The sequence below is a fragment of the Miniopterus natalensis genome, chromosome X, assembly GCF_054644295.1.
Source record: "Miniopterus natalensis isolate mMinNat1 chromosome X, mMinNat1.hap1, whole genome shotgun sequence".
Classification (NCBI taxonomy): domain Eukaryota; kingdom Metazoa; phylum Chordata; class Mammalia; order Chiroptera; family Miniopteridae; genus Miniopterus; species Miniopterus natalensis.
In genome coordinates, this window is record NC_142103.1 from 20789055 (window position 1) to 20930278 (window position 141224).

General features: G+C 40.2%; 1 protein-coding gene across 2 annotated transcripts; it reads left to right on the plus strand.

The window, feature by feature from the left end:
* The first annotated feature begins 52576 nt into the window (after positions 1 to 52576).
* Positions 52577 to 115097, plus strand: AMOT (angiomotin). Of its 2 annotated transcripts, XM_016198026.2 has the most exons (14): positions 52579 to 52972; positions 61182 to 61258; positions 67607 to 67755; positions 69674 to 70607; positions 77082 to 77565; positions 81025 to 81169; positions 82014 to 82106; positions 85063 to 85208; positions 98718 to 98867; positions 99601 to 99791; positions 107883 to 108005; positions 108993 to 109225; positions 110336 to 110986; positions 111338 to 115097. In XM_016198026.2, exons 4-14 carry the CDS (start codon positions 69736 to 69738, stop codon positions 111433 to 111435), a joined length of 3186 nt encoding a protein of 1061 aa, XP_016053512.2. In that variant the 5' UTR covers positions 52579 to 52972; positions 61182 to 61258; positions 67607 to 67755; positions 69674 to 69735; the 3' UTR covers positions 111436 to 115097. The 2 variants fall into 2 exon arrangements, with proteins under 2 accessions (XP_016053517.2, XP_016053512.2); XM_016198031.2 differs by lacking the exon at positions 67607 to 67755 and having other exon boundaries at positions 52577 to 52972.
* Positions 115098 to 141224: the final 26127 nt, after the last annotated feature.

Sequence of the window (141224 nt, forward strand, 5' to 3'; positions counted from 1 at the left end):
AAATAAACAAAACCAAAAAAACAATGATTAAATAATTTGAACCCCTTCACTAAAGATTCATAATCAAGAAAGTTTAGCCACTTTGATTTCCCAAGCTTGAAAAACAAGTCCTAAAGCACTTATGACTGGATGCTTGTTTAACAAAGAACAGCTAGGCTTTCTCTCAAGATGCAATCATTATGAGAACTTTATGGATGCTACAGCCTCTAAGGATGGAATCGGGAATTCCTGGACAATATGACAGTTTAAATATGTAGATGGGGATACTCTCTAGTTTCTTCAGAAAGATTCATCAAAGACCAAAGCATGTAATTTGTTAATTAAGATTAACATTATATAGAGATAAGCTGAATTGGAAATAGCTGAAGGGTTATAACTTCTTATCTTTTCAGAATAGTCAGGTTTTTTTTTGCAAATACATGGTATTTAGATGTATTATTACCAAAGTAAATTATTTAGTATCATTCATGTAGTACAACAAATATATTAATGTATTTTAAAAATAAAATATATTTTCAGATTTATTTTACTATTCTTGATGAAATGACTAAAAGGAATTTTTTTTTATCCTTAAACTTAGCAGAGATTCATGATTACCATATTTACTTAAAAATGTCCCCCTTTATGGAGGTATTTTACCCATGACAGAGGAGACTACGAAGGTGAAATCTAAAAACACTGCTACTCCTAGAAGTATAATTTCTTCCATGGATAAGTTTTTAAAAGCTTGATCAAAGCAACTAAAGAGACCTAAAAGATTATCATTATCTTCCTTTCACATTAAGCAGAGTTGTATATACCTTCTCAACTGCCTTCATGTGGTTGCCACTAGTAAACATGGTGCCCATCTAGAAGGGAAATCAGACAACGTAAAATAATGCATGAATCAGACAAAAATATATAATAATATATTTCTCATCATCACTGGGGAAGAGAAATTATGAAGAGAATTTTATGAGAAAAGAAAATAAACATCAAAATCGCCTTTGCCTTCAATAAAAAATTCATGATTTCATTCATTAAGTGTATGAAACCTTCCTTAAAAGATGTTGATGTTTATGCTAGAAAGTTTTATTAAATACAGCAGTTCTTAAAATTTTTTCATTCCCCAAGAAATAACAAGCAAAACAAAGTTGTACTATCCCTATCCATTCTCATGTACTTCTCTCCATCCCCTTCAATCCATCTATATATCCATTCATGCAGCCAGCATCATTTATTGAGCAGCTTACTGTTTACCTGCCATTTTAAACTGGAATTTTTAGATGGTTTAAAAATAAATCAGTGACTAGAAAGCTTCAGGTTCTCTAAGATATTCAAAACTATCATGACATCCAGAAAGTTCTTAGAGGTATTTCTTTCTCAGGAATTCCCTAATGCCTGATATTTTAGTTCATGTTTCACTTACTCGTAAGACATCCAAAGTAAATGTTAATTTGAAAACAAAGCATTAGACTTACAATTCTTGTTGGCTTTGCTGTAAAAATATAATCCTGAGAGGAATATGTTCAGTATGCCACGTGTTGAAGAAACGAAACATTCATCAAGCTCATTTCCTGCAGGACAAACCATCCCACATCATTCAGTTCAGCCACAACATCTGGATAATTGGCCGCAGGCTGGTAGGAGCTCCCCACACATACAGGATTTCTGGATAATTCCTAATTAGGCATGTAAACTCTCCTTGCGGCTCACCTTGAATGTCTTTTCTCCCTTCTATCTTGTCTACTGTTTGTAGTTTCAGCTGCTCACCAACTATCAAAGCATCTGAAGAAATTCAAGATAATGTTGTTTGAAATAAGCTCTTTTTAATTTAAGAAAAATACAAAACTACAGAAGTGATATGAAAGTTTCTTTTCCTTGAGAGGAATTGCTGGATCACATGGTAGTTCTATTCTTAATCTTTTGAGAAACCTCCATACAGTTTTTGATGCAGATGATACTCTCTCTTTCCTACCCATTACTCTTAGGGATTTAGTTAACTCAACTCTTTCTGCATAGCTCTTTGGGGCTCAAGGATGGAGGAAAAATCCTAAATCCTTTTATTGATCTTATAAAAAGAAAAACCCAATGCTTATCATTTTTTATTTTTAAATTTTATTTATTTTCTGCACTGGAATTTTTGAGGCAACATAGGTTAATAACATTATGTAAGTTTTAGGTGTACAACATTATAATTCAGTTTCTGAATACACTATCTCGTTCTCACCATTAAAAGTCTAATTTACATTCGCCAACTATACATTTGACTACCTTTACCCACCTTGCCCCCCTTCCCTTCTAGTGACCCACCAATCTGTTGTCTGTATCTATGAGTTTGTTTCTATTTTGTTTTGTTTGTTTCTTTTTTATTTTACATTCTATATAGGAGTAAAATAATATGATTTTTGTCCTTTTCTGTCTGACATATTTCATTCAATATAATACCCTCAAGGTATATACATACATATATATTCTTTATTTATCCATCAACAGAAACTTGGGTTGTTTCCATATCTTGGCTATTGTAAATAATGCTGCAATAAAAATAGGGGTACATATATCTTTTCAAGTTAGTGTTTTCATATTCTTCAGGTAAATACCCAGAAGAGGAATTGCTGGATCACATGGTAGTTCTATTCTTAATCTTTTGAGAAACCTCCTTACAGTTTTTCATAGTGACTGCACCAATTTACAATCCCAACAATAGTGTTTAAATCATTAGGATCAGAGTTTCCCAAGAGCCCAGAGTATTTATCTTTCTAGTTTTAAGAGGAAGTTCAAGGTAGTTTCCAACACATATAATTCTAGGACTTATAAATTCCTTTAGCTCATAGGTCTTATTATAACCAGTACTTTACACAGTGTGTGGCAAATAGTAGGTTTGCAGTAAATATTTATTAAGTGAATGATTGAATGAAAGACTGACTCTATGTTTGTAAAATTCTTTAGGATTCATTTGGTAGAAATGTTAACAGCCAAGGCTAATATTTAGCTGATATGCACAGTTATAGTCTTAAAAGTTTTCAGGACTTACATAATCGCCTTTGACTGTTGGTTCTCATTGTGTTCTGGTTGTTAAATATTTTGAATAATCTCTTAACAGCAGACTGTCATAGCACAAGAGAATTATTATTATTATTATTTTTGCTTTAAACATGTTTTCATAGAGTGTTTAGGATCCAGGCCCTTCCTTCTGAGTAAAAGTGACTGGGTTTGTCTGTGTTTGGAAGGATAAGGGATCAAGTACAGAAATGAAACCATCAAGAAAAAAAGGGCAAGTGATGGTAGTGGTGGAGGGTGAAATTACTGTATCATGCCTGGGTTTTAGAAATGGAGACTAGGGTGTAGAGTTATAGTTTTCCAGAGGTGAAAGTGTCAGGGACAGAGGAAGTCAGAGTTTGACTGCTCTTTATAGACCAAGAACAAGAGAGGTCAGACATCTCTTTGAAATTCTGATTTAATTTCCTTTGGCATATACCCAGATGTGGAACTGCTGGATCATATGGTAGATTTTTAATTTTTAAAAATTTATTTATTTGAGAGAGAGAGAGGAAGGGAAAGAGAGAGACAGAGACAGAGAGAAAGAGAGGGAAACAATTTGTTGTTCCACTTAGTTGTGCAATCATTGTTTGCCTCCTGTATGTGCCCTGACTGGAGATCGAACCTGCAACCCTGGTTGGGATGATGCTCCAAAAACTGAGCTACTGGGCCAGGGCCTTATTTTTAATTTTTTTCAGGATCCTCCATATTGTTTTCCCTAGTTGTTGGATCAATTTCAATTCCCACTACAGTGTATAAGTGTTGCCTTTTCATCACATGCTTGCCAGCACCTGATGTCTGTTGTCTTCTTGCCTTCTCACATGTTGAGGTGATTCTTATTGTGGTTTTGATTTGCATTTTCTTTATGATTAGTGATGTTGAGCATCTTTTCATGTGCCTGTTGGCCCTTCTGATGTTCTTTTTGAAAAAAAAAATCTATTTAGTTCTGCCATTTTTTAATCAAATTGTTGTATGCCCATCATTGGATAAGTGGATGAAAAAGATGCGGTAAATATACACAATGGAATATTATTTAGCCATGAAAAATGAGAATACCCTGCCATTTGCAACAATGTGGATGGACTTTGAGCACATTATGCTAAAGAGATAAGTCAGGCAGGGAAAGATAAGTACTATATAATATCACTTACATATGGAATCTAAAAAGTCAAACATGTAAAAACAGAGAGTAAAATAGTGGTTACTAGGGGATGGGGGACAGAGGGGTACGAATATTGTTGTTTAAGGGTACACATTTGCAATGAGTAGTTAATAGCCATAGAGAACTAAAGCACAGTGTGATGAATATAGGCAACAATACTGTACTACAATTATGTAATGTGATAAATATTATTATAACAGCAATCATATTGCAATATATAAATGTATCAAAGCAACACATTGTATGCCTTCAATTTACACAACGTAATATGTCAAATTTATTCAATAAAAAACACAACAAGTGTGGTCACAAGCACAGGCTAAAAGAGTATAGATCATTAGAGTCTCACCTTATCCCCAGGAGAAAGGTCAGCTATGCTGGCACACAGCACCCACTCTCAACCAGACTAGGTCAGGCTAACCATTTGTTGCCCCATTTGCCTACTCCCAACTTGGGCCTAAGTACCATCTCAAATCTAGACTGACAGCTAAATAGAAAATTTTAATTTGTGACTTTCAGAGGATATTATATTTTCCTCTTCCAGGAAGCAAGGCAATGTTTTGTATAATGTGTGTGTGCTGGGAAGACAGGATGGCATTCTGGTGCTAGGTTAGTGTTGTTTCATTGGATGCTCAGTGAAGTCAAGTGTGCCAAGATATTCCATTTTAACTTGAAATAGACATCTAAATGCTAGAAAGACTCTTGCATTATTCTTGACCGTTTGTAGGCCCCAAACATATGCCAATTTAATATCTCTCATGTTACTAACTTCACTCGAGGTCAATATATTGTGCAAAATTTTTAAAGTACTGAAGAAGCACATTCCCACCCTTAGTTCAAAAATGTAAATGTAGGGAAGGGGTGGGGGAAGAGATTAACCAATGAATTTATATGCATATATGCATAGCCCAGGACACAGACAATAGTGCTGTGAAGGCCTGGGGAGGGGGAGAGGAGGAGGGGGTTAATAGTGGGGGGGAAGGGGACATCTATAATACTTTCAACAATAAATTTTAAAAATGTAAATACAAAAATCTTAATCAACAGCTCTCAGTGCTTACAACCTTGAAGATTCAATATTGTTTGGTGATTTTTTAATATTCTGCAGAATCAGCTTGTATATGGAGGACATGGTGAAACTCTTGACTGGATTCAATTTAGCATTTTTAATGGCCCAGAAAAAAGTTCTAGACGGTGAAACAGCATTGCTAAATGTGTCCTAAATCAAAAGGTCATTTAACAATATTAATCCTGCTCAAAATATGCAGACAGAGAGTTCCGACCAACTGAGTCAACACAACACAGGTGGTGCTTGCCCCCCAAAATCTACAGGTCATTTCAGATATAGCAGCCTCAGTTCTGGCTCTGGAGAATTATATTAACACTGTGCTTGCTGACTCAAGTTTATAGACTACAGATTCTCAAAGAGAAAAGGCCATTCTTGGAGTTTGCCATTCAAAATTTATTTTTAAAATATCCTTATGGTATCACATAATCTCACATCACCTTACTTCACGTAAGCATTTACACTTCAAGGTAAGAAAAGACAGAAGTCCTAGAATATTCATAGAGTAGACAGCAAGACATCTTGGGATACTGTAATACTTGCAGCAGTACTAAGCAGCGGCCATAAGTGTAAGATGACATGTCCCAACTTGTTTAGACACTTTCCACAACTCTGTTTCAAATGATCACTCTCCAATGTTACTGACCCTTCAGAAGTAAAATAATAACAGAGTCAATGTGGCTGGGAGCTTCCTCAGGTACATGTAGTGTGGCTCCTCCACAGAGGTGCTTGCACTTACAACAGTAACGAGGTGGCATAGAAACCTTGTAGGAAAATAACTAGGAAAACATTAATATTCTTAGAAGTCCTGCAGAAAATGGAGAGGTTACAGGAAGTCTGTGCTATAGACACCATTTATATGTATTTACTTATCACCCACCTCCTTCTGCCAAGGACTTGAAGTCATAAGCATACTTAAAAGAAGAGTTTAAAGAAACAGGGCAAGTGGAAAATAATAATAACCAAGGGGAAGATCAGCCACCAGAAATGTAGGCCTTTGGTCACAAGAAATTACTGAAAGTGGGCTGCAAATTTAATTTTAAGGTATCTACTAGCTGAAATGAAGAAGGAAACTTAATCAGCTATAACACTTACTGTGGGCAGGAAATAACTCTCTGAATTGAGCTTTTGCATCTTTGTGCTTTAAAGTTCACATTGTATCTTTACATGAATAAAATATGCTAGCATCTGAGCCTCAGGAACTCATACCCAAAGGGTTATAATAGTAGTGTCCATCCTAAATGCACTGAACACAAAGGACAAAGATGTTAAAAAGTAATGTAAAATCCATGAAAATAAACTTGATAGGTGATGAGTGAATTCTCAAAAATCAGAACATCTTGCCTTACAAAAACAAAAGAAAAACCCTCAGAAATCAAAATTCAGGTTTTAAACCATACAACGAAGTTTTTAAGTATTTCTTTTGCTGCCAAAGAGCAAAAATGTAAGGGAAAAATCATGAACAACTGCAAGGGGGAAAAATCAGCTTTTGTTATAAACCTGCCAATACAAAAGCTACAGGCTATCCCAGAACTGAACGAACCCTCGGCATTAAACTTGATCTAAACTTAAAATGGCAGAACTCACAAAAATTGCTCCACGGAAGCAATAGGAAAGAGATCCTGAGGATGAAATCTAGATGTTAAAATCCATTTACCTCTCTACTATACTTGCTGAAAATCCTCCAATGCTACAAAGAAAAGAAAGTGCTACTACAGCTGCTGAAGTAGAACCACCTAGAAATTCGAAGCAATCTCTTCTAACAGAAACATCCTTACACTAGGATTCACCCCCACACACATACATACACTCTGGCTGATTACAAACTAGTGTTGTCAGGATGGAATGTTGTATATTTTAGAAACCTAGTGTAATTTGTTTGTATGCTAGAAGAGATGGGGGCTACATGATTGTGCAGTTCTTAGCTGTAGTAGAGTCTATTGCCGAAACCAGCTCAGCTTCTTCCTACTACAAGAATCCCAGAAGTCTATGGAAAATGGATCAAATAAAGTTGAAACTTTTGGCTCATGTTCATACAGTTGCTTGCATGCAGACATATAGATAACCCTCTTCTGGAGGAAAAAAAATGATGAGGCATAAAATTTAAAACACACACACACTACCAAAAACCTTTTTAACAAAGGCTGATTAAATTCAAACCCTGGAATCCACAGGGCTACAAATGTGATAGTGACATGTGCAAGGTGTGTACCTATAAAACAGTAATTTACACATTTGAATTATTGTCATGAAAACACTAAACCATCTCTTCTCCTGGATTTAAAATGTTATTGCCTTAGTGTTGAAAGAGTAAATTAAATAAAATTAATTACGTTCTGCCAAAGTGACAAATGATAATAATGAACATTCTTAGAGCTTGACATGATTTTACACCATTTTTTTTCAAGGTTCTGCTTGGTTCTTAAAAGACTTACTTAGATTTCCTCCAGCTTTAGCATTAATAACTTAAACTATTATGACTATGCAAAATAGTCTTAGGAAATAATTTCAGAACCCAAGAAATATATGAAACCCTTAGCCAAAGACTAAGGTCAATTGGCCTACTCCTCCATCCCATAGATCAGAGATAGAGCATTCTGTACAGTAGCTGTCAATTTTTTCTGTTTAAATTTCTAGTACCACCCATCATTTCCAACACCAAGGATGCTTAGACCACTTGAAGTGAGAGTTCTGATGTTTCCTTCCTTTCTACCTCCAAACTGCACCTTTGGGTGACACTCTCCTTTTCTAAATGACAATATTTTTATATGTTGTTATTGATTTTTAGAAAGAGAGGAAGGGAGAGGGATAGAGAAATAGAAACATCAACTAGAAACAGCAATTGGCTGCCCTCTGCACGCCCCCTACTGGGGATCAAGCTCGAAACCTGGGCAAGTGCCCTGACCCGGAATAGAACCCTTGATCTCTTAGTTCCCAGGTTGATGCTCAACCACTGAGCCACACCGGCCAGGCTAAATGACAATATTTTTATATTGCTACCTATCTTCTCTTCCTCCCTCTCAGAGGATGAGGTGCTCCAATTACATTCTCTTCCTGACATCCTATTTCTCCATCCATCCTCTGGCATCATTCATTTCTTGTCTTGAGGCATCTTTAATCTCTCCTTCTCTGTAGCTCTCTTCTCTCTACATAAAAATATGCCCAGTTTCCCCATTACCTCCACATTTTTTAAAAGGCCTTTTATTTATCCTGTGACTTCTTTCAGTTACCATTCTAATCCACCCATTTTCTCAAACAGTGTCTCCCATCTTCTCATCATCCAATTTATTCTACCTTTTGCAATCTGCTTCCTGCCATGAAAACTCCACGGAAATGTCTCTTTCTAATGTCCTTTTATTCATTCATTTAACAAATATACATTGACCACTTACCATGAACAAGGCACTATGCTAGGAAAATGAATGTAGATATTGATAAAACTCACTATCAAGAAGCAATATAACGAAAATGAAGACTTCTCAGCCTAATCATCCTTGATTTCTCTGCAGAAGTATTTGAAACTCTTGACTAACCCTTCTAAAAAATATCTTCTCCCTTGCATTTTGTGGCGGTAACCCACTTCCCCTTGTTGGCTTTGCCAGCTCTTTCTCTGACTCCATAAATGTGGGTTTTCTCCAAGGTTCAGGCCTGCAGTCCTTTCCTCTTTCTACACTCTCTCCCAAGGTATTCTCTTTCCTCTTTTAGCCTCAGCTCTCATCTCTGTGCAGCTTTCTCCTTAGTCTTTTTCTCTACAATTAAATTACTATCCTAAGACATTATTGTACTTTTAAAACAAATTGCTGGAGAGCACTACAAAATATTTACCAGCACATTAGACTCAATCTGCCAAAAACAATCCCACCACATTTCCTAACAAACTAGCAGCTCTTCTTCTAGACTTCCATCTATCTGCTAATAAAAATCTATAATTTAAAAATTGTAACAATGAAAAAATAATAACAGAAAACATTCATTGAGCATTTTTTATGTGACAAGAGCTATTGTAAAATTATCTGCATTTAACAGCATATGTACCTCATAATAACCTTACAAAATATACATTATCATAATTTTGCAGAAAAAAACTGAGATGCTGAAGATTAAATAAGTTGCACAAAGTTAACAGCAAGTGAGTGAGGAAGGCAGACTTCAAACTCAAATATACTAAATTAAACTATTAAGGACCAGTAGTCCAAGCAGCAGGAATTTGGATTTTTAAAAAAGTAATGTTCTGTAATGATTTATTTTCAAATAGTCCATTTTGCTGAATGCCAAGGACATCATGACCCAGCAGTTAGGGTTATAAGCTGACTAAAGAAAGGAAGGTTATAATACTGCTTTCTTTCTTTAATGGGTACCAATGAGACATTTAAACATCTCCTTTACTGTACAATATAATTACTTCTGAGTTCATTCATGCATTCCTTTACTACAGATTTGTTAAGTAGCTCCTATGAGCATAAATTGAACTAGAATTTCTGCAATTTGCCATGAAAACATAGAGAAACAGACAATTGAGGGGGTGGGAGACTCTTTTATGAACAGGATCCTTTTGAATTTTCATGACCAATAAATACTTGGCAGGGTAACTCAGTGACTCTGCTTGTACCCTTTGATCATAAGGGCATTAAATACTCCCTTTTAATGTCAATACAAGTAGTGATATATGAGCCTAACAAGAAATGTCTTCACATTAGTCCTTTTCATATGGGGAATAAAAGAAATACATTGAGATTTATCCAATCTATGCATATCCCACACCCATTCTGTACTCACAAAAGCCCCAAGGGAATGGATCAGGAAGAAAAAACATATTTTGACTCAAGGTACACAATGATGATAATAATTCATGTTTACATTGACACCCCAAACTTCAAAGTATGTTCACAAAGAGACATCGTGTTATTTTATATGAAAGGAAACACAAAGTTTGCCTTCAGCAAAATACTATAGTAAGTCTATCTTTTAGGCATCTGTCCAGGCCCCACAAGTTATACCCTTAAACTCTTCCCCCACATCCTTCTGACATGTTCTTCTCATTCTACATATCTTCTGGATTTTTTTCTCCTGTCGCTATGGCCTGTCACCCAACTCAGAAAAATAGGTCTTTAAGGGGAAACACACTTCAATAATTCATTAACTCGACAAACATTTATAAAATTCCTACTATGTGCTAGGCACTATGCTAGATGTTGGGAATGAAACTTTTTGCAGAATCATATAGTGCCTTGCTTAATTGGGGCTTGCCCCATGACCAACAGAGAACACTACAAATTGGCTAGGAGATAAGTGTCCCAGATCCATATTAATAGTTCCTTTAAAAAAAATATTTATTGTTGAAAGTATTACAAATGTACTCCCCTTTTCCCCCCATTGGCTCCCTCCACCCCACTCCTGGCCCCTTCCCCAGGCCTTCCCCATACTATTGTCTGTCCATGGGCTCTGCATGTAAGTTCATTGGTTAATCTTTCCCCACCTTCCCTCTGCAATATGTCAGCCTGTTGCATGCTTCAATATCTATTTTGTTTGTCAGTTTATTTTGTTCATTAGGTTCCCCATATAAGTGAGATCATGTGATATTTGTCTTTCTCTGACTGGCTTATTTCTCTTAGCATAGTACTCTCCAGTTCCCTCCATGCTGATTGAAAGGGTAAGAGATCCTACTTTTTTTTACAGCTGCATAGTAATCCATGGTGTAAATGTCCCACAGCTTTTTTACCCATTCATCTACTGATGGGAACTTGGGCTGTTTCCAGATCTTGGTAATTGTAAATAATGCTGCTGTAAACATAGGGTACATATATTCTTTCTGATTGGTGTTTCTGGCTTCTTGGGATATATTCCTAGAAGTGGAATCACTGGGTCAAATGGCAGTTCCATTTTTAATTTTTTGAGGAAACTCCAAACTGTTTTCCATAGCAGCTGCACCAGTCTACATTCCCACCAGCAGCGTACCAAGGTTCCTTTTATTTCCACATCCTCACCAGCACTTGTTTGTTGATTTGTAGATGGTAGCCATTCTGGCAGGTGTGAGGTGGTACCTCATTGTTTTTGTAATTTGCATCTCTCTGATAATTAGTAATGTTGAGCATTGTTTTCAAATATCCCTTGGCCATTTGTATGTCCTCTGGAGAATTGTCTATACAGGTCCTCTGTCCATTTTTTATCAGATTTGTCTCTCTCAACTCTGATTTTTGCTTGCTCTTGCTCGAATTTGGAGACACAGTTTTTTGACTTGGGTATCAGAGTTTGGTTCATCATCAACTACTTTTACATGACATCCCATCTTTGCCACCCTGTATCCTGTCTATAATAGTCACAGAATCTGCCAATCTGGCTTTGCTATTTCTACCTCAGCAGTAGGAGCCCAGCTGGTCTGCAAGCCCATTATGGAAACTAAGATAAGATCCCTGCCTCTTTTCATCTAGTTCCTGCTCTTCCACCTCTCTTTTGTTCTATTATACTCTAATCTATATTGATCGTATTTCCCCCTTCCATCCCTCTTGCTTCACCCTCTTTGTCCTCTGGCCTATACCCTTTCAAGTCCTAGTAATTTATGCTGGTACTCTCCCAAGCTACTCTATGATAAGGTTTGAAAACCCAGAACACATTTTTTAATGGACTGTGCCTATTTCCCAGACTTCCTGGATTCCAAGGCTGACGTAGCTATCATGGAATCCAGCTTGCCCAACCAAAGAAACCTACTTCAGTGAAATCATCAGAGTCTCTCAAAGCCAACTGATCTACTTTGGAATGTGGGAATCTTCTTCAGTAGTCAGCCATCTTAAAAATATCATCACCTGAGCCATTTGATCTTCATGGTCCATTATTATTTGGCAAATGTTTAAGCTTCTTTCTTAGGTAAAGGTAAGGCTTTGGGTTCTGGTCCTCCCCAAGAGGTTTTGGAAAACTCCCAAATTTCAAGGCATAAGAAGATCCCCATATTGCTTCTGTAGAAGGCTGGACTCTGTCCTCAAACATCTTCCTGGAAAAAAATACAATGTTGTAGAACAAACACTGGATTGGATATCAGAAAATCTGGGTCCTCCTCTTTGCCATGCCATTGATTTACTTGGAGACGTTGAAAAGTCCTTTGCAGGGGCTTTTCACATACGGAACGTAGAAGTCATTCTAGGTCATACAGTGGTTGTTTCCAGATCATGATATCCACAAATCTATTTCTGTAGATTTAGATAACCATTAAGAATGATTTCTGTAGCCATTTTTATTCTATTGGAAAAGACACATAATGTTTATAGTTTCCTAGGCCATTATCTAGAACTATATAAAAACAAACTAACAACAACAAAAAAGTCAGGATAAAACCCTGGCTGCAGGTAGTTCTGTTTTACATTCAGACACAACCAAATTCCAGAATAGCAGAGTCTGCAGTGGTCAGTGTCATGGAAACTGCCACCTGGGAGTGTTACAAGAATCACTAGTAAACGGAAAGTACTGCTGCTGGTTGAGGAGACAGAAGTGGAGAGATCTCTGCACAGGGGAGTTTCTCCTTTTAATTGAACCACTCCAGTAGCAAGAACCAAAGTGCAATTCTCTTAGACATTTAAATGATGTTCATATTTTAGCACTTGAACATCAGCTCTGTGAATACCTAAAATGGAGCTAAGTGAAAATTGGATAATATTTGCCTGACATTGTCACTGCCCTTTCTCTGATGTCAAAGATGGATTTGCATAATTATGCTGAAAGCTAGAAAACTGCAAGCAGCAGGAGGTTTCCTGGATGGTGTTAGGTTTTAGTCATGCTCCAACTGTGACTCTCGAGATGAAGAAAATCTTTCAGAAATGAACACAGTTAGAGTGCACACTTTCTAAGACAGTATAGTAACAGCTTAATGACAATTTAACTTGCATACTGATTTCCAAGGTATCATTAAGATAGGCCTGATAAGCAACTGATTGACTGAATGACCTTTTGCTTGGTATCCAAAGGGCTTCAGACAAGAGACACCAAGTGATGTTACCTCCTAAACCTTTTTTTTTTTTTTTTAAATTTTTAAATTTTATTTTTGTTTAAACTATTACAGATGTCCCTTTTTCTCCCCAATGACCTGTTCCACCCCCTCCCACCCCCTCCCCAGTCCTTCTCCCCACCATTGTCCATGTCCTTGGGTTGTGCATATATGTATATAAATTCTTTGGTTACTCTCTCCCCCTCCACCCACCCGCCCTCCTCCATCCCTCTGACATTTGTCAGTCTGATCTATGCTTCCATGTCATTGAATCTATTCTGTTCATCAGTTTATCAAGTTCTTTAGATTCCACATGTAAGCGAGATCATGTGATGTTTGTCTTTCTCTGCCTGGCTTATTTCACTTAGCATAATTTTCTCCAGGTCCATCCATACTGTCCCAAAGGGTACGAGATTCTTCTTTACAGCTGCATAGTATTTCATGGTGTATATGTCCCATAGCTTTTTTATCCACTCATCTATTGATGGGCACTTAGGCTGTTTCCAGATCTTAGCTATTGTAAAGTGCGCTGCTATGAACATCGGGGTACATATATTCTTTCTGATTAGTGTTTCAGGATTCTTAGGGTACATTCCTAGGAGTGGAATCACTGGGTCAAAAGGCAGCTCCATTTTTAATTTTTTGAGGAACCTCCATACTGTTTTCCATAGTGGTTGCACCAGTCTGCATTCCCACCAGCAGTGTACTAGCGTTCCCCTTTCTCCACATCCTCCCCAGCACAAGTTGTTTGTTGATTTGTTGATGGTAGCCATTCTGACAGGTGTGAAGTGATACCTCATTGTCTAAAACTCTTCTTGATTAAAATTCTCTTAAGCTGGCCAAATGCTTGATAGAAGCGAACTTCTAAAAGCTGCCACTGTAATAGGTGTGTGTGATTGTGCAATTCTATCTTCCAAGGTCACTGCAAACATAAAATGTCTCTTTTGAATATTACAAGAGAAAAATGCTAAAGCAGGTGGGACCCCTTTAGACTCCAACTTTAACTTTCATCTTTTCCATAGGGCGCTTGATAACCTCAGGCTCTCTTTCCCCAGGTGATTTTTCAGGATCCATCCCTGCTCTCACAGAAGGGTCTGAAGCCCCTTAACCTAAAGGATCACACTTCTTTTAGTCTGTCAAGAAATCATCCTGTGTTCGTTTTTAACTTTCAGTTATAAATAACAGGTTTGTTTTCTATCATTTTAAATAAAACAAAAGTATTTGCAAACTGTTTGTAAGAAAAATTATAAGAAAAGTAAAAAATTTAACATCCTAGAATGAAGCTCCAACTCAACTGCAGTCAATGAGTGGACAGATACATTTCCGAGGGAAGCAGGTTTGAGTGGCACCTGGGAGGTTATAGCATTTGAATCAGCTGTAAGTCCAGCTTTGCAAAGGAATCTTCTCATGGACCTGACAATATGTTGCACATGGAGATTTCGTGGGTTACAAAACCTTATATGCTTTTTATATAAAATAGCATATTATATGTTTTAATTCCCCTATTCATTAAAAGGATTTTTATACAATGTCTGGGTTTCACTATGTAATCTAGAAACATTTAGGATTATTTCATGGGGAAAAGCCAAAATGAAAAATGATCCTTTTTATTCACTTATTAGGCTCAAAATGTGGTTTCTTTGTTTGGTTTTCCTGCTTACATGGCACAGTTATACAGAATCCCCATGTGTGGTTCTGTTTTGACCAGGTTCTCCTGTCCTGTACAGAAAGAACTTGTCCCAGACTTCAAACGCTGCAGAGCATACCTTCGAGCTTATTTCTGATTGTATTGGAGGTTGCAGACTGTGCTATCTGCTAGAAGGCAATTCGCCTTGGAACAACCTCATAAACACAGAGTAGGAAGATCAATTGATTCAGAATGTCTGATTTTTTTTTGAAGGGCAGGAGGGCAAATGTCTAACTTCTCTAAGGCAAAAAGGCAGCAGCAAAACAAAAGCCACACCCATTTTTAACAGATTACTACTACTATTATTATTATTATTAAAACATTGCACTTATACAGCACTCGACGATTTACAAAGCCTTTTACACTCCATTAGCTCACTTGATACTCACACCAGCCCTGTGGGACAGATGTTCATTGCTATAGGCATTTGACAGATGAAAAAATTCAGGCACAAAAAAGTTAAGTGACTTACCCAAGGTTGCACTGTGAGTTGGAATGTATAAGAATCACATGTCTTTTGTGCTAGATAAACGAGGAATGGAGGTATCTGTAGAACTCACAATTCTGTCCCTTACAAATCCTGATTGAGAGGAAAGTGTCACAGCAGTGTGAGGCATGCTCATCTTTATTTCAATTAGTGTTTTCAGTATGTTTAAACGTTATGCAGAAGCAGCACATATGCAGGCTGCTCAGTGAAACTGGCATGATGCAGATGTGACAGCTAATGTTTGACTTTATGTGCCAAATAATCAATGTGCAGTGTGACCTAAGCACCATAAAATACTCTGATGAAGGTGTGAATTTGTTTGGATTTCATTATTGTTTATTTCCTGATAAACCTGGAAAATTAAAATCTACTCCTCAAGTAAGTGAGGGAGTAATTTTCTTATGGCTTGATATTTATTAACCATCAGCCAGCCCACCTGACAAATGTCGAACATTAGCCTGTTGAATATGCACTGTGAGAGTAATACCTCAAAACTGAGATATTCTGTGAGATCTATTGGGATTAATTTCCAAGACCTTAAGTAGCCATGTTCCCCAATCTCTCTGGCTTCTAACAACAAATATCAAATAACAAGAACACAGGGATACTTTCTGCTCTCCTTCCTGATCTTTTTTTTCCAGAAAGAAAAACAATGAAATGGAGGTTCTAGCATATTTTATAAAGGCAGGTTTTCAAAAATAAGAAATGGGAAGTTTGCAGTATTTGTAGCAAACTTTGCTTTCCTTAGAGATGTTTTCGAGGTAACTTGATATTTTGTATTTTAAAGGCCATTCCTACAAGGGAAAATGAGGTTTGTTCACCAGATTTTATTGTTGAAAGTATTTACTAATCCTCCTAGCTGAAATATGTTTATGTGAAAAGCTGCACTTAGAAGAAACTAATTACTACTTTTATGCTTCCATTGCCACTGTTCAGTTCTGATTTTCATGGTTTAAAAAGAAAAAACAGGTTTAAATAATGCAGTGCTTATTAGCGGATGAATATGGACCTAATTGTCCCTTTCTGAGTCTCCGAAGTAATTGTCAATGTCTTCCATGTAAGTGGGTTAAGGAATGTGCCATGCATACAATTATAACTAAAATCTTTCATTTGGAAAATTGCAACCTTATCTTCATTGTCTTTTAAGTAGCACAATAACTGTTTGTCATTCTGCACTTTGCTTGGAAGGTCTGTTATAAGAACATATGTAGAGCAGTAAAAAAAAAAAGTATATCCAGTGTACTGAATTATAGCAGAGTCAGTGTCCAGGAGCACTCTGTAATACCACACATACTCAGATTGCATCAAACAAAGCTAAAAATGTAGTTGAAAAATAAAAGCAAAATGCTTATTTGACATGAAGTATACCTTCAGATAATTCCTAGGGTTTTTTGTGGGTTTTTTTGGTTTGGTTTTGTTTTGTTTGTTTTTTGTTTTGGATTCAGTTTCTTTTTCAACTGGACAAGCCTATTCAGGAAGTGGCGTAGCCTGAATGTTCTAGAAGTTTTTCAGAAATCTTTTCAGTGACCTTTTTTAAGACTCAATGACAAATGTTTCCACCTAACACTGCAAGTTTGTTTTTCCTAAAAGCTTAAAAAAAAATGCCTGCCACATTTAAAAGCATGTGCTAGAGATTCATGAGGTTTTACTTAAATTTGCTTGATGATTATAAACACTTGTTTTAAAAACACTAGGTTTGTTTCTATATATGATTGCTCAACCTGTGAAAGTGAAAAATTCTTTCAAATAACCAGATTTCCTTTTGGTTGTGTATTGCCAAATATCAGTTTGGCTAATAGTGTTTGCTTGGTTGGTTGGATTTTTATCCAGAATGACTAATCAAATTGCCATTTCATAGACCCCCATGTATACAAATTTCAAAATATCCTTGCTACACACTTTATATTCCATGAAGCCAGTTTTCAGTATATTTGTTTTATGTTATACTGACATCTATGGACTCCATAAGAGAAATTCAGCTTTTTAGGAAAATTCTGTTGGCTGCTTATAAGCAGCTTAAAATGTAGACTAAGGGTTTCAGATCTATATTGAGTGAGCCACTAGTTGATCTTTGAATGTTATCACTTACATAAAAATCATTACAAAGCTCTTCTACCTAGCTACAATCAATACTTGAGAGAGAGGCACTGAGTCTGCATTAGTGAAGTATTACCATCTCTTTCATGAGGAGTTATTCTTGTTAGTGAGACAATAAGGGGGATCCTGTCAGTGCATATACATTCATTTATTGAATTCTTACAATAATACCCATTATTCTAATTATTGTACCGAACACTGAACTAAACACTAGAGATACAATGATGAATAAATTGATACTGGCTCTTCCCTCCAGGATTTCACAGTCTAATGGAGGAGACAAAAAAATAAAAGAGGCAATTTACAACAGAGTACAGTCAGTACTATGATAAGATGTTATTTGTCATGATAGGCTAAATGCTGTAAAAAAATAAACAAACAAAAAAACACCTCAAGATATCAGTGGCTTAACTCAATAAAGGTGTTTTTACTTATTCAAGTCAAAGTCCAGTGTGGTCAGAAAGAGGAAGAGGGGCCTCTACTCCAGTCAGTTATTCAGGGACCCAGACCCCTTCAATGTTATAATACCACCATCTTCAATATATGGCCTTTAAGAACATCATGGAGGCCTGGCCAGGTGTGGCCCAGCAGTTGAGAGTCAACCTAGGATACAGGCAATCAGAGTCTGATTCCCGGTCAGGGCACATGCCCGGGTTGCCTGCTCGAGCCCTAGTTGGGGGCATGCAGGAGGCAGCCGATAAATGACTCCCTCATCATTGATGTTTCTATCTCTCTCTCTCCTTCTCCTTTCCTCTCTCTGAAATCAATAAAGATATATATATATATAAAGATCATCATGGAGGGTAAAAAAAGAGAATGTGGAGAAAACACATCCACTCTTACCTACCTCTGCCCAGAGGAGGCACATTACTTCTGCTCACATTACATAGGCAAGAACAAGTCAGATGGCCCCACATAGACAAAGGGGAACTGGGAAACGTAGTTCAGCTGTGTCCCTAAGAAAAGGAAACAAGCTTTGTGAACAACTACTGATAAGTTGATGTAACTAGGGGTAACTAGGTAACTTGTTAGCTAGAGGTTAACTAGAGATTAATAGAGGAAGTCAAGAAACTAAAAAAATTCCTCTAAAATCTAACTTCTTATTTCTTGTTAGAATAAGTGAGAACTATAGCAAATTAGAAAATCAGAGGTGAAAGTTAACTATAACTAGCTAAGTAATAAATAGATAGATAACTAGAATAACCAGAGTAAGCCAAGAGGATCAGAATGATACTTTCAACTCTAAATTCTCATTTCTTTCTTGAATAACTATTGATAACTACTTCTAACTAGTGTTGATTATGCAATTAGTTAACTAGAGATAACTAGTATAACTAAAGAAAGAATACAAAAATTAATTCCTTTCAAATCTAACTTATTTCTTGTTAGAATGGTGAGTGAGAACTATAGAAAACTAGAGAGAGAGAAATTATATAATTACTTAATTAATAACAAGTTAACTAATAGCTACATATTACAGAAAAATAACTGGAGTAAGCCAAGAGGATCAGAAACACATATTTCATTTAATTCTAGTGTCCTATTTCTTATTTGAATAACTAGGGGTTATTAGATATAACTAGTGGTAACCAGGTAAATGGAGATAAGGAAAATAACCTGAGGCACCAAAAAAGTAAAAATCACATTCTTCTCATCTTTAACTTCTTATTCTCATGTTCTCAGTGTTACTTCTGGACTTCTTTATTATTGCAACATGTCACCTCTTAGGATGCCCCACTGTTTCACTGTAAACTCTCTATCTGCTCCTACTTCTACGACCTAATGCTGATGACCAATTTCTTGACTAAATGCCTACTTTTTAAAAGTCTGCTCCGTTTTTAGTTGGCATCTAATATTGCTGGATTGGTGCTCTATGGTAGCGGGTTACAGAGAGCCAGGTGTGGAGTGGGATTCTGTTTACAGAAAAGGAGAAGGAGTTGCTAGAACATGGAAGATATATATGAGGTATGGACAGAGCCAAACAACCAAAGAGACAATGACAGGTATTGGAAAGTACATTTGCAAACTACATAATCCCAAATCACAGTCACTTGAAGAATAAGAGGAAATTATTTTTCCATATAACTGAGAAATCTGATTTAGATCTGAAATATCTGGACCAGACACTCAAATAATGTTATCAGGAATATCTTTGTCTATCTTTTGCCTTTGTTTTCCTTTGTTTGTTGGCCTCATTCTTTTCTCATAAGGTAGGTTTTTTCCTTATGGCAAGAATAAGGATTGTTTTTTGTTCCCTTTCTTCTTCTAGACTTATGATCTAAAAAACAAAGTCTTTTTTTCCCCTCTAGCTCAAAATTGAAAACCTCAAGGGAAAACACGAATTGGCTAAGCCTCGTCACATGCTCAACCAAGAACAGTGTGGATAGAGGAATAGATTTTTATGTTTGGAGGGGCCTGGGTCAGAAGCCCACCTCTGTGGCCAGTGAGATAGGGCATTATGATTAGCAGTTGCCTAACCAGAATCAAATGATTGGATAGGAAGAGGAGCAGTTCCCCAAAGGAAGTAGGGGTACTAGACAGAAAAACCAGGATATAACCACTACAGAATACAAGCACTTGTAATCTAATTTTCTGAGCAGAAGAGTCCAGATGTGGACCATCATTTAAATGATCTCCAGGGGGTTGGCACAGATTGGAACTAAGTTTTTTTCTAGGATGTTGCTGTGCTGAAGAATATTTGTGTTAGAATCTTTGTCAGGTAGTCATGTCTAATGAAGACGACCGTGGACATGGTTGGAATTGGAATATACAGTGGTGAAAGCTACGTGTGATGTAGAATAGAGTATTCTTGATAAATATGTAACCTGCAAAATACGTAATCTTATGAGAAGCCCAGTGAGGGTAGTTAGGCAATCTGCATATTTTGCTATACATGTATAGAAATGGAGTCACTGCTCAAAGATCTGGGGATGGTGTACAGAAGAGAAGTGTGATGCAATGAGTAAGGTGTCAAAGATGAACCCACCAGGTCCAGGAGGTGAATTTGAGCCACAACTGGACATTTAATAGTCAAGGAAAGATAGGGAGCAGGACATTTGCCTAAGGATGCATAGATTTGTGCATATTTTTGAGAGAATCCAATTTCAAAACAATGGATCATATCATAGCACCAAAGTTGTGACACATCTGTGATCAAATCCAGAATGATAAAGGTTCATGCATAAAACAGTGTTGGATATATTACATTCTATTATGTATATAAAGTACTTAGCACAATGAACACATATTAGTTATATAGTCAATGGTTCTATTATTTTTACTATGTTCATGGCATTATGCTGGGTATTTTTTTTCTTTATTGTTGAAAGTATTACAGATGTCCCTTTTTTCCCCCCCACTGATCCCCTCCACCCTGCATCCACCCCACCCCCAGGCCTTCCCCAGACCAATGTCTGTGTCCATGGGTTATGTTTATAAACATATAAGTTCTTCAGTTAATCTCTCCCCACCCACTCCCCCATCCCCACCTTCCCTATGAGATCCCTCAGTCTGTACCATGCTTCTAAGTCCCTGGGTTTATTTTGTTCATCAGCTTATTTATTTATTTTTTTCTTTTTTCTTTTTTTAAAATGTATCTTTATTGATTTCAGAGAGAGGAAAGGAGAGGGAGAGAGAGAGAGAGAGAGAAACATCAATGATGAAAGAGTCATTGATCGAGCCCGCAATCCGGGCATGTGCCCTGACCGGGAATCAAACCCTGATCGCCTGGATCCTAGGTTGATGCTTAACCTCTGAGCCACGCCCAGCTGGGCTCATCAGTTTATTTTGTTTATTACATTCCACGTATGAGTGGGATCATGTGGTACTTGTTTTTCTCTGACTGGCTTATTTCACTTAGCATAACACTCTCCAGTTCCCTCCATGCTGTCCCAAAGGGTAAGAGATCCTTTTTTTTTTTTTTTTTTTACAGCTTTGTAGTATTCCATGGTGTATATGTCCCACAGCTTTTTATCCACTCATCTACTGATGGTCACTTGGGCTGTTTCCAGATCTTAGCCACTGTAAATTGTGCTGCTATGAACATAGGGGTGCATATATTCTTTCTGATTAGTGTTTCAGGATTCTTAGGATATATTCCTAGAAGTGGGATCACTGGGTAAAAAGTCAGTTCCATTCTTAGCTTTCTGAGGAACCTCCATACTGTTTTCCATAGTGGTTGCACCAGTCTGCATTCCCACCAGCAGTGTACTAGGGTTCCCCTTTCTTCACATATTTGCCAGCAGGAGGCGTTTGTTGATGGTAGCCGTTCTGATAGGTGTGAAGTGATACCTCATTGTGTTTTTAATTTGTATCTCTGATGTTTAGCGACGTTGAGCATTTTTTCATATGTCTCTTGGCCATCTGTATGTCCTCTTTGGAGAAGTGTCTATTTAGGTCCTTTGCCCATTTTTTAATTGGATTGTTTGTCTTCCTTTTGTTAAGTTGTATGAGTTCCTTATATATTTTGTATATTAACCCTTTATCAGATGTGTCGTTGGCAAATATGTTCTCCCATACAGTGGGCTCCCTTTTTGTTTTGTTGATGGTTTCTTTTGCTGTGCAGAAGCTTTTTATTTTGATGTACTCCCATTTGTTTATTTTCACCTTTGTTTCTCTTGCCCTAGGAGATGTCCTCTGCAGTATGGAGGAATGACTCGGAATAGGAATCCAGAGGGGTGCCTTCCGATCTCAATCTCCAGAGCCCACAACCCTAAATTCTCCTCACACAGCTCTAGTGCACTCTGCCCTCCCTCTGCTGGAGCCCAAGGTGAGTGGCAGTGGATGAAACTGTGTGTTGGCTCTTTAAGAGGGTGCCTGCATTTCCAGCCATCTCTCCCTCGCAGACAGAAACCCTGCTGCTTTTCACAGCCAGTTGTTATGTGGGCACCTTTCTCAGTTCTGGTGCTCTTGACTAGGAAGCCCAGCCTGGGGTTTAGGCCCCAGAGTCCTCAGTGGGAACCCCCCACAGCTGAGATCTCCCTCCGGACCTGCAGCTGCTGCCTGTGGGAGCCCAGCCAGCCCTCTCACGTCCACACTTCCTACCTCCAGCTCATCTTCAGTTGATTATTCAGGATGTTTTTTCTATATTTTACTTGTAATTCCAGTTTGTTCCTGGGAGAGTGTCAGTGTAGCTTTCACTCAGTCTGCCACCATCCTTAATCTCCCATGCTGGGTATTTTTATACATTATGTGACAATAACCCTGTTTAGATAGGTATTGCTACTTTATTTTAAATAATTTTTTAAGATAACAGAAATATTCATTTGAAGATTTGGAATTTGAATTTAGTCTATCTGACTCCAGTGTTAAGATTTGTGTACTTAACACTACGCCACAGGCTTCCCATGGAATGCTAGTGATAGCCCTTGAAGCCTAGACAAACTAGGCAATTTAGGTTAGATTTTTGATGTGTGAAGAATGATGTGGACATTAGTAGTTAGCATCTTTATTTCTCATAGGATGAGAAACTTGATGTTTAGAAGGCTGAATTGACATTTCTGGAGTTTTTTATAGAATTGGTATTGCTGCTAGATCTGTCCAGAATGAGGTGTTCTATTCACTCAAGCAAGGACATTAGAATACATCACATAACTCCGAAAGCAGACTGATAATCCTATGCTATTCTAGTCTATATTGAAATGTAATGTTCATAAATCTTTGGGAGACTTCAGAGCTGTTACATAGAGAACCGGGAACTGGTAATCACATTTTTTGTATTCAGTTGGAAGGTGGTTTTCTTCTTGTCTTCCTTGCAAATTCACATCAACATGCATGTCTTTCAGAGACGGAGGCAAGAGAAAATGAAGCCTAGAAAGTCACAGATAAGAGGGTTCAGTCATCAATCCTGGACAGTGACAGCACTGAAGCCTCAATAACAGTTATGGAGTGGGAACTAGGACGTGGTAGTCTGGCTGTATGTAAAGCAGTTTTAAAGAACTTGAACTTATGGATTTAAAATTTAATTAAACCATTTGGCAGAAATCATCAACCAATGCATTTTGGAGATAGTCTAATCACACTTGAAGTTGAGGATATCTCCTTGACGTCTTGCTTATTGAACCCAGTTCTGAATCCTGCCTATCCTGGGATGCTGCCTCAGGGCAGCTTTTGTCAATTCCTGGATAACTGATACAGCCTAGCCAAGATGCTACCTACCACTGTGCTTCTGGGCTCCACAGAACATTAGGGCCCCACCACATATATATTGATGTTGCTAGGGAGAAAAGAAAAAAGTATGGTGATGGAAATGTTGGGGAAATAGTGATTTAAATGTTCAACAGGTTTATTATTAATTACAGGACTTCTCAGAGGTTGTAATATCTCATTTGTGCTATGAATCTTTAGGAGAAGCATCTAGTGTGAACTATTTTCCAAATGTACTTGACCAGGGATTTTTGTTTGCTTGTTTTTAATAACTACATACTAACATCTTATAGAAAACTAGCATGTTTCCATGAAATAGTTTAAGAAATCCTAGGCTAGGCTAGTGTAGCAATAGCTATGACATATATCAATTGGTATCTACACCTCAGGGCCAAAGCACTATCAGAAGTTTGTGGCAGCCAACCTAAAAGTTCTTAAGTCAACCCAAACAAAGCTTAATAAGAGTGCTATCCCCACCAGGGAACATATCTGACTCTTTCAAGATCAGGAACCAGTGTGTCTGAAGAGGATCCTGTGAACTACAGGCCCACCTGTGCTATATACACTCCCCCTGCCTTGGTCTGCTCTGTTCAGTGTTGAAGGTTGAGCTTCCATGGTTTCTGTAGTATATTCCACTTTTCTCACTGGTACAGATACTCTTCTCTACATTGCAGCCTTTATGGCATTAACCCTGACTGCTTGCCTAGTTCTTATCTATAGTTCCCTGGGAACTATAGATAATTAAATGACAAAGTATGATGAGTAAATGAAATAGCATATGTCTTAAGAGGTAAATTAAATTACACCCATAAAGCACTCAACACAGTGTTATATGACATACACTCAGCAAATCTTAGTTCCTAAATGAGCACTGAAAATCTCTTTAACAAAATCTGACATCCATTCCATGCTTTTACTTTTTGTTTTGTACATTTAGATATTATTTGTAATTTTTAAAAACTACAAACATGAATTACCCTTATTTTAAAAATTAAAATAATGAAATAAGCCAGCCACAAAATGATAAGTACTCTATGATGCCACTTCTATGAGGTACCTAGAGTATTCAAATTCATAGAGACAGAAAGCCAAATGGTGGTTGCCAGGAGCTAGGGGGAGGGGAGAATGGGAAGTTACTTTTTAATGGATAAGGAGTTCGTTTGGAAAGATGGAAAATTTATGAAGAGTGATGGTGCTGACAGTTGCACAGCAATATGAATGTACTTAATGTCACTGAATTGTATACTTAAAAGTGGTTAAGATAGTAAATTTTGTGTTAGATGTATCTTATCACAATTTCATTTTTTAATTAAAAAATTTAAAAATTGAAATAATTAAAAGAAAATGTTTCTCTCCCTTCTTCTTGTCCTTTTTTCCCATTCAACTTATCCCATTCAACATAAGTTGGAATATGGAATCTGACCACAACACTCCCTATTAACTACTATAGGATAAAATGCAATCTTCACCCTGAAATGAAAGGCTCTTCACCTGAAGTCCCTGCCTAGCCCCATCTCCTAACACTGTCCTATTTTGTATTTCTGGTCAAACCATACCCAAATTTCTCTTATTTTTCCAAACATGTGGTATTTAATAACTTTTTGTCTCTGCCTAATATGCCATCTGAGAGTCTCTTATCTACCTGAGGAACACCTCACTCTTCAAGACTAGGCTTAGTGTCTGCTCTGTGGAGCCTTCTTTGACACAACTGACCTAAGACAAAACAGAACACTGCCTCTTTTGTACGTCCTCTCTACCTAGTGTGGCACTCTATCACTACAGGTAGCACGCTGCATTGCAACGGTTTGTTTATATGTCTGTGTCCCTCACTAGACTGAGAGGACCTCAAGGGCTCATTCATGTTGTATCCCCAGGGATTAGAGCATAGTGCCTGCTACATAGGAATTGAGAAATACATTGTTGAGTGAATGAATGAATATAGAAAATTGGAAGCATGGATCTTTTCATTTTTTTCCCTCATTTCGACCACTACTATCAATTAAAATCCCTTTTCAAAAATCCCCAGAGAGACTGTGTTGTCAGGACGGCAGGCAGAACAAAATCTGATGATGGAAAAGAAAAGGGGTGACCAGCCTCAAATACCTAAAATCTCTGCCTTATTTCCTCTCTCCTGCCCTTAAGAAATCACATCAGTCTTGGAGCCAAGAGTGTTTCCCTTTCACACTGCCTGACTGATAAAGGATTCAAAGTTGGGGAAGGGGGACAGCAATGGAGAGGAGTCACTGAGGAAAGGAAACTTTATTTTGGTCTTCCTATGTTGGAAGTGACCTTTTCAAAAAAAAAGAAAGAAATGCTATTGTATGTGTTGTACGTATTGCTTTACTTTAAGCACATTATGGGTTAAATAACCTTGGGTGGACTGGTTTGGGAATATGCCCATAATTTATAACATTGTTTATATGAGAAAATTGTTTCTGAGTTGAAAAAAACAAACCTTTGGAACTTAACTTGGAGACTTCCTGAATTCTTTTTGGAAGTACAGTGAGTATCTCAATGGAAATTTAGAGATATTCGAAAATGAAGAGTTTTAATCAAGGGAAAAGTGATCATGGCTATATTGAACTGTAACAGTATAGGTATTATGACTATATTATACCAATCTTATTCTGTAGTTCTCAAAATACACATTATTGCAACTAGTATTATATTCTATAGCAAGGTAACTTAAATAATGTGGAAAAATGCAGGTGTCCTTTTAACCCACACACAATGCCTGCAACTTTGCTTCAGGACACAAGCAGCCTGTAAAAGAGATGCACCCTTTCTCAAGCACTTTCACAGCAAAATGTCAGACCATGAAAATGACTCACTGACTTACAGTTCGTCATCAGGGTAAAATATTCCCTGAAATAAAAGTCTTCTGTGTAGGGACCCTCTGTGCGTAAGCAGATGTATTTGAAAGCCCATATGACCTAAATGGTTATTTCTGGTCATTCCCCTTCCCACATCCAAATGTTTGTGATATATCACTGCGCAGTTGAAGGCTGCAAGGCAATATGCATGATTTGAGAGGAAACAGTTCATTTACTGACACTACACAGAAGAGTTGAAGAAAGAGGCTTTCTTCTTAAAAAAATAGAAGCAGGAATCTAAAACTGCTTTAAAGAATCACCATTTTCTTGTTAGAAAAAACAATCATGGATATCTGTCAAATACTAATGACAGTCTGTCAATTACACCTCAACTCCGCCCCTCCCTGTTTTCAAGAGCTTGTCTTCTTATTGTAAAACTAGCTTTTAACTATTCCAAAACAAAAGAATTATATTGCTGCTATGTGTGAATGAAATGTGTGACAGTTTGTTTGGATTGTAATTCCAAGGCCCCAGTTATGTATGACCCTACCAGTGAACACATTCACTCTCCTCATTCAATAGAGCCTTGTGTCTACATAATGTCAAACAAATGGTTGGGCACTAAACAAATAATGAGCTGATTCAGTAACCTGTGGAGTGTCTCAGGTCGTGCCTACACCATAGGCTGGCAACCTGAAGTCATTCTGAGAAGCACTGTCAAGCCTGCCCCACAGCAACACTGAAGTTGTGCAATTGTCTGAGCCACCCTCTCACATCCCCTCTGGATAACAGTACTGAACAGGCAGAACACATTCATTCACTAAATATTTAAATGAATGAACCTTAAGAAAAGACTCTCAGGTCTTTTGTGAGATCGATGAAAATCACATGATATTTTTTCCTATTTATCCACCTGATTCATACTTATTTAAAGTAATCACCTACTCACACATACAACATTTTCTTAAATGTTCTCCCATGGACATTGTAGGCAAATTAAGGGGATTTCTCTGGATTCAAAGGAATGTATATACACTGGTCACAAGTATACATGTCTTTCCGGTCACAAGATAACTCTTGTCTGCACTTCCATTAATTTAAGTAATTTTAAAGATGTTGCTGACTGGTCACGATGGTAAAGTAGCCAGCCACACAGGCAAGTTCTGGCTCGAAATAGCCGGTCAGCAAGGTTTTAAGGGTTGGGCCTGTGGAGGGTAGAAGGGGTAGGCAATAGGCTGAAGTGTTCAGGGAAGGTGACAGGAAATATGGGCCTTGGGCCATGTTTTTTAAGAGGAATAAACCTGGTCCCCCTAACTGTGCTTCTCTCTATCTCTGAATCCATGTTTTCATCATTCCCTCCAATCTCAAAACAGTACGTGCACCCAGTCATTGTCCAAGCTCAACCTTCCTGCCTTCCTGTGAACATTTCCAGCATTTAATGTCACATTTCGGATGGACAGCTCTACTGACTAACACAGCCAGTGCTATGGCTTGTCCACATAACTGAATTATAATCTACGTGAAGAGCGGGATCTAGATTTCTACTTCATAAAATGGCTGCACAATACTTGTCTTTCAGCTCCTGCTAGGTGTTTTAACTTGCTTTTCTTTGCTTACCAGCATGCACAGGACCTCCTAACAGGTAAAACAAAAATAACAATAACATGACTCTGCCTTTCCTAAGATTTTATCATCAACCTGTTTCTCTTCTTACCATGTTCTTGTCCTTAGGTGATATTATCCAACCTCAGGATTTCAACTATCAACTATGAAGGCCATCTTCAGCTCTTATTTTGCTTCAGAATACCAGTCCTACCTCTCCAAAGTGACTGATGTAGTACTGGTCTGGTGGTGATTTCCTTTAGCTTTTTCTTGTCTGGGAAGCTCTTTATCTGACCTTCTATTCTAAATTATGGCCTTGCCGGGTAGAGTATTACATGAAATGCTAAAGGGTCTTCTTGACGAAGAAGAAGAACAAAAAGAAGAAGAAGAAGAAGAAGGGGAAAATAAATTAAAAATATGAACAATAAAATGGCAATAAATACATATCTATCAAGAGTCGAATCTAAAAGTCAAAATAAGTGAACAAGGAGTCTAATGAACAAAATAAACTGATGAACAAAATAGAACCAGAGGCATGGAAGCATGGGACAGATTGAAGAATCTCAGAGGGAAGGGGGGAGGGGGAGGCGGGAAGAGATTAGCAAAGAATTTATATGCTTATATGCATAGCCTATGAACAAAGACAATAGGGAGGTGAAGGCCTGGGGGGGGCAGGATTCGGGTGGAGGGGGCAATGTGGGGGGAAATGGGAGCAGATCTGTAATACTTTCAACGAGAAAAATTTTTTAAAAAAGAAACAAGGAAAATGTCCTATGAAAAAAAAGTGACTGATGACTTAGATAACCTGCTATCATCTCATACTTGGCCTAGGAACAAAATTCTCCTGTACTTCCCAAACTGACTTTTGCTCCCTGACATACAGATTTATGCTAATGGGGCATGAGTCTCCAAATTGTTCTATTAAGTTTCGTTTATTTAAACAAACATTAATTGGGTGCTTACCATAAACAAGACAAAGCCCAGAAAGCATGTTGACATCTTTAAACTTTCCTTCTAAATCTCCTCTCTCATTCTGTCTTCAGTCTATACTGAAGCTCAGTAAGTTCTTCCTTTGAAATGTCACCCATATGCAAATCTTCCTCTCTATGCCATTTGACACCCACACCAGTAGTCCCAGAACCCATGATCTTAAGCTTGCTTTATCATAGCCTTCTAGCTTATCTCCATGCTAGTATCTCCTTCCTCCATTGCACTGTTTTTCAGCCTTTGATGTGTATTAGGAATACCTGGGGATCGTTTTTTAAAAATTATCTTTGTTGTTGAAAGTATTACAGATGCCCCTCCTTTTCCCCACTGACACTTCTACCCCACACCTGCCACACCCCAGGCCTTCACTACACTATTGTCTGTGTCCATGGGTTATGTATACATGTATGTAAGTTCTTTGGTTAATCTCTTCCACCCACCCACCCCCACCTTCTGGGGATCTTTTTAAAATCCTAAGGCCCAGGTTATATCCTATACCATTATATCAGAACCTCTGAGGTTATAACCAAGGCATCAGTATCTTGTAAAGCCCCCCAGTTGGTTTTAATGTGCATCCAAGTTTCAAACTACTACTTATTCCATTCTACTCACTACTGTCAGGACTTCTACAAACATTGCTTTGATTCTATAACATATTGGTTCAAAACATTTTTTTTCTTATTGTTGACAGTATTACAGATGTCCCTCATTCCTCCACCCCTGCTTTGCCTCCCTGCACCCCAGGTCTTCACCACACTATTGTCTGTGTCCATAGGCTATGCATATATGCACATATGTTCTTTGGTTAATCTCTTCCAGTCACCCCCATACCCCTCCCTTCTGAGATCTGTCAGTCTATTCCATGTATCCATGGCTCTGGTCCTATTTTGTTTATCAGTTTATTTTGTTTATTAGATTCCACAAATAAGTGATATCATGTCTTTCTCTGACTGGCTTTTTTCACTTAGCATAATAATCTCCAGGTCCATCCATGCTGTCACAAAGGGTAGGAGTTCCTTCTTTCTTACAGCCACATAGTTTTCCACTGTGTAAATGTACTGCAGCTTTTTTGTTCACTCACCTACTGATGGTCACTTGGGCTATTTCCAGATCTTGGCTATTGTAAATAATGCTATGAAGATAGGGGTGCATATATTCTTTCTGATTGGTTTTTCAGATTAGGTTATATCCCCGGAAGTGGGATCCCTGGGTAAAACAGCAGATTGTAAGGAGCCTTGGCCAACGGGGACATAAACTTTTATTTAAACTTCCATTCACCAACTTCAAGGTTCCTTATAATATGACTCAATTCTATCTCATGAAACCTATGCCTTCCCACCTCTATGACCATCTGCCGCAATGCCTTTCCTCTGCCTATCCAAATTTTACTCATCCTTCAAGGTCTAGTTCATCCAAAAAGAAGCCTCCTTAAGGAATCCAGATCACAGTGATTATCTAACCTCTGGGCACCTATGGCACTTTTAGCCTATGCAGTCTTTTTCTAAGTATCACCTTGGACTGTAGTAATATTTTGTTTTTATGTCTCATTTTCCTAATCAGTTTTTAATTCCTGCTGGACATAGTCTATATCTAGCATACATGTCCACTGTACTTATTTTAGATCTATGAACATTATATACATTCAATAAATATATTGATTGGTTTATGTCCATCTTATCATAAAGAATGTTTCAATCAACATTTAACTGACTCATATGTTTGTGCCATGTTGTAATATTATAAAATTAAGCAGTATGTTTAATCTCTACTCTGTTCAATAGACAGACTGACAGAAAACAGGATAGCCTCACTTTCAGATGGGACTGTTTGTTTTACACACCTCCTGGGTATAGCTAAGGCATGTAGATATTCTGTACATAATAAACCCAAGGGAGGCTATTAACAATTCAATATTTCCTGTTCATGTGGGAGTGCTAATTCCATTTATCAAACAAGGACAGAAACATTGTTCCTTTAGACTGATCCTCCCTTTTTGGCTCCCCAGGGTCTAAGACTATACTCTCTAGTGGAGCCAGAGAAGGAGAAAAATCACTGGGTCAGAAAGTCAGGCTGACAATAAAGATTTCTACATTCAGAAATGTTGAAATAGGCCATTTGTAACAAGGTCATTGTGGTTAGTGTAAAAACCAATCGGCCTGGTGTCAGAAGAGCTGGATTCAAACCCAGCCTTGTCACATAATTGTCCTATGATTTTAAGCAAATCACTAGGCCTGTATGGACCTCAGTTTTTTCATCAATAAAATGGGATTAGTAATAAATAGCATAGTGTTTGGAATTTTTAAATAAGACAATATATGTAACTCCCTAGAACATAGTAGGCATTCAATAAATGTTAGCATATTTGAATAATAATGCTAAAGTATGATATTTGCTTATTTAGCATAAAATGTAAGTATTTTAACATAGGGGTGACATCGGTTCCCCAAATAATATTCCATACATTTAAAAATAATTTTTTATTGGAAAACAATTTAAAACTTAGAAAAGTTGTAAGAATAAAATGGCACATAGAACACCCATATACCCTTTACCCAGATTCACCTATTGTTAGCATTTTACCCCATTTTCTTTTATGTAACTATCTAATCTATCTATAGTCCGAAACCATTCAAGAGTAAGTTGTATGCATCAAGACCTTTTGCCTGTAAATTATTTGATGTATAATTCCTAGGTATTCGGATATTCTCCTACATGCCACAGTACCGTTAACAACTTCAGTGATTTAACAATGGGACAATATTTTATCCAATCTACCATTTGTTTTCTAGTTTTTTCAATTAGCCCAATAATGTTCTCTATAGCATACTGCCCCTCTCCCAGTAGGATTGTGTATTTAAATTAGTTGTCATGTCTCTCTAGACTCATGTAATCTGGAAGATTTCCACAGGTATTCTTTATCTTTTACAACATTGGATGTTTCATAAATTTTAAAATTGAAATGGCATACTTTCACAAAGTATAGCAGTTAAGAATATAGGCTCTGAGAATCCAAGCTCTGCCACCCATTAGCTGTGAAACCTTAAGCAAGGTCCTTAATGTCTCTGTCTCTCAGCTTCCTCGTATGAAAAATTGGGTTGATAATAGTACTTCTTAGGGTTGTTGTGAGGATTAAATGAATTGATACACATACAATACACTGAATAGCACCTAGCATATGATAATTGCTCAGTAATGTTAGATATATCAATTTTTCTATGATTCCAATGCCAAATCAAATGCATATAAATTCACTGAGTACCTCTAACTTGCAAGATATTTTACTAAGGCCAAGTCACATTTACCTCACCATTTACAGAATCATAGAATATTGTACTACAAAAGTCCTTAAAGATCATTGCTTCTTTTTTTAAAAAAAAAAAAGTTTTTATTGATTTTTAGAGAGGAAGGGAGAGGGAGAGAGAGAAAAAAAAAACGTCAATGTGAAAGAGAAACGTTGATCAGTTGCCTCCCACACGCACCCATACTAGGACCTAGCCCACAATCTGGGCATGTGCCCTGACCGGGAATCAAGCTGGTGACCTTTTGGTGCAGTAAATGATGCTCAATCAACTGAGCCACACTGGCCAGGGCAAAAATCATTGCTTTTTAATTTTTCTCTGTTTCACAGACCCTTGGGAATCTGGTAAACTCTATGGAACTACCTTCCCCCAGGGGGGGAAAACAACAACACTGTCGTGAGTTGAAAGGGGGGCTCCCTAAAAAATATGTTCATGTCCTAATCTCCAGAACCTGTGAATGTCACATTTTCAAAAAGTGTCTTTGCAGCTGTAATTAAATTAAGACATTTGAGATAAGGAGATCATCCTGGATTATCCAACTGGTCCCTAAATTCAATGACAAGTGTTCTCATAAGAAACACACAGAGGACATGGGCAGAGAGGAGGTAATGTAAAGGTGGAGGCAGAGAAGTAGCCAAAAGTCAAAGAATGCTGCAAGCCACCAGAAGCTGGAAGAGGCAAGGAATTAAATCACCGTAGAGACTTTGAAGGGAGCATGGCCCTGGGGGACCTTGATTTCAGACTTCTGGCCTCCAAAACTGTGAGATAATAAACTTCTGTTGTTTTAAGTCACCAAGTTTGTGATAATGTGTTATATCAACCACAGTAAACTAATAGAAACATACAATCATATAGATTTCAATTAGTTTGTGAAACCCAGGTTGAGAAACCCTGCTCTTATCCTTTCTCATTTACCAGTCAGGAACCAGGGACTCAGGTAGGACCAAAAGCAAGGTATTTAACTAGGTAGAGGGAGGGCTGAGTGTGGCAACCCAAAGGCCCTAATGTGGAACAGGATATGGAAAATCTCAAGGAGCACAGCCATGATGGCTGTGCTTAGCAAATCAAGGAGTAGGACTGGAACTTTTTCTGTGTACCTCATCAACATCTCAGTTCTTCCTGCTTTGGCAATAGGCCTCTTTCCCCACTCCCATTATTTGAAAACTAGAGAAAATAAACATATGGTCACATTGAAAGAATATGAACAAAGGACACTTAAAAAAAGAAAGTAAGCAAACCTAATGCAATGGGGATGGGCATACCATTTGTCCAAGTAAATTAAGATATTAAAAACACAGCCATTCAAAAAAGATTGTACATATATTTTTCCCTAAAAAAAAAAAAAAGAATATTAGGCAGAGAAAGTGAGAGCTTGGGCACTATAGAGATCAAGCCTGAAGCTAGGTCTGGAGAAAGATTATGCTCCCCAACCTTAATAACCAGGAAATGCTTTTAGAGGCCTGGGCTCATTGTGGGTTGAATTGTGTCCCCATTCAAATGATATGTTGAAGTCCTAACCCCCAAGTACTTGTTAACGTGACCTTAGAAATAGAGTCTTTGCAGGTGCAATCAAGTTAAGATGAGGTTATCTGAGAGGGCCCTAATTTAATATGACTGTCATTCTTATAAGAAGAGAAGAAACAGAGAGAGACACACACAAGAGGGAAATAATATGTGGAGACACAGAAATGCACAGAAGGAAGACAGTCATGTGAAGATGAAGGTAGAGATTGGAGTTATACTGCAAGAAGTCAAGGAACACCTGTGGCTACCAGAAGCTAGAAATAGCAAGGAAAGATCCTCCCTTAGCAGCTTGAAAAACAGTGTGGCCCTGTCAACACCTTGAGTTTGGACTTCTGGTCTTTCGAAATGTGAGAGAATACATTTCTGTCCTTTTAAGCCACCCAGTTTGTGGCACTTTGTGAAGGCAGCCCTAGGAACTAATACATGCCTTTATTTGGGTATCCATGAGACATTTACTGAATAACTACTATGCACCAGGCACTATGCTACATACTGGGGAAATACAGAAATAAGATAGGATCTATTTTTGTCTTAAAGCAAAATTCAGCTTTCTATGATAGATCAGGCCATTTCCTATTCTGTGACCTGGCTAAGACATATTTTTTTCCCCCCATTTGCTCATATATGTAGAGTATGTAGGCGCTCTAAAGTCTAGATTTATCCTGGCATTTCTTCTAACAATTCTTTTTATCCAGGGACACGATCATTCATACAGTTCCCTCCCATGGGAAAAAGGGAAAGTTTTTAGGAGTGATTTCATTTTGTTTTCTGTCTGTATGTTTCCCAATGAATCCACATTTCCAATGGCATTTCTCCTGCTCTAAAATGAGGAGCTCCTCACATGAAGGGACAACACTGTGGCACTGTTTCATTCCCCCAAATTAATAAAATACACAGTTCAATTTATGTCACAGTATGAGGCCTTCACCTCAGGGTTTATGGTGAGTATGAGGGGAAAGTGCATATCGAATGCCAATTAAACGTCAACCTCAGTAACAGAGCCTAGGCCTTATTTCTTAGATCTTGCTGCCACCATAATAAGCCCTTGGCTAATTAATGAAGTAGGCAGTATTTGTCTTTATTTCATTCCCACATTTATGGTTGGCGACCCCATTTTCTATCATGCTCCACCTTCTCCCCTCTGCTTAACCCCAGTGTGTTCTTGGTTTGGCTCACTGTGGTAACTTTGCCTGCTAAGGTACTAACTGATAAGGTGTCAGCATAAGGTATCACCCCCCATAGAAGTATTTTACTTTTAAAGAGGGCTATGTTAGAGATCAAAATCCCTCAAAACCAAAATAAATATAGCTCTAATGAAGAACTGGCATGCTGTGGATAAATCCTTTGGGACTGACGTCCTGTACCCTTTCATGTTCATTTATTTAGTTCTAAAGGACATGTATGGAGCATGTACTCTTTGCCTGATCATGCCCCACATTTTATTTCACTCACTCAGCTCATTATATTCTTTACAACAACCTCATGAAGAAGTTACTGTCATCTTAATTTTAAGGAAAAGGAAACTGGGGAACAGAGAATTGAAGTGACTTCCTATGGTTACAGAGCAGTAAAGTGTAAAAGTTAGAACTAGTTCCCAATGTCTTTCTGTCTCCCAGTCCAATACTCTTTCCTTCTTTTTCTTTTTTTCTTCTTTCTTCTTTCTTTCTTTCTTTCTTTCTTTCTTTCTTTCTTTCTTTCTTTCTTTCTTTCTTTCTTTCTTTCTTTCTTTCTTTCTTTCTCTTTCTTTCTTTCTTTCTTTCTTTCTTTCTTTCTTTCTTTCTTTCTTTCTTTCTTTCTTTCTTCTTTCTCTCTCTCTCTCTCTCTCTCTCTCTCTCTCTCTCTCTCTCTCTCTCTCCCTCCCTCCCTCCCTTCCTCCCTTCCTTTCTTCCTTTCTTCCTTTCTTCCTTCTTTCTCTTTCTTTCTTTCATGTTCTGGCTCTGGGTGCGGCCAGCAATTAGAAGAAATGTGTGTTGTTTTTAATTTATCTTTATTGTTGAAAATATTACAGGTGTCCCCTTTTTTCCCCATTAACCTCTTCTACCTCCCACCCACTCCCCAATACTCTCTCTTCTGTACCATGCTGCCTCATTAAACATGTTATAAATCAAATAAATGCCTCCTTATCTGGAAAATTCTGCTTGAGCCTTATGGGATGGTGTGGGACTGAGTACAGCATACCCATGCCCTCTAAGAACTCGAATATACTTCCTTCAAATCATATCATGTAGTCAGTGCCTCAAGGCTAGTCCTGTATTCCTAGACTATCTTGTAGGTTGTCTTACAAAGTTCTAAGGAACACTCATTCAAAGAGTCACTCAGGGTCAGGGAGAAAAGGGGGAGGTGGTTGACGATGCTTTTATTCAGATGCTTTCTTATAGTCAAAGTCTGAAAGCCTTCCTTCTATGAGCACTATTTCTCCTTGAGTAAGCAGTAGCCTCCTGTTAACCTCCAGTATCCTGCTAACCTCCTGCCTCCCAGAAGTCAATTGACTCTCCTAAATAAGTTACACTTTTTCTATGTTGAGAAAATACAAATTCCTACATCATCAAGGCTTGCTGTCTCCATGGATGGGCAGTTTCTGTAGTACCTTCAGTAAAACTTTTTCTCTGCTCATAGTATCCCCTAATGCTCCACATACCAACATCTCTCCTGCCCCCATATTTTCAATTCTCTGTCACCATCATGCTTTCCCTGCTCTGTACCTACCAAATCTGCTCTCCAGAAGGGATCATTTCTCAGCCTTTTACATATCATGTGAATAAGTTCAAATTCATTCATCCATTCCAGTAACAAATACTCTGAAGGATGTACTATATGTAGACGTCATTGATAGAAAAAAAGACATGAACACTTTCCCTTAAAGAAGTTATTTTCTAGTGGAAAAATAGATCAAAACATTGTAGTATAATATCATTAGTTTTATATTCAAAGCATGACCAGAGTACCATCTAAGACAGGGAAACATCTAACCCACACTAGGAGAATTGAGGAACAGTTTCTCAGGATGGTAATGGCTAAGCTGAATCTCCAAGAATAAAGTAGTAAATAAATAAGCAAACAAGACATAAGGATTTCCACAGAGAGAGAGAGGGAGAATGAGAGAGAGAGAAGGAGAGAGAGAGGTTTGTAGGTCTCCTGTGATTCTGGCTTGTGTGATTAGGCAATAAGGTAAATGGTGGTGTCATTCATGGAGATAGGTAATACAGGAAAAGACAGATGAGAAGTATGGGTAGGAATGGAGACTGACGATATGTTTGATTTTATACATGTTAATTTTGAGATGCCTATGTAATATTCAGGGGATTTCAGCAGACAGGTTGATACATGGGTCTTATAAGGATTGTGACAGGTGGTAGTGATTTTGGAATCATCAGTCAACATGTCCCCTTGGTTTTCTGTGAGATCAAAAATGTCTTTGGCTTCTGAATCCTCAACAGCATGTGGAAAAGACATTTTTATTGGGGAAAAATTTCCAGGCATCCTTGAAACACTTTCATGGCCTTGGCCACTTGCTGGCCTTGCCCTCCCAGCTCAGTCTAGCTGCTCTTGACCCAGGATAGGTTTGTGGACTTTGATTGTAAAATATAATATATGCAATGATTAAGGTATTTTTCAGGGAGTGGTGAAAGACATAATAAAGTCAAACTTGGTACCTGTCAGTCTTGTTCCCTCACTAAATAGCATTTATGCATCAAGGAGGACAGGATGGAATAAATAAGAGGCTGTATATTCCTGGCTTTGGCCTTCTTTGTTCTTAATGCTTTGTAATGTCTGTCTGACCTTTAGTTTATACATCCTCTAAACCATTCTGTACCACCACCAGGTTACTTTTTGTAAAGCAACACTTTCATCAGTCTTCCAAGCCTCCCCCCAAAAAGGTTCTGATTATTCTAGTTGGCATTCAAGTTCCTCAAAAACCTGGTCCTACCGTACTGTCAAAAAAAGGTTGCTGCCACCAATCCAATGCCAACACGAGTCCTCAATCTGGGGTGCAGTAAAAGGAGAGACTTTATTTAGGAGAACAGCTTGTAAATCAGGGAAACACAGCCTCCAGTGGAAACTGAAAGTGTGCTACCGAACACAAAGGGGAGGCCTGCTTATATGCTTCTACAGGGGAAGTGCTGGCCCTGATCCAGCATTAGTCTATATTTATGCAAATGAAGAATCTAAATTTGCAGTTTCATTAGTCCAAATACCACTGTCCTGATTGGTGGAAATTGCAGGTCCTGATTGGTCCCTATAGAGCTGCTCTGATTGGTTGGTAAAGATGCAAATGAGGATAGAGCTGGACAGCTCCAATTAGATAGGATGGATCTCAGCCCTTTGGTAGAAATACAATTCCATGAACTACTTTATAAAGGTAGGCTCAGCCAGCAGGAACATTTTGCAGGAGGCTTGGCAACCCCTTCTGTGAATTTTCCCTGAAATGCAACAGGAATGAGAGGGCCCTGAAAACATCGGCTGCTAGACTCTGATTATAAATTTAGATCCAGTTAACCACAGGAGTCCTTTTTGACAAGTATATTTCTTCTCCAGGTCAACATTAATTACATAGCTGGACTGAGCTTTTCCTAGCCTCTACACAAACTGTGTACTCACTTGTACTGAAAACAAACCAGAGTTTTTCAGATTGTAAACCCTGGTAATGCTATTAGTTCATGAGCTTGGAATGTCTTCTACTAACTTGTCTACCTACAGTCATTCAAGGAAACTTCATTGAACATACACTATATACCTTCTTTGCCAATCAAAGTTCATATAGCTCTCTTCCCTATTACAGCAAGCATGGTTACAACAACCATATATTCAGAATTAAATGACAGTTTGACAAATATATGTGTGCTATGGGACAATCAGGAGAGACTATTTAAAACTGAGGTTATTCCCTCATCTGAAATGTATTAGAGAACCCTTGGTATAGTTATTTTAGCATTTGTCTCGCCCGCTATGCTGGAGATTTTGGAGGCCGAGTCCAAGTTTAGATTTCTTTGTACCCCACAAGGCACCAATGACATGCTAAGTACCTAATAGTTGTTCACTGAGTATTTGTGTTCTTTTTTAAAATATATATCTTTATTGATTTCAGAGAGAGGAAGGGAAAAATGGAGAGGGAGAGACAGAGATAGAAACATCAATGATGAATCATTGATCAGTTGCCTCCTGCACGCTGCCTGCTGGGGTTTGAGCCTACAACCTGGGCATGTGCCCTGACCAGGAATCGAACCTATATCTCCCGGATCATAGGTTGATGCTCAACCACTGAGCCACCCCAGTCAGGCCTAACTGCTGATGTTCTTTGTTTGAGCCTGACAACAGTCTTTAGGTGTGGCCTACCCTCAGTAACTATGAAAGTAGTGCACAAGGAAAACCAATGAGTAAGATTAAATTCCAGCAAAAAATACATTTTAACAGAGGAGATTAGCCCTTCTGCTGAGTAAGCTGAGCCCTAGTAAACTGATCCTGCCTTCTCCAAAGAGCTATGGAAATAAATCACCTGGTGGGTGAAACAAACTTAGTCTCCATTTGCAGGGGTATTTTAAGTGTCTCCATGGTTTAGTCCTCTACAAAAATCTCCCCATATTTAACATCTGCTCCCTCTTCAAATTACCTTGAGCATTTTTCTAAGACTTGGTCAAAATAAACAATGATCTTTCACTTTCCAAGTGTCCACCAAAGCCAAAGGGATATTAATTAGAGGCAGGAGGGAAGGGAGCCTAGAGCTGGTCTCACCAAAGGAAGTTAGTTTTTTCCCTGGGAAAGAAATGAAATGTGAGTTCATAAGGTACAATAGAAACCTTTTAAACTCTTCACTGCTAGACTAGAAATTGAATGGAAGAGATAGATGAGATGGTAAAATGTGGCAATAAATGAGTCAGAAATTTCCAGTAACTTAGGAGAGAAGGTGATAAGGTCAAAAGTGCTTCAAACTCCTGGAAAGTTGTAGGAATCAACAAACATTTTGTGTAAAGGGCCAGGTAGTAAATATTTTAGGCTTTGTAAACTACAAACCTAGTCTCAGATATGCATTCTTCTTTGTTTCTTTTAAAAACTTTAAAAAAATATATCTTTATTGATTTCAGAGAGAGGAAAGGAGAGGGAGAGAGAGATAGAAACATCAATGATGAGAGTCATTGATTGACTTCCTCCTGCATGCCCCCGACTGGGGATAGAGACCGCAACCCAGGCATGTGCCCTGACAGGGAATCAAACCCCCGATCGCCTGGATCCTAGTCTACGCTCAACCGCAGATCTTAGTAGCAGTTTGTCTACGTCTGCTTTAGAAGATTGTGTGTGCATACATTTCCATTTGATTTCGACTTGAAGGATACTTACTTAGGTAAAATCAATTCTGCAGAATCAGAGGGTGGAGACACTCTCTGGTAAATGTGAAGAGGATTTTTAATAAGGGAAAGATTAAATCCAAGACTAATTACCCAGGGATCATCAACCTGCAAATAGGGCAAGTACTCCCAGCGCGAAGAACTAGCTGGAGGAGGGGGCCAGGTTTGAGTGAATATAAGGGTCTGTGCAAAAGCTATTTGAAGTGAAAAAAATAATAACCAGGGAGTGTGATTTGAGCAGGACATTGAGCATCTGGTCAAATTGAAGCTGGGGAACTCTCCCAGGAGCTTTCTGAGCAGACCCAAATGCAATCTGGAAGCTGGGGTCAAGGAGAGGCAAACCCTCAGGGTGCTTTCTGACCACAAAGGCAGGGGGAAGTCCTGGGCTTTTTACCAAGCAGCCAAGACTGCACTTTGGGATTAAGTGAAATCTCTGCAAAATGTAACTTACCTGTCTGGGATCAGTCTAAAATACCTTATGGGGTAGAACTTTAAGGATGTAAAGAAATTATGCCTGAAAATTTGGAGTCTGGGGACCCTGGGCGTTCTGATGCAAGAGAGGAAGAATTTAGAAATGTTCCCTTCCCCCACAGGAATCACTTTTCACTCGGGAGAGGAAAGCAGGCCTGAAGGTAGAAACTACAGAGTATCTAAAGAGCACCTGACAAATATGCTTTTGAGAAACCAAAGGAGGGGCTCCCCCTGATGCTGACTGAAAAGACCTGAGGGCAGTAAGTCTTAAGCTTAGATCAACTTGTCAAGAAGATAGAAAGAACAACGCTTTCCCTCACCCACGATAGCCCTGGGCTAGAGCCTTTAAGACTGAATAAGTGCTTGGTGCCTAATTGGGAGGAGAAAGGGTTAGTGTGGTAACCACACTAACCACAGGTCTCCTAAAAATAACCATATATTTCAGTTTCCAAGGTGTTTCCACTAACATTGTTTCATCTGAAGCTCACAACAAGCCAGTATGGTTTTAAGACAGGACAGATTACTCTTCCCCATTTTTACAAATAAAGAAATTGAGGGTCGGGAAGGGTTGAGAGACTTGTCCAAGTTCTCACAGCTTGTAAGTAGTAGTGCCCCCCTCAAATCTCTCAAGATTCCAAACCCAATGCTACACCAGAGCAATGAATTTACCTGCTCAGTTTATCACAGATGCTGAAAAATAACTTTGATTTTGGATTTAAACACCAAGTAGGACGGGGAATTGAGAAGAATTATAAATTATTCAATTACACAAAAACCTGTGTCATGAAATACATGTTTCTTTCACCCAACAAATATTTCCTGAGCACCCACTATGTGCCAGATACAGGATGTGCTAGGTATTGGGATACAAGAGCAAATAAGATACTGTGTAGGACCTCAGGGAAACCTAAAGTCTGGTTGGGAATCCAGAGAATAAATATATTTTTTTTAAAATGTGATAAGTAATCTGATAGAGACAGGAACTAGGGTGAGAACTGAAACCCAGGGAATGCAGGACGAAGTGAGGGTGCTGCTAGCCCACAGTGCACCATGTTTCCCAAACACCTGACCAATGCCTGCTCCACAATGCTGGAAATGTGATAGTACATGAAATATGACACCTTGTAAAATGAACTGCATAAACTGTGAAACAAGTCATGTTTCTTTTGCTCTGTAACAAGGTAAAAACTGAACTTTTAATCAAGCTGGAAACTATGAGCCATGAAAAACTATGAGCACATCCCCTCTCTTGCCCCCTTCACACACTATGCTTCTAGAAAGGGGACTATGGGACTAGAGGGGTGAGACATTGAACTTATATTAAAAGTTTGGTTGGTTAATGTCACCTGGGTGGGAGCATGACAGGAATGGTTGTAGGAGAATGTCATGATCACAGATTTATGCTCTTTGATATCCTGAAGTTAATGAAGGAGGAAAATTTATCCAAATGGAGGTTAAACCTACTGCTTAGGGCCACCCTGGGCTAAATTTTGCTGCAGATGGAACTGCCACTGAGGAAACCATAGTAGAAAAAAATTGCCACCTAGGATGGAAAAACTCATACAAGCCACTTGCTATTACTGTTTTGCAAGAACTTTGTTCAAGTCATCTATTATCTCTTGTACAGAAATTACCTGGCTTCACCTGAGTTTTCTTGTTTCTTTTTAACAACCCTTTGGATAGAAATTTGAGTTTTTCTAGAAATTACCTGGCTCCACAGATGGTGATTGCTTTGTTAAAATGTAATACTACTACTAATAATAATTATAATTATACATATGTATAACCTGTATTGAGTACCTACCATGTTCCAGGACTGTGTGGACAACATGACACATCCTCAAAGATCTTAAATGTTTACCTACCATTCCCACATTGCTCCAAAACATAAGCTCTATAAGGAGGGATTTTGTCTGTTTTGTTCACCAATGTATCCCAAGTGCTTAGAACAGTGTTGAACACACAATGAATACTCAATATATATTTGTTCAACCAATAAATTATAAAATTGAGACTTGAGAAGTTCAGTAATTTATCCAAGGTCGCATAACCAGTTGAATGCGGGGATCTTATCCAAGTTCTACCTGAATGAGAAATCTCTGTGTTTCTGCAACTATACTAGGCTGCCTTTTGGTAAGTCTGTTCCTGTTTTATAGTTCTGATTGGGGTACAGGAAGCAACATCATCCATGAAGTTATCTGGAACCATCTTCTTGCCATCAAAGGCACTGAGCCAGCCAGTCACACTCTAATTAATCTACTCCCTACTGCTCATGTCTTTCTTCTGATCTCACTTATTTGTGAGGCACGCAAATAAACATACCAGCTTCTGCTTAAACAGTTAACAGCCACATTTCCTCACCACACTTTTAATCTCCTTGTTATACACCAAGATTAAGGAACTGGGAGGCAAGAGAACGTGGCTGACATTTCTGATACAGCTCCCGACTCTAGGATTTCATCAGCATTCTGAAAACTGTCAACAGTCAAGAGTTACAAGGAACCCTAAAGATCATCTAGTTCAATAGTCCCACCAAAGGCAGGGATAACTATAAAAATTACTAACTCAGGCCATCCCATGGGTATCCCTAAGGAAGCAAGCAAGAAGGTGCTGGGTGTACACAATGCTACAGAATAAACCCAAGGCTTCTTCCTCAACCATTAATTTTCTATATTGGGAGACAAACTTAAATACCTTACCTATTGAATAATTTAAATACCATTTTTATGTTAAAACCACTTCTGATATAGTTTGTCATACAGAATATGCAATTCACATGAATGTTTAAAGATAAACATGAGATTGAGATAGAGGTGACTGCTAAGAGGATATGTGACTGAAGAAGCGACATTTAGGTTAAGGTCTGAGAAGTAAGATTGAGTTAGCAAGGTGAAGAATGCAAAAATAGTGGAGTGCAGGGGGGTATGTGTAGTATCACTGGTAGAAAAAATATATATATGCAAGGGTTCTAAGGCAAGGGAAAGTATGTGATTCAAACAGCTAGAGGCCTGAGTGCCTCATGCGCACACTCCACAGTCATCATATTCGATTATCCCATGATCTCCTTAGTACCTCCTAAGAGTCCCTCTTTTTGCTCACATCCTGCCAAAACACTGTGAAAATCTTGGTGGGGGTGGCCGGGGGGGGGGGGTCAACAGCCTGGGACTGAGATGTCTATAGATGCTTCAGTACCATCCCAAATTCCTTAGCCAAGACCAGAAAGCCAGGATCACATAGCTGTCATTGCTTAAAGATTTTCAACACTCTTGCTAAAACCATTTAATTGTTTAGATTAGAAACTGTTTGGTATAAAACAGTAAACTCTAGTCAGCCCATTGCATCAAATATTACAAATTACAATATCAGCTAATATTTGTATATGGCTGTTGTTTTATTTTCACTACCACCCTGTTATTACTTATTATAAACGAGGAAACATGCTCCAAATGTGCCCAAAGTCACACAGCTAGTGAGCAACAAAACAAAGACTGTGATACTAGGTCCTTTAGGTGCTAGAGCCCATAAGCTTAGTACCACATTGCACTGCTGAGCAGGGTTAGCAGAGAAGGCTGATTACCAGGGCCTCGATCCCTGTAGGCCACTAAACAAACCCATTGTCCTACCCCTAGAATTCCCTAAAAAGTAAAGGAATAAACTGTGTTAAGTGCCTACTAAATGCCAGGCACTATGACAGGGCCTCAAAATGTTATTTCATTTAATCCTCACAGTAGCCCCTCATGGAGGAGAAATTATTATTCCAACTTTACAGATGGGGGAACTGTGGCCCAGGGTGGTCAAGTAATTTACCTTATTGGTTAAGTACTGGAGCTGCGACTAGAATCCAGGCTTGAGCACACCAAGGATGGTTTAATATTTAACACTTTCCAGGTTACATATTTGCACTCTAACAAGGGTCTTTCCTGTGCGAATATCACAGGACCATGGCAGACCTGAAGACAAGGCTGATTGGGGTCTGCAAGGTGGGCTGTAAATCACACTGGAATAGCATTGACCTACCTTCTGCCTGTAGTTCCTGAAGTTGGGCAGCGGCCAGAGAAGATAAATCTCTGGTTCATTCACAGTCTTCTTCTTCCCCAATTGGGATAACAACTCTCAGACACTTTGGCAACTATAGAAACAGAGAGAGCACCAAATCAATCAAGAGTTTATTTGCAAAGGGTAATGTTGGAACATGAACTTCCTTTCAATCCTACAAACTTAGTACATTTCGAGTTACTGGCTCAGGAATTGGATTTCTGACTCGCTTTCAGAGATTTTGTTTTTTATCATTGACTAAGTCACGTTCTCCCTCTCATCCCACCACCTTTTACAGTGCAGACTTGGATGTGTGTTCCTCAGTCTGCCTACCTCCCTGTTGCTCAGGCTAACCTAGGACTTTACAAACAAATCCTACTGAGAAGTATGGCCAGTCTGGCCCTTTCCAGAAACTCAGGCTGCTGAAGGAGATATGGTATTTAGTTAAGCTGAAGTGAAGCCCTGCATAAATCATAAAGAGGCAAACCCAGGTTACTCAAACAGGACCCTAGGAGGTGCTTGGGGAATAGGCTTGCAGGAAGCTTTATTTTCCTACAGCCGATATATTTCCAAAATGCTGGGGCCCGCAAGTACCCCAGGAGTAACTTGGCTTCCAAATGCTGCAGCAGGTCTTGGCCTTGGAGCACAGTTCTGGTGCTGTTTCCTGAATTCCCACATTGCTGTTTTCCACACATGGATCAGGCTTCAAACTTCCTGTGTCTGGACTGTGTGTACACGCACGTGTGTGTGTGTGTGTGTGTGTGTGTGTGTGTCTGTATATGTTTATGTGCATAGAAAGAGTGGGAAAGGGGGAGGGGGATCCAAAGGAAGAGCATATACTTCAATGTTTTTATTGTATATGTGCTCCTTTGTTCCTTCATTATTCTGATAAAGCTGTTATTTTCTGAACAGCTGGCTTCTGCATGAGCAGGACTAGTACCCTCCTGAATAAATAGGAGATTGACTTTAGGGGGTGTCCTGGAAAAGGCTGCTTGTCAGTGTTTGATATATTGGTAGGATGTTTTTGGTGGGGGGAGGGGAGAGTTATGCAGAGCCATAAATCCTTAGGATTTGTTTTCTCTGGTATATGTACTCACCTCTGCTTTTGTTTCTAAATGCATTTAAATGATTTAGTTGTTCACCAGGCAATTAGAGGAAGATGTGCTCATTTCACACTCACAGTTGACTGGGTGGGTGGGTGGGTGAGAATGTCGTTCAATACAAAGCGCTATGGCTTTGTGGCCTTTTCTTCTAGAAAAACTTAGCTAGGGACTGAGGAACAGACTGAGCCATGTTCTCCTTCCTACTTTTCCTGTACATTTTTAAAAAATATTGCATGCACGGGGCAAACTTTTTAAATTAAAACATTTATCAGCTGCTAAAATGAAGAACCAGGAGATTTTACATTAAAACATTTGACTTCTGGTTTCTCTTGAAAAATCAGAAGTCCTGGCCTCATTGGGCCTACATTTCCCATGGTGTTGACCACAGGAAAGCTACCTCCTTTACATGGGTCCTGCCTTCTTGGCAGCTTCCATCGTTGGTCTTGCCTCCTGACACCAAGCCTGAGGGTTGTTACCTTTATTTTTTATTGTGGATATATATACATACATACATACATACATATATATATATATATATATATTTATAAATTTACCATTTTAAGCCATTTTAAGTGTACAATTCATGGCATTAAGTACATTCAAAATGTTGTACAACTATCACCACTATTTCCAGAACTTTTCATCACCCCAAACCGAAACATTGTTCATTAAATGACTTCCCATCCCTCCCTCCCCTCAGGCCCTCATAACCGCTATGCTACTTTCTCTCTCTATGACTTTGCTTATTCTAGGGACCTCATACAAGTAGAATTATAAAATATTTGTCCTTTTGTGTCTGGCTTCTTTACTTAGCATAAAGCTTTTAAGGGGGACTGATTTTCTAGACATGGATTTTTATTGAAGAGAAAAATAGAAGGCAAAGGAAGATGGGTAATTGGGGATGGAGACCATTGACTTCTAAGTTTAAAGTGATCATTATATCCGTCATCAATATACGGAGGTTCTTAATGTACTCAGGCAACCCAGCGTCTTTACACAGGTGTTTTACAGTCCGTGGTTAATTCTCCTGGTGTTCCGCAAAGGCTTCTCCATATTTTACAGTCACGATATGAAGACACAGGGATGCTCTGCGGATTAGTGAAATGTGTGTGGCGTACTTTGCTGTATAAACTCATTCTCTGGAACTAGTTTTCGCTCCCTGCTTTCAACTTCCACAGCTTTTACTGTCAATCCCATTCACTTAGCACTTAGCATATGATTGTTAGTTGTCTTTTTTTTTTTTTTGTATATAACCTTGAAGGCAGGAGCCAAGTCTCATCCCTCTTTGTTTTTTCAGTCTTGTCCATAATAGCAACTCGATCAATGTTTGTTGATGTTGGCCTCCCCTCCCCCTTCCTTTTAAGTAGAGCTGGAAAAGCTTAGCTTTGAATTCAAACTCAGTTAAAACAAACTGAAGGGTTTTCAGGGTAAAAACAAAAGGAAGTCTTGAGTAGCAGGAGACAAGGAACACCTAAGACGTTTAGAGACCTGGGTAAAGCCGAGGTGCCAAAAAACCTGTTGTTTGCCACAGGCTGAGAAGTGACTCACACACAACCTGATCCATCAATTTCAGAGCTGTGCTCGTTCTACTCTATCAAAATTTAAATTTTGAAGAGATTAATGCCCAAGGCAGGATTTGAGGAGGGGGTAGTAAAGAAATTAAGCGTTTTAGGAGATTCCATTGTATTAAGGCTCCTTAGCTGTAGGGAAGGCAGGTAGGAAAAGTCTTCTGAGGGCAACTTCAAGGCTGGGGTCAGACATCTTACAAACACAGTAACCAGGCCTTTGCTATTAGGATTTGTTTCCCATCACCTTCTGTAATGGCAAAACATGGGAAATGGCTGAAATCATCTCTCAATAGGAGAATGAGAAAAAGAATTTTGGCACATCTATGCAATGGAACACTGAGCTATCGTGACAAAGAATGAAGTGAAGGAAGTTATCCTGAGATGGGAGGATATTTAAAAGACATAATGTATTTTAAAGATTACACACAGGCATAGAGAGAAAGGGAGAAAAGGACTATGAGAATGGAGTGGTCGAAAGGAACTCTTTACTTCTTTTAGTACAGTTTTAATTATACTATGTCCATATTTTTTTTACTTTTACCATTTTAACACTGTTGCTAATTTTAACAAATATACTGTTGTGACCAGTAGTAGTCTGCAGCATATACCCACTCTGCCTAGCTCCGCTGCTGCCCACCCCCTCTCCCTTCCCTAAGAACAAAACAAGAATAATCTTTTTTATGGCCTAATTTTAATTACTTTATTTTTCTATTGTGGGCAGTATTACAGATGTCCCCATTCCCCCATCCCCCCGCCCCTGCCTTTGCCCACCTCAACCCAGCCCCTGTCCCCCCTACCCTCTGGCCATCACCACCCTGTTGTTTGTTTCTATGGGTTATGCATATATGTTCTTTGGCTATTCCCTTCACTTTCTTTCATCCAGTCTCCCCCTTGCACCTTCCCCTCTGACAGCTGTCAGTCTGTTTCCTGTATCTATGCCTCTGTTTCTATTTTGTTTGTTAGTTTACTTTGTTGATTAGATTCCACATACAAGTGAGATCATATGGTATTTGTCTTTCTCTGACTGCTTATTTTGCTAAGCATAATACTCTCCAAGTCCATCCATGCTGTTGCAAAAGGTAAGAGCTCCTTCTTCTTTACAGCTGCGTAGTAGTCCATTGTGTAAATATACCACAGCTTTTTTATCAACTCATCTACTGATGGGCACTTGGGCTGTTTCCAGATCTTAACTATTGTAAATAATGCTGCTATGAACATAGGGGTGCATATATTGTTTCAAACTGGTGTTTCAGGATTCTTAGGATATATTCCCAGAAGTGGGATCACTGGGTCAAAAGGCAGTTTCATTTTTAATTTTTTGAGGAACCTCCATACTGTTTTCCATAGTGGCTGCACCAGTCTGCATTCTCACCAGCAGTGTACCAGGATTCCCCTTTCGCCACATCCTCGCCAGCACTTGTTGTTTGCTGATGTATAGATGGTAGCCATTCTGGCAGGTGTGAGGTGATATCTTATTGTGGTTTTAATTTGCAACTCTCTGATGATTAGGGACTTTGAGCATTTTTTTCATATGTTTCTTGGCCATTTGTATGTCCTCTTTGGAGAAGTGTCTATTCAGGTCATTTGCCCATTTTTTAATTGGATTTTTTGTCTCCCTGGTGTTGAGCTGTATAAGTTCTTTATATATTTTGGAGATTAGCCTCTTATAGAATGTATCATTGGTGAATATGTTCTCCCATGCAGTGGTTTCCATTTCCATTTTGTTGATGGTTTCTTTTGCTGTGCAGAAGCTTTTTTTTTTTTTTAAAAAAATTTAAATCCTCACCCTAGGTTATTTTTTCCATTCCTTTTTTAGTCAGTGGAAGGGGGAAAGAGGAAGAAAGAGAAACATTGATGTGAGAGAGACACATCGATTGGTTGTCTCCTGCACATGCTATGACAGAGGCTGAGCCTGTAACTGAGGTAAGTACCCTTGGCTGGAATCAAACCTGGGACCTTCAGTCCGTGGGCCGATGCTCTAACCACTGAGCCAAACCAGCTAGGGCATGCAGAAGCTTTTTAGTTTGATGAAGTCCCATTTGTTTATTTTTCCCTTTATTTCTCTTGCCCTAGGCAACATATCAGCAAAAATATTGCTATGAAACATGTTTGAGATTTTACTGCCTATGTTTTTTTCTAGGATTTTTATGGTTTTGCGACTTACATTGAAGTCCTTTATCCATTTTGAGTTTATTATTGTGTATGGTGTAAGTTGGAGGTCTAGTTTCATTTTTTGTTCAATTGTTCCAACATCATTTATTGAAGAGACTGTCTCTTCCCCATTGTATGTTCTTGCCTCCTTTGTCAAATATTAATTGACCATAAAGGCATGGGTTTATTTCTGGGCTTTCTGTTCTGTTTCATCGATCTATATGCCTATTCTTATACCAGTACCAGGCTTTTTTGATTACCGTGATCCTGTAGCATAGTTTGATATCACTTATTGTGATCCCTCCAACTTCGTTCTTCTTTCTCAAGATTGCTGAGGCTATTCGGGGTCTTTTTTGGTTCCATATAAATTTTTGGAATATTTGCTCTAGATCTGTGAAATATGCCATTGGTATTTTAACAGGAATTGCATTGAATGCATAGATTGTTTTCAGTGATATGGACATTTTAATGATGTTAATTCTTTCAATCCATGAAGACTGTATATACTTCCAGTCATTTGTATCTTCCTCAGTAAGGCAACAATAATCTTCCCTTGATTCACAAACCAGGTGTCTCCATGTCTTTAACACTCAAATTTTCACCTTGCCTATGAAAAATCATACAAATAACTTCACCTCACACATAAACAGAATCATACCAAGAATGCATTTTGTGCCCGGCCAGGCATGGCTCAGCGGTTGAGCATCAACCTGGGATCCAGGAGATCGGGGTTCTATTCCTGGTCAGGGCACATGGCCAGGTTGCAGGCTAGGCAGCCGATCAATGACTCTCTCATCATTGATGTTTTTATCTCTCTCTCTCCCCCCTTCCTTTCCTCTCTCTGAAATCAATAAAGATATGTTTAAAAAAATAAAATAATTTTTTAAAAAAAGAATGCATTTTGCCTATGCTTCTGTTTCTGAATCTTTCAGCAGCCCTAGCAGAGTGCTTTGCACCCTGAGGCTACTCCACAACATGGCACCGGCCCACTACTTTTCTTGCACTCAGTTATATTCTGAGACCCTGTTCATGGTCAGACAGTGTTTTCTAAGAGCACACTTTCTTTTGCATGCCTTGATCCACGGCCCTTCAGAAAGCTCCCGTTAGACAGGTTTGATTTTGATGTCAATTTTTCATTGGCATGAGTTCATTATAATAGCTTTGTGTTGTCAAGGCATTTACATTTAGACTTGCTTCCTCCTTCTAACGTTTTCTAGGAAATATGGATCTGTAGAGAATGGTGGTTTCCATGGTAAATGTTCCCTCATATTTGTTTTCTCAAGTTCACTTCTGATATACACAGCATGATTTCCTTTTTCAGTACCAGCACCACAATAGATTTAAGTTGTGGCGCCACTGCAGGACTGTTTAAAGAAGAAATCTCACCCACCCTGGCTAGAAAAGGGGTAATTTATTATTCTAACTGCAGGGAGCCAACTTCATATCCACCCTGAAAACTGTAGGAAAAGGGTGGACTTTTAAAAATATAGTTGCAAAACCTACGCACCTTGGATGTAAATGCTTAAAACAGATGAGTAAAACATTTGATTCTCAAGCACATGTGAGACTCTCCACCATGTGACATACACAAGTACAAACACATACATGTGTGAGGTGCTTTGTGGTTTACAGGCTTTTCACACACAATTCATTTTATTTTCATATACCAGTGCCATTAATTTAATAGGGTATATTTTACAGCCTTTAAATTAAGGAAAATTAAGGTTCAGAGATGTTAAGCAACTTAAAAGTCTCACAACTAGCTGGTAAGTGCTAGAGCCAGATGAGTTCTTCCTTTAGTTCCAAATTCCATGTTATCCTGCTACCCTTACATTCTCTGTGCTTTCATTTCTTAGATCTAAAATGGTAGATTTTTCAGTGCTCAAGGATGCTGTTCTTAACCTTCTGTTCTTATGCAATATCAGCTTTTCGCTGCTGGGAAATGTAAACACCGCATTTACACTTCAGGTACCTTTCCCCCTCGTGGCCTAATGAACTAAAGGGGAAGAAAAGTCACCTATTTCTAGAGGGCCGGACAGCGCCATAAAGGTGTACTGGAGCGGGCGACACACTCTCTCTTACGAGACTGAGAAACCAAGCGTCTCATCTTTCTCCTCTCAGCAGTAGCTGGGGGAGAACGCAGAGCTAAACAATAGCCTCTTGTTTAGTTTTATTAATTTTGAGGGCGGGTGGGACAAAAGGATCGGATCGACGGCGTAAGTAACCAATCGCGAGCGAATCCTGGGCCAGGATCCACCAACCGGTAGCTGCAAAGAATGGTGGGTGGGACTTGCGCGTCTCTGCCGGTTCCACCCAGGTCGGCCCTCCCAGCCCTCCCCAGAGGCGGAGGCTCCACAGAGGCCCGCCCCCGCCGCCCCCACTTCAAGAGAGGCCAGCTGGAGGGAGGGGGATGGGGACTTGGGAGGGGGGGGAGGTAGGGGGCGGCTAGGAGGAGCGTAGGAAGAAAAGAGGCTGTCTCGCAGAGCTGCGACCTGGGTGGGGGCCTGCTGGTAATAGAAAGCAAGAAGGGAAGGAAAACGAATGAGCGGAGGGCTGCTCCTTCCTGCATTATTTTAAGAAGTCTTTGCCAGAAGCTGCTTTTCAGCATTTATATATATTTTTTCTCCCTCCTGCTGTGGGGCAGGGAGCTGTACTGGCTCTCCCACGCCACTCCGCTCTGCTGTGGCTGTAAATTATTATTGTGGTCTTTGCAAAACCCTTACCTTCCTCCCAGCCAGCCCTTGCGTAGACTCTTAGGAACACTGTAGCCGAATTGTGCCACGTTAGTGGGAGAAAGACTGCGAAAGCCAGGAGCTCTGGCCTGAGGGGCTGGACCCCGCCGTTCAATTGTTTGAAACTTCCCCGCCCTCTGTCCCCGCCTCTCTTCTGTCCCCGCCTCTCTTCTGTCCCCCTCCTCCGCTCCAGGGTCCAGGCTGACTCCCTCCCCTTTTGCCCCGCCCTTTACTCCGCCCCTTTCCCTAGTCCGCCCCCAACCCCGCTCCTGGGCGGTCCTAGCAGCTCACTACAAGAAGAAAAGCCACCCATTCGTTCCCCTCCCCTACCTCCCATCCTTTGCCCAGGAGCTGCCTTCTTCGCAGTCACGCCCCTTCCTTCCGAGGAGATTTCTGACTGCCCAAGCTGGTAGACTCCTGATTTATTCCTCTATTTCTTCTCCTTTTCGCTTCATCTTCTCTTAATTCTCACCGCCCCCTCCACCCCCACCTCCAGTCTGTCTCGCCTCCGACCATCCGCTGCTCCACCCTCCGGCCCGGTATCCTGCCTGTCCACTGCCACCAAGGAGAACCCGGAGGGAGCAGCGAAGAGGGGAGCAGCCGGGAGTTGGAGTTGGGGCTTCCCCCCTGCCCATCCCTGGCTTTTGGCCCAGGACCGAAACCACTTGAACAAGCCGACAGTCGTCACCTTGCCTTCGTTGCCTTCAGGGGTAGGAGACGCCTGGTTAATTTTCGCGGGGAACTGGGACAGGATCCATGGTAGCATGAACTTGATCGTGCCCTCGGCGTGAGTCGATCTACATGCGTGTGGGGATACCCGTGTGTTCTACTTTCTTTGCAGCTGGCCATGAGTTTTCCAAGATGTGCAGCAAGTTAAATCCGTTAAAAAAATGTATGTTCCTTTCCCATCCTATGGAGATGCTTGCTAGTGGGTACCACAAGTTGATGGTACTTTTACTTCCTTGCCTCCTGGGGTCCTTGTAGGTAGGTCTCTAGGTAATTAAGCACAAAAGAAATTAAAGACCTGAGGGAACTTGAGGTCTACGTTTAGCTCAGCAGGAAAGTCCGTGCTTATCTCAGATTGCTAGATGCATTCCTCCTAAATGCTTAGGGTTGGGGTGGGGGCTCACACTCCCATCCCCTGGGGGCCGTGAATTCTTGAAGTTTTAAAGTCTGGGAGTAATGTACAATGATACACTGTGTGTGTGTGTGTGTGTGTGTGTGTGTGTGTGTGTGTGTGTGTGTGTGTTGGTGAGGAGGAGTTGCCCCATATCTGCTTTATATATATTAGTGTTGTGGGATCATATAGGTGTCTTGAGGGTCCCAAACCTGGGTCACTGAATGTTGGTGCTTCAACAGCAAGATGGACTTATCCACAAATGAAAATGAAGAGAAGGAAAAGTGAGATGGAAAGTGACAGCCTTTGTAGGCTGTAGCAATCCCTGGTAAATTACCACTGATAATAATGTAATAATAATTTGCATCAAGGGACAAAATACAATCAAATGAGAGTGGAAAGGGAAAGTTTGTGAGAAACAGCATTTCTGATGTCTAGCATGCATTTTAGAAAGAATTTTCTGACACCTTGGAGTGTCTAATTTAGTTCTTCTTGCTCTCCCTTCCCCTCCCCCCCAAGGAAGAGTGGAATTTGGGAGACATTTTAAAACTTTTGAATACAACCCTCTTTCATTCAGAGAGGAAGATAGTCACCATAATCTTCAATAATGGAGGGCTAAGGTTATTTAAGTCTTCTTGAACAAGGCTTGTGAATATTCTTTTCTCAGGCCAGCCTCTGTGAAGCCTTCTCAGTTAGACCTTTCAGCACCCTCATTTCGTAGCTAAGAATAGTTTGAGATACCATTTTGGATGCGGGATAAATCTCCCATCTACCTATCTCCAATTGGGCAAGCACTGCAAACTTACAATAGTGGTGGTGGTCAAAGACCTGTTAGTAAGAGGTCTCCAACCCATTGCTTATTTGGGAGCAAATTTTTGACATATTTTAAAATAATTGTCTTGGTTGATTTTAATGGAGGAAAGGGAAGGAGGAAGGGAGAGAAGGAACAGTCACAGGGTGACAATTTTAAAGGCTATCGTGTTTCAGATCAGCTGGGAGGGAAAAGTTGGCCTGGCCAAACAACATTTTATAACTAGCCTGGGATATTTTAATAGCCAGGTGGTTGTAGAGTAGTTGCATCTATTTACAGATGATAACTCAGGTTCCAGTTATTCTGTATGGGTTTATCTGGTGTCATTTACAGACACTTTCTGGCACTACATCATACTTAATTTTAAGATAGTTCTTTCTTTGGAAAAGCCTGGATCTGTAAAATTGAAAGTGCTTTTGCTAATTTCATAGTCTAGATATGAAGTAAACCTCTGACCATACTTGTATGTAGAGTAACTTTTATGTGACTGTTGTGAATCTCTTTACCTATTTAAAAGTTTTTAGAAGGGAATTTTAAAAAGTCATATTCAATACTCTCTTGGATTTAGAAGTTGAAATCTTATTTCTGGTTTATGAATAAGGATTTATTAGTCGAATGCACAACCAAGACATTTTGTGGAGTTGCATTATCTGAAGTTTTGTAAAGAACGAATCAGACTCTTTCTAGAATGCCTTAAGAACAGTCTATTCAGAAAGCAGAGGGATGGATGCTATGACCTTGAGGTCCCATTGAGTGCCAGAATTCTAAGTGGGTACATCTGCTTGTGCGCCTCTCCTAAGAGCTCTCCCAGGGCCTGCGCCTTCTTTAAAAGGGTGTCTTTGTAATTAAGCAGCCCTTCTCCCCCATCCCCCTTTCTTCCTTTGATCCAGCTTTTTAAGGCTTTTTTCCCATTTTGAGACAAGAGGAGTTTCTCACACTCTTCTACTCCCCTCTTAAGGTTTCTTTTCCTTTCCCCCCTAAAAAGTCCCCTGAATTCTCAGGATGGTTAGAAGTTGTTTTGTTTTGTTGGTGGGGGGTGGTTACCAATGAGGATGAGTAGACAATATATTCCCTCTTTGGAAATGCTTGTGACCAGGTAGCCTCCTCCATGGAGACTGAGTATTTGGAATGCATGAGAACAGTCTATTCTTAGGTACTGTCTAGAAGAAATTGTCCTTTGCACCCATTAAGCCCGGCTTAAAACCACTGAAAAGGGTGGAGAGAGGTGTGTGTGCTCGTGGTCAAGCCTTTTAGGATGGTAAATGGCTAAATGTTCCCAAATCTCCTATTACATCACCTCTTACCCCCATGGATTCAGTGGGTTTGGAGATCTGCTTGACAAGTTAATTAGCTTGGGACTAAACCAATTTGTTTAGAATTGTGCTCCATTGATTTCCTGTCCCCAGGAATTTTTGTTGGTGGTTTACTATGACATGTTTTCTTTAGTCTTGCTTACTTCTTCGTTCCTTGCTACCTTTTGTAGACTTTGGTCCAAAATTTAGGGTGTCACCCCCAAGTCAAAGGTTAGAATTTGGTCCCAGGAATGAAGGGGCATTAAACAGGCTGTCCATACTGCATTACTCTCCTCCGTGGTGGGCTTTGTACGCCTTTTAACCCAGAGAAAGGAGGGAAGTCGCTTCTTCCACTCATAAAATTTGGTCTAAAAAAAGAAAAAAAAAAAAAAAAATGGGAGGTAATTAGCTTTATAAAAGAATCCACTACAGAGTTCTTTGAAAGAGCTAGCTTTCCTAATTAGAGCCTTTGAGCTATTACTTAATATATAAAAATTCACTATAACTGAGCCTTCTCAGAAACATATTTATTGCAGAAAGACATTAGAATTTTGTTGTAATGATTATTGTTTGAATTAAGTGAGGCCATTAGTTGGCCTTTGAAGTCTTTTTGTTGTATAAGATGGACTTAATTGTCTAAATCATTTTGGCTTATAATAATGCTGGCCACATTTAGCCCTAGCATACAACCATTTGTAGAAGGGAGCTAGTATGACTTTGTGGATCAGACTTCACAGATTTTGATAATTGTAAGGATGGGACTCTCTACACCATATAGGTGAAATATTTTAATTCCAGCTATTATATTCAAATACCTCAAAGACACAGAAAATTGCTTCAGGTAAATAACAGCAACTTAAATATACGAAGCTTTCCTAGTGAGCCTATTGGTGAGAAGGATCTGGGCTCTTGGCCCACCTCTAACTCAGTTTACTACCCTTGATAAGTTTTCCCCTTTTTGAGGGTAGGACAGAATGTACTGAAGGCCTGTTCTCAGAAGTTTATGGTTCTCTTCCTAGGTCTTGGTTTCTGGTGTGAGTATGAATGATCCCTAGTAGAATGGGGCGCAGCAGTTGTTAGAAATACAATCATGTAGTCATCTGGACAATTTTTTAAATAGATTTTTATTGATTTCAGAGAGAGAGGAAGGGAGAGGGAAAGAGAGATAGAAAACTTCAATGATGAGAGAGTTACTGATCGGCTGCCTCCTGCACGCCCCCAACTGGGGATAAAGCCTGCAACCTGGGCATGTGCCCTGACCAGGAATCGAACTGTGATCTCCTGGATCTTAGGTCGACGTTCAACTGCTGAGCCACGCCAGCTGGGCACATCTGAATAATTTTTAAAAGCCTGTAAGGATATATCAATATAAATGCCTTCTGTTTTGTATTTTAACAACATACCTAATTAAAAAGCTAAGATCCTGCCCCAAACTTTGTCAAGAATCTCATCATCCTAACAGATCACCTACTTTTCGTTTTATCTAATTCCTTTCAGTCCTTGTTTCTCAACTTACTTGAATTTTCATAGAGTCATAGAAATGCCCACTGTTGCTTTTAAATAAGTGCCCACCTAAGACTTACCTTTGTAAATCTGTGTGGAGGAATGAAGTCAGAACTTGACTGAATTTACATGTAGAATCACATCCATTTGTTTCTTGAATGCCAGGAGTGACTAGGTGTGATTTAGGGGTGTTCAGGTACCTAGCAAGGCTATTAATTCTACTCCCTTGACCTCCTGTTAACCCTCCATCATTCATTTTAAGCAAAAAGAAAATGGTTCACCGTTTGCTTTATCTAAATCACTAGCATTAATCCTCAGATCACTGTATCATGATATCCCATCATGAGGGTACAAATTTGGGTAGACTATGGAATCTCCCAAGTGAGAAAGGAAAAGCAAGAAAGCACAAAGCTATTTTATAGCTTTGAAATGAATATGTTTAAATTAGACATTTAAGTAAGGAAACTAAGGATTTTAGACAATGAAATATAAGATATGTAAGTTCTAGCAAGATAACCTGCGTTTGAGACCTTCACCATATAGTGAAAGTTCAGGTGCAGGGTCCTTTAACTTTCTTTCTTTCTTTTTTTTTTTTTTAATCCTCACCCGAGGATATTTTTTCCATTGCTTTTCAGAGAGAGTGGAAGGGAGAGAGAGAGAGAGACAGAAACATCAATGTGAGAGAAACACATCAATTGGTTGCCTCCTGCACGCGCCCTGACTGGGGCTGGGGATTGATCCTGCAACCAATGTACGTGCCCTTGGCCAGAATCGAACCCGGGACCCTTTGGTCAGCAGGCCGACACCCTAACCACTGAGCCAAACCACCTAGGACTTTCATTTTTTTTTTTTTGATAGCAAAGTTATAATATACATATGATCGTAAATTTTGGATGGATTCATTCCTGAAAACCAGTGGCTCATCATAAATTAGATTAAGTTTCTTTAACTGGAATAGGAAGGTGAAATATAAGTTTTTAGTACTTAGTACCAAGTTCAGTACAGGGACATTTTTTAATGATATGTGTTCATGGGGAAAATGCAGATGGATATATTTATATGCTAGATCTCCTAAGGTAATTTTTGAACATCTTTTTTAACTCTATCAACTGTCCTTCACATTTGTAAAGTCCCTTTCACTATTGCCCCTCACTCCATGAAATATCATTAAGCTGTGTGACTTGAAGTTAGGATCTGGGTGTCTCTGCTCTGTCCTCTCTGACTTGCCATGTGACCAAGGGTAAATAAATTAGCTGCTCTGAGCTTCAGTTACCCTTCTGGGAAGCAAGGATATTAATACTTCACAGAGGTGTTTAGGCATGCTTCGTATTGGGCACAGGCTTTGAGGTCATTGGATGAAAGGTGTTTGCATGATGGCAGAGCAGGCTTATTATAGGGTCCTAAGCAGGTGTTGACTTTTAATAAGCTTTGCTCTCTTATAGTGCCTTTTGCTTCATTGCCTTATTGACGATAATTGATTGTACCATCGTTTGTATTATTGACCCTCTTGGTTCTTAAAATAATTAAACATTCTGTGTGGTAAGTTGAAGTCCTAGTAAGAGGACTCTAGCATCTCCCAGGATGGTGAGAATAGCTTCAAAAAGAGACATTAGTTGGAATGTGCCATAGAGTTTAGTGAGTTCTTCTGACCTCTTCCAGAAGATTAAAAAGAGTAAAGCAAATTTCTGTGTGTGTGTGTGTGTGTGTGTGTGTGTGTGTGTTTTAAAGGAGAAAGTTTTGAGTAATATTTGCTTGTGACACATACTGATGATAGCCAGTAACTGAAACCCAGCCATCATAGTGTTTTATACACAGCTGGTTTTTATTAATGATGGAATATTTATGCTTGCTGTACAATTCATGGCTCATTTCCATGTGTATGTCAGGACTTAAATACCCCCAAAAGCAACATTAAGATAACATTAAATATAAATGTGGCCAAGCTGGAAAGGGTGTGTTTTGGGGGGGTTTCTCTTATTCTTATTGGTGTTGCTTCAGATAACAGTAACTGCCCCCCAACTTTAGGCACTGGTGCAGATCTTTTTTTTCCTTTCTATAACCCATTGCAAACTTTACATTTTGATCCTTCTGATATGGACAAATGATCTCCCCTCCCTGTGTGATGCAGATGAAACTGATGTATGTGTTTTTTAAGAGCATATTTTCCCTGCACATGCTTCTCATTATCTGAGAGGCCTGGACTCAATAAGTAAAGGAGCAGAGAAACCACATAATTGAAAGGAGAATGACGGTGGTGCATACTTGGAATATTTGTGGGAAGGGGATTGCTGACATCAGAAAATTTAGTGGCCTGAGTGTTAACAGCATTGAAGAGGAATAAGCTTTCTGTGTTTCTGTGCGTTGAGACTTATTTTTATGGGATAAAAATAGGGGCCAGGTTTGACATCCTTTTATGAAGTTGCCCTGGAAACTTTGATGATTATAGAATAGTTCAATTAAAACCTTCCCCATTAGGAAGCTAATTAGTATATTACTTAATCATTTGGGTAGTTTTCAAGGGGCCTGGATTTGCATTGAAGTAATGACATTTTTTTTCATGTGATAGGAAACTAAGATAAAAATCACAGATGGGGAAAATTATTTAGACTGCGTATATTGAAGAAATCTAACTTTTTCCTTATTACATTTAGGTTTGCAGTTCAGATAGTCATTTCACTCTGTTTATATACAGTGATCACATTTTAGTTTAGTAGCCAGTTTTACTTTCTGGATCACAGGCTGTAGACAAATGCTTATTCATTTGAGTTTCCCATATGAATTGGAGAAATATGACAAATGACAATAAATCATTTTATTAAGGTAATGTTTTGGGGTTTTTTTCTTCTACAATTAGTTTCTCTTTGGGGTGTGTGTGTGTGTGTGTGTGTGTGTGCGTGTGCGTGTGTGTTTGGGAGAGGCAGATTGTTGTTGTTTTTTAAAAGCAAACAAATCTTGGAGCTAGGAAAATTTTGATGACCCTCTTTGCTCCCAAGAACATTCTTTCTGCCTCAGGCTCTCAGTTAGTCTTCCATTAGGGCGATTTGATGATTTTTCTGACCTGTACGTTTTGTGACTAGGCTAGCAGCTCTCCCTTGGCAGCCTGAAAGAGAGTGTTTATGATAGGAACTGGAGTGCAGGATTCCTAGCAGGTTCTTTCTTCTGTACTATGACTTTTTTAAGAGAATGAATACTTGTTCCTGAGGTTTCAGGGCCATTTGAAATAGAGTAAGTGCTCAGTAGCTAAATATGTAACGTGGTGCTCCTTTCCCCCATAACTAGTAGGGGAGAGTCATTCTGTACATATACAGGGGTGGGAAAAAGTAGGTTTATGGTTGTGAGTATGGAAAATAATACAACAATTAATAAATAATAATACAAGAATAAACTCTGATTTGTGTGCTCATAACTGGAAACCTACTTTTGCCCCACCCTGTACTCCCTGACTCTATACCTGCAGCATATGCCTGCACTAAAGTTTTGGAGAGTGGGCAAGTTGGCTGGGTTATATGATTTGTAGTTTAACTGATTTCACTCTCGTCCTTCCTGGGAAGACATGGTCGAGATTTAATTTCGCAATGGCAACTCAGTCAGGACCGGTTCTTGGGACTTGCAAGTCAGCAGGAGGAGGAGGGGCTGATTCTGGGGAGTGACTCAGGCCCTTTGGTATGAAGATATGAAACGCTGGCTCCTGTCCCTGCACCTGCTGGATGCCACACCTGTAGTCGGCACCTGAGCCCCACTCAGACGCAAAAACCAGACTGAAGGCAGATGGGGCTCCCTTCAAAAGGGGTCCAGCAAAGCAAGGAGCTCCCAATTATGTTAGTGGAGCGCCACTGCAAATTATATTTAGCTGTTCCAGTATTGGTATGGGAAATGTCTTAGATATTTTCTTGTAGGTACAGTGCACTAGCTTGCTCAAGAGGGAATGTGCTTGGAGCCCCTAGGGAATCTGCTTTCTTAATGAATTTTTCTTGTGAACTGTCCTCTTAAAAACTGAAGAGTCAGTTCTGTAGAGGTTCGTGTCTAATAACCCAGCACAGGGTAGGAAGTCACAAGACCTGGGTTCTTACCCTGGCCCCACCAGTGGGCCACAGTGAAACCTTGGTTAAATTAGTTATCATTAGCCATCTGTCCTGGACTTAAGCTGCTGCAGTTGTAAAATAGAATTAATCACATCTGCCTTTATGTCCTCACAGAGCTGCTGAGAAGGACAAATAAGATAACAGAAGTGAAAGAGCTTTTGTCCCCTTAGAAGAAAGGCTGAGAACGAAAGGTAATAGTATGATTGTTATTGCTATTTTGTCTTTCATTCCTTTTCTTCTCTTTCTGTTGCCTCTAGCAAAGTCTTTGGGAAGTTGTTATTTGCTCTGTATGCAATTAGCAAGTATATTTTATGTACCAATGAATGTTTTAGGTGTTAGGAATGACACAGAAGAAAAGCTTGCACTCAGCCAGTGCGCTCTAAAAACTTGCAGTCTAGCCACCTCCATTCTGGTTCAACCTATTAAGTGATTTCTGCCTGGGTACTTAGAAGCTTAAAGGACTAGAATTAACTTCTTTTTTCCTCTCTGCATTGCAACTGGGGACTTCCATTCCTGGGGCCGTGTGTTCCAAAGTCTAGATTGAAGATATAAGGGGAAGGGGGTGGTGGTATGGAGAGCCATAGGTAAATAAAGGAATTTCTCTTGCACCACGCTCACATTTGCAAAGTACCTGACCCTTGCCCACTTTTTTCAGGGGCCCAACCTAGTTTCACCTTTGGTTCCAGTCTGCTCCTACTCTGTACACTCCATCCCACTTTTGGACCTTAGCAGGTATCCATATGCTAATGGTTCCCAAAGCTATACCTCAGCTTATCTTTGACTCCTCCCTTTCCAACTTCTCCAAGGTGAAGTCTGTTATCAGATTCCATGTCTCCTACTCAGCTCATAGGTCTCTTCCTCTAGGAAGCTTTGCTCAGGTAGCTCAGAGGTTTTTGCAGGCTCCTCTGTGTTGCCAGAGCTATCTGCTCACACCTCTGGTTTCCTGTTGGATTTTATCTACTGCTTGACTGGGAGCTCCTTGAGGACTGGACTCTGTGTTTTTATTTATCTTTTCTTATGCACCCTAGGACCTTCACAGTGTCTGGCTATAGTTATGTGCTTAATAAATGTTTGTGGAAAATATGGCATGATAAGTGCTCTAATAGAGATGTGTATAAAGTTCAGAAGAAACCGTGAGGAGAGAGAATTTGTTTTCAATATTGAGCAGCTTTGGGGGGCAGGGTGAAGATGGAGAAAGATTAGGGAAAAACCTTCCAGGGGAAGGTGAAGAGCATTGTCCTCTTCTAAGAATTCTTACTAAGCAGCCCAGGAAAGAAATGCCTGTTGTGTCTGTTTTTGCTAAGGCATCTCTGGCCTGTTTTCCTTCCCTGCCTTAGGACTGGATCACTTTTATGGTCGAGTCTGCAAATAAACCTCTGTCTATAACACATTGGCCATTTAAGACAGGTGCCACTTAGCCATATAATATTAAACAGGGCTGACCTTAAATGTGCCACCTTAACGGTGGCTGAAAATAGAGGTTCACAGGCACAGTGGTTATGTATACTTAGTTCTATATAGCGCAATACCCTGTCAGATATATTCAATATTGGTGTCTGAAAACTAACCAGTTTAATTCTGAGAATTTAGCATGTTGGGTCACTAGAACTGAATGTCTTCAAGCTGACTGTCAGATCTTTCCAAGGGCGAAAAATGAAACATGATATACACCATTACAGGCCATGAACCTGTTCTCACCCACCTGATGCTTTTACTAATTAGCTTCTTGACTGAGTGGCAATTTGGCACAAGTGCATGCAAGCTAGATTCACAAGGAAGTCCACATTCCACTTGGCCATTTTGAAAGCCAGTGGGACACTGCGCTGCTTCTCTTGGCTTCTTTCCTTCCCAGGAGTCCTGCTCTGCCCTGGTGGGAAAATGGGAGCAGGATAACTTTTCATTAAATGAAGGAGAGATTTCATGGGCTTTGATGTTTTGCTAGTTTTATTTTTTTAGTGGTTTGTCTAAAAACATTCATGTTCCTTGACCCATTAATTTTACTTTGGGGATTCTCTCATTAGGAAACAATCCAAAATATTGAAAAAGGCTAAATCACAAAGATGTTTTTATAACATTATTTAGACTAGAACAAAATTTAAAGCAATGTAAATGTCTGAATAATTGGAAAATGGGTAAGTGAATCTTGATACACTCATTTAATGGACTATTACACAGTCATTGCAGTGTTTGTTATGAAGTCTCTGCCACAACATGGAGAAAGTGCTTATAATAAAGTGAAATATAAGATCCAGAATTACATGTACATTCATATTTCATTGCTTTGTAAAAATGCAAATACACAAAGAAAAAACTAAAGGAAATACTCTATAATGTTAACAATGTTTGGGCTGAGTTGCTAGGATTATGAGTGATTTTTTCTTTGTTATAAATATTTGCATGTTGTGCTTATGTTACTTGTAAAATAAGTAAAAATAAAAGTAGTATGCCATTGAAGATGGGATATTGGTAAAGTAGACAGCTTCTAGGTGTATTTTAAAACTTTTCTCAGTTTATTCTCAATCCGATTTTATGGACTGCTTATACTCTTTCTGAGGCAAGAGGAAGCGGGCTGGAATGGCGTGATCTATTTATTCCTGTCTTGGAATGGGTGTGTGTGGAGTGCGGTGAAGGGGTGGTGGCAACAGTATTTTTCTTGTTACCCAGTATTTCACTGTTCATGTACATTTTATGGTTAATCACTTCTGTTGCCTGTTAATATGTTCTACTGAATTGCTTTATAGTACAGAAAAGTAAAACTGGAACCAAATTGACCACACCTTTGAGCTGCCATCTCAGAAACAGATAACTGACATTGATCCTCAGTAAGATTTGGAAATACCAAGGTCTTACTGTAGTTCTTAAAATAAATTTCTAACCTAGATTGAGGTAGAGATAGGAGGAAAGAGGTGGGGCTGACTCAAAGCCTTTTCTTAAGCTAGCAATAGACTTAAGTAACAGTAAGTACCAAGTTGTTGGCAAGACCTAAAACAGGGGCCTGGAAATATTGATCAGTGGAGGTTCCTGTTACTCTCTGAACTATCTGCATATCTTGGCCTAAAGAGGAGAGATTGTGTAAAGTCCTTCCACTATACTTCTAACTAAACACATCCCTTTTACCTGTTTGGATCCCCCCCCCCCCACCATTATCATTTTATTTACAATGGAATTTAAAAATTGGTGGTAGGATTAAGCCCCATTCATAGTCCTTAAAAACTAGAGTCAATTCAGTTTAATAAATATTTATTAAGCTTCTTCTATATGTAAACTAATTTGCTAGATAATATATTTTAGTGGAAGGACTATTCCCCTTGGAGTAATAAAACTTGTGTTCTGGCCCTGACTCTGACCCCTTTTAAGCTCTGGCATCATCATCTATAAAAAGAGAGGGTTGGACCACTGGATGGTCTCCCAAAAGTCTTTCTTGTTCGAACATCCATTGATGTAAGGACCTCTGCACACAGACTGAGTTGCAAATAAAGGCTTCACAAAATCAACCCTACTTTATAAATAAATTGCTGCAGCCTTCTAGAAAGAAAACCACTTTGAAATAATAATATTAATAGCTAACTTTTACTGAGCCTTTACTATGTCGCAGGCTCTGTGTTTATACTTTACATGGATTACCCCCTTCAGCTTTATAAAACTCTGTGAGGTATGAACATCATTATCCTTAGTTTGCAGATGATGAAATTTGAGACTTGGGGAAGTCAAGAGACGTGTATGAGGTCAATTAGTAAGCCATAGATCCAGAATTTGAACTTGGACAGAGTAACTTTAGGCCCAGGCTCTTAACCATGATGTTTATATTGCCTGCCCATTACCCATTGAAAGTTTAGGGATAGCCTGCAAAGGGACCATTGGTTCTTACCTTCCAGAGGAAGTGAGTTAGCATCCTGATTTGCAAGACTGTTGGGAAAGGTGTTCCCTAGGACACTTCAGGCCACAATATGGACTTACCTGAGAGGACATGAGAGAATTCAGTGGGCTGTTTTGCCTCTCTCTTCGTGTGTGTGTGTGTGTGTGTGTGTGTGTGTGTTATGTACAAATACGTGCATGCAGACATATGGAAAACTTTGAGTTGGCTTATTTCCATATAGCTGGAAGTAAAATTGTATGAACAAGTTGACCAAGATTTAGCAGAGAAACAGGTTTCCTAGACTTAAATTGTTCATCCTGGTTGGTGGAGTGGGGAGTAGGGGCAGAATAGGAAGAGGGGATAGAAGGGACAAAGAGAAGATCTTACAGGCATATTTCAAAATTTATTTGAAGGGTGGGAATTTGGCCACCTTATCATGTTGATTTTCTGGGACTTGGGTTGGGAAACATCTGGGCTCTAACTAATGTGTTTTGGCATAACCTCCCAGGTATACTGGGAGAAGCCAATGACTGCAAATGGAGTAAGAATTTAGCTTGGCCTTGCTGACCCGTTGTTATTACAGAAGAGGTGAATATATAGATTCAAATTGCATTTTTAAAGAGAGAACATGGATATCCTTTCGTCCCCTAGCAAATATCTTCAGGCACAGTCTATTTGTCCAGGAGAAACAAGGTTATTTTATTGATTGAAGATGATGTCAGACCCCTGGAAGTTGGGGTGATTAAAGCTGTGGGCAGATTAAAGGTTGCAGAGTTCATACTATTTTAGTTCTTGCACATGAGACAAAAAATATTTTCCTTTCATTTCTCTAATAAATAAATGGAGTAGTGTTTTCCTTTTTCTGTGACTCTTACCATTGTAGGTGAACATAAGTTCTTTAAGAAACAATCAGCAAACTGGAGAGAAATCAGCAAAACTTTTTTCTTAGGCTGAGTTCTTTTCCTCTTTTAAACAGAAACAAAAAAGGCCAGGGGGTAGGGTAATGGGGAGGGACCATCTGTCCAGTTGGCTTAAAATGATTTGGATTTTGAAAGGATATGGAAGAGGGAGGACAAAATTAAGGGAAGAGAGTAAAACTTTGGACAAGTAAAGTTTTTTGGTGAGGAGCTGGGTGTTAGGAGCAAGCCAGTCAAGATTGGCATGAAGAATCTAAATAGTCCTGGCAAAGAACTGTATGGTGGTTTCTCTCCAGGGGTTCAAGTTTAAAAGCCTCAGGCTATTTTCTACTTGTTTCAGTTTTTTTTAAAAAAGACAACTGTTTTGTTCAGAATTGGACAATCAAAGCACGGTGGTTATTTACCATAGCTCTGTTAACAGTCCAGCTTTGATTCCAGTTAGAAGTTGTTCCTCTCTTTGAAATTAGGGGAGACACCCCCAAATAATTACCTTGCAGATTGGAGATGGTTTTGCTTTTGATTGTGATTACACATTAGGCCAAAAACAAGATGGAAAGACAAATTTCCATGTTTGCTCACTCTATATCTGTTCATTTTATTTTTGGCAACGTTGCAAGGAAGTAATGTTAAATTAATCACTGTGCGGTTTTGTGGATTTTTTAAAAACTTGGATGCTTTGGACATGCTCCTGAAATACAGAGATGCTTGTGTGTTTCCTCTGCAATGCCTTACTCTGCAGGCAGTGTCCCTGGTGCAGTTTAAAGCCTTTCCTTTAAGTGATAAGAGTGAATCATGGCTAAGCCAGGACAGAAAATAAGAATGTGGATTATGTGCATGTCACCTAAACACAAACTCTTCAGACTGATAACCATTTTGGTTGGCCCTGCAGGCCTTTTCAGAGGGCCAAGACAGTAATTAGAAATGAGGACTATCTCAGACCCATATCTGGTGGGCATTTGCAGCTAGCCTCTATTGTGTGAGTCTAGTCTTTCATTTTTGGGGGATACCGAGGCTGTGAAAGTGCTGAGAAAACAAGTAGGGGCATCTTCGTGAAGGAGAAGGGTTGCTGCTATGGAATGAGAAGGGTGATTGCCTTTGCTGCCTCAGGAAGAATGGCTGGGCCATTGATAAGATTGTACTCTCTGGCTCTGTGAGGGCAGGAACTGTATGCTGCATGTCTTTTGTATTCCTCAGTGTTTAGCATGAGGCTGGAAAATGTCTGGACTAGCCAGTATGCAATACATAATAATGACTTGGTTCAAAAGGAGTTTGGGTTTGCTCCTGAGGCTGTAGCAGTTGAATCAGGAGCTCCACTGAGCATTTATCTTTGACCAAGTACCTATCTTCTGATGACTGCTTTTTCCTCTGGGATGAAAGCCTCACTCACCTGCCCTGCTATTGATAGCAGTTTAAAGGTAGCACCTTAAAGGTGACAGTGGTTATGGCTTCTGCCCTCACCCATCCTTCCAACTCAGAATCCAAGCAGCTGCTTTTTGGGGGCTGTGAGGCTAGAGCAGAGCAAGCTTTTCCCATCTTGGACCTGGACATTTCCATCTCCTGGAGACTGCTGATCTCCTGAACTTACTCCTGGATAGTGGTTTCTTTTCTTCTTGGTGGAAATGGACTCTGGCACTTATACAAAAGGCAAGCACCTGGGAGGACAAGTCATTCCCTTGGAAGGACTGGTTTGGTTAACTGTTGGCCATTGGTGGCAAAATAGAAACGACGTTTTTATTTCTCCTCCCTACCCCTCCTGAACATTTCAGAGTGACCACTGGTTGGACTCTTGGCGACGCTTAACCTGAACCTGAGTGTTAGGGGAGAGGGAATCTGCCGGTGCGGATTCTGGAGCTGCTCATAAGCAAGAATTCCCTATCCTGATCAAGGCTTTAAGCCTAAAAGAAAGCAGAAATAGGTATGAACCATCGGTGTGTATGTGTGCCTGTGTGTGTGCGTGCGAGCCTGTGTGTGTGCAGGGTGGGGTGGGTGTGCAATGGGAGGGGGTGGTGTACTTGCTCTTCAGGGCCTGGGGCAGCTCACTGTGTGCATTTCCTTGCCTTGCAGGAGGGGTTTTTAAGTGATTTTCTTGTAACCATACATGCTCCTGTTTCCATTTCTTTGAGGGGAAAAAAAAAAGTAGTTTGGTAGTCATCTTTCCAGTTTCAGGCACCAAGAGATTTATATAAAATCCCAATCTAACAGTTTAAATACAGGAGTCTCAGCGGGTCACTGGGAGGGAGGGAGGGAGGGAGGGAGGGAGGGAGGGAAGGAGGAGGGGGGGAGGAAAGGAACTTGAGAACAGGTTGCTCAGCACCTTGGTGTGCTCTTCCCCAAAAATATGATTAATGAGATTTAAAAAGAGCCTTGGGAAGGTTAACTACTCTATACAATAATTGGAAACCAGGTAGCAGTAATCATGCAAAAAGTGCGAAAGGAGAGAAGATGAACATTCTCTACCTACCATACACATCTTCTGAGTCACTCCTTGTAAGGCTAAAGGAAAGGAGGTCATGTTTCCAGAGAGACTGGGGGCTATTTAATATAGAAATCAGGGCCTTGTAACCAGGATTCCAGAGCTGTCATCTAGGAACCCAAGGGTGGGGTAGGTTAACCTTTATTGTAACTTTATGTGTGACATTATGTCCATTATCCAACACTATTTAAGATCCTTAAAGTGAAAGTTTCATTATTGAGTATTAATATTAAATTGCAGTACATAAGGTGTACAAAAAAATCTTTCCAAAGATTTTTTGAGCCTGTAATGAGTTTGTTTGTACTATTATACTGTGCAGAGGGAGAAACAAAACGGGAGGTCACCTATACTATTTTTTAGGTAGGGGAACAGAAGACAAGAAAAGAGGAATCAGTTATTTAGGTTACCCTGTATAACCATGGCATGCTTAGAATTTGAATCTTGAGTTGTTTTACTACTGATACCAGTTTCACTCAATTCATATTACTTCCTTAAGAAGAATTAGTGGTGGTGGGGTATATTATAATTATGCCCTTTCCAGAAGGATGACCTTTTTATTTTTTCAATTCCTAAATGCTGTCAGAGACACACTTCAAATGAAAGAGAGTTTTCCCTTTAAGTTCCTCTCACCCAACAACAGAAACAACAAAATCTCAAAGACAATTCCTGGATGGCTGAAAGAGAAACTTTGTCAATAACAATTATACCAAGCCCTTCTCTTACTAAGCCAGGAAGCATCCAAAATGGACAACACAAAAAGGATTCCTTAAAAAAAAAAAATGTTTCAGAGTTTTATGAGATCACAGAAAATGATTTACATCGAGCAGGGATCATTTCTATCTGGTGCAAGCCAAGCTGTTTTCACCTCTTATTTATTTTACTTATTATTTGGCGTTTTATAACTCCCTTCACATGCTGAACTGCTGTACAGATCCTGTCTATGGGGTAACTTCTCCCCACTGTCCTGCCCCTACTGCCACAGCTATAAGAGTTGGATTTTTCATTTAAACAGAATACAGAGAGATGAACCTTATAAGTAAGGACCTAGGAAAATTACCCTCTCTGACCACTCTACTTGACTGCTCTAGGTTTGCCAAGTCCTCTTCGGAGTTAAGTCAAGATTAAATATTTAACCCATGCTAAAAGTGAAAGAGGAAACAGAGAGCTCTTATGCCTCCAAGTTCCTCATCATGTCAAAGCTAGAGTCAGGAGTCACCAACAATTAATATATTAATTCTAGATTCAATTCTATACTTTGTATCTCCAGTGGAATCATCACCCCAAATACCCATTTTCTTTCCCTTTAGAGGAATGATTTATCCATCAACTGGGTGTTAAGCTTCCTGTTTCCCCTTCCTAGGTCAAGGGCAGCCCAAGTGCCCAATTTCTCTCTCTCTTCACAAGGCACCACCAGCAATAGAGATGAGAAATTCTGAAGAACAGCCAAGTGGAGGAACCACGGTGTTGCAGCGTCTGCTACAAGAGCAGCTTCGCTATGGCAATCCTAATGAGAATCGCAACCTGCTTGCCATACACCAACAAGCCACAGGGAATGTCCCTCCTTTCCCCAGTGGCAGTGGGAACCCAGGTCCTCAGAATGATGTGTTGAGTGCCCAAGACCACCACCAACAGCTTGTGGCACATGCCGCTAGACAAGAACCCCAAGGGCAGGAAATCCAGTCAGAAAATATCATCATGGAGAAACAGCTTTCCCCTCGAATGCAGAATAATGAGGAACTCCCAACCTATGAAGAAGCCAAAGTCCAGTCCCAGTACTTTCGAGGCCAACAGCATGCCAGTGTTGGAGCTGCCTTCTATGTCACTGGAGTCACCAACCAGAAGATGAGGACTGAAGGACGCCCATCAGTTCAGCGGCTCAATCCTGGGAAGATGCACCAGGATGAGGGACTCAGAGACCTTAAGCAAGGACATGTCCGCTCTTTGAGTGAACGACTAATGCAGATGTCACTGGCCACCAGTGGAGTTAAGGCCCATCCACCTGTTACCAGTGCTCCCCTCTCCCCACCACAACCCAATGACCTCTACAAGAATCCCACAAGTTCCAGTGAATTCTACAAGGCCCAAGGGCCACCTCCCAGCCAGCATAGCCTGAAGGGCATGGAACACCGTGGCCCCCCGCCAGAGTATCCCTTCAAGGGCATGCCACCCCAGTCTGTAGTGTGCAAGCCCCAAGAGCCAGGGTACTTCTATAGTGAGCATCGTCTGAACCAGCCAGGGAGAACAGAGGGGCAACTGATGAGGTATCAGCATCCCCCTGAGTATGGAGCAGCCAGGTAAGAGAGTTCCCTTTCTATAATTTTCTGACCTCCTCCCCAACCAGCTTCTGCTGTGTGTTGGGAATCTTAAGGGAAGGAATGGGCAGGTGATTGGTATAGCAGACTCTTCAATGCATGGCTGGCCCCTGACATAGTAAATTTCCTTCCAACCTGAATTTCTAGCCATAATTAGCACTGTATGAACATTCCCTGAAGTTTATAGGTTGAGTATGGCCTCAACTGCCTAGTGGGTGAACAGGAGCACAAGTCTTGGTTTTAGAAGCTATTTGCTGTCCTGTCTCCCAGGATATTGAAAGAAGGGTCAGTGTTCCATCTTGTGAGTTTTAAGCCCTTCCTTTAGGAGCAGAAGCAAATTTTCTTGGACTTTAGTCTGGAGTATCCTATCACTTCTACTTCTTCCCCTCTGCAAAACTCTCATCACTATTTTCATGAACACATCTTTCTGCAGAATTACTGTGATTCTTTTGGACACTAAACAAACACTGACATATTACTGTGGGGGAACTATATATATGCAGGTTCAGAATGTAACTTGCCTTCTACTTCCTTTCAGTTTATGAAGTCTAGATTGCTTCATCTTCATTCCATAGAAACTTTGTTAGTTGCCTGTTGCATTTGTAAACGTCTAATTTAAATTCATGTCATATTATATAGAAGTTTTGGTCAGATGCTAAAATGTAGAAGGCAAAATACACCCATGACTTTTGTATCACTGGCCATTAGTTCAGGAGTACTGTTTCATATATTCAGTTCTTCCTAAATACACAGGTGGACAAAAGTAGATTTACAGCTGTGAGTACGTGAAACAGAGTTTATTCTTGTACTATTATTTCTTAGTTATTGTATTATTTATTTGTATTACAACTGTAAACTTACTTTTGCCCACCTGTGTATACTGATTTATTCCAGGGCCCACTGTATCAATCAGACCTTATGATTCCATTACTCAGTTCATTGCTCCTATTGTTCCTGTTGGGACCATGTCCCTGATTAGTAGATTTTCAGCATATGGGGCAGAGGGAGGGTTTCAACCATGGGTAACAGTGATGGAAGTTATATGGTATTCCTGCCCTGTCACCATGGGTAATTCTGGGTGTCCGTGAGGTTTGAAGTGCCTGGACCTAGAGTGGCCTTTTCCATAAGGGCCCCTAGACTAGGCCTGTGATCTCTTTGATGTCTAATTCTTTGCCTCCTGCCTCCTTCTCATTCCTTTGGGAAAAAGCCTCTTGGCTGAAGTTCTTCATTGGGTGACTCAGGAGACAAGGCAGTCAGGGGGTGGAGTAGAGGTAAGGTAAGAGAATGCACCTGGCATTTCCTGCTATTTCATTTTCCCCTTCCAGGTCCATTTTTTTTAGCCAGAGACAATTCACGTTGGGCTCCACCCCTAACTTTGCCAGTTCAGGATTTTTTTTCCCTTAAATCCTCTGTGCAGCTTTCAAAAGGCAGGAGCCCAAGTTCTGATAAGTGGCTTGGAACAGGAAATGGGGTAACGGACAGGGCCCTTCCGGTTTAAATGAGATCAAGAACCCAATTCCCATCTGCCCAGTGAAGCGGAAGACCCAGGGAGGGGTTGGTCTGTTGGCCTGCTTAGCTTAGTGGAAACCCATCCAAGCCAACAAAATGTCAATGAAGCTGGGTTTTTTGTTTTGTTCTTCCCATTAGTATGGAAGAGTCTGTGGGACTCCCTACGATATGTGGATGGGCTGATGTCTGTTGCCTTGAGGGAGGGGAGTGTGTTAGCTGGGGTGTGGAGCAGAATCCAAAGCCCCACTCAGCACATGGCCTGCCTTCCCAGGAAAGCTATTTTCAGAACTCATTCACCAGTATTGTTCGTGATCTGAAATGGTTCCCACAGTGTTTGAAGCTAGATGGAAAAGTCCTTTGATCTGCCTAAATAAATAATAAGAAACCCAAAGAGAGATTTTTTTTTCCCCTCCAATACTGATCAAACCAGCAGAGAAATTTAGCTGTATCTGTTTTATGGAAGATACTTGTATTTTCCCCTCCCTCCTACATTATCTGTGGTTCTATCTTCCTGTCCCCAAAGGCAGTAGAGCTCACGCTGATTGCCCTCTCTTGAGCAGTATTTTAATACACAGGTTTATTCTGCCGTTTTTTTCGTTTTCTCTATAGGAGAGGAACAGGGTGCTTGATAGGCTCGATGAATAATGAAATTTAAAAGATGCTTTGTGTGAAGTTTGGGTCTGCATCAGAAAAATTCCGGCACTAAAATATTTGCAGGGCATGGGACAGGGAGTGCAACCTATTGACAAATTACTGACAAGGGGAGGTAGTTGAATTGCTTTCCTGAAGTATAGCTTTTAAGTGGTGACACATTTGTCCTCTTTATTTGCTTTAACAGTTTGTGAGTACCTTTCCAAGGAACTGCTGCTACCACTAAACAATTAGAAGGCGACATTCCTAGTTCTTAATCCACAAATCACAGATAGGGATGCAAGGCAAGCTCAACAAATTGTTGTTCAAAAAACCTTTGTTTGCCTTTCAAGGTGCAGTGAAGTGCTAGAGATTTGTTGTGAAAATGAACAAAACGTTATAAACAATATTTTTATTACTTCATCTCCCCTATCCCCTCCTCCCCACTTAAAAAATAAATAATCCTGAATGCCCAGAACTCCAGATGGAGAAAAAGCCAAGCCATGTGAAGAATTAAAAATTTTCTGAATCTTTGTCTTTTTAAGTGTTGAGCCTTTTCTGCATTTGGGGGTTTATACATTTATCAACTGCTTTTAAAAATTGAATCTTCTCTGTTTGTAAAGCAGCCACCTCCTTTCAATTGTTGAAATCATGCCCAGATCTGATGTTTCTTGAAATCCTTGTTTAGTGGAATCTAAGGGTGACCTAACTCTGTAGTTCAGAGCAGAGCTGGTTGTGCAAAAGAAACAATCAAGAATTTGCAGCCTTCTCCATGATTCACAGATTCACCATCACAGAACCTGGGAAAGGCACTGTGTCTGTGGGGAAAATAAATTGAGTTCCAGGCTGTCGGCACCTGCTCTGGTGAGAGTGTGAGTATGTGGGCTTGCACACATGTGGACCAGGAGTGTGTAGTGTGTGTGGACGGGAGTGGGTGGATGTGTGGCTGGGGAGGAGAAGAGCTTCATCAGTGAGGTAGCAGGGTGGAAGGTGGTATGTCAACTCAGTGGACCGGTTTCTGCTTTTCCTTTGTGTCTTCACTAGCTGTCTGTCTCTGGGAGGGAGTTCTGCCTGATTTGGGGAGATGCTGATTTTGGCCACTGGCCTCTGTTCTGCATTTATGCTCTTTCCCCTTTTCCACAGAGCACTAGGGACCCAGTTTGTCTTAGGAAGGGGCAGAATGAAGGGGGGGAAGGGGCACGGATGCAGGCCAGGGCTTCCATGGGATCATGTGATTCTATTGTCTGCTGACAGCTTGTTCCTGGTTAATATGTCAGTGACCATCGATTCATGCTGCAATGCTGGGCAGTGTGCCGCTCACCTGGCTGCCACCTTTGTTATTGTTATTGCTCTTATTATTTAATCTTAAGTATATTTTTGCTTCCTATGACATCCCCCCAGCTCTCCCCTACCCCTGTCTTTTCTCAGCCCCCTCCTCTCAGTGGGAACTTCACGACAGTGTTAATACTGTCTTGCTTTTTTTATGTGGTGGGTGGATGCTGGAGCCCAGATGGAGTTCTTTGGCTGGAGGGCTTTCTCTCTCTTTGTGACTGCCCAAGCCTTGCTTCATGTTTGCAAACCTGCCAGAGACGGACTGCCTTGGTTTTCCCAACATCACGGTGCACTGAAACCTCCCTTTTCCAGCCTGGGGAACCTGAGGGGCAGCTGCCTTGTCTCCCCTTATCTCTTAGGCAGTACCCAGAGTCATGGCCAGGGCCACTGCAGGCCCGGGCTTATTTGACTTTGGTGACCTCTTTTCACAGACCTTGTAAGTCTTCTCTTTCCCAAGGTCCCCAGGAGGCCAAGAGCTGTTCAGGGCATGGAGGGGCCTTTCAACCTCCTGGCAGGAGGGAGACCAGTGGCCAGTCTGTTTGAAGGAGAGCCCTGGATTGCTTATGGGGCTCAGGGGAGCTGGGGAGAGGAAGCCCAGTTCAGAACTGGGCATTCAGTCTTTAAAATGGAACACATCCCAGGCCTTGGGTTTCCAAATTCTGGCAATGAGGATGAAGGTTAATATGATCGTTTTTCCCTTAAATTTTGAGAGCTGGATTGGAGAACATGAAATGCAAGCCAGTCTTTTCTACCCAGAATATCCAAAAGCACCAACAAAACCCAGGCATTAAATTTAATGTGGGTGAGGGACATCTGTAATACTTTCAACAATAAAGATTAAACCTATTTAAAAAAAAAACTAAATTAAAAAATTATATTACTATAATGTGTGATTTATAAGTATATAAAAATAAAATCTAAGATGATAAACCAAAATAAAAATTTAATTCTAGGGATATATATAATAATAGCTTTTACTCAAAGAGGAAGAAGAAGACATAGTCAATTTTACCTCTGAGGAAACTGCAGATCCACAGTATGGAAAATGGGAAAAGACTCTTTCCCAAATAAGTTTGTAAACAGCTCCCAAGCTTTTGATTGGAGGAGTGCTTTGAGTCTTGGAAGAAGAAAGGTTATGTAAAGGTAGTAACTTTCCAGTTGTAATCATGAGAACCGTGGAATCAGAATATGTGGATATTTCTTCTATCCTCAAATAGTTCTCATACCCTTGTCAATATTCAGTTATTGTTTATAGTGACATATGTATGGAATTGGAAGGATGTGGGTACACCAGAGGCTTTGATGGGGCTGAGAGACAGAAACTAGGGCTGGAGCAGGTTTCAGGGCTCTGATGAACATCAGGTAATTGGGTATCCGTGAGCACATGTTTGCAGTGATTTTGTAGCAGTAAAAATCCCTAATAGTGAGGATCGCTTGTTGGGCTATATAAATGAACAGTAATGATAACTTGAAAGTGTGTGGGAAGGATGTACTTTAGCATCTGGAATACCAGTTAAAAGTTAATTGCTCCTGGCGATTTGTCCCAGTTCCACCACGAAATTTTATGCAATTTAGTGGGAAGATTAAATGGATATCCCATAAGTAAAATCACTAACAGGGTCAACCTATCTCACTGGGAGGTAGATAAGAGACTCTCTGCAATTCCTATTGAGCTCCAAAATGAGAAGAGCCCAGTATTTTTTAAATTAATTTGCAACCTCAGGAATGAAACAGGCTCTTGCAGATAAAGTAACTTAAGCAATGTTTTACAGCTAGTAAGCACTAGAAAAGATCTCTAAACTCTGTTGGATCAAAATCCCATACTCTTAGCCATCTGTTTTCCTTGGACTGAGAAATATCAACTATAGGATAAGCATCTATAGGATGTTGGAGTATATGAAGTTCATTGGGGATGGGGTGTATAAGCTTTTTGTCTTTAGTGTATATTGACATATATTCTTCCTTGTAGTGGTGATGGTGGAAGTAACCCATTCACATATTCTGATTGTTTCTCTTAATGGCCAATAGTCTGGTTTTAGGAAAAAATTGTAGAGCAACATTAAACAATGTACCAAAGGTCTTTTTCCGGAACTTTCTGTAAGCAATAGGCTGGGAATCTGAGCATCAGTGTGTGGAAATCAATATATTATGGAGTGGATAGAGCCTGGACATGGGAATTGGGAAACAAGGGTTCTACACCCGGGCACTGCCACTAACTCACTCTGTAATATTTGGCATATCGCTTCCCCTTTCTGGACCTCAAATGACAGAGTTGGACTAAATTTTGTAACTGAGACCTTTCCAGTCCTTACATTTTGTGATTCAGTACATCAAAAATCGCATAATAGTGTTACCTATAATCCGCCCCAAGACATGGCATTATTACTACTAATAGGCATCAGTCAGTTATTAATAACTGTAATCAATAACAATTATTTGGTATCTCTAAAAAGTATCTACATATCCTCAAGTAATTTTTTGTGAATATATGTATTATCAAAGAGAGTTGCAGATAGAAAGATGAGGGGTGGCTTAGACTGCTCATCACTATTTCCTTCTGGGCAAGTGGAACATATTTTCTAAATTTGACCTTTACATGTGCCAGGCCACATATAGATTGTCAGAAAAGATTTAGTTTAAAATGAGGTGAAAAAGTACCTTGTAGAAGACTCATTTAAAGTGCTTTGACTTGAGCACCAACTGTATAGGCATACATCACTTTAGTTTTCACAAAGCAACCTTTGAGATCATCTGGTTTAATCCTCCACAGGATGACATCTCTGTCTGTCAGGCAGTCACAGAAAGCCAGGCGTAGAAAGGACTGTGGAGGTCTTTTGCAGAGATCCCCTAGTCTAACACTGCCTGCTCCTCAGCTTGCAGGTGTTCTGGGGGTACTGGAGGCCTCTTCACCTCACTTTCTTGTGCCCTTCTCCCCCAGTGCCTTCAGAGAGAGCTTAACCTTAGCATGCCCTCCATGTTTTACAGGCCAACACAGGACATCTCATTGCCATTGTCTACCAGGAACTCTCAGCTTCACAGCCCTACTTCGTCCCTCACATCTGGAGGTTCTTTGTCTTTGCTGCAGTCTCCACCATCCACTAGATTATCTCCTGCTCAACATCCCCTAGTCCCAAACCAAGGAGACCACTCAGCTCACCTGCCTAGGCCGCAGCAGCATTTCCTTCCTAATCAGGCTTACCAGGGTGATCATTACCGTCTCACCCAGCCGGGCCTGAGTCAGCAGCAACAGCAACACCACCACCACCATCACCAGCAGCAGCAGCCAGGAGAAGCCTATTCAGCTATGCCTAGGGCTCAGCAGTCTTCTGCTTCTTATCAGCCAATGCCAGCAGATCCTTTTGCCATTGTTTCCAGAGCCCAGCAGATGGTTGAGATCCTCTCAGATGAGAACCGGAACTTGCGACAGGAGTTGGAAGGATGCTACGAGAAGGTGGCAAGACTGCAGAAGGTGAGGCTCCCATGTTGGGATATTAGAGTCTCCTATATATCTTGCATGTTTAACATGGATGGAAAAGTTTCCATTTGTGGATACCTGCTTGACTTATGGGCAGGCCTTCAGGATTCTTATATCTGAAGGTTAGATCTGGATCAAACTTTGGAAAAAGCCTCTACCTTTTTTTCTAGGAGAAGTAACATTTTATATTTATGTGAGGAAGAGAAAAACATATTTATACAGTTTTCCCAGACACCATAGCCTTAAGAAAACTTGAGTGATTGTTTTAGGATCCTGATAGGTCGAGAAACTTCTTCATAAGGTCAAGAACAATGGTGATGTCTGTGGAAGTGAAGACCTGCCAGCATAAAGACTTTCTGTCTTGATTATATTTTCCCAAATACTGAATTTGAATTCTAGATATAAAATCATAGTTTCTAGAAAAATCTCACCATTGAAATTAGATACTACCCTACCTTGTTCTGGAAAAGGCTTAGAGCACTTTTCCAAGTGGGAGTTCCCATGGTGACAGTTTTTCAACACCCACTTCCTTATCCTCCTCTTTGCTTTGGTCCTTCCCTACAACTCAAATTCAACATCTGCTCTCTCTGGTGTGTGTGTGGAGGGGTGCAGGAGGGGCTTAGCACCACAGCTGGGTGACAGGTGACAGCCCTAGGCTGAGGAAGTAGAAAAAGGAATGTACCCCCCCCCAGTTCACATTCTTCCCTGGGCCCTTCTTGTCTCCTGCAGCTGGGACTTGAGCTCTTGAGTGCTCTAAGCTAGGAACCTTAGCTCTTGGCTTCCAGTGGCTGTCTGTGAATAGGGTTATGCCTTTGGCAGCCTCTTTGCAGCTTTTGTCATTGTAGAGCTCCTGTGGTTTGATCTCCAGACAATGCAAACTGTTCAGGGAGGTGCGGGTGAAGGTGGGGGAGGGAGGGGAGGTTGCCTGGTATTGTTCAGCAGCTCTGTCCTTAGGAGACACCCGCAAGTGGAAATTTAAGGGGCCTGAATGAAGCTGAGAATTTGTAAACCCCAAATCTGGGTCCTAAAGGAGAGAGGACATACTGTCTGCTAAGTATTTTCATGTAGTAAAAACATTTCCCCCAAAAGTTCCCAAATCAGGATGGGGTTGTTGGGGTTGAGTGAGAACTGTTTCTCCCTGACTTTGCCCCCTCTCCATTTAAATTTTTTCTCCATCTATTTAACTCTACCCCCCATCACAATGGTTCGCTAAGTGGATCATATTCACACACTAGAGGCCAACTGGTCCAGTTTGACTGATTAGGTCTAACAGTTGATACCCTTCCCTAAACTCTGCTCAGGGTGGCTCAGCTCGAGTGTTGGGGGAAGGGAAGACCAAACCAGTGCTGCAGTGGGTGAGAGGCACAGGTGAGGTAGAAGAGGAAAAGGAAAGTGGGAGATACCAGCTGGTGTCAGAACAAATTAGGAGGCCCAAGGCTTATGAGCAGTCGAAGTAGACAGAAAAAGTCTGGAAACTCACCCCCCACTCTCCCTCTCCCCTGCTGCCACCACTGAGCAGACAAAACTAGTGGATGTGCCCTCCCATGACTTCTTTTCCTGGAAGGTTCTGTTTACGGGTGTGCAACTTGCCCTTTTGGAGGGTACAGTGTCTACACAGGGGGGTAGGGAAAGGATTGGTACAAGATCTTGAAATAGTACTCTGAACAACTTGAGTAGAGGGACTGCCTTCCAGGTGTGGCATTCTGTGCAGAGCTGGAAAGCCTTGTCTTCTAAGGGCTGCCCAGAGCAGACCAACACCAAGCTGCTCTTTCAAATGGAAATGTTTATTTTCTCTACTCAGCACTTGAATTTCACGCAGAAGCTTTATCAGGCTCAAGCCTTGCAGATCATGTCTCTAAATTCCATTCACCAGTTTCCCCCTTCTGTGCTGCTATCTTGGTGCCATCTGCAAGGAGAAAAACATTCTCAAGTCTGCTCTTTTCTGTGGTGTAAGCCTCATTTGTTTGCAGGCAGTCCTTGCATCAGGCATAATTTTGGAGCTGGGGCAGGTGGAATCTGAGTTGTTTAACCACACCTTTCCCCCACGCTACCAGACTCCTACTTTTGCCCCTGAAGCACCCTGAGGTTTGTTTGTTAAGGAGGATAGTGAAAAACTGAGAGGGAATGCAGAATGGTTGCAAGAATCAAATTTAATTGGGAATTTGCTTAATAGTCTGTGGGGTTTATTTGTCTTATTCAAATTATATGCAAATAGCTCTGCGGTTATTATATGTGCAATGGAGCTATAATGGTTACAGAAAGACTCTGGAGTCTAATTTCTTATTTTCTTCCTGTTTTGGGCTGATTGGGGCAAAACCCTTTCCATTTGATGTCTTGTGGTGGTGTTTTTTCCGTTTTACCAGATTTGCAGATGTGTCATGAAACACAACTCTGATCATGAATTTCTGTTTCAAAATCTGTACTCATTTCCCACTGACTATGGGATCAAGTCCAATTGCCTGGCATTGAAGCCTTTTTATGATCTGACTCCACTCTATCTTTGCAGCCAGATCTCATTAGCTTTCCCCTGTGTACCCCATAGTGTCCAGCCAAATAGGACTACTGGTCATTCTGGGAATGCATTTGCAAACTCAGGATAGAATACCCTTCCACTCACCTGTGCTCATTGAAATCTGATCCAGCTTTTAGGATCTGACTCTAAATGCCACCACCTCCCTGAAATTGTCCTCCTCTCCCTTCATCCCCAACCAGGAATAACCTCTTCCTCCCCTGCACTTAATAGGACTACTCTTATTTTTCTTAATAATGCCTCTTTCCCTATATTCTTTTACTTGGTTTGCTCAAAATCTCCTCGAGGTCAGTGATAATGTCCTCACTCATATTTATATACCCCATAGTCCCTTAAAGAGTTTTTGTAAATATTTGGCCCTTGGTAAATATTTGTTAAACTTAACTGAACTACTACATGAGTCTGAGGCTTAGAGTTTTTACGGTTTGCTTCTGCCACTAACTTGATGTTGGAAAAGGCAATTTATCTCTTTTCTCTGCTAAAATGAGGAGAAATATCCTTGTGAAGGCAGATATCATGGCAAATTGAAATAAACATGAGAAAGCCCTTTGAGCACTCTAGAATAACATTATCTAAATACATATACATTATTATTTTCAAAATTAAAAAGTTCTTACTCAGATAGGAAAATCATTTATAACTATACTTACGAAATTTATTCTCTCCTACTACCTTCTCTGAAGGCAGAAACTGTACTTTTTTTTAACCTGAGAAACTGTCCTGAGCCAGAGAGATAATTACTGAGCTTTAAGGTGAATTTAGAAGTCCTTCTGGGAAACTTTTCTTATCTGTGTTATGCCTCCTGGCGATCTAAAAAGCCCTGGGCTAAACTGTCATTAAGAATTTGCACGTCCGTTTTTTCCTACCATCTTTCCCATCAAGATTCAACCATCCCCACTATCTTTCTTTTTTTTTCTTTTCAGGTGGAGACAGAAATCCAGCGTGTCTCAGAGGCATATGAAAACCTTGTGAAGTCATCCTCCAAAAGAGAAGCCCTGGAAAAAGCCATGAGAAACAAACTTGAGGGGGAGATTCGAAGGATGCATGACTTCAACAGGGATCTGAGAGGTGAGGGAATCACTTCTGAAGCATCAGCCTGTTAAGCATACGTTGAGGCTCTTCAGTTTGTTCAGCCCTCTAGTATGATTAATAAATTGCAAGGCATAGACCAGGTCAGGATTTTGTAACTGCAATAATACTTGGTCCCAAGCTTGCTTAATCAAAGTGGGATGAACTGATGTGTTCATCAGATGGTACCCATCCTGGGACTCCTGGACCCACCTGCCTTTCCCCCACAATTGGTGCTGCCTCTCTTCTTTAATAGGTTTTGCAGAGGCCAGTATTTTGGCAGTACAAGCTTGAAATAGTGATATCCTTCATTGTTTCTAGCACTACCTCCTTGTATTTTTACCCTAACATGATAATTTTGAAGGTGGAGAGAAATAAACACTTTCAACACCTTCAAAACTGATGACCTTGGGGATGTTGTTTTCTGTCTTTGGATTTAGCTTATCTTATCTATAAACTGAGGGAACGGAACTAGATGCTGCCTATGGTCCCCTTCCAGCTTTGACATTTCATAATTTTAAAGACTTTATAATAACTTTGATGCTTTTTCTCCAGGTGAATGAAAGATACATATTCAGGGATAGATTCCTATGCTGAAATTTAGAATTCTGCACTTAGATTTTGTCAGCATGGAACGCAAGTGTTAAGTGCTCAACTCCTCTTCCCCTGCAAGGGTCTAGTTTTGTTTAGGGATCTACATTTGCAAACCTATGTCCATGTCACCCATTTTTGTGTCACAAGAAGAAGCAGGCTTGTTTTACCCAAGGTTGGCATTGAGAGGGCCAACAGCATGTGCATGAAAGTTTGTGTATGGGGCTCTGTTGATTGTGTCTGAATTCTACAGAGCGCCTGGAGACTGCCAATAAACAGCTTGCAGAGAAGGAATATGAGGGGACAGAGGATACCAGAAAAACCATCTCTCAGCTCTTTGCAAAAAGTAAGTCTGAGCTCTGGCTAGTGTGGCTCAGTTGGTTGAAGTGTCGTCCGTACACCAAAGGTTGTGGGTTCAATTTCCGGTCAGGACACATACCCACGTTGCAGGTTCGATCCCCAATTGGGGAAAGTATGGAAGGCAACTGATTGATATTTCTCTCACATGGCTGTCTCTCTCTCTCTCTCTCTCAAATCAATAAAATAAATTAAATTAAAAGTAAAAAAAAAAGTCTGCAATCTTTAGCTGCAGGTAATAATGTGTGAATGGCAATGAGGTGTGGGAAAAGGTCACACAGTTCTGTTTAACCTAGAAAAGTCAGGGCAGAGTGAATGTCATCTAGGAAATATTTTTTCCTGTTCAAGCATGAAGTTGGGAGAATTTGTTCTTTTATTTCTAGGCCAAGAAGGCTGCTTGCCACAACATCTAGTGATATCCACATGGCTCTTTCTGCAGAAAAGTCCCTTGACATCCCTGCTTTTGTCATGGCTAGCTGAAAAGGACTTTAGTGACCTTGGGGTCCTTTAATGTTGACAGGATTTGTTTTTGAAGGCTTCATGTGCTGGCTCTGGTAGAGATGGGATTAGCTTGCAGGACTGATGATTAGTGTTTGCAATACCTAACCTGTTCCTGGGGCTCCCTTAGTTAAAACACCTTGTATTATCATATTATATCTTGGTGGACTACAAGGCTAGCTAGAGGGGGACCACTGCTATGGCCTGAACTATGGACTCTGATTACAGAGTTGGAGGATATGGGGGAGGGCAGAACTATGTCTTCCTTATACTAGTGTTTCCTTTGGAGATACTCCCAAGACCGTGACAATGAATTAATCTTCTTTATCGACCCCTAATGGACTCCACCCAGTGAGACAATGCCTTATTCTTTCTAATTGCTACAATAAAACTGGCAATAAGAAAAACTACACAGTGGATTGAGTCCACAGGGAGAGTGAGTTCAGTGGAAACATGAACTACCCCCACTTCTGCAGATGTCCTTAGTTGGTGTCCCCTGCCCCCAGCCTCCCTCAGTATGGCTCCCAGCTGGAGTAGTGCTTGGTGGGACTTGTCAGGCCCCATCTTTGCTGGGCCTCCATATGACCCTTTCAAGTCATTCCACGCAGCTTCCAGTGAGCTTTTACAAGTGTGTTTGATCTCCACTTGCACTATCCCCCTCCCTTAATGGCTGCTCCGTGCTCTGGCTTAACAACTGGGAATTTTTCTTCCTCATTTCCTTGAATCTGCTGTTCCTTTATCAGTATGTCCTAGAGGAAGGAATGTGGTTTTTCTGGTGTCATCAGTACCTACTGTAAATTGTTGTGAAGTTGCTTATCTGGTGTCACATTTACTCTGGAATCTAGTTAACTGGTGGAAAGGGTGGCAGCCTCCCAGGACAAAACAAAACAAAACAAAACAGAAAAATGTACGGTTTCTTGCCCTGGTTCTGCTGGTTCTCTATGTGGAGTTAGTATTTAAAATGTCTTAGTAGCTCTGCTACTGATTTATAAAATGTGGTAATTTAGCAGATCAAACTATACTAACAGCAGAGTGAAAGACTGTTAAATGGTTCCAGAAGGAGAAAGTGGACTCCACCTCTCAGGCAGGGAAGAGGGCATGATTTGTGGCCCTTTAATTTCTTTTGCCTTTGGACTTTGCTTTTGGTTGGAACTGTGGCAGGAGCCAAGAAAGCCCTTTTGAAAAACCTCTCTGGGGTATGTGCTCGAGCTACCGTAGAGAGGCCAAACCAACTGAGCCCTAGGAGAAGTCAGTCTGGTTCACTAGAAAGAGTTTAGAACACTTTGGCCTTAAGTATGGTCCCTACTACTTATTTTACCGATTGTGGGACCTTGTGCAAGTTACTTAAGTCCTCTGAGTCTCTGTTTCTTCATATGCAAAATGGAGAAGAGAAGAAGACCTTCCTTATGTGGTTGTTCTGAGGGTTAAGTTCCTACAATACTTGGTATGCAATAACTATTCAAAAAATGGTCATTTCTTTTTAAAAAAAAAATATCTTTATTGATTTCAGAGAGAGGAAGGGAAAGGGAGAGAGAGAGTTGAAACATCATTAAGAGAATTATTGATCGGCTGCTTCCTGCACGCCCCCTACTGGGGATCGAGTCTGCATCCTGGGCTTGTGCCCTGACCAGAAATTGAACAGTGACCTCCTGTGTCCTAGGCCGATGCTCAACCGCTGAGCCATATTCGGCCAAGTCAATGTTCATTTCTTTCCAAGGTACATATGAATAGATATATAAAGTCAGAGTGGGAAGGAAGGGGAGGCTGCCCTATTAAAGTTTCTCCTACAAACTTAAATATTAAGGTCTCAAGAGGAAGAGTATCTCCAAATGAGAAACAACACTGCTCTTTGAGTTTCAGGTATGAGGTCTGTCCTAGTTAGAAGGGGAAGAATCTAAAAAAGCACAGAGAATAGCTACATGTGTCATTATCATCTGTAGATACAATGCAATTATAGATTGAACTTGTTTAAAAACTGGTAGTGAGTAAAGTGTGGGATTTGAGGTTTCATGCATTTTATGAAATACGATTTCTAGATTGATTTTAATATACTTTCATGGGGGAGACAATGGGAAAATTGGGGGAGGGGCCGCTTTGATTGTGTTTTTGCTAATACAAGACCATTTGAAGATAAAATTGAGGAGACAAGCCTACTTGTTCTTCTGATGTGTGTGTGTTCTCCCTTGTGTAATACTTTTCCTAACAGTTTTTATATTTACTTTCTCATCACTTCTGTTCAACAGCCACACAGTTAAGTGACTGTTCTTAATTTATCCAGCAAGTTAGTGGTTGAGACAGTGATGGAGTCCAGATCTTGGTTTCCTGGTTCATTTAGCTGTGAGTAAGAACTCCACAATGTTTAGTAATGGGTATGATTGACAGTTGTCCTTAGGTAAGGTTTTGAGCCAGCTGCAGAATGGCAGTGTTGATATTTCATGTCCTTATAGATAAGGAAAGCCTGCGGGAGAAGGAAAAGCTGGAAGCTGAGCTCGCCACTGCCCGTTCCACCAATGAGGACCAAAGGCGACACATTGAAATCCGAGACCAGGCCCTGAGCAATGCCCAGGCCAAGGTGGTAAAGCTGGAGGAAGAGGTATGTGTAGTTTCCTCAAGTAGCCTGAGAGTGGAAGAGCTGGGAAATCAAGGGCACCGGGGGCTCCCCATTTTGGTGAACTGGCAGTTGCACTGTCTTCCAACAGAAAGGTGCCATCTGCTACTTCTAGTTATAGCCATGCTGATGCATATGGCTTTTGATTTTTTTTTCTGCAACTTCTTTTCTTTGGCTCCAGAATAAAAAATCACGAAGGTCAAGGAGCAGTTTCCATTTGCTCATTCATATAATAAGCTAACACCTTCCCACCAAGTTCTTACTAGGTACCAGCCCTGCCTTAGGCCTGTGACCTGTGATAAATATATATAAATTCCGCCCTTACAGGGCTTTATCTAGGAATGGTTAGAAAATGATTTCAGATAATCTAAAGTACTCCAAGGATCTTGAAGTCAGAATGATCCTTGTCTTCCCATGCTCAGTTACATGTTGGTCCCCTCAGATAAAAAAATTAATCTTTTAAAAAAATATTTTATTTATTGATTTCAGAGAGAGGAAGGGAGAGGAGAGGGAGAGAAGCATCAATGATGAAAGAGTCATTGATAGGCTGCTTCCTGCACGTCCCCTGCTGGGGACTGAGCCCTCAACCCGGGCATGTGCCCTGACCAGGAATCGAACCACGATCTTCTGGATTATAGGTTCAACCGCTGAGCCATGCTTGCCGGGCTAAAAAATGAATCTTGATGGCTCTGCCTCTTGTTGTTGAATTTATTTTGCAGGTGGATCTTAGGATAAAAGCAATCTGGGAGGTATCGGACAGGATGAGACCCAGGGACAGTTTACATTTTATGGCAGGCCAAAAGTTGTGTCCTTGTTCTTACTGGCCAGGTTCTGGAATATAGGTATGTGGTGGGGTGAAGTTGTCAGTTATTTGTGTGCAAAGATGGAGCCTTCCCTTGACAAACTCAAGGGCCCCCAAACTACTAAGTATATGATTAATATGTAGCTGATCAGCCTTGATGTAGATGTTACTCGATTTCAACACTAAGCTGTGTTTGTGTGAAATAGAGGGAACTTTGCTGCTGGCTTGCCACTAATTGATCTTGGATGTCAGTTGTCATTGTATTAGAGTGCTACTAACTCTTAGATGTTTTGCACTTCAGGGAATGGGTGTGTTCTAGAAAAAAAATTGGTGCTAAAGTATAACTTTGTAAAGAAAATTTCACGTCTCCCTGACTTATCTCTTCTAAAATTTGAATTGTTTAAAAAGTAGCCTCCAAAGCAAGTGGAAAGCTTTATAAACTTGAGAGCAAAATATTTAGTGAACAAGCCCTTGGCATTCTGGCTATTGTATGTGAGGCATTTTCCTACCTTTACTCATTACCTGTTCCTCTCCCTCAGTAAGAATGGTTCTAGTTCCTGGAGATCTGATTTACAGGTATACTTTGCTTCCTTTCTTGGATATTAAAATGCTTGTTGGAGCTGGGTTGTGGGTTTATACTTTTTCAATAGGCAACACCATCTAACCTATGATGTCCTTTAATCTGAATTGCTTAATTGTTAAACTTTAGGTTGTGTAAAATTAGGCTAATGTCCTGCTTCATGAGTTGTCTACATCAGAAATATCACTAAGATGCTTTACTGTGGGGTGGGGGAGTGGGTAGGGAGATTAATAAAAAAATTTATATGCATATATGTATAACCCATGGACACAGACAATAGTGTGAGGAAGGCCTGGGGGGGGGGGCGTGGATATGGGGTGGAGGGGACCAACAGGGGGAAAAAAGGGAGATATCCGTAATACTTTCAACAATAAAGATAAATAAAAATAAATAAATAAAAATTGGGGTAAAAAGATGCTTTATTGTAAATGAGGAATACTTATGTATTCCTGGTGTCCAAGTCTAAGGAGCTTAGCACACTCTTTAGCCTTTTGTTATACCTCATATATACCCTTCCTCCCCCTTTTTGCAAGGAAATTGCAGAGGATAAGACTGTATTCTTTTAGAGAAGGGAAAACTGAGAGACCCACTGAGAAGAAGTAGCTTGCTGGTGGTCACATGGCAAGTCTTGGGTAGAGCCAGGAATAAAACTGGAATCTCATGACTCTTCATTCCCTAGACCCTGCTGCCTCTCTCCCTGTCTGAATCATCTTTTGGTTCCACTCCTAAAAAGAAAATGTGGGCGCTTGTTCAGATTTAGTAACCTCTGTATCTTTTAATTAAAAAGATTGCTTTACCCATTGGGCCCCTCTTTTTCAACAGACTATGGGAAACTTATCCAGACTGCTCTGAGGTTGAGGTGTACAAAACAACCTCATTCTGCTCCTCCAGAAAGGGTGCCTATCTAGTTGGAGATAAATGGAGACAAAGACTCTGCAGCCGTCTTGGTTTGCAGTGTCTGGGGGCTTGGTGGTAACTGCTTATTAATTATTAAAATAATATACATGTATGGAGAGGATCTTAATCTGTAGTTCCCACTGAGCAGCCCTCACTGCGACAGTTGCCTGAAATACATTTCTGCTTTGAAACGTTTGAGGTTTCTCTGTACATTTGTTCCAGAGATTTTTAGTTGTTTTCCAAGGTTCTGCCCCCAAATACTTAGATTCACAATTTATAATTTAAAGGAGAGGTCCTAAATATTTGCCTAGGATTGAATGGTGGCACCTAGCGGCCAGATATCTCAAATGAACTCATCAGTTATTGTTAATTTTTTAGTCTTCAGCCAACTTGTACTTTTTCATGGAGTCTAGTTGTTGGAAAATTATGAGTTGCTTGTGCTAAAGGAGGTAGAACATTTGATGGGGAGAGCAGGCTGGGAACCTGCTCCCTGACAGAATCCAAAGGCAGAGACCATGTAATGTCTTCTAGATGCTCAAGTCAGATCACCTCCAACACACAAGAGAGGCTTGAAATCACGCCTCAGGGAAAAAACACTGCTTCTTATTTCCCTTTTTGTTTCAGCAGCCTATCAGAGCAAGGATTGCTTGTAGGTGGTGTTAGTCCTGTCTCCTCTATAACATGCAAAGGAAAACATCTCTTTCCCTTATCCTCAAATATAGGAATTGATCATTGAAGTTTTGCTTTTTGGCTATGACTCAACCCCCATTAGGCCTTGTTCTTCCTGGGGTAACATTTTTAAGTATGGAACATTCAGGAGGTAATTAAGGTGAATAGATAGCTCGGGAAGTCATCTAGTCAGGAGTCTTTATTGTGATTCCTTAACAAAATTAGTAAATGCTTCTAAATCAAGAAGGGTATCATGAGTAGAAAATGTATTCCTCTCTCTGAGATGGCTCAAGTACAGTCATGTTCGAAGGCAGAAGGATATGTCAGATGCCTGCCTGTGTCTCATAAACAAATAATTTGGTTATAGTTTACTAATGGCAGCATGAATTTTCCTTAGAAGTTCTTCCAGAGAAACTTTTTTCTTCTACTTAGCAAATGAGAACTAGGGAAATTAACCCAAATTAAGCCTTTTGTCTAGGAAATACTTTGTTAGCTACTAAATACAAGGTCACTCAAATAACTTTTGCACTGCATCAAGGTGGTCAGGTCAATATATATATATATATATATACACATATATATATATACACACACACACACACACACACACACATATATATGTATGTATATATTAGTTTTAGGTTTTTGAAGTAATGATTTGACATATATATATATATATATATATGTTATATGTCAAATACATCTCAATTTTAAAAAGGTTATCCAGGAGAGATTATGACTAATGGTCTGAGGACCCTTGCATGCCTTCATGTCTTTCTCTCTACAAAGTCATCATTTAGATACTTTTCCTGAAAGCTATTCCATCTTTCTAATCCCACCAAGTCTCTTGCCCATGATACTCTATTCACTGTGTTCTAAGATCTACACAGAAATGGTGCCTCAGGCTTACAGAGAACTTCCTCCTGCAATCACAACTTCCTCTTCGAAGTTCAGCACAGATTTTCTCATGGACCCTGCTCTGCTGACATGGAGGAAGGTATCTTGCCAGGAAGGGGACAGCGCTCTAACTAAAGAGCAGACCTTTTCTTTTTGTGAGTCACTCTGATCCAGGTTTTGCCACCAATCTTTAGCCTATGCAGCAGGCAGCTAGCTAAGACAAATGGTGCCTTTCCATCCTTGCTCTTATCTTTCGGGACACGTAGGTCCTATTGAAGTGGAGGCTCATTAAACTCCAAGTCAAAAGAACTCTGTGTCCTACAGCAACCATGGTATTCTCCCATTCAAAGAGACCTTCCCCTGCCCCCACTAATTTGACTTCACTGGAGAGTTTCGACAGATGCCTGGCATATTCACTCACAAGGCTCAAGGCAGCCCAGGCTTCTGGCTGGTTGCTGTCTTATGATCCAGAGCTGAGCCACCACTTGGGTAATTGTTTTAGGGATGGTGGGAAAAAGACGCTGGCAAGATCAAAGAGGGAAGATGCTGCGGGTGGGCTGCTTACTGAGCAAAGTGCACAGGAAGGAACAGAGTGGAATGTGGGAGGGCTGGCAGAAAGATCCAGTAAGTCTTGTTCTTTAGCTTTAGGCGGTGAGAATGACAGCCACAGAGATTCAGGAAAAAGGGGCCCAAATGTTAACCTTTTCTGAACTGCAATGGCTGCTGATGATTTAGACATCACAGTGATGACTTTTAGTGGCAGTGCATTTTCCAGAGCCCTTTTGCCACTCCACTCAATTCTCCAAACTAAATTCATATTGTTTTACTACATTTCCACCATTAACTGTTTATGGCTAATATTTTCTATTTCTAGATTTCTTGCCACTTATTTGATTTATCTTCTTTGGTTTTAGAGATGCATGATCTTCTGCTATCACACCTATCCACACAGTAGCATAACTAGTCTTCTTGTTTCTCAGTATTACAGGAAGATGGTCTAGCCCGGCCAGGCATGGCTCAGCGGTTGAGTATTGACCTAGGATCTAGGAGATCGTGGTTCAATTCCCAGTCAGGGCACATGCCCAGGTTGCGGGCGTGATTCCCAGTTGGGGGCGTGCAGGAGGCAGCCGGTCAATGATGACTCTCTCATCATTGATGTTTCAACTCTCCCTCTCCCTTCCTCTCTCTGAAATCAATAAAGATATATTTTTAAAAATTTTCTATTAATACAGATAAATTTAAAAAAATTTTAAAGGAAGATGATCTAGGCATGGACATTTATATGTCTAACCCCAAATACTCTTCAAACAATAAGACTTCGTTGGTGTAGGTAAAACTCACACAATGGTTATGATGTATTATAAATGTGGATGGAAGATCCAAGGGTGTGAATTGCATATGCATTTAGAGTGCTGATAGCAATTCAGATAAAGTATATATCCACCAGGAATCTTCCAGAATGTTCTGATGAATTTTTGAATTATTTGAAGGACATTTCATCTAAGGATGACATTTCCCATAATTATGGCAGCATATTTTCTTTGAAATAGGTGTTGTTCCACCCAGTATGTTAAGAGATTATGTCCTCACCCCAAATAGAGATGGACTGACCTCTTAGAGCTTGGTTTTCTCGTTTTTTTCCTGACGATTTTGGTTTTTGAAATTCCCAAGTTTGAAGCCCTGTATATTTTTCTTAAGTCTTTTTAACAGAATGAACTTCATTCCCTTGGTAGCAAGTTTCTAGAGATGGTTTCTACTCTTTAATTCTTTTAATATCCACCAGTGGACCACAGTCTCTTGGCAATGGACAGAGGCAGCTTGCTAATACCAGGGTAGTGTTTCCAAATTGCTTCAGAGGGAACTCTTACTTGGAGCCAGGGACTCCTGGGTAAGGCTAAATCAAATCAAATGGAAATCACTGAAAGCTCACGGAGCAACATATAACCAGTTGTATAAAGGAAAGGAGCAAAGAAAGTACATTTCAATTGTGACATTTGTGATACATCGAGTGTTTGGAGTTGTAGGCAGTAGATGGGAAGATGAAATCAGACATAATGTAAGATGTTCTCTGTCGCACTGGACTTAGTTCTGTATCATTAGCCTCAGTGTCCTTTAGCCAATGGCATGTTTGTATATGTTGATGTTCATTCAGCTAGTAATAATAGTCCATCCCCTCTATGCATCCGTCTATATATTTCTTCGTGATCTATTAAGACTTAATTTTTTTGAGCAGTTGTAGGTTCACAGCAAAATTAAAGGGCAGGTATAGAGATTTTTCTGTATTCCTACTGCCCCCCCCACATGAATAGCCTCCACCATTGTCAACATCCCCCATCAAAGTAGTACATTTGTTACAATTGATAAACCCATTTGATACATCATAGTCACCCAAAGACCATAGCTTACATTATAGTTCATTCTTGGTGTTGTACATTCTATGGGTTTGGATAAATACAAGGGTGGACAAAAGTAGGTTTGCAGTTGTGAGTATGAAAAACACAGTCTATTCTTGTATTATTATTTAATTATTTTCCATACGAACAACTCTAAACCTACTTTTGTCCACCCTTGTATATAATGACATGTATCCATCAATATGGTATCATATTTATTTCTACCACCAATATATTTTTTAACATTTTGAAAATATTTCCAAATCTTTCAAGTTTTATCTTCTTTAGACAGATTTGGAAATTTAAGTGCACACAGATTTTACAGTTAGTGATAAGTCTAGTAGAAAACCCAGATCTCTTAATTCTAAAATATCCCACCCTATGCTTTGTCCACCAGTGAATAAATGGAAAAGGTTAATGATTAAATCACTTCCTTGCAAATGGCTGAGACAAATGGGTAGCTCTGGGGGCCCTGCAAGTAATTTTGTATATAGCCATCCTTTAAAAAAATGAATTTGAAAGACATCCACAGTTGTTGGAAGGAGGGAAGAGATGCCATCACGTGGTATTCATTTGCAGAGATCAGATTCTCCTGAGTCAGAAGGGGGTTAAGAGATCTGCCAAATGCTTGGGAATGGGTTCAAATTGTTGCAGAAGTGCAGTGGGAAAGTATGATTGATTGAACTCAAGAGTATTTGTTCTATTCTTCAATAAGTTGCTTTCCTGCTGTTCTTTCTCCCAGTTTTCCCTTTTTAAAACTTATCTCTTAACAGGAATTATTTGAAACCCTTATCTTGACTTGCCAAGCAAAGTAAATACATTTAACAATGTGTGTGTTTATTGTTTGTATATTTGCAGTTAGCTAAGCTATGCTATGCTCTTATTTGTTTTTATATTTGATAGTTATTTAATGTTAACTGGTCACCAAGAATACAGTGAACAGTGAATTAGAACTAGAACCTAAAACAGATAGGGAGGAAAATAGAAGGGCCCTGCTCTTAAGTGGCTTATGGGATACTGCCCTCAAATAGGGCAGGGACTTTTTCTTGCTTCCCATTGGATCACTACTGCTCTCAGATGTAAAATAGGGCCTGGCATGTGATAACCATCCAGTAAATATCTGATGAATGAATGAATGAATGAATGAATGAATGAATGAATGAATACATGAATGAAATTTTATAAAATGATTGCTTATAGAGTGCACATTACGTATGAGAGGCTCTAGGGAAGAGCAGCCATCAGAGCCAGGTAGGATTATTCAAGGAAGAACTCCTGGAGAGTTTGTTGATATATTAAGGGGAGATAATGAAATTATTAGACTGATACAAAGCTGATCACATGCATTGTAGGCCTGGTCAAATTTTAAGGCAGTAGCAGCCCAGAATATTGGTAAAGGCATTTTTAAGAGCCACACCTAGGCTGGAAAGGGACTCGATCCCCAGTGGGGAGCATGCAGGAGGCAGTTGATCAATGACTCTCTCATCATTGATGTTTCTATCTCTCTCTCCTTCTCCCTTCCTCTCTCTTAAATCAATAAAGATATATTTTTTTAAAAAGAGCGAAATGAGGAAGGAGGTGTAAAAGTGCCTTGGATATAGTAGGGACCTAATTGATACTATTTGAGTAGATTGCTTTTATTCTTAAATAAGGCAGTTTCATAATGTGCTACTTGGGGAGGTCTGTTATAGCAGCTGTATGTAGGATGGATTGATTGTGTGTGTGTGTGTGTGTGTGTGTGTGTGTGTGTATGTACATGTGTGGTTGTGTGTAGATGGGAGAGGGTAACTGAAAGTAAGGAGATATGTTAGGTTATTTATAATTTCAGTTGTGAAATAGGAACTTAAACTATGCAGGCTATAAAAATATAAGGAAATGCAAGAATGTGAGAGAGATTAGTTAGAATTAAGACAAAGCCATAGATAGGATATAGTAGACAAAGGGAAGCAAGATGAATAGCAATTCCAAAATTTTGAGACTGGAAAAATAAGGTATGTAATGACAATGACCGAACTATCCAAAGGATAGCATTTTGAGGGAAAATGAAAGCAATCTGGGGCATATTAACTGCCAGAGTGAAAAATCTTGCATTCAGCGAGAGGTCTATGATGAAAGAGAGCATGATAACCTTAAAAATAGGAATATAAGTTGCTGTTGCAAGTGCAGCGTGAAGGAGATCTCCAGGTGTAGAGCAAAGTTTCTCAAGCTCAGCATTGTTGATATTTGGTGCCAGATAATTATTTGTTGGTAGTGGTGGAGGAGCTGTCCTGTGTTCTATGGGATATTTAGCAGTATCCTTGGCTTCTACCCATGAGATCCCAGTAGCAACCTATCCCCAGCTGTAACAACCAAAAATGTCTCCACACATTGCTAAATGTTCCCTGGAAGGAAAATCATCCCCAGATAAGAACCATTGGTATAGAGGCAAAAGAGTAAACTACCATAGATTGGACCTTTAGGGTATAGCAAAAGGTAGGGGGTGGGTTTGGAAGGGAAGGTGGGCCTAAATAATTAAGACAGAAAGTAAGAGTGATTTAAGGAGCCACATTAGGAGAACATAGAATGAGGAAAAGCAAGGGAAATGGGGCTTTGATAGGTTTTTGAAAATTGGCATTTGGTAAGAAAACTCGAATGGATGGAATGATTTCCCCCATTTACTTACTCTCTGGAGGGAATTTGGTTTAAGTGATGGATTTACCTGGATTCTTCTAGGGACCATGGGTACTCGTCCCCATCTTGGCTTTAGAAACTTTCCAAGTGAACTTTTGCTTCCTTGAACACTTTTCACAGAAAAACAAATCATCTGTGATCCTATGGAGACTACGCACATTTATGTTCTGTCTCTGGCATGCACGTACATGCACACAAACTAAGGCAGGACTTTTGTTTTTATCTCCAAGAGTGTTCCTTTAAGGAATTCTAGGATCTTAGCCTTACTTATCAGTCAGTGTTGAAGGCTAAAAGGGGAAGGTTAGATTCATAAAATATTTGTGAGTTAAAGGACTATTAGAGAACATACAAGATCGTCTGTCTAGCACAGAGTTGTTGTTTTAATGTCTTAAAACTTAGTGCACAGGGTGTACGTAAAAGATAGAATGCTATATCCAATGGCAGTGAGGGGTGAAATACCATGGGGTCCTCAGGAATCTTAAGTTATGTAACCATGCTGAAGTGTCAAGGGTAAAAAAATGATGGACTGAGGTAAGATGGGAGACCCATTCTCTAGGGAAGACAGCACTCAAGAATGTGTATATGTACATATATATACACACATACATACATATATATATGTGCATTTTAAGAGGTAACAATCTCTTTTGAAATGAAGTTTTATGTTAAACGCCAATATACAAAATGCATATCAGAGGAGCCATTTGATACAACTCGCCCACCGTAGTGGCCTCTGATGCACTCCACAGCACACTAGGACTCTGGAATACAGTTTGAACATTATTCCAGGGGTTGGCACTTTATCTGTAAAGACCAGAGAGGAAATATTTTCAGTTTTGTGGACCATGCAGTCTCTTGTGCAACTACAACTGGTCAGCTCTGCCATTATTGCGGGAAGGCAGCTATAGCCAATACATAAGTGAATGGGTGTGGCTGGATTTGACCCACTGCTGACCATTTCAGTTTGCTGACTTCTAAAACCCCCCTCATTTTTTACAAATGGGGACTTTGAGGCTGAAAACAGGTAAGCAAATTACCACTAAGAGCAGAGCTAAGCCTAGATTCCAAGTCTCCTGATTACCACCTTGTTCCTTTACCTTTCATTTTGCTGTCAAATAGAAATTTCTGATATGTACCTGTGTGTGTGTGTGCATGCGTGTAAGCATGCATGTGTGTATGTGGTGTGGTATGTGCTCTAAGGGTCTTTAGTTGAATAATACCTTCAACCATAGGTATTTATTTCTCCTAAAGTGTAGGTGCCCCTAAATCATATAATTTTGAGAGAATATGGTACCTTGGCAGCTACTCATTGCTCGGTTTTAATTGTATCGCCATTGAAGGGCCTTGTCCTATAAAGATACCTGAAGCTGTATTTCATGAAGTGTTTGAGGTACAATGTTATATGTCTTTCTGAGAGCAAAAGCTGGGTTTTTAATGTCTTAATTAGACATTGATGTGATAATCAGTTACTGAGATAATGAGAACCATGTTAAGGCTGTCTGGAGTGAATGTTCAAAGTTGAAAGGACTAGAGTATGTGTGACTTGGCATTAACTTTTTCTTTATAAAAGAAAAACAACTCTGTCTTTTTGTACCAAACACTCTACTAAGCACTTCACAAGTTCTCTCATTTGATCTTTATAGAGGTATGCGGCGTTATCTTCTCCGTATTATTGATGAATGAGTAAACAGAAACTCAGGGAGATTAAGCAGCTTGCCTGAGCTTGCATACCTAGTGAGTGGGGTTCCCAAGATTTGGACTTGGGCAGTCTGAAGCCAGAGCTCACGACCTTTACAATTTTACTTTATGGCCTCTCTCTTTACCTAAGAAGGAACCACTGACATTTCTGATGTCATTGGAAGGTGAAGTTGAAGGCTCAGGGTGTCCTATATACTGATCTACCATTTCAGAAGCCTAGCACAGGAGATTAGTTTCTAGAGGAGAGGTGGAAGGAAGAGGGAATTTATCATGATGAGGTGAAAGTAAAGCATATAACATCTGGGATAATGGAGGATTTAATAAACCATATAGACTTTTGTTTATTTCTACACATTGATGAGATCTAGAAAATAGAGTATGTAACTTAGAAGATAGTTGACTTTGTTGGTTGCATTTATAGGGTCTTGCATGGGTAGCATCCAAGAGTTGTTGTTTTCTATCCTTACTTATTTAGAGATGAAGCATTAACTAGGTGATCATAGTTTTTATGGGTGAGCTGCACCCTTTCTGCTTTTAAAGGAGGTAGGAGAATTATGCCAGCAACAGAGGTCCTTGTACCTTGTGGAAAATCATCCCAGTAGCAAAGAAAGCACAATGGGATTTTCCTTGGCCTGCCTTGTGGAAGTTGTCTGATCTGCATGCCTATCCTCAGCCAACTCAGAAACCTCTTTCTCCTTTATGGTTTTTCCCTTTCAAAGGGGTGGCTCAGCAATAGAAATTGCTGGGGATGCTTTTGGTAAGATTTTGAGGTTTCCTTTCTCAAGAAAGGCAGAGCGTGGAGAAATTCACCTGACCCTGGACTGCTTATTTTTCAGTTCTCTGAGCTTACATTGCAGTACTTTACCATCAAGTCAAGAACTGCGTGCTATCTAACTTTAATTGCTTTTAAGTATAACTGCTGTAATTATAGTTAACATTCTCTGCATTAACATTGTGCTGCTCCTCTAGGGTGATTTTCAGAGTGATTCACAAATAAATGCATTCAACTTTAAGTAGTTCATGAGGATAATAGATCTCAAAAGGTGAAGGATAGAGGATATTTTCTTCTTTCCAGTTATTTAAGGCTTAGCAAATAGGAAGGCAGAGGCATCCATGGCCAAAAGTCTTCATTGCCCTAGTCAGTGTTGTTACAAATAGTCATGTATCCTAGGAAAGGAAGGTTTAAGCTTATTGAGGCAAAGAAAATGATGGTTTTTGTTTATTTTATTCCTTAGGTAAAGGTTTAATGGATAAAAACATGTAATTTATAATTTGCCTCATTTGGTTTATAAAGTTAGATTGAACTAGGCTTTGGAATGAAAGGAAATGTCAAGAATGTATAAAAAAAAAAGTAAAAAGTGTTCTTTTCTCAGTCGCCGAGGCAAAATGTACCACCAGTCTGGTAGGAAAATATAACATAGGTTTTTTTTCTAACTGGAGAAAGTTCATTTCCAATTTGGGGAGAGGGCAGTTATAAGGCAGGAGAGTTTCCCCACTAGCACATGCCATTGGTGTCTGACTGGATATTCTACATAGCAGTGATTTGGACTCATTGCCATTAAGGAGTTACCTGGTTTCTACAGTGGGGGAGTCAGGTTATGCTGGCTTGGCTCCAGCTAAATGGGTATGGGCAATGCTGGTAGAGTGAGTAACCTCTTACTTTAAAACTGTCTGCCTGCATAGCTGAAGGGCTTAGGAATTTATTGAAAAGTTATAGTTTAGCTAAATTCTTGAATTTCCTTTTGATCAAATTATTAATTTATTTAGATTTAAATCATAGTAGTGAAAGTAACCCTAAGTTCAACCTCCATGAAAATGATGATGACAATTTGGAAAAATCTGCTTTATAAAGAGTCTATGGGTTGATTTTATTAGTAAGAAAGCCATTCCACAAGTATTATGAAAAGCATAATCTGTTCATTTACTAACAAATTGGAAAGGATACACTTTCCCCTATCTTCTTAGTTGTTGAGGGTGTGTATGCCTTCTTTAAAGGGAGTTTCTCTTCATTCTCATGAAGCCAGGATCTGGCTTGTAAGTTGCAAGGGTACAGTGATTTGAACTCTTCTTCCCAGTCTACCTTTGCTTTTGGATGTGGCCCATAAGCTTTTAGAGAGGACAGTGCATGTTTGACTTCTGTAGTTTTAGATTTGATTCATTAGTTTGAGTCTTTAGGGATCTTTAAAGGTCCCCGCAAAAAGTTGAGAGATTATAATCTAGTATTATCAACTCAGGCTTATGAGTGAGGCAGAATTTGCAAATAATCTCTGTTCCTTTAATAAAAGGTAATTACCAGGACTGCAGACTTCAAAAAGACAATTATGGACTCCTTGTACCTTCAACGGTTGACCACTCTTTTTCTCTCACTTGGAGAGGAGATAGCTACATAAAGGAGAGGGGCTTCTTTTCCATGCCAAATTAAGCTTTTCTCCCTGGAGAGCCTTCCTTTTTTATTTCTTTTTAGCATTTCTCTATTGTAATGACCAAAGTAAGATGTACCTATCCCCAGAATAGTCCAATTTAGAGTGAAGAAGAGCAGATGGGAAGACATCCATAAATGGGAATTTTAAGAGCTTGCCATCTACTATTACTTCCATCAGTGGAATCTGTCTTAGATTTTCCTGGTGAAAATAGATTTGGGGAAGACATAGAGATGGGGAAGGAGGAAGAGATTAAAAAGGGACTCCTAATTCCTGTCCTTTGTCACATGCTCTATATGATAAATACAAGGCAGCCTGCTGTTCATCATGAAGAACCTTCTCACAGTTCACTCTTTTTTAGAGTTGGACAGGAAGAGATCTAGACAGAGTGCTGGGCTGTGGTGGAGTGCCTAACTGATCTTGTTCTCTTTCCTTCTATCTTGCGATGGTCTCAACCTGGGTTTCCAGCTGAAAAAAAAGCAGGTGTATGTAGATAAGGTGGAGAAGATGCAGCAGGCCCTTGTTCAGCTCCAGGCAGCATGTGAAAAACGTGAGCAGCTGGAGCACCGACTCCGGACACGACTGGAGAGAGAACTGGAATCCCTCAGAATTCAACAGGTTTGGAGAACTTAAAGAAAATGAATATTCTTGATTGCTTATTTTCCCCTTGGTGTTTGGTATGAAGACAAAAACACACTCATGCTCATTTTTAGGATTTTTGCCCCACCTGATCTTACTCCAGAGCACCTCCTAATTGTAAAAGCAATTGTAGATTGCTTACTTGGCTTCCTCTCACAGCAAAATCCTTGATGCCTAGTATGCACCTTTAATTTTTTACATGAACCCCAGAAACAGTAGACCCAACAAGCAGTGAAGATGCTATACAAGTAGACTCCTAATCACTTTAGAATTGGAAATGGTCTTTAGAATCATCTGACCGTACCCCTCATGTTTACATGAAAGAAAATCAAAACCTAGCAAAAGTTACATGACTCACTGAAAGTCAAACAAGTTAGGGGGTAAAGACCAAAGCCTAGATATGTAATTCCCATTTTAATTGTGTACCATGCAGGCAGGCAGGGATGGTTGTTTGTAAAACATTTATCCTCTTTCTGAGCAGCATGGCAATTTGATATGGCATATTCCTTTCCTGAAAAAGGGAGTCTCATATTCAAGCCCAAGATAGACAGTGGCCTTAGGAAATCTGAATTCCCTTTGCTTCAGAATCAGAATCCAAACTGAAGTGGCTTGGGCAGTAATCCTTTCCAATTATAGAGACTCTTCAAATGGGCCTTAGCCACCATGCTTCTTTTCTTACCAATCTGAGGGGTCTCGGCATTTCCCCCAACAGCGCCAGGGCAACTCTCAACCCACCAATGTTTCGGAATACAATGCTGCTGCGCTGATGGAGCTCCTTCGTGAAAAGGAGGAAAGGATCCTGGCCCTGGAAGCTGATATGACTAAGTGGGAACAGAAGTATTTAGAAGAAAACGTGATGAGACATTTTGCTCTAGATGCTGCTGCAACTGTGGCTGCTCAGAGGTAACTACTTGGCTGGTAGAGTCACTCCTTGAAGGGCATGAGGGTGGGGGTGTGGGGAGAACAGAAAGGTGACTAATTAATAGATTTTCCGGTATGTTCTTTTTGTTTCTGTAATGTTCTTTTTTGTTTACCTCCCTAGTTCCTGCTTAAGTGTGTTTTCTGTCATCTGGTTATGCAGGGACTGAATAACTGTGGGGGAAGAGGGTCAGGGATTTGAAAATGAAAGTTATTTATAAACTTATTGGAATAATAGTTCAGCTTTCTTCAGGAGCCAGAACAATCACAGATGGGATCAGCTGAACGTTTGCACACCTACTTCACCGGAGCCACAGTTCCTTTCACCTAAATGTGTAGGTTTCTTTGTTTAGCCCTCGAACTGGAGTGAAAGGCTCTCCAGAGAAATGCCAGTCAGAAACTAAATGTCACTCAGGAGTGGCTGCTGCCATTTGATAGCTCTGGCTCATCCAAGGTATGCCAAAGGCTATGCTTAACATGAATCCATCCCTGCCCTTTGAGAAGGTCTATATTTGAAGGCTACATTTTCTGTGCCCATGAGTCCATCACATGTAAGTAGTCACATTCTATTTGATAAGGAAGAGAAAGTGGCAGGAGGATTTAAAAAATATTTTTGCTTATTTGCTCCCTTTTCCCATTATAAGCCTTAATATTGATCCTTAGAGGGCACAATGTGCCTATCTAGTTTGTCTGGCTCTCTGCTATTCATAATCATCATTTGGGAAAGAATGAAACAATGACAAAAACTAAATGCAAATCATGAGATGACATGTGTTGTGGAGATATAGACAGAACCTTGGTCTGGAGTTGGGTATTCAAGGTGGCCTATAGCATGTTGCCCCCATTATGGTCTGTATCCAGGAAGTTATTAAGAACCACAGTGTTGCCCTAACTGGTTTGGCTCAGTGGTTAGAGCGCCGGCCGTCAGGCTGAAGGGTCCTGGGTTTGATTCTAGCCAAGGGCACGTACCTCGGTTGCAGCTGGATCCCTGTCCCCAGTCGGGGCACATGTGGGAAGCAACCAATCAACGTGTCTCCTACATCAATTTTTCTGTCTCTCTCCCTTTCACTCTTTCTGATGGAAAAAAATATCCTTGGTGAGGATTTAAAAAAAAGAAGAAAAAAAAGAACCACGGTGTTGTTTTTAACATTCTCCTAAACATGGTGAGCAGGAAGAGTCTGGAAGCACTTGCCAGACTTTGAGCTGGAATGTGTGTGTGGAGGGGGAAGTTCATTCACTTTGTTTTGAGCCTTCTCTTGCCAAATCAGAGGGAGGCCAGTGCTTAAGAGCTGGACTGGTGGTTTGTAAACCTATTTCCAGTTCTCCTGAAAGACATCTTACATTTCTCTGTCTGCCTCCTGATGTCCCCTATAAACCTTAAAGACATTAAAATTGCCTGTGTCTTGACTTTGAATTCCTCATGGACTTAAGTTTACCTGTTTTTGTTTTCTGAGAACAGTGTGCTCAGTACATGCCAGTGTGGCATTAGAATGCACAGAATCCCCAGCTGTGCTACAGGGTGGTCAAGAAGTTTGCAGGTATATTAGAAGCAGAATTAATTCTAATTTTAGCTCCTCGCTCCCAAGAAAACACCTGTGCCCAGCACTTGTTCAGAATTTATTCAGGAAATTCTAACACTTAAAAGGAGATGCAAGGCAGTTTTACTGTCTTTGGGCACAAACTTAGAAAGATATGGCTTATGAAGGTATGCAGTGTGAGAAAATGCTGGAAAGCCAGGGTTCTTAGTCCTGGGAGGTTCATTGCTGAAACTGACTTCAGAGTAAGACTCCAGGTCAAGATGCAGGAAAGAAAGTGAGGAAGTTGTCACTGGGCCTGGTATGAAGAAATGACCCCCCTTCCTTCCTTCCTGGGAAGTTTTGAGTACTAGGGGAAACCCCTTTCAAGTAGAGTTCTTTCCAGAATCTGTTGGCTTCCACAAGGTAAATTTAATTTAAATTGAATTCCTTTAAATCACCAGGTAGAAAGTTGTCACTGTTTTGAGTAAAATGTGTATGCTTATCATTTAATATGGTAAAAAGCAACCAGTTCCCTCCTGGTAGGACACCTTATGATAGCTCCTCAGGCGAATGTTCCATATCTGGACTGTGTGCCTGTTGAATGCCTATTAATCCAATAGGCATTCATTCAATAGAGATTGTTTCCAAATTGCTGTAAAAGGAGAATTGGGCTAGGTGATTCCTTCAGACCCTTCCATTTCTAGAATTATGCTATGTTTACAAAGATAGTACCTCTTAACGCTCTGCCACAGAAATTGGTTTCCTCTTCTTTTTTTTTTTTCTTTAAAAGATTTCAAATTTGGAAGGTAACATTCAAAAAACTATTTCAGAACCTGTGGGCTCTTCTGCCTTCCCTTCCAACATCTCCTGTTCTTCTTTTTCTGTCCAATGGTTTCATGCTCCCTCCTCCAAGCCCAAAATATAGGTATTAACCAAGGTCTGCTCTTTGTCTCTTTTTATGATAAAAGCTTTATACAGGATCCTATTTTCTTCCAAAATAATTTTTAGGTGCCCAGGATATTGGCTGCAGATGGAAAGTGCCCAACATATATTTGAATAAGGGAGGAAGGAAAGAAAAAAGGAAGGAAGGGGAAAGGAAGAATGAAAGAAAGGAGATGATTTCTAATTCTATAATTGAAATTCTGAAATCTAGTGCCCCATTTTAATGGCCTGCTTGGTTTCTACGTATTCTTCTGGTATCTCAAACTTAATATGTTCCCATCATAAGAGCTGGGAACTAACAGGTTGCACAATTAGGAAATGTTTTTTGGATGGTGTTAATGGTAATTGTAGTTTTTTCAATTAAGCTATACTTTACATATTAAAAATCATCCATTTTAAGTGTATGGTTTGATGAATGTTAGTAATTGTATACAATTATGTAGCCACCACCACAATCGTGATAGCGGATACATTCTACAGTGTCTTTGTGCCCCTTTAACTCCATCCCTTCTTCCCATGCATGTCCCAAGACAACTAATCTTTTTGTCATTATAATTTTGCCTTTTCTAGAATGTCATATGAAAGGAGTCATATAGTATGTACTCTTTGATTGACTTCTTTCACTCATCATAATTATTTTGAGATTCATCCAAGTTGATGCACGTATCAGTGGTTTATTCCTTTTATTGCTGAGTAATGTTCCATGGTATGGATTTGCCACAGTTGTTTATCCATCCACTTGATAATGGCTATTTCCATTGTTTCCAGTGTTTGGCCTTTGTGAATAATAAAATACAGATTTAAAAAATATATATCTTTATTGATTTCCTAGAGAGGGATAGAGAGATAAAAACAACAATGATGAGAGAGTCATTGATTGGCTGCCTCCTGCATGCCCCCAACTGAGGATCGAGCCCGCAACCCAGGCATGTGCCCTGACCGGGGATAGAACCCCGATCGCCTGGATCCTGGGTCAACACTAAACTGCTGAGCCACGCCCGGCTGGGCTAAAATACAGATTTTTAACATAAGAATAGACAGCTGTCTTTCTTCAGGTGAGAAGACATATTAGGTAATCTATCTATACTCCTTCCTGCACTTTGATTCTATGAAGCACCTCTTGTCAAAGGGAAAGATGTTAATGCAAGAAATCACATTGAGTATTTACTGTATAAGGTACTCTTCTAAGCACTTTAAAATTATTGCTCATCCTCAAAATAATTCTTTCAGATAAGTACTATTATACATTCTACAAATAAGGAAACTAAGGCACAGCTTAAATAGTTTGCCCAAGGTCACACACAACTAGTAAGAGGCAGAAGAACCAGGATTTAAATCTACATTTTTGACACCTTAGCCACTATACTCTCCTGCCTCCCAGATGCCATGATTTCAAAGATGATGAAATAGGGATTATTACCTGTTCAAGAGTTACTATTTGAAGCTTATTATTTACTCACTTAGAAATATAAATAGCCCTGGCCGGTGCGTCTCAGGTGATTGGATTCTCATCTCATGCACCAAAGGGTCTTGGGTTCGATTCCCAGTCAGGGCACATGCCCAGGTTTTGGGCTCGATCCCCAGTTAGGGTGCATATGGGGGCAACCGATCAATGTTTCTCTCTCATATCAATGTTTCTTTCTCTCTCTCCCTCTTCCTCTCCCTTCCTCTCTCTAAAATCAATAAAAACATGTTCTTGGGTGAGGATTAAAAATATTATAAATAATCACAATAATAGGGCCTATATTACAACTCTGTATTATTGTGTCCCTAAAGATTCCTCTCTAGATGCTTAATATAGATGAAGAAAATTACTACCAAGTATGTGTTCAATCCCAGAAGAACCGAGTTGGCAGTTCAGATTTTTAGGTTCAGTTCACAAACCATGAATTTATTTCTGAAGAGAGCAAAAGGATAAAAAGATAAAACACTTGATTAACCATGTAATTTATGAGTTTACATTTGTTAAATCAGGTTGCTACCTTTCTCAGAATGTGCAAGTTTCCTTTTTAATTCGGGCAAAGTAAATCTGGGAAAGAAGGAAGAAAGGGAAATTAGGAGTTAGAAGCTGGTCACACACATTACACATGTCTACTTTTTCCTTCATCGTAGGCCTTTCTCAGTTTCCATCCTCAGCTTTCTTCCTATTCTACATTGTCTTAGTTACCGTGTTCTGTATTATAGCTTCAAGTAGTAACTCTGACATCTCAAAAATTAAAGTTAGAGCCTGGTCGGGTGTGGCTCAGCAGTTGAGCATTGACCTAGGATCCAGGAGATCGTGATTTGGTTCCTGGTCAGGGCACATGCCAGGGGTTGTGGGCTCGCTCCCCCAGCAGGGGGAGTGCAGGAAGCAGCCAATCAGTGACTCATCATTGATGTTTCTCTCTCTTTCTCCCCCCCTCTCCCCCCTTCCTCTCTCTAAAATCATAAAGATATATTTAAAAAAAATTAAAGTTTGACATTTCAACAACTTTTTGGATATTGTTATATGGCTACTTATAGGACACTTTAACACCAAGGTACCTAAACTCAAAACCCATTATATTGTTTTTGAAAAAAAATCTGCCCTTGGTTTCCTATCTCAGAAAATGAGTAGCATGCCATCTTTTTTAGTCATTTGAATTATAAACAACAAAGTTCTCATCCTTCTCACACCCTAGTACACAAATTTTGACAGTCCCCAAGTTCTAGTAGCTCTGCCTCCTATAGTCTGTTCCCATCTCCCTGTTCCCTTCACTGGTTCCTGTTTTCAGTATCTCTTGCTGGGATTATTACAATATAACCTTTCTGCCTGGTCTGCCTGTGTCTAGTATTATTGCTCCTCTGATGCCTACATCACATTTCAGCAAGAGATAACGCTCTCGTCCTAACACACAGCTGGGATCATTGCATTCCCCTCGAAAAGCTCTAATTATTTTCAGTGCCGATTGGAGTAAAGCCCAAACTCATTTCTGTAATAATTAATTATTAACTATTTTGTTCTCCCTTACAAGTTTTCTGCAGTCAGGAACTAGTCTTATCCTTGTCTAGCCACTCTCCAACCCCCTAGTAACTTCAAACACAGCTGTACTCATGGTTGAGTTTACATAGTACATAAACCAAAGGATGCTACCTGTATGAAAAGATAGATAGACTTGAAGTTTAAAAGGTTACTTGATATTTTAATTAGGAGGTCATGGGTGACATTCTAGAAAGCAATGGAAGTAACATGATGGGGATAACTTGGCTGGAGAAAGGAAGGAGAGAGAAGAAGACTGGAGAGAGAGTTTCTAGAAGCTGTTTACTTCAGAATTGGAGATGAGGGGTGGCAAATTCAGGGATATAGGATTTGGAATTTTCAGGTTGCATTTTCAAGCCCAGCATCTCTCTACTGATATGCTTAAGAATCTTCTTACAGTATTGGAAGTTAGCAGGTCAAGTTGCTCCTACAAACACTGTGCTTGCTTGCTTTTGCCTAAGCCATTGGCTTAGTAGCCCATCTTCTAGAAAGGAGATTGATGTTGAAGGCTGTCCTGGCAGCTTTATAGGAATTCACTAAGTGCCCCACATTTTCAGGCTCCATTCCTGAGGAGCTCACAGTGTCCATATCAATTAGCTGGCAGGGCTCTGAGTCCCCCAAATGGTCTTTTATGCAATGAATATGGCAGTAAGCCAGCACTGGCTCCCCCAGTGACCAACCATATGCTCAAGTTCCCAGTGTCCATAGATACCAGGCACTTTTTAGGGAGGTCTGGCTCTGAAGCTTCAGTGATCACATTGGAGCTCTGTACTGCAGGAAATGCCTCCAGGATTATACCAAGAGCTGGAATTCTTTCAACTCAGACTCTCTCCAATGTTATTCTCCTTCTACCTATGCTTTTCTCTCCTAATAATAGATAACTTTGTTGAGTGTTTTTACTGTGTATGGCACTATATATCTTTCATGCATACTTCAATTTTATCCCTTAAAGATCCCATGAGATACAGGGACGATTATTATTTCCATTTTGCATACGAGGAGACTGAGGCTTATAGCAAGTAACTGACTTCCTGAGCTCATATAGTTTGTTAGTGGCAGCGTACTTGGGAAGGCTTGGACTTGACCCTGGTGTGGTCTATAGTCAGAACCCGTGCTCTCAACCTCTATACAATGCCACTTCTTCCTGGGTACTTTGGAACTCCACGGCCATTCCCAGTAGGACTTCAAGCAAGTGAACTGCTCTAAAGCAAGTGTAGAATTCTGAGATGCTAAAATATTTTGAATTTAGCAAATGATGAGAGCCATTGTAGTCCTTCCTCTTCTTGCTCTCCAATTATTTCCCAATTCAAATAAGTCCTTTCTACCTTGCATATAAGGCGCAAATGTTTTGGGGAACAGCATTTATGTAGAAGCACACCAAAATTTCCCAACTTTGATACCAACTTTCTGCCTCTTCATTCCATTGCCCCTTGGCTCTCATCTGCACTCATCACAATCTCTAAGCTAAGAGAACACAGCTAGCTGCCAGCAGAAAATATGCCTGGAGTTCTCCCACAGGTCGGTGTTCTAATAGGAAATAAAATGAAGCAGCGCCAGTTCATTGTTTTCCCAGCCTATTGTCTGATTTCCTTTAAGAGCAATATAATTGCATCAATATTCTTCCTAATCTCTTTTCTTTCCCTCCAAATTACTCAAATAAGATCCAGTAGTCTTCATTCCCTATCCTCTTTCTCTACCTCTAGTTGTGAATGAACTAAAGGAAGATGTAATGACCTCACTTATCAACAGAATAAAGGATTCCCTTGTTTTTCACTTCTGCTAATTAGACATCAGCCTTACCCATGGCTAGACTCTCTTCTTTTTTCTCTCTCCCTCTCCCTCTCTCTCTCCTTCTCTCTCTATCTCTCTCTCTCCCCTTATTAATTAATCTTTAAGTCAATGGCTTGAGACACTTTCAGGTGGAACATGATGGTCCCTCATGCAGTTGGGACTCTGGCAAGAGAACAATTAGTTGGGGGAGACTCAGTGGTTGGAACCAGAATGTTTCATATTCAGGTTAGATAGGAATCACATGGCACTGACTCAAAGGCCCTGCTTCTCACTTAGCTCACATGCCCTACCAATTGACATGTCTATAGTTTGTTTCTAGCACTCAGGTTAGTTAATGCTATTCATCTGTAGCAATAGCTCTTTAGTACGTTTTGGATGAAGTTCTCTGACCTCATTCAAAATCTGTCTTTTTTTTTTCATTTTATGATTGTTGTGAGAATAAAGTGGAAATATATAATATCTTATATGTAATATAAATAATATAAAGTGGAAATATAAATATTCTCCTATTGCTTGGCTGTAATCTTAAAACCAGAAGGTTTTGGAAGGATGTCTGCTTGGTTTTGAAGGCAAACCTGTGCACACCTCTCATAGAATCCCTCACTGACTTTTGCAGAGACTTCCAGGCCAGTAACCTCTTCTAGCTTGGAAAGCTGGAGTTTCTTATCTTGAAAGCTCTTATCAGTAAGTCACCGAGAAACTAATCATTCCTAAGAAGTTTGATTTCAGTTTAGGGCTTTCCCAGCAATATCTTTGACTTAGGAAGGGGATAGGATTTATTGATTTTTGCTGCCCTCTCATTATCGTTACTGCCATTTTCCTTCCCAGGGACACAACAGTCATCAGCCACTCTCCTAACACCAGCTATGACACAGCTCTAGAAGCTCGCATCCAGAAGGAAGAGGAAGAAATCTTGATGGCCAACAAGCGTTGCCTTGATATGGAGGGCAGGTAAAATGTTGACCCGGACCCTAGTGGATCTGAAAAGTTGGTATGAAGACCAGATATGTCAGTAGGAAAGGGCAAGCATCTTCATTCACAACTGGGAAACCTGGTAATGTAGACTCCCCCACCTCTACACTCCTGCCAGCCTGTTACTTAGGACTTGAGATGCAATGACCTTTGCCTTGATCAGCCCCACTCACTGTGGAATTCCAAGTCATGTTGCTTTTCCCATTGGCCCTGGTAATTGCTTTCCATCTGCCTTCTGCCAAAACTGCACTCTGGGGTATTTGCACTCTGGGGTATTCTTTCTAGCACTGTACCTCAACCCTGTTATACTGCAGAGTGTTCAGTAAAAGAACATCCACTTATGCTGTACCTGATGTCTCTTATAAACTCATAATCACTTACTTATTACCTGAAGGTTGTGGCCCATTTATAGAAGTTCTCATCTTCTCACTGATTTCATTTCTGTTGACTCAGATTCTTTACTACAGCACCCACTATGTCAGTTTACTCTCATATACAGCCTTCTTTTCACAAATATTTTACTTTGGCTTCCTAAAATTTAAGCATCAACTCCTAGATGCTCTGCTCTATCCATCTGGGTGTGCAGAAAGGCATTTTTAAAAAATATATATTTATTGATTTCAGAGAGAGGAAGGGAAACAGAGAGAGAGAGAGAGAGAAACATCGGTGATTGATCGGCTGCCTCCTGCACGCCGCCCCCCACTGGGGATTGAGCCCGAAACCTGAGCACATGCCCTGACTAAGAATCGAACCATGATCTCCTGGATCCTAGATCGATGCTTAACTGCTGAGCCACACCAGCCGGGCAGAAAGGCATATTTTAAAAAATGGAGCACACTGTCCCTTGATTTACAACTCAGAAATAACTGCACCACCCCTTAGTCAAAAAGATAATAGAAGCTCAAGTCCATGTAGGCAGTAAGGTCAGAACAAGGTCTTTATATGTTCTTTGTCTTTGACTCCTAGGATTAAGACCCTCCATGCTCAGATTATTGAGAAGGATGCCATGATCAAAGTACTACAGCAGCGTTCCCGGAAGGAACCTAGTAAGACGGAGCAGCTGTCATCCATGCGACCAGCAAAGTCTCTGATGTCCATTTCAAATGCTGGATCAGGCTTGCTTTCCCATGCTTCCACCCTGACTGGCACCCCCATTGTGGAAGAGAAGCGGGATGACAAGAGCTGGAAGGGGAGCCTAGGTAATGACAATAAATAAGGAAGGTTAAAGTGATATATTTAAAGAGAGCCATGACTTAAATATGTGCCCACACAGCAAGGGATAGGCATGATGCTCCAGATTCTAGAGAGGAAGATATAGCAGTTTGGGTCCTCCTGAGAGGCTAGCTGCATATTAGGAGCTCCACCACGTTGTGAAGTCTCACCGAGAGAACATTGGTTGAAGCCAAGGCCTTAGAAGATAAGAATCCTGTTCTATTTGGATGGGAAGGAAAATAACTTGTTTTTTCTATAAGGGTCTCAGATTTGGCCTTTACCCTGTGGGACCTTTTGTTCAAATCCCATATAGCCTTCATGCCATTAAAATTTTCAAAATCCCAGCTTTTTCTATGTTTTTTTCTCCCATAAAATTCAAAGACTAGTTAAGCTAAATGGAGTTGGGTGGCAGGCTTTTGTTACCAGAATGTTCTGAGATGAGAATAGAATGTACTTTTTAATATCTTCCCGGTCCATTCCTTCCCCTCTAATCAAAACCCCAGAAGTATTTGGAATACCATGAAGCGCATTGTTAGAGCCTAAGGATGCAAGCTGTGTGCATTTTAATTTTAGCTCTTTTGTTGCTTCTAATACCTTTCTTGGTTTTCTGACACTTGCATGTCCTTTAGTTAGAGTAGGCACTTTGGGGACGATGGTTATGCTTAGAACCTTAGATCACACAGTTATTAGCACACATGTGTGACTGCAGACTTCTTCCACCCATCCTTTCCAGCTGTCTAGTAATGGATAGTGTTAGTTGTAAGTGGAACCAAGTAGAATCATTCTGACAGTTCAGCGGGAATCAATCACCATTGGAAAAATAAATCAAAACACATACCTAGGACACTTAAAGGTTTAATACAATGTTCTGGGGCTTGGCAAATGGGAACCAGAAGGGATCTACCAAGTCTGAAAGAAACTTCTAGCTCTGATGGGAGGTGCCTGACAAACTGATTTGTGGGTTCACATGAGGACAAAGTAAAGAATTTAGACCCATTCATATTTCTCCTGGACCTCTACAAGGAAGAAGAGGTCATGAGATGTCTATATTTGAATAAAGTATAGTTTTCTAACCTCTTTCCCCCTTCCCTTTGTAGGTATTCTCCTGGGTGGAGACTACCGTGCTGAGTCTGTCCCTTCTACACCCTCGCCAGTGCCGCCCTCAACTCCCCTGCTCTCAGCTCACTCTAAGACAGGCAGCCGAGACTGCAGCACCCAAACGGAACGGGGAACTGAACCAAACAAAACTGCAGCTGTTACTCCAATCTCTCTTCCTGCTGCAGTGGCCACTGCTGCCGCCATCACTGCCAATGCTGCCACCAACACCACCACCATGGTAGCTGCTGCTCCAGTGGCTGCTGCTGCTGCCACTGCTGTCTCATCTCCAGCAACTACTGCAGCTGTTTGTCCAGCTGCTGCTGTGCAGATTCCAGCTGCTGCCTCTGCTGTTGCTGCTACTGTTGCTCCTGCTGCTGCCGCTGCTGTTCAGGTTGCTCCAGCTGCTCCCATTCTGGTTCCAGCTCTGGCTCCAACTCCGGTTCCAGCTCCAGCAGCAGCTCAGGCTTCTGCTCTAGCTCAAACTCAGACACCAACTCCATCTCAGGCTGCAGCTGTGTCTCCAGCTCCAGCTCCAGCTCCAACTCCAGCTCCAGCTCTGGCTCCTGCTGAGGCTCCTGCAACTCCAACTGCCGCTCCTGGACCACAGCGTTTGTCTATACCAAATTTGACCTGTAATCCAGATAAGACAGGTACTAATGCTCAACCAGGTAGCTTTTGATTCTGCCCTCAACTGCAGATTTGTTTGTTGGTGCCTGTTGTTTGGGCATAGGTGGTCATTTGGAGGGAGGTTTTTCATATTCTAAAGGAGATTAATCAGAAAAGATAAGGGCAGAGTCTGTAAATGACACTAGGATGGGAACAAGGATGAGTGGAGGCCGTTCTCCCAGTAGAAGTAAATAAATGCTCAAGTGAACAAGGTGGTGGCAAGCATGTCTCACTTGGCCATTGGCTTCATAGGGGCTTTAAAAGTTGTCCATTTCTAGAAATTTGTGTTTTTTACACTGTCCTTAAGTGTTTTCTAACCCCTTATTTCTATTTAGATGGTCCTATTTTCCACTCCAATACTCTGGAAAGAAAAGCTGCTGTTCAGATCCTGGGACAAGAGCCTGATGCAGAAATGGTGGAATATCTCATTTAAATGGCCTAATCGAGAGCTGCAATTTATCAGCAAGAATGCTCTTAATCATTTTTTTTTCCTTTTGTTGTTCTTATTTTGAGGGTGAGGACAAGGGTTTGGGGGAATGTTTTTTAAAGGGACTTTTTATTGAAACATTATAGTACTTAGGTAATGCCATAAGAACTCCAGTCTATTTTGGTACATGAGAGAGTACCTCTAAAGACAAATCAATCAGAATGTGCTCTAAAGGTTATTGTTTGGATTTATACAAATGCTCAGACTGTTACTAGCTGGATATTCACCAATGTTTTCAATGTGCTTAAATTTGTTTAGCATTTCTATATTCCAGATCATTTTTTATTGAAGAGCACAGTATGTTTGGAAGACAGTGTGTAAAAGGTAGTTCAGAAGTTGGAAGCCGGAGAGAATTTGCATGTGTGCTGCTCTGTAGAGTTACCATCTAGGCAGCATCCAGAGAGAGAGAGAGAGCTCTTGCCTCGGGCTCATGAAAGGGAATAGTTCTTGGAGCCTTGTAGACTGGAGGAAAGCTAGGGAGCATTGGTGTGGGGAAGGGTGCTGGAGCTAATGTTCCCTTCCAATTTCCCAGCTACCCTGTGCCAGGGGATTGCTTTTCTCTTCATTTCAGTGGTGCTTTGGAAGTTGATTCTTTTGGTTCCCTCTTGGAGGTTCATACATTCATATATATACTCTGGAATAATTTATGCATTTGGGTAATTAATATATTGCTTTCAGCTGCTAGGAGAGTAAATTAGCTGAAGCTTCCTCTGTCTTAGAGAGTGAGACCATCAGAGGCCTTGATGGAGAGCTGCATGAGGTACTTGCTGAATGTAGGCCTTTGTCGTCTGTTTCTGCCCATGAACAGCTTGCTTGCCTTTCCTGAGACCAATCTGCTTAGTGTCTATTTCTTCTTCAGCACAAATTCACTGGCTGTGTCACCAGTCTCAAATTGCCAATCATTTGAGAAACGAGGAAGCACTTTTGGTGACAGGTTGAAGGCTTTGAATTTCTGGTGACTACTTTGAAATAACTCATTTTGTTTTCCCAAATTCTTAGATGTATTTGACTATCACCTCCAAGGGATTAGCATCAGGAGCCCCAAGTACTATGCTGCTCTTGGATGAGAGGTGGGCTGTAGCAATGTTCTCAGCTCCTTCTTCTCATGGCTAGTGACTCCACCTTAGAATACTTTTGGAAAGCAGCAGGAAGTGTACATGCGGGCAGGGACCAAAGAGGCCATGGCTCCTAGCTTTGCCTATGGGCTGCCTCCAGGAACACAGAAGGGCTGCCTATTGCCACAGGTCTCTGCTCTGTGTCATTTACCCTTCATTAAGATGATAAATCCACTGTCGATGTCATTAATACCAGTTTTCAGGGGTATGGGGGGAGGCGAGGGGAGCGGGAGTGTTATGTAAGGGTGGGGGGTAGAGTTTTGGGGATATGTTAGTTAGAAAGCAGATTAATAGAAGAGTAGGCCTCATATATTACATTGTGAGGCATAGTGGCTGGAAGGAACTTTAACAATACAATCCCCTACCCTGGCATTTTAGTGATGAGGAATCTGAGACCTGGAGTGTTTAAGTGACTTTTTCAAGATCCCACAACACAGTTTTCCACTCTGCCAAATACCATGCTTACTTTGGGAAACCGTTATGTACAAAAAGCCCCCTTTTAAGAAAAGGTGTCTTCACAGTCAAGGGCACATGCATTTTGTAAAATGTCCCTGGCTTGAGTAGTTTGTGCAGGGCTCTGAGTTCCTATCTTGCCTCTCCTGCAGTGCCTTTTCTCTTTCCTAATTCTGATTTCAATATGGAGTCACATGGAACATCTGCCCTGAAATATAAACCTCACTTCTTCTCTTGTTAGGAGATTGGCTGTCTTGGATCATCTTACAGGGTTCCTCTGCAAGTATAGGAATGGTCTATTTCACAGTATTCTTGTGTCATTCCTAATTCCCTTCCAAAGGAATTATTTTGTGTGTGGGGAAGGAAGAGATAAGAGGGAAAGGGATGTGATTTGTCAGCAAGTCTTGGCATTTTTAATAATGAAGTGATTATCCTACACATTAGTCCTCAGTTATTAAGTGAATCCCAAATAGAAATTAAAAGTGCAGTTGTATTAATACTCATTCATACTGCCCTTTATACATAGGAGAAATATAACTCAAATAGTAAAATCAACAGGTATCAAACTTCAGGACTGCTACTTTATCTAAACACATAAATAACTACAAAAACAAACCTTTCATTTACTCCTTTCATGGTTATAACATATTGCCAGCATTTTCAATAGCTCTGGGAGCCATGGTTTTAATTACATTCTGTAAGGTGACAGATGTCATACATTCCACACTGTGTGGCAGCCATCTCTTTAAGCTCATGTATTTTTGGGAAAGGAGAAAGTTCTTAGTTAAGTATTATTTTGAATTTTCTACATCTCTGCCCCGTCACACCAGAGGAATTCCCTTTTGGCTTAGTTTTTAATCCCAGGTAATTTGCTAAAATAAATTGTACATCTAAGAGATGGAAGAAGTCCATGTCAGTGTATTATGTTTACGAAGGAGGTAGATTAAGCCTTTCTAGAAGATCTCTAATAGGTGTCATTTTTAAAATTCAGGTTTATGGGAGAAATCTCAAGGTAGCCACCTTTTCACAATTGTGTGGATGTAACACTTCGAGGATCTTTCTGGACTCCTACCTATCTATGCATTTTACTGGCACCTCAGAACAGGAGGATGACCTTGTTGTCTTAACTTGGACTGCATGGTGGTCTCTGGGGACCTTCTAAGTCAGTTGCACTTCAGTGTCCCACGTACAGAAAAATTTCATTAGAACAAACTTTACTTGTTATAAAATTCTTATTAACAATTTTTTTTTTATTAAAAGTAGCTTGAGCTTTCTTATAAAATCATTGTTGATTTTGTTTTAATGAAGGATTTGTTTTCAGTGCTGCTTTTGAGTTTCAGGATAAGAGGATAGCAGGAACCTCAAATACCTGCCATCATCTGCCATAGGAAACACTGAGAGACCCATCACATTCTCTTTTCCTTGTTACGAAGTTGGGTGTTTACAACAATTGGAAAATGAACAAACTTCCTATGCAGACTACTTTTTATGAAGAGCCTAAACACTAATAATGTGGCAACTTAAGGTGTATACATATGCACTAACTTTCATAAATTATATTCTCCTGTCTGTTAGCCATACAATCTCCTGTTATCTCAATTGCTCATTCACATATGGAATTTGTTACTTAAAATGTGTACATTTTTACTGAACATGTTTTCAAAGGAAGGCATCAGCTATGGGCTAATTGCCACCAATTTCAGCCTGGCATGATCCTTGGAATATATCTTCCAAGTGCCATCCATCATCAGTAGGACCAGTGTCGGGAATTTTTTTCTGGTAGCAACAATGGGTTACATGAAGCCTTCAAACCTCCTTCCGGTCTCCCTTATGATTAATGGCATGTGTTTGTAAAATGGGTAGCTGGGGTTGGCAGATGGCTAGAGAAGAATCACCTTTGATTTGAAATGTATGTGGCCCCATAATGATTAAGACCTCATTCTGTAATCAACTGAGCTAGTTCCAATAAAATTAAGCAGGTTTGAATCCACTCTGTGCCTATCTTTTCACTAACAATAAAGTTAGCTATTTTAAAATGTAGTACTGTGTGGAAAATGCTTTGGTGTTTACCTGATAGATGTTTTATTTGAGCTTGTACCAGTGATTACTTTCAACCTGGTATGCAGTGAAATTGCTTTTCCAGGGCAGAATGCAGCAGAATTTGCATTTGCTTAAATATGGAATGTGATTATAAAGTATTAAGACAACACCACTGACCACATCGGTTTCTTTAAATATTCAGGCAGCATATATTAAAAACTTTGCATCTTTTTATCTCCTGGTTCCAAGGGATAAAATGATGGCCACCCTAAACAGAACCCTTCATTTGGTTAGCATTTTGGAAGGCCCCTTGATATTCCTTTTGTACCCTTGTTCTTATGCCAATTCATCAGTTTTGGTTGAAGGAGCTTGTTATTAAAAGCAAATCAATACCACAAACAAATTGGCTCTTTTCACTGAAAATGTTAAAGCTGCCTTTACACTGCTGTCCCTATGTCTCCTGTTTACCACTGAGTCCCAGCCTGACTGGGAGACAAGATCCCCACAGGCTTGGAAATGACTGACACTTTCTCAGTGCAATAGGCTTGGCCGGTGTTTCAAAATTAATGGAGAGAGGGTAAAGAATTCATCCTAAATTATACTTTTTATTAAGTTGGACTGCATTTCTCTCCATACTTACGATGAGCACTTTGAAAAGTGAAAGCCCACTCCTCTTTTTCAGGGCAAAGAAGATGGTCTCAAGTTAACCACACCTTACAAAGTTTTCTGAAATATTCCTTTCAGATATATATTGTGCCTGATTCTAAATCAACAGTTATTTGTAGGAAGAATAACCGAGTGTTCCTCCCAAAGATCACTCCGTAGGAGACTTTCCAGATATTATCCAGTATTATAACTGATCTGATTATCTGTGTGGTACTTCATCTTCCTCCCTATGGGTCCACCCTACTGTGATAAGTGATTTGCACAGTCTATGAGTTGCACTGTTGCAGAAACAAACACCTCCTGCTTCCCACCTTCTCCACTTCCATCTTATCCCAGGAAGGTTTTTATTGGACAAAAAAGAGTATAAGTGATTTGGTCTTAGAACACTTTCTACATTTATTGGCAGTCACCCTGGTATTTGAGTGAAGACCCCTGAGTGCCTTAGCTTACAAAAAGGAAAATGTTCACAACCCCAGAATTTCATACCACATCACAAATACTCACTCCTCAGATGTGTTTTGGCTCCCATGTTTTTGTCATTTGCCTTTGCCTTGACCAATGGTTTCAGACATGCATGAGTTGTTGAATAACTACATATTACATGTCATTATGCAAAAGGCCCTGAAGCTTAAAAAAATACAGTCCATGATTCTGGTTTATTAGAGAAAACTGCACACACATGCACATGCATTTAAAATTCATTGTGATAGATGAAAAAGTTTGAACAAGATACAGAAAAAATGCAAAGAAGGATGGCACAGAGTAGGTGTGGGGGGACTGAGTTGAGCTTTGAAGGATGTGTAGGTGTTGAAATGGTGAACTAGGAGATGAGGACAAACATTCCATCCAGAAGTAATAATATGTGCAAAGGCAATCTCATATCAGACTTGCAATCAAATGAAGACTGTTTCCAAGATCAAAGGCACTAGAGAACCACATGAATTTTAATGTCCTCTTAATGGAAACTTACAAACTCACTCAGGTGGTAGAACATACTGGTCCAGAAGTCAAAAGAACATGGAGTTCTAGCCCTAAGTCTGCTGCTAAGCAGACATTCATACCTGGACAAGTTCCTTAAGATCAGAGAGGTTTATCAATAAAATAAGGATAAGTAACCTATCCCTATAAACCTCATGGAGAGGGGACAAGAGAGCTTCACAAAGTGAGAATATAAAAAGATGCCAGTCAAAACAATGGGCTGAATCTATAACGAAATTGTTTCTATTTTTTTTTTAATTAATGAAAATTTCAAACATACACAAAAACAGAATGGTGTAAGGCACTTCTATATGTCCATTGCTGGGCTTCGACAATTATTATCAACTTACCAATGCTTGGCTCATCTTGTTTCATTTATCACCACTACCCATTCACCCTACAGTGTTTTTTAAAAATTTATTGTTGAAAGTATTACAGGTGTCCCATTCCCCCCCCCCCAATTGACCCCCTCCACCTCACTCCCACCCTCTCCCCAGACCTTCACCTCGTTATTGTCTGTGTCCATGGGTTATGCATATATGCATATAACTTCTTTGGTTAATTTCTTCCCACCCCCCACCCCCCTTCCCTCTTTCCTCTGAAATAAGATCATCTGTTGCCTGCGTCAACGTCTCTGGATCTATTTAGTTCGTCAGATTCTTTTCTTCATTAGCTTCTTCTTAAAGAAGAACCTTCAACATTTCCTGTAGTGCTGGTCTGGTGGTGGTGAACTCCTTTAGCCTTTTCTTACCTGTGAAGCTCTTTATCTGACCTTCAGTTCTAAATGACAGCTTTGCTGGGTAGAGCAATCTTGGTTGCAGTTTCACGTTTTTCATCATTTTGAGAATTTCTTGCCACTCCTTTCTGGCCTGCAAAGTTTCTGTTGAGAAATCAGCTGACAGTCATATGGGTGCTCCCTTGTAGGTAACTAATTGCTTTTCTCTTGCTGCTTTTAAGATTCTCTCTTTGTCTTTAACCTTTGGCATTTTAATTATGATGTGTCTTGCTGTGGGCCTCTTTGGGTTCCTCTTGTTTGGGACCCTCTGTGCTCCCTGGACTTGTAAGTCTATTTCTTTCCCCAGGTAGGGGAAGTTTTCTGTAATTATTTTTTCAAGTAGGTTTTCAACTTCTTGCTCTCATTCTTCTCCTTCTGTCACCCCAATAATACGAATATTGGGCCTCCTGAAGTTGTCCCAGAGGCTCCTTATACTATCCTCATATTTCTGGATTCCTTTTTCTTTTTGCTCTTCTGATTGGGTGTATTTTGTTTCCTCATGTTCCAAATTGCTGATTTGATTCTCAGCGTCCTCCACTCTACTGTTGATTCCCTGTAAATTATTCTTCATTTCAGTTCCTGTAGCCTTCATTTCAAATTGGTACTTTATTATGTCATCGATTTTCTCAGTTATTTTCGTCATACGCTTACTAATATGGTTGAGCATCCTTATAAAAAAAATTTTGAACTCTGTTAGCTTGCTTGGATCTATTTCATTTAGTTCTTCTTCTAGAGATTTCTTCTGTTCTTTCCTTTGTGACGTGTTTCTTTGCCTCCACATTTTGGCTGCTTCCTGGTGTTTGTTTCTATGTATTAGGTAGAGCTGCTATGTCTCCTGGAACTTGTAGAGTGGCTTTGTGTAATAGGTGTCCTATAGGGTCCAGTGGCTCAGCCTCCTCAGTCACCTGAGCTGGGCCTTCTAGGTGCTCCCCTGTGTGGGCTGTGTGCACTGTCCTGTTATAGCTGATCCTTGGTTGCTGTTGGCATCACTGGGAGGAATTGACCCCTAGGCCAATCGGCTGTGAGGACCAGCTGCAACCACAGCCAAAGAGCTGCTGTGCTGGAGACACCCCTATGGAGCAGGATTTACTTCAGTGGAGGTTTGGTGTTCACCAAGTGCGCCCCTTGAATGTGCCACTTGTGCATGTGGTAGTGTTGTAATCCAGTGTGGTCAAGCCTGACCACCAGGTGCACTGTCTCTGGGGCCTCCTGGAAGGTGCAAAGTCAGCCCCTGCCAGTGCCTTGCCTGGAGCCACCCATCATGAGCTACACAGGAAACTGCAGTTTGCTGCTACTTGTGCTGGGCTTGGAGGTGTCCAAGAGAGGCCAAGCTATGAACCAATGCAGGCTGTCACTAGTTCCAGGCCTGGGACCACTTATCAAGATGTATGGGACACGCTGCTGCTTGTTTGAGAGATTTTAGGAAAGTCCTAAGCATGGGGCTTGAGAGGCCACTTGCACAGAAAAGCCACTGGAATTGGCCTGGATGGGCTTGTAAGTAGGGAGGGGCGGGGCCTCTGGGAATCACCGGGGTGGGGCCAAAGGTGTGAGTCAGGTGCTGGTGATTCAAATATGACTCCTGCCTGCGGGCTGTGTGGGGGGAGGACTCACCAAAGGAGCAATGGCCTCTGCCAGCTCTTCTGCCTGGGAGGAAGCTGCCCCTCGACCTCTTGCTCCGATTTCAGGCAAGTTAGTTCCTCCCCGAGTGTCCCAGTTTCCTTTCAAGCTGCTCCCTGGCACTGGGGCTCAAAGGGAGTGTGTCTGAGTGTGTGCATGGGCTCTTTAAGAGGAGTTGCCTGGGGCTCCCGCACCCTCCTCGACCCTCAGCCACAGTTTCCACTGGTTTTCACAGCCCAAAGTTGTGGGACTTCTCTTCCTGGCCCTGGAGCCCTTGGCTGGGGGCCTGATGTAGGGCTGGATCCCCTCCTCTGGGAAACCTCCACCACCGAGATATCCCTCTCAGGTTTAAACTGTGGCACCGGGTGTGGGCCCACGGCCGTGCCTCTGCAATTCAGCCCCGATCTACCTGCGTCTCCTCCCCTCCTACCAGTCTTGATGCTTCTTCAGTTCCCTCCTTGTAGGGCTCCTGTTAAGCCAGATTTCAGGAGGTTCTGAGTGATGGTTGTTCTGTATTTTAGTTGTAATTTTTATGTGGTTGTGGGAGGCAGCAGGTACAGTTGCTACCTACACTGCCGTCTTGTTTCCTCCCCACCCTATAGTATTTTGAAGCACATCCCAGACAGCATTTCATCCAGAAAGATTTCAGTATTCATATATATAAAATATTTTTTATAATGATAAATGTGAAATGCTACTCCCAGAACCAAAATATATAACCCACCATCCAAACAAAATGATAGCATGTTTGTGCTCTGGTGCTTACAAAGCATTTTTTTTAAATCCACACTCCTGCCTTGAACCAAAACCTACTGTCTCAACTACGGAGGGATTTATTGTTCCACAACCCACATATCAAAGGGGAAGATATTTTCTCTAAAGGCTCTCTAGTGCAGGCTCTAAGCTATTTTTCCTCCTCCATTTGGTCATCCAACTGTTTCTTGTTTTCTCTCATCAACTGATTTGGTCACTATCCCAAGCTTTTCGCCCTTGAATCACAGTTGCCCACTCCAGTCCCAAATGACCCAATAAGCATCGTGGCCTATCAAGTTCATTGACCTCTCTAACTCTACTGACCTCCACATCCACTCCACTTCAGCCTGCTGTTCTCATCACGTAGAACTGCTCCACCATGGAAATCACATATACCAGTACCCCACTGTCTGGCCACAGTCTCCCATCTTCCCAGTTCTCCTACTCTGATCCTGTTTGCCCTTTGACTTCTGAGAGACCTCAAGTCTCTTAATGCCCCATTTCTTCCTAGGTTTTTAGCCCTGACCTACCTGATCTGACCTCATGCTCAAGTACCTGAACCCTCAAATCATTCATATCCCTTAAAACCTCAACCATTCATCACAAGCCAGAAACTCATGAATCATCCTTGAAACCTCCTTCTCCTTTATAGTCTATCTGTCACTGATCCTAACAAAATAAGTTGCAAAACCCATTCACTACTTTCTAATTCTGTTTTAAGCTAACATCTTTCACCTAAACTATTTCAATAACATATTCACCTAACTTGATCTGACTCTAACTTGTTCTATGCTTTATTATGTTTATTCAGAAACAAATATAATTAATACCATCTCATGCCCCTGCTTAAAATTTTCCAAAAGCTTCCCATTGCAATGAGAATAAAATGGGGCCACAAGGGGTGAAACAACTAACTCAAAGTTTGATAGTTGTGGATTTGAAACAAACCCAGGTAGCTAGGACTCTTGTTACAGTAGAATTATCATGCCTTGTTCTAAGTATTTTCTTTATCTTAGATTTACAACATGCTATTGCTATGGCATCATTATTTTCTCTGTTTTTAACCTAGAACAATACTTCTTCTTCTATTTTTTTTTTAATGTCTTTATTGATTTCAGAGAGAGGAAGGGAGATGGAAAGAGAGAGGTAGAAACATCAATAAGTCATTGATCGGCTGCCTCCTGCATGCCCCAACCGGAGATCGAGCCTGAAACCCAGGCATGTGCCCTGACTTGGGAATCAAACTGCGATCTCTTGGATTCTAGGTCAATGCTCAACCACTGAGCCACACCTGGCCGGGCTAGATCAGTACTTCTTGAAGTCTTATCCAAACCATCCGTATTGAAATCGCTTCAGGTATTTATACAATGTGTGCTCTGTTGCTTTGCCCCTAGAGAAGCTTATCCTGTCATTCCAGTGTAAAGCCTGGAAATTTGCATTGTAACAAGCTCCCCAGGAGGTTTTGATGCACTTTATTCTGAGACTTTGAGAAACACAGACCAAGGATTTCCTGGCATTTATCTTACTTCTTGTCCCCTCTCCGGTTCCCCTGCTACATAATAGACTCCCAACTGCACATAGTTAAATGAGTAAGTCCAGTTTGGACATTGGCTATCACACACATCCTAACTTCAGTAGGCAGCCATTTTATTTTCTTCATTAATCCTTAGTACATATGGTGAAATACTTGCCTATTCTCCCCAAATATGACTTTTCCCCCTCACCCAGATATGGCTCTTACGTGGTTGAATTTACTGCTCTGATCAAGCAAGTCATGTTGTTACTTACTTTTGTTACTGGTTTACTTTACATGGTTTACAGTCCTTGAGACAACCACAACCATATTTATGATCGTGGCCAGCTCTTTTAGCTCCAATGAATGTTCTGTAATATGAGGTCACTGGATTATGATCTCTAATATCCCTTCTGGCTCTTACATTCTTTGATTACATGAGACTGAATATTACCTCTGAGATCAGAAATTCTTTCACATAGATCCAAAATTGGCTATGTGGTACAGATAAAAAGATATTTTAAAATCTGAATATACCAAAATACTAAGATCTATTCATCAAGTTTCAAATTTTTTTTTTTTTTTTTTTGCACTGGTTCTGCCCACACTTGATATTTCATTGTCCTGTCTTAGCTATACTTACTCCATTCTCCTACTATGCATACATTTCCCAAAAATATACATGTCCACAAGACTAGATTTTCCCCCCCAAATATGAGGAGACAAAAATAGAGAAAATTGACAGGACAGTTAACATTTCTTTTAAAACATAAGTCTGTGGTCATTTGTACTTATCCAGTTGTAGAGGACTGAGTGGCACCAACAACGGAAGGTAAAAGGGAAATAATCAGGGCATGTATTATGTTGCCAAAGAATGGCAGTTGCTAAGCCACCATGATACCCATGGTACTAACTAGAGCTAGCAAAAAGAAAATAACATTTTTGCAACCTGCTATATGTTAGCAACTAGTTGTGTGGCAAACACATAACATATGTATTCTTCCCCAAAACCAAATTTAAAAGATCCAAAAACCAAAATGCATGTGCTTTTTAAAACTCACTTCTCTCTTACATCCAGGGACAGATCCATATCTTGTGAGTCTTGAAGCCTCGATAATTTGGAAGGCTCTCTTTGTGAAAAAGATTTTTTAAAAATTATGAATACACAACCAGATTTTCAAGTATTTATTTAGAATTTAGAGATCACAACTAATTACAAATTTTGAAAAGTTAACAAATACACAAACATGACAGTAAAAAAGGAGACAGAATTTTTATTAATTAACTGCCCAACACACCTCCATAGTACATGTTTTCTACACTTTTGGCTTCATATTTTTTGTTTGCTTCCTCATATGACAAAGATTTTGTACTGTTTTCTGTCAAGAAAACAGGAAGATAGTTTAGTCTTTCCACTAGCATGGTTGATTAAAATATATTTTTCTTATTGATAGTTGGAAAGCTAAAGCATGCAACTTCACACACTTGAAGTAGAACTGATATTTGTAGAACTTATTCAGGTTTGTGCTCTACAAACAAAAGAATTCTGATAAATTATATTTTATGTAATTTCCATCACTGAATAAATAAAAGTATATGCATAGTTGAGTATATTTGAGTTATTTTGTATTATTGTGTATATTAGTAATAGAAGAAAACTTTGCCTATGCTTAGGCATTAGAGAGAATTGAATACTCTGCATACCATTTTGCACATCAGGTTATTGAATGAATTTTCCACAGATTAGCTTCTAGACCCATACATTTCAAACCTTATTTCAGTATCCTCTTACTTTCAGTGCCAAGTGCCATAAGACAGATTCATATAGTGATAAGACCTGAAAAAATCAGGAGAGCGAGCAGTAGGGTATTCAGAAGCCATTTCTTTACCACAATGGTTTAGCAATGATTTGTCTATACACAGAACTGACTGCAAACCACATAGATATATGTCACTAAACACAAACTTTATCTCTTACTGAACTTCCCCTTTGCTGAATCTCAAACATGAGAGAAAGTGTAATGGAGTGAAATCAGACTGGAAAGAGATAGCAGTTGTATTAATCAGGGCTCACAGAGAAACTATTATAGAGAGAGAGCAGGGATGGATAGAAGCTGGCAAGCCTGAAATATTGAGGCAGTATTGCTTTTACTTTGGGAAACTTCAGTGTTTGCTCTTACGACCTTCAACTGATGGAGTAGGGCACACCCATACTATGAAGGGTTATCTACTTTACACAGAGTCTACTGATTTATTATTATTATTATTAAATATATATTCTTATTGATTTCAGAAAGAGAGAAAGGGGGAGGGAGAGAGAGAGATAGAAACATCAATGATGAGAGAGAGTCATTGATAGACTGCCTCCTGCATGCCCCCTGCCAAGGACCGAGCCTGAGACCCAGGCATGTGTCCTGACTGGAATCGAACTGCAGTCTCTTGGATCATAAATTGATGCTCAACCGCTGAGCCATGCTGGCTGGGTGAGTCTACTGATTTAAATGTTCATCACATCTAAAACATATCTCCATAGCAACAAGTAGACTGGTGTTTGATCGAACAGCTGGGTACCATAGTTTAATCAATTTGGCAATCACGGTAGTCTTAACCAATTTTAACCAGTAAGTTTAACTCTCCTGTTTTAATAAATATTATAGAAATATTATGGAAATACACTACCATGTGATCCCTTTGGTAGGGATCCTCCTAGGACATTGAAATGGACAATGGGCACATGCAATTCATATGTTACGTCCAACCCATCAGAAAATCCCATTAGTTTTACCTTCAAAATATACTCAGAATCTGGTATCTTCCACTGTGTTCTGTTAATTTCACCTCCGATTTATCACCATCCCTTCCAGTTTATTCTCGGCTTTGTGTTTTTCATTCAGAGTGTTGATTATCTCATTACTTTTTAATTTTATGGAGGAATGTTTGGATACAATTTTCATCTATGCAGTGGCAACATTTGGCGTGGTGTTTGTTTTTGTTGAACTTTTTCATCGTTTAAAAGGTAGTATACTTTTATCAATATTGTGTCTGTTCCTTTTTTATTACCCATCTATGAACGGTTTCGGTTACTTTGTCTCAGCTATTTGCAGGAGATTCCACTGATGGAAAATGGGCCAGAGTAGCCATCTTCCATACTCCAATGTCCTAAAACTCTATCCCAAGCAGGCAGAGAGATGGATATCTTACTGCAAACACTGCTTCTCTGTGTGGTTCTTTGTCTAGTCGCACCTCGTCAGCTTCTCTGAGACAAACCTCGTCCTGGATGACATCTGGACTAAAATTACTGCTATATTCATCCCAATTCCTGGTCCTGTTGTTCCCAACTAGGGAAATAGCTTTGACACCTCAGGATGTACCAATCACCTTCAGGAAGTATATTTTTATTGAAGCTTCCTAAGATCTGTTGTGCCCTTTCTACACTCTCAGTGCCTTGTATCTTCACTTCCCATCCCTTCTTTTCATTCCTCCCTTGTCAGATTTTTTTGGCAGCTGCAAGTTTATTTTTGAGTCTGTACATTTTATGTTTAGTAGATAGAATGGAGCTTGGAGACTTTTTTCAATCCCCTTGTTGCTCTCTCATGATTTCTAAGAAGTGAAAAGGAAAATGCTGACTTATGCAGCCATTTTTATGTAAATTTATTCATTATCATATTCTCACAGCCTAGAATAGTGCCTGATATAAATGCTCACTATTTTTTTAAAAAAATAAATAAATGAGTGATCAATCCAGCAAACTGCTTTCTCTACTTCTGTATCTGAGTTATTGTGGTTGCTGGAGAAAGATGAGTAGATTTTTGCTACTAAGCATTCTAGAGTCTCCAATTTCAGCTGGGAACCTCTGTATTTGCCCTTGGCCAGTTTCTTGTTCCCCCACAGAAACTATTCCACACATAGCCCTCTTCTTACACAGTCTGTAAATATCCACCTCCCTCACTCACAGATAGCCTCAACTCTACTTCAATGTGAAAGCAGTTTTCAGTTGGCAACCCAAGAATCATATTAAAAATATATAACAACAGAGCACTGCCTCTTACCACTCAGAAATCACTCAGCTGTCTGCAAACAGCTGCTATTGCCATGTTGGTGTTAACCAGCTCAAAATCAGCCTCAGAAAAAACCTTAACTTCCAGCCCTCTCAAACAGCAAACTTATCCACAGCTCCATTCAACTTATTTTTTCCTCCAGTCTCTGAGGATAAGGCATTCTTTTTCCAGATAAGGATTGACACCACCACTTACACCTTTGCTCTGGACTCCACCCTCATCTCCTTGGGCACTTTGATCCACTCATGAAGTCCTCTCTTTCCCTTATCTGCAACCTCACCCTTCCTCTCTGGTTCCTCCTCTAGACTGAATTAATGTGCTCAAGCTGCAGGTTCATCTCTTGTTTTATATCCTAGGACAGAGCTGGGATTCAGAAACTAACAGAACAAGGAGAGTGTCCTAATGAAAAACCGTAGTGATTGAAATTTGAAATGGAAGAGGCTGAGGCCAGCCACTTGAGCACTTCCAAACCCAAGCCTTGGTTGCTCTGAAAACTGGAACAGAGCTGAATCCTTGGAGTAGATCAGTGGGTCCAGCTATGGGGGAGCTGGTGTGGCAGAAATAGAGACAAGGAAGCTTAGGAGGGGGTGGCTGATAATAATAGTTGCTTTCAAATATTCGAAGGGTTATTAAGTGTAGAGGAAGATTTACATTATATTTTTTCCAGGCTAGGGCTAGGAGCAAGGGGTGGAAGCAAAGGGAAGGAAGATTTATGTAAAGGGAGGAAAAGCTTTCAATCAGAACTATCTGATTAGAGGATGATTAGATCTTCATCTAATATACAGTCTAGAGGCCAAATGATCACTAACAGACATTCACCAAACTGCATTGTAATTATTTATTCACAAGACTCCTTCAGGGCTGGGAAGCATATGATTTATTTTTGTATTCTCAGCATTTGGCACAGTGCCTGGTTCAATGCCTGTTACATAGCATGTGCCCAATCATTGTCAGTTATTAATAATAAAAATAATGTTAAGTTCTCAGCAAATGTTCCATAAAATGAATGCATTAAAATACAATTAAAATAAGCATCATGAGGTTGAGAAGACAAAATTACTTTTCCAAAAATGATATTCTGGTAGTTTCCATAAAGATGAAATAAAATATATATGAAAACACTTTGCAAACTGTAAAGTTCTATACCAACATTTAAGTATTATCAGTGAGTTCATAATCTTGACCTAGCCCTATGCTAGGCCTTATACACAATTCAATAATATACAAACCTAGGTCCTTCATTATGAGAAACTTATGAATCAAGGAAACCAAATAAATGTGTATGAAATAATAAGAAAGAAATTCAGTACTAAATTGTTTGGTGCTATCTACATAACAGCACTTCTGGTGCCCAGGGGGCCAGTGTAGCCCTTTTACTTTATCAGTGACTGCTAACATTAAGACTTCACTATTGATTTCAATAGTAACTTGGTTTGTGACATAGTAACTTGGGCACTGACATAGCTCATTTGTACCTGTTTTCTCACATGTCAAATGGGAATAATAACCCCTGGTTTACTTTGAGGATCAAATGGGGTAACGTTCTAGAATGTACTTAGTCAAAGAAAACCATTTCATATCTCTGCTCTTGTGATACATAACTAATATTCATTTTCCTTACTTATCATGATGATAATTGGTACCTAATTTTCCAACTTCCCCTTCTGCCTCTTCTTGAAGGGAGGATAATTGAGCATTAAAGAGCATAAATTTATTTGCTGGAGTACCTGTTGAAATGTGGATTGAAGTGGACACTCCTTGGCAAAGTGTACACATCTAGCTATTGAGGAAGGCCATGGGGTGCAGGTGAGGGATGAGGTGGAGGGGGAGTGGTGAAGAGTGAAGACTAGCACTTTGGCAGTTGAGTTTGGGCTCTTGTCCTTGTATGATGTGTGCTTTTCTTTCTTGGTTGGGTCCTTCCAAAAGGTGTTTGCGGGCTGGCCTATGTGTCTGTCTGTCTGTCTGTCTGTATTTATTTATTTATTATTTATATTTATTTATTAATTTATTTATTATTTTATTTTATTTTATTTATTTTATTATTTTATTGTTGAGCATTACAGATGTTCCCAATTTCCCCACTTTGCCCCCTCCACCCATCTCCCACCCCATCCCAAGCCTTTACCTGTCTATTGTCTGAATTCAAGGGATATGGCTAATTTGTACCTCTAAATCCCTTCACCTTTTTCACCCATACCCCAATCCCCCTCCCATCTGGCAACTATCAAAATATTTTCTGTATCTATGAGTCTGTTGCTGTTCTGCTTTTTCATTTATTTTTATTTTTAGATTCAATTATTGATAGATATGTATTTATTGCCATTTTATTGTTCATATTCTTGATTCTTCTTCTTCTCTGCCTTCTCCCCATCCTTTTTCCTCTCCCTCTCCTCCTTCTCCTCCTTCTTAAAGAAGAACCTTTAACATTTCTTGTGATACCGGTTTGGTGGTGATGAATTCCTTTAGTTTTTTCTTGTCTGGGAAGATCTTTATCTGTCCTTTGATAGCTTTGCTGGGTAGAGTAATATTGGTTGTAGGTCCTTGTTTTTCACCACTTTCAATATTTCTTGCCAATCTCTTCTGACCTGCAAAGTTTCCATTGAGAAATCAACTGACAGGATTATGGGAGCTCCCTTGTAGGTAACTAATTGCTTTGCTCTTGCTGCTTTTAAGATTCTCTCTTTGCCTTTAACCTTTGGCATTTTAATTATGATGTGTCTTGCTGTGGGCCTCTTTGGGTTCCTCTTGTTTGGGACTTTCTTTGTTTCCTGGACTTGTATGTCTATTTCTTTCACCAAGTAAGGGAAGTTTTCTGTGATTATTTTTCAAATAGGTTTTCAATTTCTTGCTCCCTCTCTTCTCCTCCCAGCATACTAATAATGCGCATGTTGGGCCACTTGAAGTTGTCCCAGAGGCTCCTTACACTATCTTTATATTTTTGGATTCTTTTTTCATTTTGCTGTTCTGATTGGGTGTTTTTGCTTCCTTATATTCCAAATTATTGTTTTGATTCTCAGAGTCCTCTACTCTACTATTGATTACCTGTAAATTATTCTTCATTTCAGTTAGTGTATCCTTCATTTCTGACTGGTCCTTTTTAATATTGTGGATGTTCTCACTAAGATTCTTGAAATTCTCACTAAGTTTCCTGAAAATTCTCATTAAGTTCCTTGAGAATCTTTATAACCATTGTTTTGAACTCTGTATCTGGTTTTTTTCTTGCTTGCATTTCATTTAGTTCTTTTTCTGGATATTTCTCCTCTTCTTTCATTTGTGACATGTTTCTTTGTCTACGAATTTTGACTGCTTCCCTGTTTGTTTCTATGTATTAGATAGATCTGCTATGTCTCCTGGACTTGGTAGAGAGGCTGGACTTATGTAGTAGGTGTCTGGGGCTGGACATGTGTAGTAGGTGTCCTGTAAGGCCCAGTGGCTCAGCCTCCCCTATCACCTGAGCTGGGCACTCCAGGTGCACCCTTGTGTGAGCCATGTGCAGTGTCCTATTGTAATTGAGTCTTGGTTCATGTTAGCATCACTGGGAGAAATTGACTCCCAGGCCAATTAGTTGTGAGGATCGGCTGTGACTATAGAGGAAGAGCTGCTATCTAGGAGCCAACCTTATGGAACAGAACTAGATTCAGTGAGGCTTTGATGCTCACTGAGTCTGCCCCTTGAATGTGTCACTCGTGGAGATAGTAGGGTTCTAATCTTGGGTGGTCTGAAGCTGAACCATGGGTACCCTGGCTCTGGAGCCTCCTGGGAGATGAAAAATCAGCCACTGCTTGTGTCCTACTAGGGGCTACCTAGCATGAGCTACACAGCAATCTGTAGATGACTGCTACTTGTGTTGGGCTTGGAGATACCCAAGTGTGGCCAAGCTATGAACCAAGGTGGGCTGCCACTAGTGCCAGGCCTGAGGACACTTATCTAGAGGTATGGGGCATGCTGAGGCCAGCTGCTGCTTATTTGAGAGATTTTTAGGAAAGTTCAAAGCATGAGGCAAGAGAGGCCAGTTGTATGGAAAAGCCACTGGAAATGGCCTGCAAGTAGGGTGGGGCGGGGTCTCGGAATTACCAGGGCTGGGTGAAAAATGTGAACCAGGTTGATGGAGATTTAGATATGGTGCCTGCTTTTGGGCTCTGTGGGAAGAGGGCTCATCAAAGGAACAACGGCCTCTGCCAGCACTGGTGTCAGGGAGAAAGCTGCCCTTCCAGCTCTTGCCCTGATTCCAGTCACGTCTTTTCTTCCCCAGGTTCCTTTCAAGCTGCTAGTCCCACGCTGGAGCTCAGAGGGAATGAGTCTCAGGAAGTCTAAGTCTGTGTTCAGGCCCATTAAGAGGAACTGCCTGGGGCCAGCAGCCTCCTTGTGACTCAGCCACAATCCCCACTGTTTTTTTACAGCCCAAAGTTGTGGAGAATTCTCTTCCTGGCACTGGAATCCTGATCTGGGGGCCTGGTGTGGGTCTGGGACCCCTCACTCCTCTGGGAAACCTCCACAGCCAAGATATCTCTCCTAACTTTGAAGCACTCCACGTGGGTGTTGGACTAGCTGGTTCCGTGATTCTGCTCTGAGTCTCCACCCCTCTTACCAGTCTCAATGTGTTTCTTCTTTAATTCCCTAGTTGTAGGACTTCTGTTCAGATAGATTTCGGGTGGATCTGAAAGATGGCTGTTTTATATTTTAATTGTAATTTTGATGTGGTTGTGGGAGGCTGTGAGTACCATGTTTATCTTCCTGCCATCTTGCCCGGAAGCCAACTTTAGGTGTCTGTTTTTAGTGTTCCTACATTGCCTTCTTGCTATGGACTGAATTGTGTCCTCCCCCCCTCAAATTCATAGTTTAAAATTTGAACCTCCAGTATGATCGGATTTGAAAGTAAGGCTTTTAGAAAGTAGTTAAGGTTGAATGAGTTCATAAGAATGAAGTCTTAATGCGATAAGATTTTTGGCTTCACAATGAGAGAAAGAGATGTCTCTCTCCATGGGGAAAGACCATGTGAGCAAACAGTGAGAAAGCAGCTGTCTAACAAGCTAGAAATAGAGCTCTTATCAGAAGCCAAAACCTGTTGAACCCTGATCTTGGACTTCCCTGCCTCCAGAACTGTGAGAAAATAAATTTTTGTTGTTTAAACCACCGACTCTATGTTGTTATGGCAGCCAGTGCTGCCTGACACTTGCTGTCAAACTTTAGGCACACCACAGACTTTCACAGAAGCCATGAAAGAAAGGGCTATAAATCATAGGAACAGAAACTCCACCCTGATTTGAGGCCTCTAAACATGGTGGGGGGTGGGAGGTGGGGCCATGGTGTATGGTGTGTGAATGAGTGGTGCCTATATCCCCAGACAAAGAGCACTGAAATTCAGTGTTTGTTTGGGGGAATCAACAACTGATTTTTCCAGCAGGGGGTCGTTTGTTTTAAAATAAGCCACATCTCTGAGCAAATTGCTGAATCTTTCTGTGGTAATGCTGGCTTGATTGAACCATGAGAAGCTGAGTTGTCGAAGCAAGGAATAATCTGTTTCTTTTTTTAGTGGTCAAGTTCTGTAGAGGCCTTCTGCAGCAGATGGGATTATTTTTGCACCTTCTTTTCTATGTTTTTTTTCCCTGTTTCTTTAGACCTAGAAGTGAATTAAAAATTGAGGTTGATTTAGAAATTAAACTATTTTCCTTTTTCTTTTCTTTTTTTTAAGTAGTGGTATTGCTACTTCTGATTCTGTGCTCCATTTAACATATCTATTCATTTCCAGACATCCCAAGGAACAGTGACTCCTTCAGACTATACCACTTTCACAGTCAATGCATCAAGTTGGAATGAAAAAAACCCACAAGCTTGGGGACTGCTTCCTGCATAGGTTTCACCAAGCTGCCCGGGAAAACATTTGGTTTCCAGATGCTATGTATGACAGTGCCCTTGTTCTTTTTCATGGTCCATGTGACCTGAGCTATGGATGTATCTGGGATATGGTCAGAGCTACTTACTATAGAGAGTTTTTCAATAAGGGTATAAAGTTTAGGACAACAGGCAGGTGGGTGATTTATGCTGGGAAGGATTCAGTGACATCTACTGGCCAATCTTGACTATTCTTAAGGCATTGCTTTAGAGACATTTGGGCAGATGTATAAAAATACAGAGTCTTGGAACTCCCAAAAGATTGAGTAGGTCTGTTATGAGACCAGGGTATCTGCATATATAATAAACTCATAAGTTATTCTGATACACAATCAGCATTGAAAACCTTTGCCTTAGGAGCCTCCAAAATTAAGAGGTGAACATAGCTATACCAGAGTCAGCCACAGCTTTCTTTAGTTACATCAGTTCCAGACCCTCAGGCCGCCATGGTTTGAAAAAAGGCAGCTATTTCATGCTGATGCTTGATATGTAAGGTGAAAGGAATAATCTGTTGTGCTTGCTTTCAGATGAAGAACTATAAGTAGCACATTGAGGTAAATGAAATGGAATTTCCCATTTGCATATTGCATTTAAGTGTCATTTATTAAATATTCAATAAGTCTCCAGAGTGGGCAGGAAGGAATTTTTCATTCTACTAATTGGCCAGAAAATAAAAAAATTTGTTCTACCTTCTGATGTTATAACAGCTCCAGAATTTCAACCCAATTTTTCATTCTTTTGCTTATTTATTCATGTTTTGATTCAAACCCACTCATTCATTCATTCATTCATTCATTCATTATCAGACTGTGTTTCACAGATTATGCTAGCTTTGGGAATATAGTGAAGAAGTCTCTGCCTGTAAGAACACTAATGATTAAAAAAAGCAACAGCAGCAGTTTGGTACAGATGTTACCCAAACAAAGCTGCATATAGGATGGAACATACACATGGGCAGAACAGGCAAAGACATCAAAGAAATACATTTTTTATTATAACCCAATAGTCACATATGTACTTACTAAGTACCAGCAGTGTTCTAAATGTTTTACATTTATTAACTCATTTTGTCCTCAAAATAATCCTAAGAATCAGATGCTATTATCATCCCATTTTATAGATGAAGAAACTGAGACACAGAGAAATTAAATCAGTTTTCAAGAAGCAGAGCTAGGAGCCAAAGTCTTTTTCTTAATTACTCTTCTATAATCCCTTCTCTTTGATATCTGAAATTTCCACTATTAGAAAGTTATTGTATTTATTCACTATAACAATCAACAATGGTAAGATTTATCAAAGATTTAGTATGTACCATGCGCTGTACTAAGCAGTTGACTTATCCCATTTAACCTTTACAACAACTATTCTCATTTTAGAAACAGGAAATTGAAAATTAGAGAGGTTAATTCATTTGCTAAAAGTCACACAGCTAGTAAAGCCTTTGATTTGAAACAAGTTCTATATGAAGAACCCACACTCTTAACTACTATACCATACTTCCTTCCACAAAGAGGTGACAAAATTAAGGCAATGTGACAACAAGAGAGCTGTGGTTAACAGCACACAGTCTGGACCCAGAATGCTTGGATTTGAATCTACTCTTCCATTTATGAGCTGTCATGACAATGATTTAGTATTTTCATCTATAAAATGTGGATGATATTGGTACTTATCTCATAGAGCTGTCATGAGTATTAAATGAGTTACATACAAAAACACCTAGAAGAATGCCTGTCATACAGTAAGCACTATATACAACATTATCAACTATTACTAGTATTATTCTTTGACAAGAAGTAGCCACCAGCCATCTCAGCATGAATGTCTATCAGAAGTTACATTACCTAACTTGCCACCTAGCAAAGCTGTGATAAGCTGCGTTATAGAATTTGTAAGGGGGTTATGGAGAAGGGCATTCCACACAAAGACACACAGGTCAGAAATTTCATGCTGTGTTTATAGTTGAGGAAGCAAGGTACTCAAGACAACTGGGGCAGGACACAGTTGAAGAAGAATGTCCAAAGCATAAGACAAATCCTACAGAGCTTTACATGCCACACACAGGGATTTATACTTAACCCTCTGCATAGTAATAGAAGGTTTTAAGCAGGAAAGGGACATAACCAGCTTTGAAATTTAGAAAAATTACTTTACTGGTGGACAGATAGAAAGGGATCAGACTTTCAAGGAGGCAGTTCCCGTAGTTCATTTGTTTGTTCAGTGAGTAATAGTAAATGCCTGAATTAGGGTGAGTAGTAGCAATGAGAATGGAGAGGAGGGATAGATTTCAGAGATCATTAGGAAATGGCATTCACTGGACATAATGAGTGGCTGGATGTGGTAGGGGAAGGTAGAGAGAGGAATCTAAGATGATTCCTAGCTTTCTGGCCTGGATGTCTTGGGGAATTGTGGGGAAATGCACTAAGAGTACAAAGGAAGAGAAGAAGGTTTGGAGGGGGGTAGGGATAATTGATTTTAGTCTGGGGCATGTTGACTTTGAGATGCCTTTGAGATATCCAAGTTGAGAGGACCAGTAGGCAGATGAATATATGGGTCTGAAGCTCAGGAGAGAGATCTATACTGGAGATAAAGATTTTGGCTTTATCAACCTGTATGTTGTATTCAAGGCTACAGGAATGGTTGAGATTGCATAGGAAGAGTATATAAAGTGCAAAGAGAAAAGAGGCAAGGCAATAACCTCGAGTCACAGCATCATTTGAGGGTTGGACACAAGAAGGGGGGTTAACAATAGAACCTGGGATGGTACAGCCTCAGAGGAAAGAAAAGAACCAAGAGAAAGGGTTTTTTTTTCATTGGGAATTAGGGTGAGATTTTGCTTGTATTTCTTTGGCATGTGTTTATAGTACCTGAGAATGTTGAAATCTTTTGCTACCAATCAGCCCTTTTCCCTCATGAGAATTCCTAGGGAAAGATTTGGAAAGAACAGTAGCCAAATTGGGGGTAGGGGAGGATATCACTTTAATAGAAAAGCTGAAAACTCGATGCATGGCTCTCTAGGAAAGTTGGATTGGAGTATTTAGCTTAGATCAGAGGCCTAAGTAGGGTTTCCACCTCCTAGAACCTGTCACTCACTGAGCAGAATCTGGAGGAAGCTGTAAGAACAAGAGAGCCAAGGGCTAATTCCATGACCCCAGTTTAGTGGAAGAGAGAAAATTGATGATAGCAGAAGAGGAGCCGGAAAAAGAAATAGTAAAATAGGCCAGAGATGGAAGAGAAATTCCCAGAGAATGTGTAGAGTTTCAGAAGAGAGTGGTCACCAGTGTAAAAAGCCACCAAGAAGCCACACAAGTAAGACAGCAGAAGGATGTGCTGGACGTCTCTCCTCATTTTCATTTCTGATCCCCATGCCTAAGCACTGTAGCATCTACAGTGGAGCAGGCTATTGATGAGCTCAATTGTTCTTTGCTTGTGCCTTGGTTCGCAAGGATGGTGGAATGTGGGGCTGTGACTTACAACCTGAACTGGATCCTTGCCTGTTAGAAGCCCTAGAGGAGGAATTGTAAACTGGTAGTTGGCAGACTTGATTTATTTGACCTGAGCAGTGTTTGCCAACATAAAATAATCAGGAGAGTTCCCATGAAAATCTGGATTTTTATCTTCTTTTTAAAAATTAGTTTTGGCAAAGCTAAGCCATCACCATGAATGATCACAAATTGTGGTTGTCACCTTTAGATAGACATGTGCTCTTTAGTTTGCCACTCCTTCCCTATTTTTTATATCCAGGCAGCTTCACTAGTTTAAGTCAATAGCCAGGCATTTGCCAAGTACAGAACTTTGGTAGAACCCTAGCAATTAACAGATGGGTGTGCACTAGAGCAGAAGTTGGCAAACTTTTTCTGTAAAAGAACATATAGTAAATATTTTAGGCTTTGCAGGCCATGTAGTCTCCGTATCAACTACTCAACTCTGCTACTGCAGTGTAAAAGCAGCCATAGACAGATTTGTAAACTAATGGGTGTGGCTGTGTGCCAATAAAACTTTATATATAGACTCTATAATTGTAATTTCATATAATTTTCATGGTCACAAAATATTATTTTGATTTTTTAACATTAGCAAATGTAAAAAACAGTTTTAGCTCATAAGCCACACAGAAACAGGCTGTTTGAGTACGTTTGACCTACAGGATACAGTTTGCCAACCGTCGGCCTAGAGAATCGATATGCTTAACACGGTAAGTGGCATGTAGATTAGAGACCCCCTTTCCCTAGTTAGGACAAGTGATTGTGCATACGATCTGGAAAAATAAGGTTATGGATACCACAAAGGCAAGACTGGCTGGAGGAAACAATTTTGGATGGATAGAGGTGAAATACTACACAGCTGGCTTTATAAACATCCTCTACTCTCTATGAAAGTCCCAAAGACAGGCAAGAATAAAAAACCCAGAAAAAGACACTCATCTGAAACCAATCAGGCAGAAGAAAGCTGATGCCAAACAGTGACCCAAATTAATCAGATTCTTTTGTTAACCACTTTGGCTTTCCTCCTTTTCATAAATGGCATGACTATTCCCTAGGTCTGAGGGGACTTCAAGTGGGCAAAGAGAGAGAAGAAGGGAGAGAGAGGGCAAGAATGTGAATATAAAGGCAAACCCTTATTTGCTTTTCTTTAAAACAAAACATTGCCCCCCAAACTTGGCAGAAACTCATTTGGGGAAAAACTTGATATTAACTGACATGTGATTATTTGTAGTCTCCGTTTATTCTAAATAGTATGAATAGTCAAACACGTTGCTTCATGCAGTTTAATGTTTAATATTGAACTTGTTTAATTATGTCTTTGCTGTCTCAAATTTTGCTAAGCAAGTGACACTAAATGTTATAGGCACTATATCACCATGTTAAAATCATAAAAATGTTGAATTCAAACATATTTCTGGCCTCAAGGATTTAGGATAAGGGATTATGCCTTGTAATATAGATACATAGGCTTATTTTGGTATATGTCACTTTTCTTTTTCTGGACGATACTGTATGAAATATTTTATAGTGACCTTTGGGAAAGGGACTAGGGGTGTTGGGGAGAGGCTTTTGCTTTTCATATGGTGCCTTTCCATATGAAAATTTTCTAACCTTTACATGTGTATTATTTTTTTTTCTTATGGTTGATTTAATTTAAATGTTATTAAAACATTTAAAACCATGTGTATTACTTTTGTATAGAAAAATTCAACAGAGTTAGAAAGGGGAAGATTATGGCTCATTTTTGTTTTCTTCTTTGTATTTCCCCCTATTTAAAATAAACATGAAAGTAATTAAATTATAAAATAAAATGTATTTAAAACAATAGAAATAAACATAGCTAAAATGGGAGTGCAGTCTGTGATAAAAATTAGGAGGTGCACATAACAAGGGCCATACACATCCAGAAGCATGAGTGATCCCTGTAAACTGAGAGAGCAAAGGAGAGTCATCAAGAGGTGATGGGACTTAAGCTAGACTTTACATATATGTAGGATTTGGTTGGTAGAGATGATAGGGTGTTCAGATGGGGAAAGGCCTACATAAAGACAAAAAAGTGAGAATGATCTCTTGTAACCTGAAAGTTTGGAAGACAGAGTAAAGTGAGAGATACCACTCACCCAGAAGGTTCAAAGGGCACTTATATTTGACCCTGAATGGTCTTCCACCAAACTGGAGGGTATGTAGTTACAGTTTGTCTACTACCTCCAGCCATCTTCAGCTCCTAATTTATTTCCTTTCTCCCACTCCTTTCACAGGCCTTTCATTAAATAGCTTCTTTTTTTTTAATGATCAAAACCCCAGCTGATGCTCTAGAAACAGTTACCACTGATATTTCTGTGCATGATAAAGATATATATGGAATCATTTGGGGGAGAAAAAAGCCTTTGGAAATCAGCTAGTTCACCCCTCTCATGTACTAGAAAGGGAATATGAGGTCATGAGAAAGGTGAAGCATCTTGCAGTTACATAGCTCACTAATGTGAGCCTCCAAATAAAACCCAGCCTTCCACCTTACAGACCTGTTTTAGCCTACTCTTCTTCACTTTGTGTTTATTGCTGGTACATTTGTTTCCCAGACTATCCTGTGATCTGCTAAGACTCCAGCACGTTATTGATGTCCAGGAAAGGTGAAACAAACATAAAAGCTAAAGAAGCATCAGGCTGTGTAGGTTGGAGACCGAGTACTAGTGAGTTACCATGGCAACATCTGGGCATGCATTTCAGGCTCCAGGGAGAAGATAGAATTCTCACATACTGCCTAGCCTCCCATTCCTGTCATGATGGGATTCATCACTCAAAGAGAATGGGTCTCCAACTGTCAAGTATGTGCCTGTGTTGTGTGTGTGTGTGGGGGGGGGGCAGGGGAGGATCATGGGAAGGTGGACACTCTTTTCTTCCAATTTACAATGCCCTCATTTTTGAAGGTGAAGGAAGGGAAAGAAAGAAGGAAGGGAAGGAGGGAGGGAAGAGACCTTTCTTTTCATTGGTGTTTTGCTTGTAATACAAAACACTGGGTACCATTAACACTTCCTGGCCTGGAAAAAATTGTTCTGGCTAGATCTTTCTTAGAAATCTAACTCTGCTTATTTCTCTCTCCTGATACCATAGGCTGCAATATGATTCAGTGTGGCATGGCTGAGAGATTCACAGGCTTTTGTAGCAAAAATAAATGTTATATTTCTTAAAGGACTCTTGTCACCTTGGCCAAAACCCCAAATTCAGGATCAGCAGTGAAGCAAGAAGTTTGAATGAGGACACATAGAGGTAAGGCTCTGGTGTGGATTTGAGTTGCTTTGGGATCCTAAGGTAGGGAATGGATCAACTTTAGCTCAGACCTCATAAGGCTTACTCTCCTGACCTAGCCTATGAATCTTGCCAAATCTCAGTGGGGTGCTGAGAAGGAGATATTGTTGCCTTGGAAACTGAGGGTATACATGTAGCCATGGAGCCTATTTTGGAGAGAGCCCAAAGGTGTTTAGACAGCATGATCATCTAAAGTGAATGGAGTAGGGCAGGAAAACAAAAGATTGCTGCTTTTGGATTGGAGTGGCTGAGTGGTGCTGTTTCAGTACCAAGGTTCAGTTGCTCAGTCTGTGAGGTAGGAAGGATAATGCCATCAGCTTGATTTCCTACCTTTCTTCATCACTGTCCTCTTTACTCCACACACACCAGGCTCATTTCCACCTTCTGTTTCTGTGTTTTTCTTTATTTGGATTCCAACCCCCTTCCTCTCTGCTTATCCAAAATCTAGTTTGTGATTCAAAATTAGAGTTCTGTCCCCTCCATAGAGCATTCTTTTTTTTTTTTTTTTTTCTGCAGCCCATGATAATTATCCATTGCACTAGCTTACTTAGACTTTAGATTACATAGTTATTCAATCTCTCTACCTTGATGGGTAGATGAGGATAACAATAGCATCCAACTCTTAGGTTTCTATTGAGTATTTAATAAAATAATGCAATAAAGTGTTTAGGGAAGGGCCTGGAATAAGTGATATCTGTGTTCAATAAGTCATATTTGTTATTGTTTTCATGACAAGGCATAGCCCCGAGTTAAGACCATCACACTTTGCACTATATGGTACATAGTAATGGATTTGAAAGCAGCAATTAAAGTATCTATTTGTGCTATGGATACACAAGAAGATTCCTTGCCTCCTAGAATAGATAAAGATTAATAGTTAACATTTTTTGAGTGCTAACTACAAGCCAGGCAGTGTTCTAAGTGCTTTACTTGTATGAACTTGTTGAATTCTGATAACACCAAGAATTCAGGGTTATTGTTATTATCTCCCTCCACTGATGAAGAAAGAAGTCCAGAGAGGTTGGGTAACTGGCTGCAGGCCACACAATTCAGCTAGCAAGCAGTAGCAGAGCTGGATATGAACCCAGACAGTGTGGCTCCAGAGCCTGAACTCTTTTTTTTTTTTTTTAATCCTCACCCGAGGATATTTTTTCATTGATTTTGAGGAAGAGTGGAAAGGAGGAAAGAAGGAGGGAGGGGGAGAGAGTCAGCATGAGAGAGAGAAACATCAATGTGAGAGAGATATATCAATTGGTTGCCTCCCATAGGCACCCTTGACTGGGGCTGGGGATGGAGCCTGCAACCGAGGTATGTGCCCTTGACCAGGAATTGAACCCATGACCCTTTAGTCTGCTGGCCAATGCTCTAACCACTGAGAAAAACTGGCCAGGGCCAGAGCTTAGACATTTAACCACTATGCTATCCTTTTGCAAACTGGAAGCTGAAACTCCAGGGAAGGCTATGTGGAGCAAGGAGACCATTTACACAAGTGAAGGGGATTCAGTTGGAAATTGTCCAGACTCTGAAGAGAACAGAGATTTTGGGATGGCCCATATCTCTGGAGGATGAGCAACCCTTGCATGTGAACTGGATGTACTTAATGCTCTCCTTGCTCTCTGCCCCAGAGTACTTTCAATTGCATTCAGGAAGCCCAGCCTGAGAGTCTGTGGCTGTCATAATGACTCACTGTGAGGAAGGGGACAGGTGATAAGGGAAAGGGAGAGTGGCATTCCAAGGTTGTGGGCACCAGAAGAGCCCTGGAAAGCCCTGAGGTGGTGACAGTAAAGCTGTAATATACAAATCTGCCAGCTGCTGCTGGGCCACTGAGGGATATGAACAGCTTTCAGAAACTTGACTTCATAAATCAAGCTTTGAGGTTTTATCTCTCACTTCTTTTTTGGCTCCTACTTGGCCACAATCCTGTTGTTTATCTGGAAGGAATTTCAAGTGGTACACAAAGCTGAGAGGGAACACAAATACTTGGTTTCAATGTAATAGTGATCAGATGGGGATTAGAAAGCTCCTCAGAGCCAGGACTGGGCGAGGGTTTTTGGAGAAAGGGAAGCCATCACAACTACCAGACCTTGAACCACAGGAGATGGTTAGTTAGAAACCCTGGCCTACCTCAAAGTTCACAACAATGTGGTGAGCTTTTGTTACTTGCTTTGCTTCAGGCTATTCTCAAATCTCTGGTGACTTCACAAATGTATGGAATATTAGGTTCAGCCAGAGGAACTGTTACAGACCTACAGATCTTACGGGTAGGATACTTACATAGTTTTCAATCATAGGGGATATTAGACAGAGCCTTTTCCCTAAAGTACTGGTTGCCTCCTGTAATCTTACTATTGATATTTAATGTCTTTGAGCCTTGAAGTTTTTTCCCCATCTTCAGGGATGCCCATTTTAGAATTTGAAGGGCATCTGAAGCTCATCTGATCCAACCCAGCTATTCTCTATTAAAGTGTGAATACCTTTTGATGCAGGTAGCATAGTTGAAGTTAACCTGAAGTTTACAGGTTCTATGAATTTCCTGAAAATGTATGCAAATTTCATGTGCATTTTTTTTTTTTTTTTACCCACTGAGAAGCTTTTATCAGGCTGGAATGTAGTCTGTTGTTTTCATACTTGAGCTTCAGTGTGGTTCTGACCTGCCTTTGAATTCTGGTTCTACCACTTACTAGCTGTGTGACCTTGAACAATAACTTTATCACTCTGAACATCATCTATCTATGAAACAGAGAAAATAACAGTGCTTAACTTGAGTTGGTATTGTGAGGATCTAATAAAAGAAAGCAGGTCAAGTGCATAACATAGTTCCTGGCATAAAATAGGTTCTCAATATTAATTTTTTCATTCAACAAATATGTATTGAACGCCTATTCAGTGCTATCCACTCTTCTGTGTTCGAGAGTTATAGCAGTGAACAAAACTAATCTCGTTCTGATGGGGATTATGTTAAAAGTCAAATAAAATAAAATAGCTAAAAGTATGAGAAGGGCCATGATGGGAGCAAAAAATGGGAACTGAGAAGGAGAGCAAATTCAAGGTGTAGGCCAGCAGCATTCCTTACTGGAGACATTG

Coding starts and splice junctions, on each gene's coding strand:
- AMOT (XM_016198031.2), top strand. CDS start 69,736: ATGAGAAATTCTGAAGAACAGCCAAGTGGAGGAACCACGGTGTTGCAG. Junction 99,792..107,882: donor GCAACTGTGGCTGCTCAGAG/GTAACTACTTGG, acceptor TTTCCTTCCCAG/GGACACAACAGTCATCAGCC. Junction 108,006..108,992: donor TGCCTTGATATGGAGGGCAG/GTAAAATGTTGA, acceptor TTTGACTCCTAG/GATTAAGACCCTCCATGCTC.